The sequence below is a fragment of the Gigantopelta aegis genome, chromosome 8 (assembly GCF_016097555.1).
Source record: "Gigantopelta aegis isolate Gae_Host chromosome 8, Gae_host_genome, whole genome shotgun sequence".
Lineage (NCBI taxonomy): Eukaryota > Metazoa > Mollusca > Gastropoda > Neomphalida > Peltospiridae > Gigantopelta > Gigantopelta aegis.
Window position 1 is genome coordinate 78616737 of NC_054706.1, and position 144179 is coordinate 78760915.

General features: G+C 36.0%; 5 protein-coding genes across 8 annotated transcripts in view; 3 read left to right on the forward strand and 2 right to left on the reverse strand.

Moving 5' to 3' along the window:
- Nucleotides 1-988: 988 nt before the first annotated feature.
- Nucleotides 989-14539, forward strand: LOC121379852 (prolyl 4-hydroxylase subunit alpha-1-like). The gene is made up of 10 exons (XM_041508504.1): nt 989-1186; nt 3055-3106; nt 3370-3557; nt 4441-4614; nt 5313-5383; nt 6190-6289; nt 8245-8298; nt 8987-9052; nt 10042-10110; nt 10836-14539. Exons 1-10 carry the CDS (start codon nt 989-991, stop codon nt 11001-11003), a joined length of 1140 nt encoding a protein of 379 aa, XP_041364438.1. The 3' UTR covers nt 11004-14539.
- A 5085-nt stretch (nt 14540-19624) lies between these two features.
- LOC121380195 (PH and SEC7 domain-containing protein 4-like) lies at nt 19625-63012 on the reverse strand. Its single transcript, XM_041509003.1, has 12 exons — nt 62881-63012; nt 54201-55777; nt 53481-53674; nt 51169-51227; nt 49978-50111; nt 49202-49301; nt 46560-46641; nt 45143-45371; nt 43242-43389; nt 42139-42282; nt 40956-41158; nt 19625-21061 (listed from the first exon to the last, which is right to left on the reverse strand). Exons 2-12 carry the CDS (start codon nt 55694-55696, stop codon nt 20989-20991), a joined length of 2862 nt encoding a protein of 953 aa, XP_041364937.1. The 5' UTR covers nt 55697-55777; nt 62881-63012; the 3' UTR covers nt 19625-20988.
- Nucleotides 63013-72175: 9163 nt separating this feature from the next.
- Nucleotides 72176-98480, forward strand: LOC121379193 (sphingosine-1-phosphate lyase 1-like). The gene is made up of 16 exons (XM_041507692.1): nt 72176-72240; nt 76968-77112; nt 78879-79054; nt 79660-79699; nt 80267-80346; nt 80893-81021; nt 81674-81765; nt 82260-82296; nt 83227-83334; nt 88577-88639; nt 89030-89176; nt 89647-89767; nt 90192-90309; nt 90923-91069; nt 91992-92112; nt 92519-98480. The coding sequence occupies exons 1-16, from the start codon at nt 72214-72216 to the stop codon at nt 92642-92644; spliced, it is 1677 nt and encodes a 558-aa protein (XP_041363626.1). The 5' UTR covers nt 72176-72213; the 3' UTR covers nt 92645-98480.
- A 2592-nt stretch (nt 98481-101072) lies between these two features.
- LOC121379194 (40S ribosomal protein S14) lies at nt 101073-107667 on the reverse strand. Its single transcript, XM_041507693.1, has 5 exons — nt 107565-107667; nt 104087-104233; nt 103603-103764; nt 102938-103014; nt 101073-101187 (listed from the first exon to the last, which is right to left on the reverse strand). The coding sequence occupies exons 2-5, from the start codon at nt 104230-104232 to the stop codon at nt 101120-101122; spliced, it is 453 nt and encodes a 150-aa protein (XP_041363627.1). The 5' UTR covers nt 104233; nt 107565-107667; the 3' UTR covers nt 101073-101119.
- Nucleotides 107668-112014: 4347 nt separating this feature from the next.
- The window catches only part of LOC121378591 (zinc finger SWIM domain-containing protein 8 homolog), a 40394-nt gene continuing 8229 nt past the window's right edge, over nt 112015-144179 (forward strand). For 2 of the 4 annotated variants that reach the window (XM_041506841.1, XM_041506842.1), the window contains exons 1-17: nt 112015-112452; nt 122872-123025; nt 123987-124081; nt 124319-124497; nt 128080-128187; nt 128796-128877; nt 129249-129369; nt 129931-130126; nt 130558-131682; nt 132303-132444; nt 133706-133881; nt 134520-134718; nt 135339-135392; nt 137980-138104; nt 138896-139278; nt 143167-143270; nt 143852-144044. In XM_041506841.1, the coding sequence (XP_041362775.1) occupies nt 112275-112452; nt 122872-123025; nt 123987-124081; nt 124319-124497; nt 128080-128187; nt 128796-128877; nt 129249-129369; nt 129931-130126; nt 130558-131682; nt 132303-132444; nt 133706-133881; nt 134520-134718; nt 135339-135392; nt 137980-138104; nt 138896-139278; nt 143167-143270; nt 143852-144044 (3614 nt within the window). In that variant the 5' untranslated portion in view covers nt 112015-112274. Of the gene's footprint in view, nt 112453-122871; nt 123026-123986; nt 124082-124318; nt 124498-126363; nt 126397-126463; nt 126543-128079; nt 128188-128795; nt 128878-129248; nt 129370-129930; nt 130127-130557; nt 131683-132302; nt 132445-133705; nt 133882-134519; nt 134719-135338; nt 135393-137979; nt 138105-138895; nt 139279-143166; nt 143271-143851; nt 144045-144179 lie in introns of those variants that run through there. The other 2 variants (XM_041506844.1, XM_041506843.1) reach the window with 2 other exon arrangements.

Here is a 144179-nt window from a genome sequence, read left to right on the forward strand (position 1 = left end):
TTTGTGCAGACACCCTTCTCAAACCAGGTATGCGTCCAGCAGTGTTCGTTGCTGTGGCAGTTCGGTGACGCAAGTGCAGAACCCAGATGTAGCGATCTTGTGCTGCAGTTGTTATGCGAGGTCTTCCACTTCTGGGCCAGTCTTCAGCTGATTGATACTGCTGGTACCTGTCCCAGAGACGTGAAATGGTACTCTGATGGACGTTCATGTGGTGTGCGACTGCTGACTGTGATTCACCTAACTGGGTGCAATGTTTCGAACCGGCAGGCTTAGTCTTGGCATCTTGTAACTCGTCTATGTTGAAATGGAAATGAGGCATCATTGCGAGCATTGCAGCTTTAAATACCCATCAGTGCTAATATCAATGTCACATGGAGTCTACAAATATTAATCCTTATGAGCAGAAATACAAACATTAAGAGTTTTCTCATATTGAATAATATACCAATTCGCATTGAGCATCTTTGGCATGTACAGAGCCATGTGGCCTAATACAAACATTAATGCCATGAGACACATTTTGGGCTAATACCAACATTAATGATACACAAAGCAGTTTCGACATGTGTAGACATTAGTCAAGTGGGCTAATACAGATATTAATGTATTTTTCATGCTGGGGTGTCGTTAAACATTCATTCATTCATTTATATATCAATTTTAATGCTGCATTGAGCCTCTTTGGCATGTACAGGTATTAGAGCCATATGAAGCATTGTCAGCATATGTATATAGACATTAGAGCCATGTGGACTAATACAGACATTAATGCTACGTGGAGCATTTTCGGCATGTGTAAACATCATGTGGACTAATACAGACATTAATGCTACGTGGAGCATTTTCGGCATGTGTAGACATCATGTGGTCTAATACATACATTAGTGCCACATGGAGTATTTTCGGCATGTGTAGACATTAGAGCCATGTGGACTAATACCGACATTAATGCCACATGAAGCATCTTGGGCATCATGTACTAACATTTATGGCCAAGTTGGTGACGTCTCTTCACTCTTTGGTAGCTGAAGATTGCTACATACTTGGGAAATATGCCTACTACTCACAAGACTTCTACCACACGTATTTGTGGATGCAAGCCGCCCTTGGTAGAGAATTACTCGAGCAGAACAAAACTGTGGCTCGGTCAGAGATCCTCGATTACTGTGCATACGCCACGTCTAGGGTAAGCCTGGTTGTTGAATGCCATGTGTAGCATGGATCCACCTAGAAACGTATGAGTGATGGAAGTAGCATGCCATTTCTTTTATGCTTCTTTTAAAGTCTTTATCAAAGTGAGATAGTATTTATAAGTGGTGCTGGACAACTGTGGGCAGAAGGAAGAAGTTTTATGTATTACTAATACATGCTAGTAACGGGTGGGAAGTAGCCCAGTGGTAAAGTGCTCGCTTGATGAGTGGTTGGTTTGGGATCGATTCCCATCGGTGAGCCCATTGGGTTATTTCTCATTCAAGCCAGTGCACCATGACTGGTATATCAAAGTCTGTGGTATGTGCTATCTTGTCTGTGGGATGGTGCATATAAAAGATCCCTTGCTAGTAATGGAAATATGTAGCGGGTTTCCTCTCTAAGACTGTCAAAATTACCAAATATTTTATATCCAATATCTGATGATTAATTAATCAGTGTGCTCTAGTGGTATCGTTAAACAAAACAAACTTAATGATAGTAACAGGGAGTATGTTGAATTCTGACCTAGCTCTGCTTGCCTCTATCGTAAACTAGAATTCGGGAAGTAATGTCATGTTATGATCACCTTTTTAATTAGTGGGTGGTTTTGGGTGGGGGTTTTTCACATGTAGTAAATTTCCTCTAGACAATTGCTACAACAATCACTTCCCTTGTCATTAATAATTACTACATCAGTTGGCACCAGCCAGTCACATTTCAGTTACACAATCGTTTAGAATTATATTAAGAAGGATTTGAATTATAAGGACGATACACCTCTCTTGTGTTTATACTGGGATCTAGACCCTACAATGGCTAATTTAGCTTTAATAACTAGTTAAATTTTAATATCGTTTCTCTTTGTGAACATATGAAAACAAACATCAACCCAACATAATTTACGTCGTTTTAACCATCTGAACTGGAGGAATAATTAGTTAACATTTTCCCATACAGTCGATTATGGCTATTTATAATCAATCACCACATCAATAGAGCCAAACTTATATATACATTTTTTTATTTTATTTTTTATTATTATTATAAAATTATTATTTTTTATTATAATCGATGATTGGAACATCACTAAGAAGCCGTACAGTTTAAATCTGTTTTACTGTGTACTTTGTATTCCCAGTGAGGAGTAAAAAGTTATATTCCTTCTTTTGATTAGTTTTCGCTTTACCATAGTTTGACACCCAATAGCCGATGTATTTTTCTTGCTGGGGTGTCATTAAACATTCATTCATTCCTTCATTCTTTTGATTTCACTTAAACTCTGCAAGGTGTCTTACAAAATACCTTTGCTAAACGTTCCAATCTTTGCGGGATCTAGCTCAGTTGGTTGAGTGGTCGTCTGAGGTGCTTGCATCACAGTATCAAACCACTTCTTTGAATCCATTCAACTCATTGGTTTTTTTCTCATTCCAACCAGTGCACCACAACTGGTTAAAGGCCGTGGTATGTGCTATCTTGTCTGTGGGAAAGTGCATATAAAAGATCCCTTGCTACAAATGGAAAAATATTACGGGTTTGATCTCTAGGATTGTCAGAGTTACCAAATGTTTGACATCCAATAGCTGATCAATGCTTAATCAACTTAAACTTGATTAAAAACAAGGATGACATTGTTATCCATATGTGCCATGATTGTGAGTCACTTTGTGTACATCACTACACAGCTGCAGATTACAAATTATGTCACTATTCAAGGCTGTTAACTCAATAGTATTAATCAAACGTTTTCTTTTTTTTGGAGGGGTGGTGTGGGGTGGGAGTTGGAGTGTAATTTTAACTTTACTTTATTACAAAGTTAACATTTAATGCTTATCAGATTTTAAATTTGTTTTAATTTCTTTTTAGCAAGGAAATATACGCCACGCACTGAGTCTAACAAAGGAATGGTTATTGTTAGGTAAGTTAAAGTTTTTAGTTGCTGTTAATTACTAAACATTCTAATGGATATATTTTATGTGGCTTGTAGAGAGCGAGATAGCGAGAGATGGGGGCAGAGGAGGGAGGGAGAGGGGATGCGTCCTGCACAAAAAAGTTATCTAAATGAAATTAACTTCATGTTCTTTCATAGTTTAGAGGCTGATTAACAGACAAAGCATATACCCGGTATATATATATATTAGGATCTCTTGATTTTATCTAAGTTACTTTTTTTCCCCACAGACCCTAATCATGAACGAGCGAAAAACAACAAGCTGTATTATGAACGAATGATCCTTGATGAAGAAAGGAGAGAAGGAAAACGCGGAGACGAAGAAATTCCCATCAAGAATGAGCGTCAGGTTGACGACTATCGGAAGTCAGTTGAATTCACGTCCTATGAGGCGCTGTGTCGGGGGGAGGATATCATGGTACGGATATTAATTTGGTTGTCTAATTTTGGTCCTGGCTCTAATCTAGAATTGAAAAAGTAGAAGTGATTTCTCCCTTCCCAGAAGAAAGGGGAGAAGTTTGATGAAACATTAGGGCCTGGTTAGACAGAAAATAAATAGCCTTTAAATTCACTCAACACCCAACAACCAATGTTGTGTGGCCATAAAATATTTATTAGTAAGTAAACCTCAATGTGTGTATTATTATATCTTGGAATTTGAAAATTAAATAAAATTTTCTTATTATTTTATAATGAAATAAAAGTATAATTTTCTTATTTTGGGTCTAACATCATTAGAGAGAACAAGTTAAAAAGAAGAGATTTTGGTGTTTTTAACACTACTACTACATTGCATGTTCCGAAAATAGTAATGTCAAAAGTGTGGCACAAAGATGTCATAGATACGGTCAGTTCACGGCTCCATTCGGAGATTTTGTAAAAACCCATCTTTTTGTCAAGCACGTACATGTAGGTGTGCGTTAAATGTACATTTTGTAGAAACCCATCTTTTTGTCAAGCACGTACATGTAGGTGTGCGTTAAATGTACATTTTGTAGAAACCCATCTTTTTGTCAAGCACGTACATGTAGGTGTGCGTTAAATGTACATTTTGTAAAAAACCATCTTTTTGTCAAGCACGTACATGTAGGTGTGCGTTAAATGTACATTTTGTAAAAAACCATCTTTTTGTCAAGCACGTACATGTAGGTGTGCGTTAAATGATGGACATTGAATGGTTAGGCTGCCACTCCTATTTAATATTGCTTCTAAAATTAAAAAAAAAAAACCTAGAGAATAACAAGTGAGTAATTTAGTTTTCAAATTTTAAAACAGAATAAGAATATAATATTTTTACACAGGCTATAAAAGATGAGCACCGGTTAAAATGCCGCTTTGAAACGAACAACCACCCACTCCTGATGATTCGGCCCGTCAAGCTGGAAGAAGTTCATCTCAAACCGTGGATAGTCCTGTATCATGATTTTCTCAGTGACGCCGAGATAGAAACAATTAAAACAATAGCATTGCCACGGGTAAGTCAGATGTTCAAGATTTTATTTATTAAAATGTTTTAAAAGAAAATACACAAAAAAATTTGTGGAGATCAAGTGAGCATATACTGGAATTGATCTGGACTGGTACTTATAAAACTTTTACAGTCTAAACTCAAGACTCTAACAGAGTCTGAGACTTAACGTCATGGTAATGTCATACAAATTGTATTCGTGTGACATCATTTGAGACTGAGTCTGGACTCTAAACGTTTTATAAGCACAGGCCCTGTTTTAAACATTTATTAGGTGGGATATACATGTCGACTGTCAATATTAAATAAGCCATCGTAAACTTGTGTGTTCAGTGCTTGATTATTTTCATTGCAGAGTATCTTTGATAGATGAAAGTATTTAAACGTTTTCACTCAGAAGACACATACAAAACAAAACAAATTATTTCATCAACAAAAAGAGATAATTATTTGTTGATGAACACTGAGAATAATTATTTGTTGATGAACTGAGAATAATTATTTGTTGATGAAGACTGAGAATAATTATTTTGCATCAATTTGTTTTAATTTAAAAAACAGTTTCACGGTTAAAAATTATATTTGTTTTATTATCTACATGTTATGCATCTCTAGCAAAAAGTTAATTTGCAAAAGTAAAATCAATATTAATGTCAACAAATGGTCAAATACAACAGCGTTTTAGTTTGGTATTTTTAATTTTAGTTGAATCGAGCGACCGTCAATAATGTTGTAACCGGACAACTAGAAACAGCCAGCTATAGAGTTAGTAAGAGGTAAACACACAATCTGCACACGTTTCTAACTGTGTGAAACTATAAACATCCACAGATCATGGTTATCAATTTGAAAAACAAAACCCATGTAATTGGCATTTCTGTGCTTTAAATTTAAGAATGGTGTTTTTCAGTATATTAAATTATGACTTGTTTTATGTCAGGTTTTCTACAGTTGATTATTCCTGTTTTGTAGAGTTTGTTATGACACAGTTATGACACTGCAAGCATGCTTTATGACACATACATCAGCTGTTTTGACTTATAGCACTGTAGAGGTTAGTGGTTAGAGAGGTCGGTGTGGTGCCAATGGTTGTGCGCTTACCCTGGGTTGGGACGTGAACCAGAATGTCTTGTGTTGAAGCTGACCAGTGCTTGCTTGGTGAGTGGTCGGTTTGGGATCAATTCCCGTCGGTGGGCCCATTGGCTTATTTCTCGTTCTAGCCAGTGCACCATGACTGGTATATCAAAAACTGTGGTATGTACTATCCTGTGTGTGTGGGATGGTAGATATAAAAGATCCCTTGCTACTAATGGAAAAAAATATGGCAGATTTCCTCTCTAAGACAGTATGTCAAAATTACCCAGTGTTTGACATTCAATAGCCGATGATTAATAACTCATGTGCTCTAGTGGTGTCTAACTTTAACTGTCTAAATCTGATAAATATTAGGTTCCCGACATGATCTGGTTTAGACAGGTTTCACTGTATATTAACAAATTTTGCAAATGGTTTAGACTGTATGTGGTAGACTTGTCTCATGTGTGCTGAAGAAATGTCACCGAGTCTTTCTCTGTGTTGGCAGTGCCTGGCTGCAGTCACAAGAACACATACACATTGACAGAGTGGTCAACAGAATCGAGGCTGCCACAGGCTTGAACATGGAAACAGCTGAGGAGCTTCAGGTAAAACAGACTGGCAATAAATAGTATATTCAGCGAGACTGTAGAGCTTTGTTAAACAGGAATCCTCACTAAGCGCTTGCTAGCATGCCTGTTGATGTTTAGTTGGAACTTACCAGTTGTTAAAGGGAAACAACTGGCACTTTTGATAAAGTTCTGTAATACGATATTTAAGCTATATATATATATATATATAAATAGGGGTGGTTGGGGGAATATGATAAACTGTGTAGTATGTAATACGATAAATATTAAGCTATATATATATAGGGGTGGTTGGGGGAATGTGATAAACAATGTAGTATGTAATACGATAAATATTAAGCTATATATAAATAGGGGTGGTTGGGGAAATATGATAAACAATGTAGTGTGTAATACGATAAATATTAAGCTATATATATATAGGGGTGGTTGGGGGAATGTGATAAACAATGTAGTGTGTAATACGATAAATATTAAGCTATATATATATAGGGGTGGTTGGGGAAATATGATAAACAATGTAGTATATTATACGATAAATATTAAGCTATATATATATATAGGGGTGGTTTTGGGAATATAATAAACAATGTAGTATGTAATACAATAAATATTAAGCTATATATATATTGGGGTGGTTGGGGGAATATGATAAACAATGTAGTATGTAATACGATAAATATTAAGCTATATATATATATATATATAGGGGTGGTTGGGGGAATATGATCAACTATGTAGTATAAATTATGCGGAGGTTTTTTTATTATTATTTGTGAACAAAATTATTATGGAAATATAGAATACATTTATGCTTTGACCTTCATACTAATTCCTTTCATTTTCCAGTCTTGATGGTTGATTGTGGACACTAAATCATGTTAATCCCCATATAGATATTGAACTCATCTTGGGAGTAGTATTATGCAATACACCATTTGTAGATCACTTTGATGATGATGATAACTAGTTTAACGTGCCCATATGTCACTAGGGTTTCGAACACGCCCATCCCGAGTCCGACCTCCGATAAGATCGGTGGCCTGACTCGGGATGGAGGGGGCAGGGGGGTGAAAATGGGCAGAATTTTGAAAATAGCAATTAGTAAAAAAGTTAATAGATTAAAGAAAAAAAAAGAAAAAGGTTACAAGCCAAAAATAAAAAAGAATTGACTGCTCGTCCAAATATTTATATAATTTGGAGCATTTTAGAAGGACAGTCCAAAATTAAATAAGAGAAAGAAGAGAGGATCGGACTATTTAATAATATTACAAAAAAGAAGTAATTTCGACATAAAATTTTGAACGCAGATCTAAAAGTTTAAAGTCCGATCGATATGTCCACGCGAGTGGCCTCGTTAAGGCCGTTTGGATGCACAGCTTAAAGGGACGAGATGGGTTGCATCCCATCAAGAAAACCCCTAGATTGACTGTCGATAGACGTTGAAGGTGTAGTTCTGTGCTGAAATACAGATGTTGAGAAGCCCGATCTGTCTGAACGAGTAGAGTATCAAACTAGGGTATAGTCCAGTCGTCGATCACTTTGACCTATATTGTTTGCTTCATCGATTGTAGGGGCAGGATTTAGCTGTCGGTTGAGTGCTCGCTTGAGCTGCTTGTCGCAGGATCAAATCACCTCACTGGATTCATTTAACTGATTTCTTTTTTTCTCATTACAACCAGTGCACCACAGTGTGCTTTCCTGTCTCTGGGAAGTGCATATAAAAGATACCTTGCTGCTAATAGAAAAATGTAGCGGGTTTTCTTTGATGACTACGAGTCAACATATATCAAATGTTTGACATCCATTAGCCGATGATTAATTAATCAATATGTTCTAGTGGTGTCATTAAACAAAACAAACTAACTTTCATGAATAGCTGTTGGCTAAGCATAAACTGTTTAGAGCCGATTGTGCTTATTGGAAAAAAATTACATGTATATTTTTGTGTTACATTCTATTTATTCTTTTAGGTTGCCAATTATGGACTAGGAGGTCATTATGAGCCACATTTTGATTTTTCAAGGGTGAGCTGGATTTGAAAGCTAAATTAGTGTTAATACTTTAATGTTAATCAATGTTTAATAAAACAAACCGTAAAAGTGAACAAGGTATAGTTTGTCTTATCCACAAGAATAGTGTTGTTGATTAGAAATGGTAAATTATTTTGTTTTAACGTTAATATTTTAGATGCAACAATTGAAATTTTACAAAGTCTGTTTTATTTCTACATACTGGAAACTATATCCTTCTCTGATATGTAATATGTAAAATTTTATTTTCTTATGGTTTAATATTTTGTAGATCCTGCAATGATTTTTAATCATATATATATTTGACTGTTTTCCTACACCATTGTATATAGTGTTTGTCTTCTCTGCATCCTGAAGTATTTATTCTATATCCTGTGATGTTTTTCTATATTCTTTATACTGAAGATTCGAAAAGGATTGTTTACCTGCAAATTTGTTTGTTGTTTAAAAGTTTAAATATTTAAACATTTTTTAACTTGTTCATTTTGTTCATTTTATATCAAAGAAATGTCAAAATGTGCATCATTTAATAGACATAATTATTTTTAAAAGTTTTTTAACTTGTTAATTTTATTTATTTTATATCAAAGAAATGTCAAATGTGCATCATTTAATGGCACGTAAAATAAATATATTTTGCTGTTGATATTTCAATTAATTTTGTTCTCTTTTCACCTTGTAGAGAGAAGAGGAAGGTGCGTTTAAGTCACTTGGGACTGGAAACCGACTTGCGACTATGTTAAATTATGTAAGTTGTCATCTTCCTGGCTGAGTTTATTGTGTGGGACACAGCCATTTGAACCTTGTTCCTGTAATCACGTAACCTCAGCCTTGTGCATTCTTGTGGAAAGACACAAAATCAAACTCAAAATTAGAATGTCTGGCATTATTTCCCCCAAACAACTTATTTTCCAGCAAATTGTGACTGAAACCTCCAATAAACAAATATATGACTGTATAATTCTGTCAAGTTGTGTGATTGGATTATTTTACATTGTGTGTGATTGGGTTATTTTACATTGTATTTGATTGGGTTATTTTACATTGTGTGATAGTGTTATTTTACATTGTGTTTGATTGGGTTATTTTACATTGTGTGATTGGATTATTTTACATTGTGTGTGATTGGGTTATTTTACATTGTATTTGATTGGGTTATTTTACATTGTGTGATAGTGTTATTTTACATTGTGTTTGATTGGGTTATTTTACATTGTGTGATTGGATTATTTTACATTGTGTGTGATTGGGTTATTTTACATTGTATTTGATTGGGTTATTTTACATTGTGTTATAGTGTTATTTTACGTTGTGTTTGATTGGGTTATTTTACATTGTGTTTGATTGGGTTATTTTACACTGTGTGTGATAGCATTATTTTACATTGTGTTTGATTGGGTTATTTTACATTGTGTGATAGTGTTATTTTACATTGTGTTTGATTGGGTTATTTTACAATGTGTGTGATAGCATTATTTTACATTGTGATTGGGTTATTTTACACTGTGTGTGATAGCATTATTCTACATTGTGTGATTGGGTTATTTTACATTGTGTGATTGGGTAATTTTACGTGGTGTAATTGAGTATTTTACATCGTGATCAAGGCACAATAACCTAATTTTAAATTGGGTTAATGTACATTGATATCTGTTGGAGCCACAAGTTTAAAGTTATTTATGTATTATGTATAATTTGTTACCCATATTAAGCTCTTGTCTATATATTTTGTTTTAGATGAGTGATGTAGAAGCAGGTGGAGCCACTGTTTTTCCAAGAATTGGAGTTAAACTGTTTCCAAAAAAGGTGAGTTTGTAATTGTCACACAAGTCATTTTTAACTCCAATGTTAAATGTTTAGTTACACAGCTTTTCCTCTGTTCACAGCCTATGTTCCCGGGTCAGTCTGCACTGGTATTGTTAAGGAGCCGATTATTGTTCAAAATTAGGCAAACATTTCACCATGTATTTCTATAATTCCACTTACAATATTAGTTGTAAGCCATGAAAAAATGTGTGGTGATTTATTTGGAATCCTGTGTAACTGTTTGGTAGTGATACAAATAGGAAAAAACGTGTGGTGATTTATTTGGTAGTGATACAAATAGGAAAAAACGTGTGGTGATTTATTTGGAATCCTGTGTAATTGTTTGGTAGTGATACAAATAGGAAAAAACGTGTGGTGATTTATTTGGAATCCTGTGTAACTGTTTGGTAGTGATACAAATATGAATAAACGTGTGGTGATTTATTTGGAATCCTGTGTAACTGTTTGGTAGTGATACAAACAGGAATAAACGTGTGGTGATTTATTTGGAATCCTGTGTAACTGTTTGGTAGTGATACAAATAGGAATAAACATTGTTATCCATTTTCATTTAATTTTGGCAAAAATCAGCCCCCCCCCCCCCCCCCCCCCCCCCCCCCCCCCCCCCACACAAAATAGGAGTTCATACACCTGTGTGCAGATGTTAATATGAATATTTGTATCTAGAATTGTAAACAGTAAGGTTGTTGTCTGTATGGTTTCAGGGTGTTTCTGCGTTCTGGTACAACCTGTATAGAAACGGGCAGGGAATTGAAAAGACCCGCCATGCTGCGTGTCCCGTGCTGGTCGGGACGAAGTGGGTTTCAACCAAGTGGATTCACGAACTCGGACAAGAATTCCGCAGAAAGTGTAGTTTAAACCCAGATGAATAACACATGCACACACATTTACGTATCAAGATGAATAACATGTGCACATACATTTACGTATCAGAAGGTGCTAATTTCAAAACAAATCATTCCTAATAATACATGATTATTGTATTTTGCATTATATAAATTAGAGGAAATGCAACCAAATTTATGATGTTTTTGTAGTGTAATGTATGCATATTTCTGTTGTTACTAAAAAAAAGAGGTTTTATTTCACTGTGTGGAATAGTTTGCACTTAAATATAGCAGTCAAACGATCATTTTATAGTGTAATATATACCGGTAATACATATATCCTGTTGTTACCAACAAGTGTGTTATTTTACTGTATGGAATAGATGACACTTAAACTTGATCTTTTGGTAAGCATGTATTTTTCCCCCAGGCTGTAGTCAACAACCGATGGATCTCTTTGATTTAACCTCCAAATTGACTTTACCATTTGTATACAAAAGGTTGTGGGGAAAGTATATTATCGTGTATAAACAAAGATATAATAGTACCGGTAGCCTATTTACACTGTTTCCTTAGCTTTATTTGTATACACAATAGGTACAGACAACATGGTGGCCATGACAACTGCTGATGTGTCATTTCATGTAAGGGTCTCCTTTTCATTCGGTTTAAACATTGTACAGACCAAAAGATGTATAAATACAACACTGAGCCAAAATTATACAAGTTTGAATAATGTTGTTGTTTTGTAATTCAAATCTGTAAATAACTCTTATTATAATAATAAATAATATCATCTCAATTTTGCATTACTTTCGGCAATACTTTGAAACCGAAATAGATCCCTTCATTTGTTTTCTTTATTTCATATTAATAAATTGACTGTTTACATTAGTTGTTAAGTGTTGAATCAGTAAATGTTATCTATCAATGTACGACAGAATGTAAAAATTCCCTCATTGACAGAAAAAGCCGAAGCGCAGAATGGGGATTCCCCTTAATTTGTATATTAATTATCTGAAGAAAGAGTTTGAATGTTATTTCATAGTATTTTATGCCACTATACACACTTATGTAATTAATGGCTTCACACTCACAGTGGGTAAAGCGGTTCTGTTTCACATACTTAAAAATCATCGAAAATTATCACATTAAATTTTTATAATTCCATGTGAATAATAATTTCATTAATATAAAATACTATGAAGTAAAAATCAAACTCTTCAATTTATAATAAACGGAGTGTTCTGGACGAAAAGGAGACTCTTATATGAAACTGTCCAAATACAAATATTATTTGAATGTTTGTGTCTAGTCATTTCAAATGTTGCAAACACAAGTCAGTTTTTATGAGAAAGTCTCCAGGGTGAGAATGATTTCAAATTGATAAAATACTTCGGATGGGGTTGCTAGTTACACAATGGAACAATAGAAGTGTGTGTACTTTTATAGACATGGGTATTAATATACATATTCTGTCATATTGTAATAGTGAAGACCTTTCTTATATGTTCAGTAAAATATTGTTATATTTAACAATATTTTAAGGGGTTATGGAAATCCCCTGAAACATAGTTTAAAAAGAAAAAAAATTCCTGTGAAATAAAACAAAAAATTCCAGTACATAAAATATTTTTCCAGGAAGTTTTAACTACTTTCCAGAGTAGTTTTGAAAGCATTTTTTCAGGGTTTTCCTGATGTATCTGAACTCTAAAATCAGGTTTTGTTGTTCAACTAACAAAATATTTTTCCCTCACTACCCCCGGGTTTTGTACGATTTTATACCAGCAATGGTTTGTTTACAAATTTTATATTCCCTGGCTTGCAACTATAATAATGCAAAGTTAATATAAAAACTACTTAAGAAAAAAAAAATTCTTACACTATTGGTGCTAGAATGAATGTGAGCCCGGGCTGTTATTACCGTCTCATATCTCATCTGAACTTGTTATAGTTGTTTTAGCTAGTCTGTTTTATAGTCAAGAGGCTGTTGTGTCCATGAAAACAACTTTTAAGAATTGGTACCTTATACATACTAATCTCGGTGTTTACAGAGGTGACAAATCTTCACTAATAATATGCATCTTTTGTAGGACTTTGGGGCAAGAACAGCATAATTTTGTTGGCAGATTTACTTGTTTTTTATTATACAGATCTGAAATGTTGTTATGTTTAATGTATACCGACATCCAAAAGAAACTTTACATACATAAAATTTGATAAATATTGTTGCTAATCAAAAATAACCAATTAATAGAAATCAAATTAAAAAAACTTTGCATATATCACGAAGTGCATTATGTTTAGATTTTGAACTTCATGATGCTTTCATATCCCACTGTACCGTTTGTTTTTGGGGGGTTTTATAATACAATTTTAAGACTTGTAGTTTCTTTTGGACGTCAGTATAGTTAATTTTGTAGGACTATGGGGCACAAGAACAGCATAATTTTGTTAGCAGGTTTATCTGAATGTTGATACCAGTAATGTTGTTATCAGGTGGGACAAACCACACTCAAATGGGAGTCTTTTTGTTCATTTTGTCTTCCTAGTCCATAAATGTCGTTTTTCACAATCCAAACAGTTAGAAAAAAAAAAAATGGTGGAGCATTAAAAGCCATGTTTAAATTGCTTTTCAATCAAACATCATCGGTATATTCCGTCTACAAAGAATAATTAACTTGTTGTGGCCGTCTCTAGTAGTAGTAAACCAAATAACATCCGGTTGGGTCAAAGTTTGAGGTGCAACTTTTGATGAAGCAGTCAATACCACAAGTCCTGCCATTGGTGATAAATGTGACTGTGCTTGTTTAAAAATAAAATTAGTTTTATCTAAGCAAAAAATGTATGCAATTTTATTTCTTCTCATACCACTTGTGGAGTAGCCTTGTGCTTAAAACATGCATGGGGTACCTGTAAACAAAACACCTACTCCAATTTGGTGCTAAACTAGAGGTGTTGTAAAAATATCCAGTTATATCGAACATGAGCATTGAAAGGTACCGTTTTATTCAGTTAATACTTTGAACCTAAAAGACTGCAACAGATTCATATTTTTTAGGTTTGTATTGGCCTGACAAAGTTGGTGATGGATATCAAACTGAAAGAATGGGGATATGGAGGCAGTCAAACCTAACCCATGCATTAAGATTGTGAAAAATAGCAACATTTATGGACTGTTCCATATTTCCTGTATTCAAATATTTTTAACATTATTTGTTACAAACATTAAGTTAGGTGTTGATTGTTCAGCAGACAATACATGTACCTACCTTGTGAAGGTCCTAAATGCTCATGTCAATTGGTGCAGTAGCTTGGGAGTCTGGCCAGGAAACGCTTTGGTGTTTTAATTCCAAACTCTAACTCAATAAATGATTAACCGGTTTTTGACTGAATGTTATTGTTTTAAGGCCAAAATTATTTACTGGTTAACCGGTTTTTGACTGAATGTTATTGTTTTAAGGCCAAAATTATTTACTGGATGAACTATAAGAATTGGACAAATCTGATGACCAATTCAAAACAAGCATGTACTTAAAATTGTTGATCCACTGCTTTGATAATAAAGTGTTTTATATACATTTTGTGTCCATGTTTTGTTTTTTCTTTAACAACACAGACTAGCACCTGGTGGATCTGAGTGAGCATTGCGAAACAAATAGGGCCCCCATGTGTGCAGTCGCTTTTCACATCCTTGTTTTAGCACCGGCGTCGTGGTTAGGCCATCGGTCTACAGGCTGGTAGGTACTGGGTTCGGATCCCAGTCGAGGCATGAGATTTTTAATCCAGATACAGACTCCAAACCCTGAGTGAGTGCTCTGCAAGGCTCAGTGGGTAGGTGTAAACCACTTGCACCGACCAGTGATACATAACTGGTTCAACAAAGGCCATGGTTTGTGCTATCCTGCCTGTGGGAAGCGCAAATAAAAGATCCCTTGCTGCTAATCGGAAAGAATAGCCCATGTAGTGGCGACAGCAGGTTAAAACATTTCTCTTTCTTTCCTTGTTTTAGCTTTATACACAATAAATAAAATGTACAACGGTAATTTTTTATATGATATATTTGATGAATGGTACCATACGTTTTATTAAAACTTGAACTTTATCCAAAATTATGAAAAATAAAAACATACCAACATATAAAGTGTTGTCTGCTCAGTGTAGAACTCTAGGTAAGTTGATCCGTTTTTATTTTAATGTGGCAATGCATTATAATTATACAGCTAATTTAATACTGGTTGACGTCTGTATTCCAATGATGTCACTTTGGAATATGGCGATGCCATCGGATAATGCATTGTAATATTATACCTTATTCTGAATTTAAAAGACGTCTGTAACAATAACAACAAACTGGATACATGATGTTTCCATTTTCAGAATGCTGCAAAAATTCCAATGCAAAATTGCTACTGAAAATTACTAACACACCAGACTGTTCAAAGATAAGTGAAATTATGGTAAGATATGTTATATTTATTGGGTTCGAAGCCAAATGAGGGTGCGAATAGTGACTCATCGACGTTGGTACATTTTGGTTGGTACTAGTCCAACAGACTTGAAGGGATAAATAAAGTGTTGCAACTGCCTTATGTTGGACATTCAGTGGCCATATTCTAAAATGTACTTAATATGTGATCGTTAACGAACATAACTTGTTTTCTTTACACATATACAAAACAACGTAATACATGTATAAAGAAATGATTTATTAGATAAATTAACCGATACATGTAAGATGGTAATTGAGGGGGGGAGTGACAAACACTTGACAGAGTAAAAACCAAACTGTCTCTGTAACACATCAGATGTGATAAGACTATACACCCACAGCTAAAACTGCCGAAACGGTATGAAAGATACCCACATTAAAAATCAATTACCCGGTAAAATGGTTTTGTTAAAATAAAACTTTTATATAGACAAATGACCGTCAAACACACACACATGGTTTGATTAAATTTAGTTAAGGCATTTGTAGCACAGACAAAACAGCTGGTTAACTTTTTCAATGCCAGTAATAATCCAAGTCTGTCTTCCCAACATTTAAACACTGAGAAATTTACGCTGTTATTCAACAGACTGGAGGAGAGACTAGGAGTAAAAATGTATTACAAAAACACTTTCTGGTCGTGCCAACAGATAACAATTGATTTTACATTTATCCAAGAAACTTATAAGTAAAAACATTTATGGAAAACATATTTACATATTTCAGTATACCAAAAAAAAGAAAGTTTTTTCTTCTTTCACTTTTTAAAGAAAAGCCTGTAATGCTACTGGGTTTTTTCTATCTATAAGCTGGTCTAAAAGATGAATGTGAAATGAAGAGTAAAGACCCAACAATACTTAAAACAATACTAATTTTATAATCTTATCCAAAGAATAATACTTCAAATAAATAACATAAAATAAACTATTGCAATGCACGTGTGCAAAATGAAAGACAATTTCTACAAAACACATTCTACATCTTATAATACAAAACTTCATGTATTCCTATATACAAAAAATAATGTACTACTCCAAAATTAAAGTAAATGTATACATAAGCCTTGAAGTAAATTGGAAACAACCAATCATATTGGATGTTAAAAAGATGAGGTCTTAAGGGTTATGATCAGGTCCACTGACATCTAACAAATACTATACAAGAGTTTGCTAGATACCATTTTCACAAAACGAGTGAACTTCCCATGTTAATATCTAAACGAACGGAAGTGAGATCAGATACAATGGGAAGTTCATGAGTTTCGTAAAATGTTATCTAGCGAAAATCAGTGTGGTATTTTAATTATTACCAGACATTCACCAGGTGAGTAATAAATTGAAGTATGTGTGAAAAGAATATAAAAAATGCCACGAATGTTAATTAGTTAACACTGTTAACCAAAAACTAAACAAGTCTGTAAGCACATGGTTTATAAAACAAATTCTCAACCCACAAGTTTACTAGGAGTACAGTTTTTACAGTGTCTTTACATTGGGCTGTAACTATTCTGGCGGACATGGTTTGTAAAGACAGGATCTTAATATAAACAACACAAAGCATACAGCAAGTAAAATATACAAAAAAGCCTTTTACAGGACATAAATCAAACATGAAGAACTCAAATTTCAAACTCTTGAAAACTTTGATCATTCAGACTAATGTGCTGGTCCTGGCAGGATTTCTATATAAACTATTCCCACTTGTTCCTATTATGTGTGTTTGTTCCTTGTATTTTAATTTCATCTGTCAAAAAATAAATTTTCATCTAAATCTGTGCATATATATATTTACATTAAATTCAGTTAAACCTTTTTATTTTGTAATTAATTTTGTTTTATAATATTCACGAAAAGAACATGTATTTCTCACAATACGAAACGAAGTCCTTTTTTCTTTCTTTTTTCTTTTGCAGTTTCAATTTTGAGCGTTCTATATGAATTTCAAAAACATGAACTCCCTGAAACTTGAAATATTTCTTTGTTCCTTTCAGTTTTGAGCTATCAAGTTTTACAGTGTGTACACACACCCACACCCACACCCACACAGTGTCACACACACACACACCCTCACACACACCCATACCCACACCCTCACCCACACACACCCTCACCCACACCCACACACACCCGGGACCAATTAAAATATCCATTTTTAAGAGGTATCCAGTTTAGAGAGGTTAAGTTCTGTACTATTATTAAAAAGGGACCATGAAAAACATCCAGTTTCAAGGGAATTCCAGCTCCGGTTTTGGGAGGTTTCGCAGTATTTTATTTATAAAGTCAGTGTTAACTAAACTGAGTATATTAAGCCATCAGAGATACATGTGTAAATTCTTCAGGTCCACACTTCAATAACAATCTGTGGTGTTCTCTCCAATAAATAATCTCTTCAATAACAATCTGTGGTGTTCTCTCCAATAAATAATCTCAAACAGAGGATTTATAAAAAAATTCATTAAACTAGAATTAAGATATGGGCCCTTTAATAATTAATCTCAAACCAAGTATTTATCACGGGTTTTTTAATTAAAATTAATATAATTAAAATATGTGCCCTCTAATAATTTTAAAATGAGTATTTATAAAGTTGTTTTGTTTAAAATTAATATAGAATCAAGATATGTGCTGTTTAATAATCTTAAACTGAATATTTAAAAAGTTGTTTTATTAAAATTAAAATAATTAAGATATATGCCTTCTAATAATCTTAAAAAGAGTATTTATAAAGTTGTTTTCAGGGAATTCTGGTTTAGAAAGGGTCCTGTTTAAGAGGGGTTTTATTGTATTCTCTTTATGATTAAGGGTAAAACATAGCAAGAATTACAACAGAAGACAGCCAGGTGATATTCACATGTCGGGCAGGTTCTAGACAAGAACTGTATTTGTTTTAAGGCCAATTCCAACTGAATTAACTCTATATAAGAGATTAATCAAGTTAATGATAAAAATGTCAGCTGTGAAGAGAAACCGGCAGGGAAATTAAAGCAAAGAACAGACAGCTGTATTACAAGATAACTGATAGTATCAATTTTGAGATGTCTTTAACACTGGTCTAAAACAGGCTAACTCCACAATATCATAGTTGGTAAATTGACATAACACACAGTGTTATAAACAAACTCTATGAAGATAAATATATCCTAACACTCGACTAGAAAATCAAACATCCACAACAAAGCAGACACAAGGAACCAGACATTACTAGAGTGCACAACATACATAATTCCTGGAAACAGTATTAGCTTCTTGAGAAATTTATTTAAAAATATATCAACCACATTCTTAAATTTTTTTTAAAATTATCACACAATACTATAAACCCTGATATAAACCAAACTGTATGAACATGTTACTAAATACCTGCTGACTTAAAAAAAATAGTACATAACATTAACAGAAGTATAAAACTGCCTAACAAATTAAAAAGTATTCGAGAACTGGCATACAGAGTAACTTAAGAGCTCAATAATATGAAACCTAAAAAAATAGGTAAATGTAAACTGCACAATGTATAGCCAACATCTTGGTAAACACCGTGAAATAATTTGGCTGTTATTCATTATTTAAATTTTAATAAGGGGCCGCTTACTATGATCAACACTTTTATAAGCATACAAACTATTAGGAGGTTAATGCCCACATACCCTTTTATTAACAAGAATGTCACGGAATTACGTCTCACCCACTACAAACTTATTGATCAACAGATTTTCATTGAATGTTTATGTAACAGATAAAAATCAACCTCCACTTAGGGGATTCGAACCACAGACTCTCAGTTACAAGAGTCCAGTGCTCTACCAACTGAGCTAATAGGGAAATTCCCCTAAGTGGAGGTTGATTTTTATCCGTTACATTTGGAGCCGACGTAGGGACTGGGTGTGTTTTTAACACAAGAATACAATTATAACCCAGTCAGAACCCGTAACAGTTCAACTGCTCGTGACCCACAGCTCCGGGACATAGCTTCACTTGATGGGGGAGTATGTAGTAGTGTAGGTATAAAGTGCTCCTACAGGCAGTAGCTAGTGGGAAGTTCCCTATTAGCTCAGTTGGTACAGCACTGGCTCCGTATTCATAAACGTACTTAAGTCAATGTATGATACTTATTTGTGTACTTTAGATATGCATTTAGGTATCATACATTGACTTAAGTACGTTTATGAATACGGAGCCTGGACTCTCGCACTGAGAGTCCGTGGTTCGAATCCCCTCAGTGGAGGTTGATTTTTATCTGTTACATTTAAATATATTTTCACATGCATTGTGATGAACATCCATGGGTGCAACTATAAACAAAGTTTCATTTATTTAGGATTTATCGTTTGTGACAAATGGAGCTGCACGCGAAATGTGAATATGAAGATAAATGCAGAAGTTGATACAGTCGTTGCCGCCGCCACCACCACCAACACTGTAAAGGTAATACCTTGTTACTTCATACAGGTCAGACAAAAGAAAAATTAGATTAAAGTAGTCCACTGGTGTATGCTGTTATGATGGGACACAGGGTAGAAAAAAAAGAAAAAAGTATATCTTGTACGATTGTTATAAATGTTGATATTTGTGAACGAACCCTAAATATTAAAACAAAATATATTTTCAATCACAAACTATACTATTGAAATGAACTGCAGGCTTTTTTCCTGAAATGTGTACACACATAATAAATACATCTTCAAAAAACACTCGGCTACCAAGTAACGATAAATCTGATTAAAATTGCACAAATAAAAAACCCAAATCCTCATCCTAATATTGGCACATTTAAGACTATTAAACAGTACAAAATTACTCTTCTTAACTGCAGTCACATGAAACATTCAACATCTAACTAAATGCCACAAATTCTCAAGACAATAATCTACACTGAAGACAAAACAAACAAACACGCGCCATTTTGTACCAAACAAAGATGCCATTTAACAGACTGGTACCCAACAGAATGGAGGTTCATCACTTGAAAAGCAGTCAATTTTTTTTTTTTTTTACTCTAGCAAGCATGCACCAGGTTATACAAGTATTTTTTTTTTACTCTAGCAAGTATGCACCAGGTTATACAAGTATTTTTGTTACTCTAGCAAGCATGCACCAGGTTATACAAGTATTTTTGTTTTTACACCTGATGAAAGCAGCATTAAATAAAGTCAGTAAGAATCGATTTTTAACAAAAACAAGATTACAAGGTTCACTGTAATAAATATACACTGTGAGTGTTATGAAACAGGGACTCTCATATCAAGTCACAAGTTCCAAAGAGAGATTCTGTAGTAGTTGTTTTTATGTAACATGGTAACGGGAATATGAAGCCAAACGTTCGCAATTATGAGGAACAGTCTCCAATGATAGGGTCATCAAGTCTGTATCAGAGCAAGCACTCACTCACCACTTAAACTCACTCATTCACTTTCTCTCTCTCGCTCGCTCACTCACTCACTCACTCACTCACTCACTCACTCACTCACTCACTCACTCACTCACTCTCTCATCTCTCGATGGTATGTTGGTCCAAGCTGCTCCTTGTAGAGTGTATCAGCATTCACAGATATGTATCAGCGGATATTTTATTCACATGGATGTCACTTTCATATTCCATATCGCTGCCTATTGGTCTGAAAAACAAAAATATGTACAATGTAAATTTTTAAAAATGTATAAACTGATAAAATGCTTGCTCAACTGACATTAAAGTCATAGCATGATGCAGTAATTACTATGGAAACATATTTATTGATTTTAGTTGCAATGTAATATTTCTAATGTAAAAATTATATAAGTAGTCATTCCTGGATTTTTAAAAACGTCTACCAAAATTTGTGTGGTGTTTTGAATTTGCATTGTGTTGTATCACACACAATAAAATACTGGTACTAAATACATTGTACCATTAATGTTACTCAAACATGATACCTAATGTTTAGATCTTTTATTTTTTTTTAAATAAATAACTATACAATATTGACATATTATCTTGCACCAACTGTGTTGTAATTTCTAGAAAATATGATAAAAATAAAGTATCTGTATAGACGACAGAATATCTCAACATTTCTTCGATAACATCACCACAAGACTGAGAGTATGAAACGTAACTTTAGGGCAAGAGAGTGAAGTGAACATATTTATTACATCAGACTATTTAAAAATTGAAATCAATGCAGTAGTTACATGCATATACTAACAAACAATATATTCTGTTGAGCTGTATTTAGGAATAAAATAAAATAGAAATTGCCTAGTAAAACTTATAAATGATGCAATATTAAACTAATGTTTTTCAAATGCAAGTAAATAATATTATTGCCCACAGCAAGTTCATTAATACATGAACGTGAATAATATCTGTTACAAATAAATAAAACTTTAAAATAACTAATTAACAAGCATGAATTAACCAATTTTGGCGCTGAGCAATGAGCGAGATCGGTTTGATCAAAAGCTTAAAAATATTGTAGTTTTTCTTGTATTATGTCATACTATCATCGTGCAAAAGACTAGAAGATTGCAGTGTTAGATTGCTTGGATATAACATGTGTATTTATTGTTTAATTAAACTGATTGGTGTAATAAATCAATTATAGCCGTGTGTTGAGACCAATATGTTTTTATGGAGTGTATAAAATAAATATTGACCTAGGCCTCAGGCCTTGGTTAATTTTAATTTTATTTTTCATCCATAGAACACATCATTTCATCCCAGTGCCATGGCTGCTTATAAACTAATTAGGCATTTGTTAAAACTGGCAATATATGTGAGACAAATACCTATCTAAATTCTAATTACATTTGTTAGAAGTGGCAGCATCTGCATAAACCACAATCTGTGATGGTGGTAAAAAGGTGGATGAACAGTCACATGCAGACATACGTGTCTCATCAACAGTGCATTCAGTCGGATTAAAACACTTATGATTAAAACACTTACGGGAAAATGAAGCTAGCAGTAGAGTTGTACATGTTAGTATTAGTTCAGGGATTAACACTACAACAGATATGCTAATGCAGGTGACCGACCACAATGTGATTCACACCAAGATCATTCAGGTTAATAGTAACAGTCTCATGAGGTTAATAACAGTCTTATAAGGCCATTAGTCATTCTAGATTTAATTCTGTAAACACTGTCACAATACTGAGTGCCACATACGTGTACACAATATCAAGGTTTCCTCCAAAGGATGGGAAGGGGGAGTCTAATCCCCTCTGAAAATGAGCCAGAGGGGATTTTCCCCACAGCTTTGTACCATATATTTTGAGGTCATGCCCATTTTCAACTTGTTAGATTCAACATTGAAGTTCAAAATATAAGCATTCCTAGACTTTTCACCTTTTTCCCCCCCCCTTTTTTTTGGGGGGGGGGGGGGTAAGAGTGAGGGGGCACAATAGGCAATAAGCTACATTATAACCTGTATTACACCCTCATTTGTTTTCTGGCAAAAGCCCTGATATGAATAGAAAAAGTATCTAAGTAGCCAGAGCTCACCCTTCCCCTAGCCTAGCCAAATTAGCCAATTGCAAAATTATTATACAAAGTGGCTACAACATTGACCATATGGCCAATAAATGGTTGTCTAAATTAGCCATTTTGCAATATTTTTCAAAGTAATACTCTACATATCTAAAAACTGGCTAAAACCAAATGGTGACGCTGAGCACTGAGCAGCCATTTGAATAAAGCAGACGCCTGCCTTTTAATAATCCACTAGATGGCTTGACTGTATACATTCTTTCTGTGATTTAGTAGTTTATATTCCACACTGTGATACTGCATGCAATAGCATTTTAAAAACTTCTCATATCACCATTAGCTATCATATTTGGTCATGTATAATATGTGTAGATGCATCACACTGATAACATGCCTTTCCTGTCATTTTTGTAGTTTCTGGGAATTTATTAATGTTAGAGTGTTACTGAATTATTAATTGCATATCCTTTTGTGTTAGACAGTTCATTCAATGCTTTTAAAAGCAGTTTAAATAGGGTGTTGGTCAAATCTGGAATTGAAAGGTATGAAATAAGATAACACTAATTACAAATAACATATATGTATAAATGTAATATTTGTGTGTAATAAAGGTTTAATGAAAAACAGAACATTAGTGTATTAGCGTTATGCCTTATTCCAGTGTGTTCCATTCAAGTCCATATTCTGTATCAACACCCATAATAACTGACATGATAATAAACAGGCTATGTCAATATGTACATGACAAACAGAATATGTTTTTTAACTTTTCAATTAAAATACTTTATAATTGTAATGTCGACACAAGCTTAACAATAAGCCATAGTTTTAATACATGTACACAAATGTTAAAATAGTGTTTAACACAGTCAGATTATAAAAGTGAACTGCAAAAAGAGAATACTTCACATCAGTGTGCACACAGGTGCTTCAAGAGAAGAGAACAAACATACATACTGAACCACATCCACAGAAGAGAAACCATCTCCATGACTACAGAGAAAACTAATAACGTGGGACATACACAAATCTATAACACTGACCAGGTTGAACTAACACAGTTCTATAATACTACCTAAGTTTGACACACAATTCTATAATATTGCCGTAAGTTTGACATCACAATTCTATAATATTGCCTTAAGTTTGAAATACACAATTCTACAACATGGCTTACTTGTTTTACACACATATCTCTGTCACTCAGTGTTTAGGACTATATCATAAAGTTCTCTAATACATTATGCAAGATGTGATCAAACACTTTGATCAAACCTTGTACACAATCCTCAAACATTACCTATGTTACTGTAATCTATTAACACTAGTTCAAAACTCAAATAATTTTACATTACCCATGTTTCTGTCACATATTAACAGTACCCCATCTCAAATCATCTAACTCAAATAATCATCTATGTTACTGTAATCTTTTAACACAACTTAAAAACTCAAATCATTTAACATTACATGTTACTGTAATTTATTAACACTACTTCAAAACTCAAATTATCTAACATTACTTATGTTATTGTAACATATTAATAGCTCAAATCCATCTTTAAAACTTCAAGTTTACCATATGTATATTTTCAAAGATTATTTTGTCTAATTGTCTGATAAATTTAAAATGTAAAATTGTAATACATTTGTATTTTATGGTATGCCTGTATGTTTTACCAAACAAAAAGTACAGCAACCGTTAAAATTATATTTAAAAACTAAATAATATTTATCAATAAAATAAACCGTGAAAAATTAGCTGTTTTGTTTTGGTGTTTTTATTTCACTAATTATTGTTTGGTGTTTTGGGCATGTGTGGAATTCTTCAAGACCACTATAGTACATTACATATACATGGCAGGTATACTCAATATGTTACTAAGTGTATTACTCAATATGTTACTAAGTATTACTCAATATGTTACCAAGTGTATTACTCAATATGTTACCAAGTGTATTACTCAATATGTTACCAAGTGTATTACTCAATATGTTACTAAGTGTATTGTTTGAGTGTGGATTATCATCATCAAGATCATTATATACAATCTTGTAGCCAAAAACATGCACAATGTCCTGATAGCCAATTTCATTTTTTTAATTATAATTTTGTTCTACAATTATTATTTATTATCTATTGTTACTGTGTATGTGCTGTTATGTGAACACAATCTAACAATTTAAAATACAATGTGATTGAAACATTCAACAACAGTGACAATTTTAAAACAAGAAATAATAATAACATAATACATTTTTTAAAAGTGCCCCACAGAAGTACAAGTACAAGTAAAAAATTCTTATAAAGAAATAAAACTGAATTAACAGTGCTATCAATTCACACAGTTGTGATGTAAATACCCAGTACATACTTTTGCCATTAAAAAAAATAATATAAAAAAAAAAAAAAAAAAAAAAAAAAATATATATATATATATATATTATATATATATATATACACACACACACATGTAATAACAAACAATGTTAAACAATTGTTGAAATTAGCTACGACACCCATATTGTATTTATGACTCCTAGAATATTTTAACTTTAAGAGACTGCCCGAGAGACATTATTCTAGTAACAGTGATCCCATGCAACTACCATTCAAAAGCTACTAACAAAGTACAGACCCGTCAAAGTACTAGTAACGTATGGTTTCGCACCTGCCACTTTTATACCACCATATCCATTTCTTTGATTCAATGTTCCAAAGTGATATAAAAATAGAAAAAAAAAATTTACCTACTCATCTCATGTTCACTTCGTGTAGCAGGGTGTTTTTTTTTCCTTTACTGTGATCAACACTTGTTTCTAAAAACCATCATAAATGTATGATGGCATATTTATTTGTTTTACCTAATTCCTAATACACCTTAGCTACAGATAGTGGAAAAAGAACAACATCTTTGCTTGTTTTTAATCAATCCCAATCAATATATTTCTCTCAAGTAATTAATATTTTCCTGATGGCTGAAACAATGGCAAAAGCAGTTTGAAGCATGTTACTAAAGCAGACAAGAGAAAAATGCACTAAAGACTGAGCCACCACCTGTCATGCAAGACATGCTGTTATAAAGAAACGACCGCCACTGACCTGCTACATGAAATCCACTCGATGCTAAGACGTATGCTGCATAATGAAAACTCGACAAGAATGAAATATAAGCACACAAAACACAACACATTACAATGAGTAGTAGACACTGCAAAATGGATGCATAATGGAGAAAAAATAAAAAGACCAAAAAAATTAATTTTTTAACAGATCAAAATAAAGAATCATATTAATCAAAGAAATTAATTTATTAATATTGGAAAGTATGTGAGATACATTTTTTTTTAAATACCCTTGATTAAAGTTTATAGTATTGATGGTTTTACATGTGAGTATTGTAAAGTAACTTTTTAATTACAAAACTATAATTTATAAAGAAAATCTGACTGATTTTATCACTAAGAAATGTTCTCTTGTGAATTAATATTCTTATTAAGTCTTAAATATGAAATGCAAGTCAGTATTAATAAAATGATTTGGCTATGAAATAAGAATTTTTCTAACGTTGTTACAAAAACAGTTTTACTTTTTAATGACGGACTTCCTAGAAAGAAAAACTGATTATTAGACAGTCACCTGACAGTCACTAGAGTCACCTGACAGTCTTACTACAAAACACAACAGAAGTTAATGTCACTTCCTGAACTGATTAACACAAAATATGTGGTACAAGCTGCTACATGTTCATCCAAACACAATGGTAGCAATTTTTTTTTAACTACACAATTTAAACATTTTACGAATTAGATTCTGTTTAGTTTTCTAATGTAAGCCAGACCAGTAAATCTGCAATTTATCAGTGGCACTGCACCTGTCAGCTTATTTATGACACCAGGTCTAGTTTAGTCTAGATACATGTCATCATCCAAGCTTCAGGGCTAGTGGCAGTCTTCTTACATACAAAGTAGGATGCATTGTCCTAGGGAATGGCAGTCTTCCTACAAAGAAGGATGTATTGTTCTGAAGAATGGCAGTCCTACAAAGTAGGATATAACATCTTGGGAGAGTGGCAATTCTCATACAAAATACATGTAGGATGTATGGTTCTATGGTGTGGCAGTCTTCTTACAATGTGTACAACAGGCTATCCAGGAGTAGCAGTCTTCCTGCTATTTTAGTGTAGAAAATCCTGGGGAGTGGCAGTCCTCTCATTGCCTTGTTGAAATACAATTTTCAATACTTTGTTTTGTCATTCATATTATGACTATGAAGATGTTTGTTTTGTTTAATGACACCACTAGAGCACATTGATTTATTAATCATCGGCTATTGGATGTCAAACTTTTGGTCATTTTGACATAGTCCCAGAGAAAACCTGCTACATTTTTTTTCTATTAGTAGCAAAGGATCTTTTATCTGCATCATCCCACAGACAGGACAGCACATACCACGGCCTTTGATATATCAGTCGTGGTGCACTGGCCGGAACGAGAAATAGCCCAATGGGCCCACCAATGGGGATCGATCTCAAACCAAGTGCACATCAAGCGAGTGCTTTACCACTGGGCTACGTCCCATCCCTATTATGACTATACACATCTCTAACATACACATCGATGACTAGGTGACGACTACGTATTGCTTCTTTCACACACTATTCCATTACATCTCTAACATACACATCGATGACTAGGTGACGACTACGTATTGCTTCTTTCACACACTATTCCATTACATCTCTAACATACACATTGATGACTGGGTGAAGACTACGTATTGCTTCTTTCACACACTATTCCATTATATCTGCAAACCATTTTGCTTAATTTTGTTTTTAATTTTGTAACATCACAGTTTGCAATTCACAACTTGATGACATACAATTAATCAGTATTCAACATCAGGTTATTAATCAAGTTATTAATAAATGGAGACAAACTGTTCTGGGTAATATTAGTATTAATAATTTACTAGATGTATGTTAGATGAAAACTAGAGTAGATGTATAAATATACATATATATAAAGCATGATGTATGCATTTCTACTTTGTATGATTCAACAGACTTTTTTTGTAAGTGAAGGAAATGTCAAATGACAAAAGCTTCCCAGTACAATTTTTTTTCTTCTTCTGAAAGAAATCTGCAATTTGAATCGGACAAACTAGAAAACTGTTTAACACATGAATGAACTTACAAATTTATTACACATCTCACTTTTGTACTCATATATTATATAACATATTTTATAACATATTTGTACGCAAATTTGTCAATGGCATAACAAGATTCAACCAGTATATACAATTTTGAAATCATGAGTTTTATTAATGAAAAAATTATATTAAATAAGGTATATCAAAATTAATAAAGCCTTATGGAATATTGCAAAACTGAAAAATAATTTATTACATCTGACTACACTTTATTTCATTGGTTATACAATGTGCAACTTTTTTAAAGATTTAAAACTTTGTTTTTGTTTTAGGAAAATATTTATCAAAAGAAAACAAATAAGTCCTTTAAGTGGAAAGCAATTTTAAAATTTAATGTACGCTTTCTAAATAACCATCTTTCTAAATAACCATCTAGTATATTATTATTACCGTACACTTTCTAAATAACCATCTAGTATGTTATTATTACCGTACGTAAATTTAATGTATGCTTTCTAAATAACCATCTAGTATATTATTATTACCATCTAGTATATTATTACCGTACGCTTTCTAAATAACCATCTAGTATATTATTATTGCCGTACGCTTTCTAAATAACCATCTAGTATATTATTATTACCGTATGCTTTCTAAATAACCATCTAGTATATTATTATTACTGTACGTAAATTTAATGTATGCTTTCTAAATAACCATCTAGTATATTACTATTACCATCTAGTATATTATTATTACCGTACGCTTTCTAAATAACCATCCAGTATATAATTATTACCGTACGCTTTCTAACCGTACGCTTTCTAAATAACCATCTAGTATATTATTATTACCGTACGCTTTCTAAATAACCATCTAGTATATTATTATTACCGAACGCTTTCTAAATAACCATCTAGTATATTATTATTACCGTACGCTTTCTAAATAACCATCTAGTATATTATTATTACCATACGTAAATTTAATGTATGCTTTCTAAATAACCATCTAGTATATTATTATTACCATACATAAATTTATGTATGCTTTCTAAATAACCAACTAGTATATTATTATTACCATACGTAAATTTAATTTTTAAACCACAATTTGATAACTATTAATCTGACTTGATGAAAATGAAAACAAACGGCTCATTCTTGTTGTAAATGCTTTATATCTTTTCTAGAGGAAAGTACAGAAACAGACACAGAATGGTGACTGGAAGAAATCTACAGGTAGTAACCATGGTAACACAGATAGCACCAATGCCAATGCTAGAGACAGATTAGTACGGTTATTTACACACAAATGATCACACCAATGAAAAGAGTAGACTCGTTTGTATTTCCCATGTGTAGGCAGGACATAACGACGGGTTTGTTATTACCACAAGGATTTTAATTACATCATGTGCATGTATGTTACAGTCAACTGGGTTCCACGTAAGAATTCCATTCTCTACATTAGGTTCATTATGGATTTCTTTTGTTTTAAAATGTAGGTTTGCCTACTTATCTACAACTTTATATTTATATATAGATATTAGTTACAGAATATATTTACCAATCCTTTTCACAAGTGAAATATTTGACATGGTGGTTTTGTTGATATAAACACAACTAATGTTAACTCTTCAACCTATACAGGTATATGCCATTATGATTCATCCTTTTGTGTATCAGGTGTTAGTTACGTGGATACAAAATGTCTGTACTTGGAATTGGCAGCTGTGTGACCATAATCGCCACATCACATTTTCCAAACTCATTTCCTGTATATTCAGAAATTTATGATTGGTCATTTGCTTTAAAATGATTGCAAAAACATCCATTCAGCGATCAACTGTTCTTTTTTGTAAACATGTAGCTGGCATGTAACATCAAATTCATGTTGTTTTTTTGTAAACATGTAGCTGGCATGTAACATCAAATTCATGTTGTTTTTCTGTAAACAAAGTAGCTGGCATGTAACATCAAATTCATGTTGTTTTTTGTAAACATGTAGCTGGCATGTAACATCAAATTCATGTTGTTTTTTGTAAACATGTAGCTGGCATGTAACATCAAATTCATGTTGTTTTTTTATCACCTAAATGTAATGTGGCCAGTGTGGTCACACAACTACCAGATGACTAAGTATAGACATGTATACAACATTAAGCTAACAACTGATGTTTTCTAGGTAACATTTAATGGCTGGATTAGTGAACTTGACGTCTCATAGACTGTATTATAGTAAACAGTATCTATTAGTAGGTGTCTTCTCTATCTAATCTAAGCGACACAATACCCATGTTAGACAGTCACTAGCTGTAGTTTAACATTTTAATTAGGAGTTCGTAAACATTCTTTTTCTTTCCCAGTTCAAACCATGTATGTAAATAATTATCTACTGAATTAGTCTGAACTAAATACGTCAAAAAAATTCCACTGAATTAGTCTGAACTAAATATGTAAATAATTATTCACTGAATCAATATGAACCATGTATGTAAACAATTATCCACTGGATCAGTTTGAATTATATATGTAAACAATTATCCACTGGATCAGTTTGAATTATATATGTAAACAATTATCCATAGAATCACTGTTTGAATTATATATGTAAACAATTATCCACTGAATCACTGTTTGAATTATATATGTAAACAAATATTCACTGAATCACTGAATTATATATGTAAATAATTATTCACTTAATCAGTTTCAACTACATATTATGTGAACAATTATCCACTGAATTCAACTTATTAAATATATGATTTCAACACTGGACAAAAAAATTAAATGTTAATAACATTTTACAAGATTAATAATAAAATACACATGTACTAGAAAATACTGTAAAACAAAAATTTACCTTAAAGTAAATATGTCTGACTAATATACAAATGTGTCTGTGTGAAGCCCTCTCATATACCAGTACGACAAGGTACTTTGTCATAGTCCAGCACTACCTACATGTTTTAGCTATGTATTACTTAGGGGTAAAAAAGTATGTTTTTAACTACTACACATACTTTAAAAAACAATTCTTAATCAGGTCCTATCTAGCTAGCAAATTTAAAAGTTGTCGAAATCACTGAATTATTAGCAGTAATGAGATGTTGTTAATACTTTGACCCTAATTCAACTTCACAAACAAAATCACATCACAGATATTAAGACACCGACGTCAGTTAAGCATTGTTTGGTTCTCAGCCGGATTAATTTCAGTTATGACAGAACATACTACATGTATTATTACTCAATTTTAATATATCAATGACACAGATACTTAATATTATCGCATTTTTAATGGAAAATATTCAGTTGCTTTGCTTAAATTTGATTACTAAAAGTAGTGAAGCACTGAGAATCCAACCAAGTATACAATTCGGAACCTTTTTGATTGAATGCAGAACATGACAAAACACTGAACTGTAACGATTAATGTTTACTTCAACCATTTTTATCAAAGTTCCCCCCTTTCTTCTAGAAAGAGAGGTCACTTTTACTTTTTCAATCTTAGATTAGTGCTTGTTACAGTGTGTTTTAGATCTCAATATGGACCAACTAATTTGTATGACGTTGTTATAGCATGTTATTTGTGAGAGCACATCCAACATCTTTTTAATACATAGCTAGACAGTGTGTTTTAGATCTCAATACAGACCAAATAATTTGTATGACGTCGTTATAGCATGTTATTTGTGAGAGCACATCCAACATCTTTTTAATACATAGCTAGACAGAATGATTTTTTTTTTAAACTTGACAATATAATACTTTGTGTACTAAGCAATATTCACACTGGTTCTTATTCACAGTGCTTCTTTCATGAAGTAGATGGTATATTTTAGTCAATATGTATACATTTTGGTTATGTAACCACTGAGACTAAGGGATGGGTGAGTGGGGCTAAACCATTGCTATGCACCCCTCATGTTAAAACAATACAAAATCATTCACAAAGTATTTCAGAATGCATTTAACAGCATCTACAATTTTTAAAATCTGACCCCAACATCCATGACCACCCACATCAAAGTAGTTTGGTCCACCACTTAATTAAAATTCTCTCTAATGGATCTGAATTAGTATGGAAAATAATGAAATATATGTCTAGCCAGTGAGGAGAAATGATGGAAATTTTGTGTTACTTGATAAAAATAGACAATATATAATGTATATGTTAATAGGAAAGTGACACTAAGATTCAGTGCATGAGCAAAACTACGTTCGGCAGCCAAAAGCACACACAAACAGTATATATAAAATAGATTATAAAATAGTTCTAAAACAGTTCTATTTTAAATTTCTTCAATCTTTCACCCACACAAATATAAATATGAAATACACTAAGTTATGTCATCATTTTTAAAAACCGTTTTCTCATTATACAAGTACCTGTACTACAGGTAAAATTCACTGCATGTTATTGAAAATAACAACATCTACAGACCCCAACTTTAATGCAGGGAAGCAATATTTATCGATTTAGCTACTCCAATTCTTTTTGATTGTTTAAAGGCACACTAAAGTGTTTGGTTTTATTTGGTTTGGTTTGGTTTTGGAAGGAAGAAGGAAGGAATGTTTTATTTAACGACACACTCAACACATTTTAAATATGGTTATACATGTGTATGCTGTCAGACATATGGTTACGGACCACACAGATATTGAGAGAGGAAACCTGCTGCTATCACGCAATGGACTACTCTTTCGAATTAGCAGCAAGGGATATTTTATATGCAGCATCACACAGACAGGACAGTACATATCACAGCCTTTGTTCACCAGTTGTGGAGCACTGACCGGAATGAGAAACAGCCCAAGTGGCCAACAGACGGGGATCGATCCTGGACCGACTATGCATCAGGCGAGTGCTTGCCACTGGTTTACATTCCAACCTCCATTGTGGGGGGGTTTTCGGGGGTGCGGTAGAGTGAGGTTAAGATTATAAATTTCACTTGTGTATTTATTATTAGTTAAAAATAAGATTTTAGTTGCTGAAGTGGACAACATAAAGGCATGAAGGAATGTTTTATTTAACGGCGCACTCAACACATTTTAATTATGGTGATATGGTGCACAACATCAATACTGTACTATTTGTGGACAGTAATAGTGTACACGTCTGATTTACAATTTGGGGGGGGGGGGGGGGGAGAAGACTCCGAAGTCCATAAAATAACAATAAAAAATAAGTGCATGACAAATCATTCTGAGAATATTGAAAAACCTTTAATGCAAAATTGCTATTGGGAATTTGTTTTTTTGCAGATAAGGCTACTATCTATAAGGCTAAGAAAATACTGTCATATTAAAAACTACCAGTTAAATACAGATATGAAGAGAAATTACAGTAAGATATGTTATATTTATTTTGTCTGATGTCAAATGATGATGTGGAAACTGTTGTCTACTTGTCAAAGATAGAATCCACATTATTACTGGTGTTAGTTCAGGACAAACGATGTAAACAATCTTGTGTCAGTTTGGTTTCCATTTTCATACATGTATCAGTCATGAATGTACAAGAGTTAAATTAACACTAGGCCACAGATCAAATCAGTAACAATAACACCATTTCTATTTCACCCTCTCTGGTTTCCGTGACTAACGTCCAAAATAAACTTTACATGCATAACATTTTAATAATTTGATAAATACTGTAGATCCTGAAATTAATGCGATCATAATATTAATGTGAAAATATAATATGATGCATTTATTTCTGTTTTGTCTACGAGTCTGACGTTATTAAAAATCAACTACAACAAAAAAGATTAAACGCTAATATATTTATAAAACACAACTAAAAAACAATTCATCGTAGGCGAGACAGACTAACTGTCCAATAGTTGAGTTGATTTCACCAAAAACACTGAGGACTAAACAGGTTAACTGATGTATACACAGACATTGAAGATGCCAGTAACTCGGATTTAACCGAAAAGTACACAGACGTGTTAGAAAAGTAATTTTCAAAGGGAGACCCGAAAAGTACACAGACGTGTTAGAAAAGTAATTTTTAAAGGGAGACAACTCGCATTAATTTCATGTCGTATTTTAGTCTGCTCACTCTCACTCGTATTAATTTAGGGATGTATTAATTTCAGGATCTACAGTATGGTTTTCAATTTCAAGCCTTGTAAAGTTTCTTTTGGACATCAGTATATATATATATATATATATATATATATATATATATATGAAAATGTAGAACTTCACTGTATACTTTTTACGTTCCTTCCACTCTCCTTCCTGGTTACAAAAATAAATTCCTTTAAACCAAGAAAGAAAATTGGAGCGGTCTTAGATAAGGAAAAAAAAATTATTAACACAAAATGCAACTGGTAAAAAAGTAATATACATGGTTTGTGTAAATAAAATGTAATATAAATCCACATAATAACTTGCAGGATGCACCAAGTTGTGTATTATTCCATCAAGTAAATTGCATGACACACTGACAACACATCTTCTTAGAACTTCTAAATTCTCCACTGTGATCAATCTCAAGCTCCCCAAAAGACATTCATCGAAACAGTTGTTACAGACCCACTCTGAATCTGCTTACATGTAAACTGTACCTGTTGTACTGCCGTCTTCGCATCACTTCCGTAACTATATTTACCTTTAAGTGTCTACCTATTCTATTCTGAATTTTACCTACAAAACTCTACACTTAATTGTCTAAAATCAGGTTGTTACATAAAGTATTATAAAGTATTCAACTGTTCATGAAAGTGACTGTTACTGAGTGTTAACAGGCAGCTTGCTGTACGAACCTCATGTTATTAATGTGAATATCATTCTGTTTATGACACCAAAGATCCATTGTTATCTGAGTGTGTGCTGGTTTCTGTTTACATTTCCTGACAGCTGTTATCACCCTCTCACCAGTATCGCACAACCTGTTCCATAATGCCAAATCCATTCACTGTATATACATGGACATGATTCTTCCGCCTCTGCCTCTGCCCCATACTAATCCAAATACAAAACTGTTTCCTGCCCACACCCATTAGGTTCAGGCATGTCCGCGCTGGGTCTGGTCTCTGGTATGACTAGTGGCCTGACCCAGGGTAGTCCCTCACTATCATATGTTCTTACTTTTATATCCACACTGTACGCACATTTGCCGACTAAAACTCGGAGGAAATTGCAAAGCAGTTAACTGATGATTGACTTAAAGCTCTAAAAGTGCACCATGGTTCAGACATATATATATATATGTATATATTGCAGGGTTCGCCAAACTATACATCATGTTATTCACATCTTTACAAACATCTAAGAGAACTAAAACAGTGGTATGCTAAAATAAAAAACAGAAAAGAAATGATACACTTCATAATAAATGGTGATCGATCTATTTTAAAATATATGGTACATAAAATGTGTGTGAGGTTGGGACTATATGCACTGTACACAATTTACACTATAAACACATGAGAACAAGCAGGGATCACAATTATTCTCCGAGAGGTAAACACACTTAGTTTTAGGTTTGAATATATATACACATTACATAATCATTACACAGAATGTTGCTAAAACATAGGTCTTGAGCAAATGCCATGAGTACATAAAACCAAAGAAAATGTAACAATTCTTTAAAAAAAAAAAGAGAAAAAAGTCTAGTTAATGTTTACACTAACTGCAAACACAAAAGCGCAAGGCAAGACCTTTCAGATCTATAATACTGACAAATGGGAGAAGGTAAAAAAAAATAAAAAATTATACATGACATCAATAGTGTTTCTCAAAGTACACCTACTCACACAATGATGTCATTTAACTTCATTATGTGTGAAAAATGTCCAGCTTCAAAAAACAACAACTACCACAAATATATGTTTTGAATGAAACTTTGTCATCTTGAAAGCTAATGGATGAATGAAATGATTGATTTTAAATAGCACTGTCAACCATAAACATTATTCACAGTTTTTGGCTTTAATGTGTTAATATTACGTTAAGACTTACAGAAACAAAGAGAGTTAAAAATATACACTGCATTGTATACTTTGGCAAAATGATGCTACGATAATGACACAGAAACTGAGAGAAGAACGTACTTGCATAAATATTTAAAACGTTCAACTGACAAAAAAGGTTAACTCCACGATCAAGGCAGGCAAAAAATATTTAAAATAATTTCACGAAAAAGCTTTTTGAGCAAATTAAATTGCAGTATTTCAAACTAGGTATATGAGCTTATCCTGAGATTTAACTAACGAATCCTACGATTGTCAAAGGTGTCACCGAGAGATTGGGTCAAACCGAGAGGTCGGAGGTCACGCAGAGCTACAGTGGTTAAGCTAGTAGATGTAAAGTTTCAACCTAGTGCACAGCTGATCAGGAAGGTGTCAAGCCACTACAATGCCTTCTCTCCCACTAAGCATGAACAGCTGATCAGAACGGTGTGACGTTACTACAGTGCCTTCTCTCCCACTAAGCACAAACAGCTGATCGGGACAGTGTGACGTCACTACACTGCCTTCTCTCCCACTAAGCACAAACAGCTGATCGGGACGGTGTGACGTCACTACAGTGCCTTCTCTCCCACTAAGCACGAACAGCTGATCGGGACGGTGTGACGTCACTACAGTGCCTTCTCTCCCACTAAGCACGAACAGCTGATCGGGACGGTGTGACGTCACTACAGTGCCTTCTCTCCCACTAAGCACGAATAGCTGATCTGGACGGTGTGACATCACTACAGTGCCTTTTCTTCCACTAAGCATGAACAGCTGATCAGGACGATGTGACGTCACTACAGTGCCTTCTCTCTCGCTAAGCACGAACAGTTGATCGGGATAGTGTGACGTCACTACAGTGCCTTCTCTCTCGCTAAGCACGAACAGCTGATCGGGACAGTGTGACGTCACTACAGTGCCTTCTCTTCCACTAAGCATGAACAGCTGATCGGGACGGTATGACGTCACTACAGTGCCTTTTCTCTCGCTAAGCACGAACAGCTGATCGGGACGGTGTGACGTCACTACAGTGCCTTCTCTCCCACTAAGCATGAACAGCTGATCTGGACGGTGTGACATCACTACAGTGCCTTTTCTTCCACTAAGCACGAACAGCTGATCAGGACGGTGTGACGTCACTACAGTGCCTTCTCTCTCGCTAAGCACGAACAGCTGATCGGGACAGTGTGACGTCACTACAGTGCCTTCTCTCTCGCTAAGCACGAACAGCTGATCGGGACAGTGTGATGTCACTACAGTGCCTTCTCTTCCACTAAGCATGAACAGCTGATCGGGACGGTATGACGTCACTACAGTGCCTTCTCTCTAGCTAAGCACGAACAGCTGATCGGGACGGTGTGACGTCACTACAGTGCCTTCTCTCCCACTAAGCACAAACAGCTGATCGGGAAGGTGTCAAGCCACTACAGTGACTTCTCTCCCGCTAAGCACAAACAGCTGATCTGGACAGTGTGACGTCACTACAGAGCCTTCTCTCCCACTAAGCACAAACAGCTGATCGGGAAGGAGTCAAGTCACTGCACTGCCTTCTCTCCCGTTAAGCACAAACAGCTGATCTGGACAGTGTGACGTCGCTACACTACCTTCTCTCTCGCTAAGCATGAACAGGTACCCTAGGAACACAGCCTAGTTAAATGAGGAGTATGCCCGGGAAATAAACCTTGAAATCTTCCTTGGATACAAGCACGAAAATAAATTACAAATGAAAATTTCAAACAAGAGATTTTAAACTGCCATATTAACAACATTATAAACCTTGTATATGACATACAATGTATCTATGAAAAAAAAAGAGGAACTTATAGATACTCAGATTAGACAGTGGTTGGACTAGACAGATGGCTGAAAAACAAAAGCATATTTAATATGCAGACACGCACTATAAAAATATTAAAACATTCACATGCAAGGAAGTTGGTATTATCACCAAGCACTGTGTTGCACTGTGATACACCGGGAGCGTGGCTGAACCTAAGAGAATGTTATTGGTATATCCCAACACCACAAGTAACCACAGTATCTACCACCAAATAACACTAGTCTTAACAATAAATACTCTTTGCTATACAACTGACACTCAGCAAAACTGACCCATTTTTTAAAGCTATATGTATGATTCCTCGCTCCCTCCAACCCCCCTTTTTTTTTCTTTCTTCATACAATAATAAAAATAATTATTTTTAAACACTGCACCAATCAATCCACTACTAAAATGGTGAATTTGGTGACAGCAAAGCATTTTAAAAAATCATTTAATAGACTGTGTGCAGCAGTGTGTCTGCAAATGATGTGCAAAATATGCACAATTTTATACAGTTTTTGCTTCTTAATTATTACAAATATTTACCATCTGCCAGAATACATTTATGATTATATACAAGACTGCTTTGCTGTCAAAAGGTATGTTTCTGTGCACAATAAACGAAGGCAATAAATAACAAGCAAAAACATGTGTACAAGTTGTGTATTGATTACACACCATTGTCTTAATTTCAATTCCATAATCAAAATACACTGCACCCCACCTATGTACTGTGCATTGTTAACTTTAAGAACAAGCTATGTAGGGACCGAATATTTTCCGTTTTCCTTTCCCATATAATAAAGATGACAACTTTTAGGGGTTTTGTTTTTTTAGCTTTGCAAGTAAACAATATAAATTGGAAACTTACACATATTTTGATCACCATAAATATGAATACAAATCCCGACCTGCTGTACAGCTAATACTTGATCGGTGAGGGAATTTCTTTTCTTTTTCATTTCTAAAACAATTCTATCCCCAAATTTCATTATGGCAGTCAGTTAAACTTAAGGGAGGGTAAAGCCATTTTGGGGGTGGATGTATTGGTGTAATTCTGTTTTTAAAATAAATGTGTTAACATTCTTAGATTAACAGATAATGAAACACCAGCATAATAAGGGGAAACATACCTTCGGTCTTTTACTGTATTTTACCTTTAATACATTACTTTTTTTCTTTTCTTTTTTTACTGAACAGTCATAAAGATCTTTGTTATTACAATACAAATTACAATAAATGGGTTTACCTACAAATGACCTACGAAACCGTACCGGGATGTATTAAGTATTGATCACAACATACAGATGGTTGCATGGCTCAAACTGTATGTATTACGTTAAATCATACCACCTCACTCATCTTAGCAGCCAGGTATTGTTGAAATTATATCAGCAGTATTCAGTTGTAAGTCAAGTAGGGCATTATTGCACAAGCACACATTAAAAACAACAGAGTGCAATAAAAGTGGTTAGGAAATAAAAACGAAAAACTTTGGCAGTTTTTTCCAGAAAAGTTTTAGGTTTTTTTTAATACAGTGGTTCTATCGATACTGAGAAAAACCCACACATGCAGAGTTGCTAACATTCACATGGTTAAAAACAGTCTCCTCCTTCCTCCCTCTCTTCTTTACCCGACATTTAAATGTAATTATGTGTTTCTCAGGACAAAACCCTAAATACAATAGGAAACGTAACACTACAGACCTGTAATAACAGTGATACAGAATATAGCACACAAAAAAGTAATGGATAACATCTAGCTGTCAATGACAATGGTGAAGCAGATATTTTTAGAAAGTGTGCTATATGGGGGAAAAGAATATTGGAATGACAGGGTCTTTTCTACCTGGCCACAGGATGTTTACAAGGTTTAATTACCACAGCAAACTGTAGAGCCACTACATCGGAGATTCATATCACAAAGCAGCACTTTAAGGTAAAACTAAAAAGGTTGGTTTTGTGTTTCCGAAATTATATATTTTAAAATTTGTTTGATTTCTAGTCAATGAACAGTGATATGGATACCTAATATTTATGACGAACTGATGATAATGACGAAAATAATGATAGATGACTATATCATGAGGATATATGATTATGATTATGAAAGTTTCTGGGGATATTTAAGGCAGTGACAAAGACACACTGTCAAACAATCTGCGAAGACAAGATTTTTGTTTCATGGCATATAACTCTTCACAACTAACTTACACCACTATGATAAAAGCTGCGGGGGTTTTGTTTTCCTTGCAGGGCTACAAAACGAGAAGTGAATGGGATACATGTATGACAACTTAGAATTCACCAAGTGATGTTATTCTAAAGCAGACCTAACATTATTATAACCCTCTGCTTACTACAAACCTCACCTGTTGAGACAGCAATGTAAACATAAGGGTTACTACAGCCCCTGCTCTTTGTAAACAAGCCAGATGCACATGTGATCACTGTAAACCATTGCTTGTTGCATACAAGCCATATACATGTGCATTATGATAATAAATAAAACAAACAAAAGCTATTGGAAACAAGCAATGAACGGCATAATTTTCTGACTAGAATGACAACATGGCTGTCAACGTGCAAGCTGCCCGTGCTTCAATTATTCATAAATGTAATGAACAACAAAAGCCACACATGCCTGTAGACTATGCCTTTCTGGAAAGGGAAGTAACTAGCAAGTTAAAACCGTCAACATTATGGATGAAGATGCAGAAATGGTCTGCACCAATAAATGTGTGTTGGGAAAAAACACTCTTCTATCATTCTCACATTAAAAAAAAAATAATAATAATAAAAAAACCAATCTAACCACATTCACGCTATCAGATCTGATCTCCAGCAATGTCCGTTTAAACTCTCGCCAGACAGACAATGGGAATGGCACCTTGTTTCTGAAGAGTTAATCACTACCTACTTCAGTCATCGTATCCACCAATACAGCAAGTATGTACGAGCACAAATTGGGAAACTGTCTGCCTGCCAGTAAGCAATTAAGAGTGTTATTCTAGAAGGAGTCGTCATATTATGTCATAATCTACATGATCGGTTTGGTAGATAGCCGCTCGGTAACTGTACCTATCAGACAGGCTGCGCTGCACGGGTTTCCAGGGTGAGTATCCTGCGGTGGGCGGTGTGGCGGTGGGTGGTGCGGCGGTGGGGGGCCCGGTCACCACTTCCTCGTCCTCCCCAATCGTCGTCTCCACCAGCGACGGCTCCAGCTCCGGGTACGCCATCATCTTGCCTTGTAACAGATACACGTACGTCTTGAAGCGCTTAATCTGAAAGGAAAGATTTCTTTTTAAAGTTAGGATTCACTGCTACTAAAACAACATATCTCTCTTGAAGTGTTTAATCTAAAAGGAAAGATTAAAAACAGTTATAGTTCATCCCACAGGGAACACCTTTTTTCTTGCTGTGGAATTTACTACAAGCTATTTATTTCTGAGCCGATGGGTTTTCTAAATTGGACACCAAAAATAGTATTTTTTTGTTATTTTCAAAACACTTTTACTATTCTTCTTACGTCAAACCAAACTGAAATTATTTACAAAATAAAATAATTTGTAGGATGGGACTGCTACTAAAACAACATATCTCTTAAAGTGTTTAATATGAAAGGAAAGATTAAAAACAGTTAGATTCACTGCTACTAAAACAACATATCTCTTTATTTAGTCTATATTGAATTTAATCTTTATATATGTGCCTGAAACATACATTGATGTATTATGAGCAAATATGTCTACACTGCACTGTATAGCAGCCAAAAGAAGGTCATTTATAAATATCAGAATAATTGAAAGAGTCATGGTCCAAGTACTGAGCCCTTCAAGAACACCTGCTCTAACATTTAGATTAAAAAATTGGGTGTTTCCTATAAATACTTGCCATTTTCTGTTTTGGAGATAGTGCTTATCAAAATTGTGGCAACTCGCTTTAGAAACAAGAATTTTTATGGTTGGCTAATGTATCCCAATATTGCAATTTACTGTTTTCACTATAGTAAACTGAACAATGTACCATCAGCATTCTGAAAATTTAAAGAAAAATTACAGTTTCGTTCACAGACGTTTTTCATTCACCCATTCACCAAACTTTGTAGCCAGTCAAAATGACTGATTCACTCTGCTCTATTTAGTGTCAAAACATGTGCCAAATGTACCATTGAAAGCAAATCCTCTTTCGTACATAAGTTTTGATGTTAAATGTTTTCCCAGCTTGAATACCAGTCTCTTGATACAAAGTGCACTGCACATACCTCGTATTCGAGGAAAGATTCTTTCTCCAAGTATTCCGCTATCACTCTTGATTTGGCCCCTTTCTCCGGAGTGGTGCTCCTGTGTTGTTGTAACTCCAGCTCCACTACTGCCACACGCTCTTCATGATTCTGCAACTGGTCTTTCTGTACAAAACACAAAACAATGCATTCAAACACACTGACCAAGTAGAAAATAGCAACTAAAACATAGATATTGGTAACACACACATATATATAAATAACTGAGTTAAATAAGGAATTAACAATTATTATGAAATGGAGAGGAGGATATTAAAATTTTTTTTACTCTAGAAATGTTTCCAGAAACTCCTCAAATATTCCATGAGAATAGTAACAATGCTCACAAAAAATAATGCAGATTAACCTTCTGAGTACTGCAGGCGAGATATCTCGCCCGACGTCACGTCAGGCGACATACTGTATACTGTATATAGTGCATTCCCCAATTCATATTTCCTGCCGTTTTGCACACGACACTCACCGGAAACGGAAATATAATAAAAGAAAAAAGATTTTTTTTCAAAATGGTGGCTTTTATTTTGATTTTTTCAACTGAAAATACCTTGAAATTTTGAGTTCAAAAAGTGGTTTTCGGCAAGTATTTTCACTTGACAACAATGGCGGCACGTCGCGGTCATTTTCAGGGATCGATAGCTGATTGTAACAGCTAATTTGATAATAAATTTGATCGTTTTACCAACAACAAAAATCACCAAATATTGCAATATAAATTGTAGTTCGGGTTTAAAAAAAAATTCTGGTCAGAAAACCAGTTATCGGGAATAATGGACATAAATACTGCACACCTGGCCACAAATGCCCGTAAGTAAACGCAACTTTTTAGATTTTTTGCCTAATTTTAATCACCATTAGCTGATCTAAAAATAATAAAAATTACAAAAACCCACAAAAATAATACTTACCGATTCATATATGAACTTTATTTCATGTATTTATCAAACATTTAAGTGAATATATGTGAGTAAAAATTATAAACTTGTACCCACTCAACGTGATTTTTGTTAAAAATTAATCCAGTAGTCTAAAGGTTAAATAAATGTCTCCATGCAATGCAAACTCACCATATTTAATCGAGTGTATGATGCTGGAAACAGTGGCCTTTGGAATTTTTTTACTTTTGACCCCACAGCACCTGCTAAAGCTGGAGCTGAATATGTGGCGGCTACCATGTTGATGGTGTCGATCCACTCCTGAAGCTCCTTACTATCACTGCAAAATACACACAGGCAATTACAACTTGATATGTAGAATACACACAGACAATTACAACTTGATACGTAGAATACAGAGAATTACAACTTGATATCTGTAATACACACAGAGAAGTACAACTTGATACATAGAATACACAGACAATTACAACTTGATACATAGAATACACACAGACAATTACAACTTGATACCCATCATACACAGACAATTACATCTTGATATGTAGAATACACACAATTACAACTTGATACATAGAATACACACAGGCAATTACAACTTGATACCCATCATACACATAGACAATTACATCTTGATATGTAGAATACACACAATTACAACTTGATACCCATAATACACAGACAATTACATCTTGATATGTAGAATACACACAGACAATTACATCTTGATATGCAGAATACACACAGACAATTACAACTTGATATGCAGAATACACACAGACAATTACAACTTGATACCATAATACAGACAATTACAACTTGATATACAGAATACAGACAATTACATCTTGATATGTAGAATACATACAGACAATTACAACTTGATATCCATAATACAGTGTTACACACAGACAATTACATCTTGATATCTATAATACACACAAACAATTACAACTTGATATCTATAATACACACAGACTATTACAACTTGATATTTGTAATACACACAGACAATTACAACTTGATATCTATAATACACACAGACAATTACATCTTGATATCTGTAATACACACAGACAATTACAACTTGATATGTAGAATACACACAGACAATTACAACTTGATATGTAGAATACACACAGACAATTACAACTTGATATGTAGAATACACACAGACAATTACAACTTGATATCTATAATACACACAGACAATTACAACTTGATATGCAGAATACACAGACAATTACAACTTGATATGTAGAATACACACAATTACAACTTGATATCTGTAATACACACAGATAATTACAACCTGATATGCAGAATACACACAGACAATTACATCTTGATATCTGTAATACACACAGACAATTACAACTTGATATGTAGAATACACACAGACAATTACAACTTGATATGTAGAATACACACAGACAATTACAACTTGATATGTAGAATACACACAGACAATTACAACTTGATATCTATAATACACACAGACAATTACAACTTGATATGCAGAATACACAGACAATTACAACTTGATATGTAGAATACACACAATTACAACTTGATATCTGTAATACACACAGATAATTACAACCTGATATGCAGAATACACAGACAATTACATCTTGATATCTGTAATACAGACAGATAATTACAACTTGATATGTAGAATACACAGACAATTACAACTTGATATCTGTAATACACACAGATAATTACAACCTGATGTGTAGAATACACACAGACAATTACATCTTGATATCTGTAATACACACAGATAATTACAACTTGATATGTAGAATACACAGACAATTACATCTTGATATCTGTAATACACACAGATAATTACAACTTGATATGCAGAATACACACAATTACACCTTGATATGCAGAATACACAGACAATTACAACTTTGCAATTCATGAAAACATGTTTTTCACACATCACGAGTCCATATAAAAATCGTATTATTAAAAAAACCATGAAATAGCCTCTATCTCTTGCTTCTCCATAGTTGTATGTTATTTCAAGATGCATAAGAAAATCCTATCAATGGACAAACCTCGTTTGGAAGAGAAACTCGGCATAGTATGAAGTCTGTAGTCTAAAGACATGTTGTTTCTTAGTATAGTCGGTGGCTTTTGTGGCCAGTGAGTGGTGAATGCGGACAGCATTGTTCACGTTTTCTACAAATGTTCCCTTTTTTAACTGCTGTTCATCCTTGTACAGGTATAGAATCATATCACGCAGCACTGCACAAAACATCTTCCAACTGCGACGACCCAGCGGAGCTGAAATATCAGTTATAACAAAGTTAAAAGGTGGGGTTTTTTTTTTTAAACAACACCGCCAGAGCACATTGATTTAATAATCATCGGATATTGGATGTCAAACATTTGGTAATTTTACATATAGCCTTAGCAAGGAAACGTGCTACATTTTTCCATTATAAGTAAGCAATCTTTTACATGCACCATCCCACAGACAGGATGGTACATACAACTGTCTTTGATATACCAGTTAGAAACTGATCTAACATGAAACTTTTAATGCAAAAGTTGACGATATCGCCATGTTAGAAAAGTTAATACCTATACATCGCCTATTGATCAAGTTTGCTCATATGGAATTAAAAATACACATCAACAGAGATAATTTTAAAATACCCAACAGTATGAATGTGAATGGCATACTAAATGTATATTTTTATTTGCAAATACTCCATAGTAGACCATGTAAATTATTTGAACAAGAGTAAATTTTATTAATTGATGAGCCATAAACAAACGCTTTCCAGGATATTACATATTTATAGGATATTAAACGATCTTCCTTTTCGTATCATGTTTATGTTCCAAATGAAATAATTTTTAACTGTCATGAGCTTTAGCGACAATGAAAATTATTTCACAAGGGACATAAACATGAAAAAAAATGGTATCGAGGTTAATATCCTATTTATTACCCATAATCGATCTTTATATCATTCAAATTGTTTGGTTGATGATCCTGTAAGGTTGTAGTGCACCAATCGATGAAGTGTTACGTCCCACTTGGCGTTCTAGTGGGACGTATTAGTTTGATATGAACCAAGATATTTTTAACCATATGGGTAATAGTCGAATTGAACACAATAAAACATACTACTGTTATATTCACGATATCAACAACCAACCTTAAAAGATTGTTTCATAATCAAGATCAAGATACAGATTTACTTTTATTGTATGATATCGTAAAACTGTCATAAGCTATGACGTCACAATGGTGCATGCCATAGCCTGTGACAGTTTTATGATATCGTAGCACTAAGATAGCTTTGTTAATCTGAGCCTAGATCTGTAGGGTTCAAAATTTATTGCAGCTAGTGGTACTAGTTCATTAGAACAGCGGACTTGTAAAACGAAATAAGTTTTTAAAAAAAACCTGAATAAGTCCATCACTACTGAGTTTTGTGAACTTTACTACGGATCACCTACTTCTCCTTCCATCAGCATCTAAGCAGCACTTTCTCATGACGTAGCCCTTTTTGTACTCCGTAGTTTTTAAGGGGTCTGGCAGCTACAAACGTAACATGGAACAACATTTAGTCATGCAGTGTAAATTAGATTAAATAATTACACTCAGCAGAACATTCGCTTGGCTTATCAAGTCTGCTGAAGAAAGCACACACTATTTATAATTACCCTCAGCAGAACATTCGCTTGGCTTATCAAGTCTGCTGAAGAAAGCAGACACTATTTATAATTACACTCAGCAGAACATTCGCTTGGCTTATCAAGTCTGCTGAAGAAAGCACACACTATTTATAATTACACTCAGCAGAACATTCGCTTGGCTTATCAAGTCTGCTGAAGAAAGCACACACTATTTATAATTACCCTCAGCAGAACATTCGCTTGGCTTATCAAGTCTGCTGAAGAAAGCAGACACTATTTATAATTACACTCAGCAGAACATTCGCTTGGCTTATCAAGTCTGCTGAAGAAAGCAGACACTATTTATAATTACACTCAGCAGAACATTCGCTTGGCTTATCAAGTCTGCTGAAGAAAGCACACACTATTTATAATTACACTCAGCAGAACATTCGCTTGGCTTATCAAGTCTGCTGAAGAAAGCAGACACTATTTATAATTACACTCAGCAGAACATTCGCTTGGCTTATCAAGTCTGCTGAAGAAAGCAGACACTATTTATAATTACCCTCAGCAGAACATTCGCTTGGCTTATCAAGTCTGCTGAAGAAAGCACACACTATTTATAATTACACTCAGCAGAACATTCGCTTGGCTTATCAAGTCTGCTGAAGAAAGCAGACACTATTTATAATTACACTCAGCAGAACATTCGCTTGGCTTATCAAGTCTGCTGAAGAAAGCACACACTATTTATAATTACACTCAGCAGAACATTCGCTTGGCTTATCAAGTCTGCTGACACTATTTATAATTACCCTCAGCAGAACATTCGCTTGGCTTATCAAGTCTGCTTTATAATTACCCTCAGCAGAACATTCGCTTGGCTTATCAAGTCTGCTGAAGAAAGCAGACACTATTTATAATTACACTCAGCAGAACATTCGCTTGGCTTATCAAGTCTGCTGAAGAAAGCAGACACTATTTATAATTACACTCAGCAGAACATTCGCTTGGCTTATCAAGTCTGCTGAAGAAAGCAGACACTATTTATAATTACCCTCAGCAGAACATTCGCTTGGCTTATCAAGTCTGCTGAAGAAAGCAGACACTATTTATAATTACACTCAGCAGAACATTCGCTTGGCTTATCAAGTCTGCTGAAGAAAGCAGACACTATTTATAATTACACTCAGCAGAACATTCGCTTGGCTTATCAAGTCTGCTGAAGAAAGCACACACTATTTATAATTACACTCAGCAGAACATTCGCTTGGCTTATCAAGTCTGCTGAAGAAAGCAGACACTATTTATAATTACACTCAGCAGAACATTCGCTTGGCTTATCAAGTCTGCTGAAGAAAGCAGACACTATTTATAATTACACTCAGCAGAACATTCGCTTGGCTTATCAAGTCTGCTGAAGAAAGCAGACAATATTTATAATTACCCTCAGCAGAACATTCGCTTGGCTTATCAAGTCTGCTGAAGAAAGCAGACACTATTTATAATTACCCTCAGCAGAACATTCGCTTGGCTTATCAAGTCTGCTGAAGAAAGCACACACTATTTATAATTACACTCAGCAGAACATTCGCTTGGCTTATCAAGTCTGTTGAAGAAAGCAGACAATATTTCTATTCTATCCACGGCTCACATTGGAACAAATTTTGCTTTAGTCAGTTTTCAGATACATAGCATATTTCCTTGATATTGAACAAAATGTGGTTAATTTAAGGAATATTTTATTACTCAAACACTAATTTTTGTAGCCACTTTGTATAAAAATTAGCAATTGGCTAATTTGGCAATGCACAGGGTGAGTAAGTAACAATCAAAATGCTAAAATTATTTAAGCATGTGCAGGGCTTTAGTTTAGATTGCACCAAAAGTGAAACGGCTCCAGGGTTTGACAAACAAGACTAGCCCTTGGTCTCGGCTTGTTAACTGTTGGTCTAGGCTAGTGGAAATTATCAATTGTATTTCTAAAATACAGAGAGCACTAGCTAAAACTTCTGTGTGAGCTAGTGACTTACGCAAACATTTGTCAAACACTGGATAAGCGATGAGCCAAAACCAAATATTCCCAAAACAACAATTAGCAAATTAAGTTCAAATGTGCCGACCTCAAAATATTTTGCCTCAAAACTGAAACGTTGAGCTTTAACTGTATTAAAATAACTTGAAATACGTTTCGGAAATTTTACAACCCTTTCACAGCTGCTGTTCACATTGTGTTACAAAAAAGACCAAGCTGTGTTGAGAATAGACAAAAACCCTGATGTGCCAAATTTTTAGTGAGATCTAAAGCTCTGCAGCATATTTAATATATTACTGCTTCAATGTGGTACTTATTTATACATATTACCTAAATATTACTGCTTTCACATTGTGCTTACTTACACAAAACATATAAATACTGTTGCTGCAATACGGCGCTTACTTCTATAAGTTTTAACTAACTTAACACAGCAATGGCTTACATCAAGAAACGGGTTTGAACCAATAAAATGTTGCGGAACTGCCGTTATGGCTGGACCAGGAAGATCTGTCAATGCTTCTTTCTCTTGTGGCTCGTCATCACTAGAATACCGAAAAAGAAATAAATTGAAACAGTCGTATAAGAATTCTAAACTTGCTCTTACAGGGTTCAAAATGGCGGCCTGTGAAAAGCAGTCTATGTTTTTTTAACTAGCAGGTGAAATAAAAATTCACCTGATAAAATTACTAATAAAAATCGCTGGTAATTTTTCAAGAGACAAACAGAGGTACCATCATCTCATTTTCTATTTAGCCGAGGCTAAAGTAGTGATTCTGTTATATTTTAATATTAAAATACTCTAAAATACATCTGAGAGGTCCTAATTTTCCACACAGTGAACTATAAAAAGTAGGTAACAGTGACCTAGACACAACCCCATCCCAAACTGTTCCTGCATGTGAGGTTTTATGGTCCTGTGAGGAAATTAATGATGTTATCCTTGTTTTTTTAATAAACTTTGGACCGTTTATTGTAGGTATTTTTAAAGACGATTTGCAATGCTTACGTGAAAGCAGAAGTGGGCATAATACCATTAACTCATTACTGGGTATATAAAGAATACAGTAAAATATAATTCAACCATATAACTTACAGTTAACAATTTTATTATAAAGTTAACCTTTAATGTATTCCTGAACATATAATTACCAATTTGAAAATGACATATGTAACATTTTGTCGTAAATAATAATAAGAGAAAGTCTGCCAAGTACTAACGTTGCCCACTCCAGTGGTTCTGCTTTGATTGCATGGTAGATTGCTTTGAGGACTTCCTTTGGAAAGTCTCTGTCATCATTTAGTCCAGCAAGGTTTTCCACAAACTCGGCACATGTCATTTTTCTACCAACAAACTGAAACAACATGCAAGTTTACACTATTTATGCCAGCAAAAAATGCATTATAATTATAGGATATTAAATGAGCTTCCATTTCATATCATGTTTATGTCCCAAGTGAAATAATTTTTCAACTGTCATAAGCTTTAATGAGTGTCAATGAAAATTATTTCACGAGGGACATAAACATGATACGAAATGGTAGAGAGTTTAATATCCTATTTATTACCCATAATCGATCTTAATTTATATCACTCAACTCGTTTGGTTGACATTCCTTTAAGGTTGTAGTGCGCAATCGATGATGTCATCACGTGATGTCGAAGTGTTACGTCCCACTTGGCGTACCAAGATATTTTTAACCATATGGGTAATAATATATTTGAGTGGTGCTTATTATCCAGTGAACTGTGGCACATTAGTATATAGTATCAGATGATGTTGATTAAGGAATTGATATGTTAAACAGTATAAATAATATAATTTGAAATATACTAGTGAATTTTAACTATAGATATTTGGAAAACCAGGAAAGTAACATTCCAGGTGTGTATGCAGGAATGTTAGCAGGGGTGGGGGGTGGGGGTCTAGACAGTGGTGACCAAAATGTTCAGGGTGGTCAAGTCATGCTTTTCCCATAAATATATTGAGGAAAAAGAAAATTTGATTAAGCAGGGAAGGGTTTGGAGTGCGAAACCCTCACCCTGCACTTGTGTTCGATGGATGACATCTCTATGGTGATTTATGTAACGGCATAGTTTCATGCAGCACAAATTTAAGATGTGCATCAATAGTTTATCATGGCATAAATTTGGTATATCCCTAGCAAACGTTTAGTAGTATACATATAAATCATTTCCATAAATCATCCAAAAACCCTGTTATTTTATTTATATCAGATAACAACAATTGTGTAGATATCACCACAGAACAATATTCTGGGGGTACTGTTAAAGAAACACTTCAAATACCCCTTTGCATTGCACAGGCCGTCCAAACTCTAATACTGTGATATACTGTATGTAATGTCAGTTTGAAGAGAATATAACTACTCGGGCTATCCGAGACTTACCTGCCCATGTAGATCAGTGTTCAGCAGCATTATTGCACATGTCAAGGTATGGCAAGCATCTGAAACCAAAATATATACATTTATCATATAATATCTTACATTTTCAGTGCAATCAAAGTATGTGATATTTTTCAGATCACATACTTTAAGAATTTGATAACTTTGCAAATTAGATGTAAATTAGTCGAGGTCTCGGTACTAAGTTTATTGACATTTAAGCAAACGTACTTGGGCGACACTCCATGATTGACGTATGCATTCATAGTCATCAAATAAAAACATTTCAATGGCAATTTGACACTGAAAGCTGTCCAGCGTTCAGAAAACAAAAAACATTAGGCATAACTTTATTTTGATGTAAGGACATCCAAAATAACGTCATTCGAGTTTGACGTCATTTCCATTAAAAAATACACCGCGCCACATATTCTTACGTCATTTGAATATCTAGTAATGGCGGACTGGAATTAAAGTTGCGTGTACAGTTTACAAAAACATGTTGTATTAAGCTTGAGCTTATATGATAAAGAGATTATTACCCTTGTGTATTTCGGTATCGTCAATATCATATATTAGGAATAAAAATAATGTATTATGCTCGCCATAGGCTCGCATAATACAATTTTTATTCCTAATATATGATATTGACGATACCGAAAAACACTATGTATATATATTTTAAATAAAATTTCATAAAAAGGGATCTTATTACAACTACCTTTTTTTCACAAGGGTGAGGTAATTATAACTTGTTTAATTTTTTTTTCAAATAATAATTAAAACAATATCATACATACAAATTAAGCAGATGTATTCAAATTGGGAATTGAACTGAAATATCTGAGAATGATGCTGATCTGTCTCGCAATGTAAGTTACAAAAATCATATAAAATATAAAATCATGTCAAGCACCCAGTGAAGACACTTAATTTAGATACAACACACAGTAACTGTACATTTTACCACTGGGCTATGTCCCACCCCCACCCACACCACCCCCATGTGAACAGGTACACATTTTAATTTGGAACTATATTTATAGTGGACGAATCAGATGTAACACTCCTAAGCACATTATACGAAAGTGGACTTCGTTTAATGTCCTTTATGATGAAACCTACACTATTTCTGTTTTTCTATTTCATCTGTGGTATGATTTTGAAAGATGAATATATACTAACCCATTGTTTACTTTGTGTTTGAACAACTGTCACAAAGATCGTTATATATATTTTAAATTTACTGCATCATTCTGTTCATAAGTACCATAAGGTTGCAGCCATGTCATTAAGAATAGAAATAACAGGTGAAAATTAAATTAAAACTGTTGTCATGTCATGTGACATAATCAGGTTGATACCAAGGCCAAAGAATGGTGCAATTTCATTGGTTTATCTTATTAACATCATACAATGATAATAAGCTAATACTAACCAATCAGGAGCAAGCTTACAAATTATGCATACATATGTAACAGGGTTGTTAACATGCAAATTGGATTGTAAAATATCAACATTCCTAGATTTCGATAATCAGCATAGTTTCCTACCATTCCTCAAAGGCTATGTGGTTTTTTATTCACAATTTTGGACTAAAAAATGACCAATCTGAATGTAAATATTCCTTTTGCTTATTATTATATACAGATATATTTTGAAAATGACATGTAACACTTGACAAACACCCCTTCCCTCATCCATCTTTCATAATGCAAAATAGACATATTAATTTGAATGAATACAAGTATATGTATATTTTAAAAACTAACAAAGCTTAGTTAGATGTTTTTGAAATAAAACTGAAAATTCATAATTTTTGGTAAAACTACTCTAAAATTCCCAAAGTCAAAGCCATGGGCATCAAGTCAAATTTGAGAAATAAAACCCTGCAAAATTTTAGCAGAGAAAATAAAATGAGAAATTTGTGACAGTGAAACCATCAAACTGTCAACAATTCAGAAAACAGTAGGGCAGAGTTTCTGCCAGAGGGTAAAACGGGTATGGTGCTATACCCAAATATTTTGCAGATTTTATTTTTTTAAGTTAAACATTTTCACAAAATTAATGACTCTTATCATTACTGTATGATTTTTCTTAACCCTAACCATAAACTTTACCCATTTTCTTTCTGGGGGATGCCCCCCATACCCCGTTGATTGTGATTGCATTCAATTTCATAGTGCCATACCCAAAAATTTCTTTCTGGCAGAAACACTGTAGCATCATCATCCTAATTTCAAATGTTTTTCTTGTTTTTGCCAATTTCTCCTAACCACTGGTTGAGCTAAATAACAATTGAAAGTGATACAAACCCTCAGAATTGAAAGTGTTCGGGTTGCACTCCATGTAGAATCGAGAAAAATGGCTCAAGACCCTTTCACGCTCCTGAGTTTCCCCACTCAAGTTGCACTGTTTTAGAAATCTCCTCAGTGCCATATCTAGCGTGTCACCTTTTATCTCAAAATACTTGAAATATTCCTCTGCAACTAACGTGCTAAAATCGTTTCTGCAATAAATAAAGAAAATAAGAATACAGCACTGCTTTAAAGAGTTGTTTAAAAAACCTGCCTCACAAATGTGCTGATCGTGCCATTTAAAATGAGCCAATCAGACTAGTTCAAGGAAAGTAATTTTTCGCTCCCCTTAGCATGTGAGTTTATACATCAATATGGTAATATCGTAAATGGGTCGCCACAATCTAACTTTTAGGAGCAACTAATCACTCCTCTCAATATTTTTCACAGCGAGGTCTGAATGTGTACAAACATTTAGTGCTCATTAACTGTTAATGTTTACAGTTTCACATATCACAGTGTTTAGTAGATCTATATAGCCACATACTTTTCTCAGATAGCCTCCACCTAGTTTCAATGATAAAGACTAGAAAATAAATTCTTCTTTCCCTACTTAATTAATAGAGTAAAAGACTTGATCCAAATGACAACCACATTCATGAAAAAAAACACAGAAGAAGAAAAATGCCATGGAAATACGAGAATATTTTATGCCATTCATACATGTCTACAACTTACTTTTTGGAAAGATGTCTTGAAATATCGCCCTTTTTAAATCCATCCATGTGGTAAAGTCTTTTGGCAAGTCTAGCAGCTGATGGGCGGTCCACGCTCTTCATTGGCTGGTGATACAGACTGCTAATGTCCGAGATATCCAAGTCACTCGAATTAAGCAGGTCAGACGACTCCATACTCTCCAATTCCTCAACCGCATGATTATTATGATTAGACAAAGTATTAGCTTGAACGGTCGGACACAGTTTTTCAGAAACACTATTTACAGAGGGCACGTTATTTTGAATTCTGCTGGTATCCTTTAAAACTTTTGGCTCCTCCAAACTGATAAAACCTGGCATAAACACCCGTTCATTAGATTTTTCCTCTCGTCTCTCTGGCGTGCTGTGCAAACTGCGAGAGGTAGGCTCACTAACCTGTTCCACTGATGCAGCAGGACTGTTCGCACTGCACGCAAGCGTGTCTAGAGAGTACGAAATATCATCGTCTATGTCAATATTAACCAGAGCAAGACCCGTCTCGGATTCTAAATAGTTCTCGTGGCTCTTGCTCGTTCGAACCACCGACTGAGTCTGTTTCTGCGCGCCAGCAATCTTCTCCTCACTCTGGCTCGAGGTCATAACAGGCAATGGTGCATCATCAGAATTGGTGACCTCCGGCAACGAAGAATACTTTGTGGCATCCTCGTCCGAGTCTGAACTCTGACTGTCCTGCTGGACCCCCGAGTCACCGGAGCTTGGTAGATCATGGAGATGTTTTTCGTACCCACCATTAAGCGTGAGCACCACACCGTCTATCTGATCGCCTCTGGAATCGTCTGTCTGTGATTTGGACATGTGCATTGGTTCTTTGTGCAGAGAACAAGACTCAATAATTGGCGTGTCTACAAATTTGTCACTAACCGAAACCACGAGTGCCTCACTGCAGGACGACGACTCGGACTGCGACATGTCACTCAAATCTTCTATTGTGGCTACCGGTGCTTTCACAATCTCAGAGATGCTTCTGCTTACAGGTGGAGGCGGCATCGGTGCAGGATGGGATTTGGTCGAGTGAATCTTGGAAGGACTGACGTTCTGTAGACACGCGTTGTCGTAATTGCCACCAAACAAGTCTTCGGTGTCATTTTTCAGCGACGGAGATTTGGAGCTGTCCGTTCGTGGCGATTTCTGGTGGGGAGGAGTGGTCCGAATGATCATGTCTCCGGTCATGAGGAAAGTTTCAAATCCCTTGCCCTTTTGTCTCTGAGGAGATTCACCTTTGGGAGTGGTGTCAATTATTAAACCGTTCTCATGACAGGACTGAAGGTTTGCTTCTGCGTGTTTTTTATGTGTGTGTTCAGTTAGTTCTTTTTTTGTTACCTGTCCATTAGACGGTGGTGGTGCCGGCTTTCGCACCTGAATCTGCGGACTTCTGACTGGAATCCTTGATGTTTTAACAGATTGTGGAGGGCTCCGCACAGGTATTGGAATTCGTGAAGGACTCGTTCGGCTGGCCATGTTTGGCAGAGCAGCTCTCTGGAACACTCATCTACAAGCCTAGCAGTTGTCTTTCTGGCCCATTTGTTTTAAAAAACTCACCTGAAAACATAAAAATTAACATATGAAGAGGGTGGCAAAACTTGAATGTGGGCACAGTATCACCCACCCCACTAAAATGCAGGGCTCGCGCTGTCGGTAGCCAAATTAGCCATTGGCTAATTTTTACAAAAAATGCCTAATAAAATTTGCAAGTGCCTAAAATTTTGGCTAAGCCATTTTCTGTCTTTTGATGTAAACAAACGGTTACATAATCTATCCGACACCTCAAACATAATAATACTACCAAATATTCAATTAAGCGTAATAGCGATCTCGCGACCGGTAACGAGAAACGGTGTCATGCAGAATACAGCGTAGGCCTTATGATGTTTGCTTATTTTAATAATCACGGTTATTAATTTTAACGGCATGTATGACAGCAGTGTCTGGAAGATCTGTTGCTTGTTATTTTTACTTTGTAAAATCTTTGAACCAAAGTAATAAAAACAGACCGACAATGCGTGTCAATTTGAATACACATGCCAGTTCAGGGCCGAAAGATATGTAGGCCATCTCAAGGTCCGAGTTCAGCCAGACCGAGCGAAAACAAAACGTTCGCTTGAGCGGATGTGCACTTCACATTAAATCAAATGGACACGACAAACACCAATCAAATAGTTTGCGAACGTTAGGAAGAATGTTCGTTGGCTGAACTAAGGACAGCTCTCGGCGGAACATACGTCACGCTTCAGAGTCGGCCGACACCCGCGTGTCAAGAGACATCGTTGAGGATATTAAACAATACGATTACGCAAAAGTAAATCTTGATGTAAATTTGTAGAAAAACAATAGTTATTCGCATCAATGAATACCTAACTGCAGTTTTTGTTTATTCCTTTGTCTTTGTTAATTTCGTACCCATGCAGATCGCGATCGCCGGAAATGAACATGCAGTATTTAAAGGGATATACCCTAGTTTTTAAACACTAAGATATATTGTTGACTATTAGAGCCGTTTTTGATAACGTAAATCATACTTTACTTACATTTTATGGTTTGGATTATCAATTTCTGTACATTCGAAGTGTCTTTGGTCATCCTGGTATTTTTAATATCACAAAATGCATTTCTCATATTGTTAAAAACGCACGTGCGTCTGAGAAGTAAGTTATGAAGTCGAGTTTTAGTCCGTTTTCAGAAGGTATTTCACCATTTCAAAGTCACAGACTCATGTTTCACTCAATTGTAACTTTATCCAAATGTGTTTCAGATTAACTAAACTTAGTGTTAATTTTCACGGGTTGAAACTAGGGTATGTCCCTTTAAATTATACAAACTGCAGTAAAATTAGTTTACAATAATCATATTTGTTAGATAATTTTAGATATAAATTTGTAAGACTGTGAGGTGACATTTAATAAGTTAGCTGGATTTTAAAAAGACCGTAAATTTTAATTTTATTAAAGGTTTTTTTTTTAGGTTTTTTTTAAATGGAGTATACTGTGATGTCGGCATTCTTAGCCGCGGTATTTTGTAAGCAGAAATCACAACAAGCATTTAACACGACGCTGAAATCAACCGCAACAACATGGCACAAATTATGAAATTGTTTGGGGTGGGGAATTGATGGGTCACTTAAAAAAACGAAAAAGAAAAAAAAAACAATTCAAACTAACAAAGATTGCTATTTAAAGAAATAATGAGCTCTATAAAAAAAAGAAAAAAAAAAGCTCTCAAATTTTTATTTGGGAAAAAAGGAAGAAAGAAAAAAACACCACCATCCATAAACATCCAACCCATCCCCATATTTCTGTATGTTTGTTAATTTAATGTCATAGGCCTTAGAAGTGGGTGTATGGGGTACTGGCTTCAAACTCTGAAGATATTGCATAACCCCATCCCAACCCCACCCCTGCTGAAAAATCGAAGTAATATATTAACTGCCATTGAGGTTTTGTTATTCCTATTTATTCCAGTTTGTACACAATTAGCTGAAAAAGATACATTTTCATATTCATATATAAATACTCAATACAGTACTGCGTAAAACAATTTTGGCTAAAGCATTTTTAGTATGGCTAATAAAAATTCCATTTGGCTAATATTTTGGCTACAGGTATTTTTTATCCAGGGTGAGCCCTGAAAATGTATTAGCTAGAACACTATATTCCTGAACCCTACAATATTTTACTGCATCCAGCTTCATTTTCACCCATTCTTAATTTTGGGAAATGCACAATTTGAAGAGATCTATGTAAGGGGACATTTTACATATAGAGCACTGTGTATTAGACAACTTTTTAACATTTTGGAAAGAGGGGTCAGCAAAGAATATCTAACAAACTACAATTTAAGGGAAGGGACGTAGCCCAATGGTAAATCACTCGATTGATGTGCAATCATTCCGACTGGTATATCAAAGGCCGTGGTATAGGCTATACTGCCCGTGGGATGGTGCATATACAAGATCCCCGGCTACTAATGGAAACATTTAGTGGGTTTTAGCGGCATATACAGAAACACAATACTGATGCTTTAAAAGCTTACTGTTATATAATTTACACTAATTTTAACAATTAGCCTATATTAAGTTTGATACACATAATAAAAATTATATCTTATTTGAGAAATGAAAACATATTATTTTATTTTTACTGTGACAGCAATCTCCAGATGAATCCAAATATCTGACATTAAAGTTGTCATATGACCAGAACATTCATCTTTTATGTCCACTTTCATCTGATATTTGTCCTAACTGCAGATTTAATTGGTAATAACTGATAATTTTTACTTACTAGCATTTGTTTATTCTACAGGTCCTAGTATTAAAAAAAAGGTGGGTTGTTTTTTTGGTTTTTGGTTGTTGTTAGGTTTTTTTGGGGGGGTCGTTAGGGTTATAACCAGGGTTTCTACCAGAGGATACAAAGGGTAAAATTACATACCCTAAAATCTTGGAGGTTTAATGGATACATTTTTATAATGTTTAGAAAGCTTATAGTAACTGCTGTTTAAAATTTGTCAAAGTATATAAAATGCAGCACTTGTTCAATTTCAAAAGATTTCAAACCCATATCCACCTCATAGAGCACTTATGATCCGTTTTGTTTTTATTACATACCCTCAAATTATTTGTTGGCAGAAAGCCTGTACAGTCAGCAGCGATATATTATTTAATCAAGCTGTAAATGTTTTTACAGCTTTTTGGGGGATGGCATTCCCCACTTTAATTTAAGCTGGGCGGCCCGTCCCGCTATTGTATTTTGACACCCTACGTTCACATTCCCTACTGTTCTCCTTTATTTTTCTGCGCCCCTCTTTAATTCCCGCACCCTACTGTATTTTACAGCATCCATCTCCGCTATTTCCAAATGCACACATTTTTTCCCACACAAAAATGAATTATCAGTCTGCACATTGAACATCAAAGGAAACCAGCTACAGTACAAGTGTGTACGAAAAACTTCAGTAGCTTACGACAGTTATCGTAACGTAACTTAACAGTATTTGTAACAGCTTCTATTTTGTCCTATACCAGTGACCCCATTTGTATGTTTGATACACACAATGAAAGTTATATTTTATTTGAGCAATTTATTTAGCGATTTGGCAATCTCTGACTGAAAAAACACTTAAATTTGTCACATGATCAAACTCATTCTGTCCACTATCGTCTGATATTCTGTCCTCATTTGCATATTTAACTGGTTGTAATCGATGATTTTTACTTTCCGGTTTAACTAACTCTACATAAATTATAAAAGATGAGTCGGCTTGTATTTCGTAGCCACTTTTTTGTACCAAATAATGATGGACAAAATCAGGAGTATGTGTCTTTCCACAAAGTCGACCATCCAACAACGATATATATGGTAACCAAAGCTTTTCCTTTTTTTGGGGGGGAAGGGTAGGGAGTTGCACAGCCACCCTCCTTTAGTTTTCATCCAGCAAGAACACTGACACTAATGTGAACACAACAGGTTTTTTGTGCCTTTTTAACACATCAAAATCTGTTTAGTGCAGTAATGTTAATATTAATTAATAACTAGTAAAAAGTTGTACATAATCAGAACTGCATTTCAAATTTTTTAAATCTAATTGTAGCTACATTCCATTGATTTTGAGGGAATTAGTTTGAGGTTAGCATGTTTGTATTTAATTTGGCATTGCTTATTTTTGGCATACCTTTTATCGCCTCAACTTTGGTGCAAGCTAAAGTCCTGTCGCTAAACAATTCTTTAATGTTAAATACTAGTCATTAATCAATTTTCAATTTCCAAATTAGCCAATAGCTAATGTCAATATAAAGTAACTACAACATCTAGTATTTGGCTAATAAAAGTTTTTTCATATTAAAGTTAGTGTCTGGTTACCATATAATAATATCATGCACAAATATGAAATACAAGTTCAACTGCACTTTTAAAAAATGTGTGCGTGTTCGCTATGAACGGAGAACGTCAAAAGTATATGCTTGGCAAACCACAAACGACAGCCTGTTGTCAATTTCAGTTAACAGGTGTGTTTGCGGATTTGAAATTGTAGGGTTCATCTCAAAAAATGAAATGAGAATTCTTGCGCTGTACAAAGAACGTTCGGTTGAGGATACGTACTATTCTTTCGTTGAAACCGGTTTTGATCTTGACAACGTACTATCGACAATCGTACCTTCCTATTAAGAATTAATATTTTATAAAGTGTTAGTTTAGTAGAACTTTCAAAGTTTAGTTTGTATAACACATTGATCATGTATATATTTTTAATAAAATATAGTAAAGTAGAAAATGACAGTTTTCACTTGCTAATTTTACATGTGGAAAAATCGACAAATTCAAATAAATATTATTTCGTTTGGAAAGGGTAAAGTTAGTTTGTTTTGTTTAACGACATCAGTGTTAGAGCACATTGATTTAATAATCATCGCTTTTGGATGTCAAACGTTTGGTAATTTTGACACATAATCTAAGAGAGGAAACGGGCGCATGTGCAGGGGGGAGGGTATTGGGGGTTGAAACCCTTCCCTGACCAAGATAAAAAAAAATTTGAAATATATTTTCTGGAGGAACATGGCCCCATATAAACTTCGCCCAACACAGTCTATAACAACCAACCCCGCTGAAACCCCTGCACACGCGCCTTGGAAACCCGCTACATTTAAAAAAAAAATTTTTTTAGCAAGGGAGCATTTATATGTACCATCCCACAGACAGGATATCACATACCATGGCCTTTTATATACCAGTCATGGCGCACTGGCTGGAACAATCCCGCCGATAGGGATCGATCCTAGACCCCACATTTTTAGGTCTACGTAATGAATAGAAATAACATAGTCTTCATAAATGTTACATATATCGAACATACCGCCCTCTTTCTCTACCCCTAGAGCTTTACGTAATTATTAACACCCCCTTACATGTAACGCGTATGCCAACAGCTGATCACTATCAAAATTTCAAGGCAAATCCCCCACCGACCCCTGGAAAGGTATTGTACCATACCTCTATGGATATAACCGGCCTCGGTGGCGTAGTGGTTAGGCCATCGGTCTACAGGCTGGTAGGTACTGGGTTCGGATCCCAGTCGAGGCATGGGATTTTTAATCCAGATACCGACTCCAAACCCTGAGTGAGTGTTCCGCAAGGCTCAATGGGTAGGTGTAAACCATTTGCACCGACCAGTGATCCATAACTGGTTTAACAAAGGCCATAGTTTGTGCTATCCTGCCTGTGGGAAGCGCAAATAAAAGATCCCTTGCTGCTAATCGGAAAGAATAGCCCGTGTAATGGCAACAGCAGGTTTCCTCTCAAAATCTGTGTGGTCCTTAACCATATGTCTGATGCCATATAACCGTAAATAAAATGTGTTGAGTGCGTCGTTAAATAAAACATTTCTTTCTATGGATATAAATATATTTTGGATGTATGAGACGACCCTTCAATCAAGACAGTTAAATTTGTTCAAGATCACATGAGAAGCTTAGCGCCTTCGCAAATCGCGTAAAATTCCCAGTTCTACTGGCGTCCCGCTAATTGAAGAAAAACAAGCTGGCCATTGGGTTTGCTGTTGACCTAGATAATGTAGATAAGCGAGCATTGCGAAAATACAGGGATGTGGTGGGCCTTTTATACATGTACCAAACGGAACTGGATCATCTATTCTAAATGCTTAAATAATAAAAATATTCCAGACACAGCAGCTTTAACCACTTTTGAATCACTTTCAAGGAAATAATCTAAATATGTGAAAATTGGTTTACACAATATTGTTTCCAGTGTGAGCACTGCAGTAGACTTTATTGAAATTCTTTCTTAGTGTCATATTATTTTTGCAAACTTTGATCACAGATGACTTCTAAAGATTGTTTAATTAAAATATGAACCATATAACATGCAAAATTCTTGAACATGGTGGGTATTTATGAAAACTACTGAAATGCACCCATTGGAAACTGTTTTATTATATACATATTATTTTCGCTGAATAGTCATATTCAGTATAATAATCATGGGAAACAAATTCCACGATTTTATCGAAACAGTCTCAGAAACAATTGTTTCCATAAAATCTGATGGCCTGGGGTGAGTCTAATGACACTAATAAAATTTTATGTTTTTAAAATATTTTTATTAATTTTAAACCCTTGTCATTGTTTATAGCACTTTGACCAAGTTTATTTTCCATTTTCAATATTTTACTTGACAACAAGTAATCTCAAATGTCATCTTCTACGAAGTCCGTATCATCAGTTATTTTCAGCGAATAAATCCTTTAAAACATCTTCAACTTTCATAAAACTGAAAGATATATGACTGTTACCCTCATTGTATTGATATAAAGAGAAACCTCATCCTATGATCCTAGCCCTAAATCAAACCCAAACTGTTACCCTACAATGCTAAGAATCTAACCCCAAGACTAATTCTAGTATTAGCCTAAAGTTTAAAGTAGGGTAACAGGCAGATTTTTACCAGAAGACATTCCCCAATGGTACATTGTATTTTGTTTTAGTTTGATTCTCCTACAAGCATTCAATGAAATTGAAATTTAAAATTATTAAACATTTTTTTAGTTTTCAGTCCAACAAAACAATGGAAACATTTAATTTCTAAATTTGACTGATTTTAGATCACATTTGTGTAACTGACTGTTGTTATACTTGCCATTATCAAACTATCGAGAGAAAATCAAATTTGCAAGCTAATTATGCACAGGTTTCACACTGATACAGGAATAAAAATTTACATATTAAAAATTTTCCTACTTCCATAAGAACTTCCGCTAATGGGGTGCACTTCTCGTGAAATATCGCGAGATCATATTTAGCACAAAAAACTAAAAAACCAACAAACCGGTGTAGCGTTATAATCTTACCTATGACAAAATCTAAACAAACGTTACAAAGCAATCCATAATTTAGTAGAATCAAACTTCTGAAGAAAAAACAAACAAAAAACCATGTTGACAGCAAGCTTAAAATAGGCTTAGAATTTCATAAACAAACAGTTTATCATTCAGATTAATTAATTTGTATGTTCACTGTGCACCAAAACGTTATGGATTTAATATGTAAAATCACCGCAATTCAGACATGGTGGCGAAATTTTATGTTTAATAGGACTATATAATAGATACATGTTCCATTTTTTTTCGCTATTATTACTTTTATTTACAAATGTTATAAATATTTTCCCTCAACCTATGGGTAAAAAATAGTGTCCATATTTTTTATGAAAACTACGGAGTTATGATTTATTTAGGTTTAATTCCAAATTAACAAATCTTGGAAATGGCAGTCCTCCTGCAGGTGGACTAGTAAGGAATTATAGTGTTTCATGGTAGCAGTCACGTCAAAATATCTTTGAACTGTTTTGAAAAAATATACGATTTTACATTCAGAATTTCAGGCTTGTAGTAACTTGGGACCGGGTACGAAAATGTACGTATGTTTTTGTCTTACTTTATATGAATAGAGATTGTTAAAAATCTGGCTTGTGCCCCCCCCCCCCCCCACACACACACACACACGCACGCACGCACGCACACGCGCACGCACACACACACACTCAGATGCCGTTGCAACGGGCCTAGAATGTAAACGTTTCAAACAACATTATTCATTGGGTACAAAACAGACTAATTATAATATTATGTTAACAATAAAATGAATGAATGAATGTCTAACGACACCCCAGCACCAAAAATACATCGGCTATTGGGTGTCAAACTATGGTAAAGGCAAAATTAAAGTGATGAGCAACATGAATATAAAAATTCAACAGTTAAATAAAAACATAGTGTAAAGAACTGTGCAAAAAATACAAATATCACAGATATATAAAATTAAAATTTAGAATAAAAGTCAGTATCACGTAAAAATTGTAGTAAAAGTTCTGGATGGAATCGAAATGATTCCGTCACATTTCGTTGTCCAAATATATCTTTTCTAGTGGCTTTCAGATGAGCATACTCCACCAAAATATGACGTACCGTCAGACTACACTGACTGTGCACACACTGCATGTATGATCGATGTGGGCACGACACAAGACTATTCCATCCTTCCTGCACAGCCTATAGGAAGACTACCACTCTCCCAAGACTGGCTTGACAGCATGAAGCTTGTTCGCAACGGCACCGTCCCAGTCATGTTGCCAAGTCAAAAAGATAAATTGGTTGATACTATGTTTAAAATCAGTATAAGACACACCAACCCCGGCATGAGGCAAATCTAAAGCAGACTTAGCAGCTGAATCTGCCTTTTCATTACCCCTGATACCAACATGGCTGGGCACGCAACAAAATATAATATCTTTATAGGCAATGGATAAAAAGACACACTTTCGTATCACTATTCCAATTAAGGGATGGTCCAACTCAATGTTTTGTAAAGCTTTGTTTTGTAAAGTGAATCTGTTTAAATAATAAATTTGGATGCACTAGACTCCTTTATTTCTTCCAAGGCTTTAATGACTGCCCAAATTTCAGCAGTAAATATTGATGTCAAGTCAGGCAGTCGCGTGGAACCTATTGTCTGATGGAAAAACTGTAGCACAAGCCACAGAATTACCACCCCGTGATCCATTTGTATAAACAGGAATGTAAACACGGTACCCGTCTTGAATTTCCATAAACAAAATGTTTATATACAACAGCATCTGTACGATCTTTCTTCAGATGCGCAAGATCAAACACAATTAGGTGGTCTAATACACCAAGGTGGTAAAACAAAATATGAAGGACTTTCCAAAGTGTCTTCTAAATCGATGTTGGAAATCGACAAAAAACGCTTAATGCCAAGACCAAATGTACGAATACTTTAATTATAGCATTCGGCCTTAAATCAAACAACTTCATATATTTGTTATCAAACACTGCTTGATGTGCTGGATGTTTTGTTAATGAGAATCTAAAGCCACTGTCAGTTGTCCATTGATGAAGTTTATTCAAACAAAGCTGCAACTTACTTTCAATGATATTCATACTGGATGATTTATAGCAAATCTGAAAATCATCGACATATGACGAGCAATCCACACCAGGCGTTAACACTGGGTGATCATCATGAATCATATATATACATGTTGTATATATTATATTGGCTCACCATAAGGTCATGTCAAATTAGTGTTGGTGGAAACCTTAACAACAGCCGCATATGACTTATCAGTCACAACTGGCGTTATAGTCTCCACCGATTTCCTTGCTTCCATAAAAGAGACATGTTTCTCAACCTTCATCAGTTGAACCCGTTTCTCCATTTTGCACGTCGCACACTCACGCGTGTATGCAAAGTGATTCCCCTTGCAGTTAATACAATATAACGTATAATATCAAGTGTCATGGTCAAACTAACCACAACGAGCACAGGTCAGCCGACCACGACATGAATGCTGACCATGGCCAAATTTTTGGCATTTGAAACACCTCAAGGTGTTAGGCATATAAGGCTAAACAGGTATGTTGAGATACCCGGTCTTAATCGATGCTGGTAAAGTGGGTGTGTTAAAAGTCAAAATGAAAGTATTCGTTGGAACAAGCTCATTATTTTGACGAATCACAATCCTTTTGACTACTGTAACATCTTGTGATGACAGGATGTCACAAATTTCTGTATCAATACCCACAAGATCTCTCGACCGAATAACTCCCTTAGAAGAATGTAAGGAAGCATGTGGCACTGCAGTGATGGCAATGTTACACAAAACTATCGATTTCAGGAGACATTTAGAGTGACTCTCTATATACAACTTCTGCAAAACTCCATCATCACTTTGGCCAAGATCCATTGGTTGTAACCTTTGATTATTATTTTTTTACATTTTGTGATGTCTTGGATTCCTCATCAGATAATGAGAAATCCGAAACCTCGGTGTGGACCCTTTTCTGGGTCCCATCTGATTGTGATGATTTGTTATTATTCATTATTAGTTATATTGTGATTCATCAACCATGTCCCCACCCATCACAGAGTCCAGCAAGGGGACATGAAGCTGCGGATAACCACCAGCGACTCATGCCAGGGTTGATATACTTGAGCAATAAACATACAATAAATCACCTAATTGACCCTAGTCATCGCTCAAAGAGTAACAAATACAAATGGTAAATCAAACAATGTTTGTTCTTGACTATATAAACAAAACAAAAGTTGTTTGCTCAAGAGCATGGCATGACCAGCCAATTGATCAAGTCGAGCTTCCCTGACTACCCGTCTGACTGAACTCCAGGCCAAAGTGGTGTGTTGTCAGAAAACATACCCGCAGATATGCGCCCAAATGATACAGTACTTGCAGGGGATGTTAACAGTAAACCGTTCCTTCTTTCTTTCTTTCTTTATTATTCTTTCTTTTTCTTCTTTCCAAGTACTAGTATATTATAATGCTGGAGACTCTGGCGTAGCCAGGATTTTACATTGGGGGTTGGGTGGGGGACCACCTATGTATGATTTTATAAAATTTAATAAAGTTTTTTTTGAAGTGTTTTAAGGTAATGCTCAAACCAAGTATAAAAATAACCATATGGATATCAAAACGCCGTACGTACGTCGTTTAGAAGTGTTTGACAAATATTCTTTTTCATTCCATTCTGCTCCTGGCTTCACACATGTTTTTATTTATTGTTATTTTATCTTGCTTATTACATGCATTTTGTTATTATTTTATTATTAGCCTATATATAGCTTTAATATTGTTGGGTGAGCAGACTGTATAGCCTATATAATTATATTAATAAAACATTTTGTACTGTATTGTGTCATAAATGGTCTTAAATGGCTCTAAAATGCGATTCCAAATTCTGTAAATTCTTTTTTTTTCTTTTTCTTTTTCTTTCTTTTTTTTCTTGTGAGAGACAGACACTGAGAGAGAGAGAGAGAGAGAGAGAGAGAGAGAGAGAGAGAGAGAGAGAGAGAGAGAGAGAGAATAAAAGTTAATTAATTTATTAATTACTAATTAAAGTCAATATAATGAGATTACATTTTGTTAGATTGATACAGACACAGAGACAGAGAGACAGACAGAACGAAATGAGATATACTGCCGCCACATAGACTGCGACTACTTACAACGAATGAATGAATGTTTAACAACACGATTAATCATTAAGGGAACTTTTATACATGCACTTTACCATAGACAGGACATTACATACCATGGTTGGGGGCGGGAAAACATTGGAGTCCATTGAAACTCATCGCACCATAGGGGAGCGCTGTACGTACCACTGAGACCCAGCCCAGGCCCGTATTGGGGTGGGTGGGGGGGTGGGGGGTCGGGTAGGGGTCGTCCGTACCCTTCCGCAAAAACTAAGGTCCACTTTTTTCTTCTCTTTTTTAATATTGCACAAACAGTTGACTGTAACTTTTGCAATCCTCCCATAAAACAATATGTGCTTGTCTTCGTCATTTAGCAATCCTCTTACCAAAGCTGCAGTGTACATGTAACATGATTCAGAATTTCTAACTAATTTGAGGGGAAAAAAGGAACCTGCATGGAGCAAAAAAAAAAAATTGTACTTTCTGCTTCGTTTATAATTACATGACAATGACAGCAGTTCACCTTCCATTGATTTATTAACCAAAGTTAGAAATAAAGGTTAACAACAGAAAGTAATTATGTTAGGTCAGGTCAGGTCATAGGTTTTAATGTGCACATTCAGAACAAGCTGTTGTAGCCAACGCCTGTCACAGGCCCGTAGGAATGACTTTAGGAGTGGGGGCCACTGACGGATAGGGTACAAACTATATATCAAATTTTGATTACAATGATAAATATTAATGTGTAAAAAAAAAAAGCTCACAAGTGGGGGGCACGTGCCCCCCCCCCCCCCCCCCCCCCCCCCGGTTCCTACGGGCGTGTGTCATGGGCGCAGGTGTCGACGTTTGCCTGCTCCTCCTTCCAGGACAGGGAAAGGTTTGGGGTGGGTTGGAGAGAGGGTTGGTGAGAGGGTTTTGGTGCTCTTGAATTTGAAAATGTCCCGTAGGATTAAGGCCAATTAGAAAATATTGCGTGCTTTCTTGAAGATAATTTCCAAGTACTTCAAAATGTTTTATGGGCAACATCATGTGCGTAAGAAGCGGTACGACCTTTTGGGCAGGAACGTGTTTTCTCTTCCTTACTAGTATATAAGCGCCGAGGTTATTGATGCCAGCCCACAGCTTCACCCAGTTGTTGGTAATATTGGTTGGTAACTTGGTTGGTAACTTGGAACGATTATAGGCTGTATATTATTGCTATACATCCTATACTCGTGGTTGTCTTATGGACACGTTAACAATATTAGCTTTTAATATAACGAAATAATGTTTTGGCTCTAATAAAATAAACCTGTTTTGGGGGGATGTTTTCCATCGTAAAACCAATCTGATTAAAATTAGCTCTACTGGTATATATCAGTAGATCTAACAGCATTGCGTGGACTACCATGTCCAGGTGACATTTCGTCTACATATAACAATTTACGGGCAACGGGCAACTCTATTAACGTGCCCCTACCCACAAGGGTTCAGGCACGCCCGCCCCGGATCTAGCCTCTGACTTCGCCAGTGACCACCTCAGCATACCTTTTAAGGAGATGTAGGGGATAATTTAGAAATGTGGTATGACCACTTAAAAAAGGAAAAAAGAAAAACACTTCGGGAGCTACCATTACCTTATATCTTATATTATAAATTAATAATAATCGCACCAAAAAAGCTATATCATTGTATTCTTTTAATATGTAAATTAGTAGGTGCATATAACAATTTAAATATCGACCAATTACACTTCGCCTTTTATAGCATTATTCGGGAGCATACAAATTCTAAAAAATATCGGGCGAGACTATTTATGCAATAGGCGAACTTGTTGGTCTATTTCAACATTGAAAAAACAGGGGGGAAAGTGTAGTAATAAACTCTGGATTGTATACTAGTATAAACATCTTTTATGGCTATACCATCACGGGTGGGTTTTTTTGTGTTGAAACGAATTTTATATTGAGATTAGTTTCCGGCATATTTCGTAATACACCCGAATCATTTCGCATACCCTCGGCATAATCCCGAATGTTTTCGTATTCTTTTCAAATCACTGGCATGATTTTGCAAGTAAGGTTTTGATTAGTCGAATGAAAGGTCAACTGGACATAAGCTCCAACGGGCTGCTGTTAGATCCACATGTAATAGTGGAGCTAATTTTAACTAGATTGTCGTAAAACGTGGGGATGGGGACATTTGCACGTTGGTCTCCCACATCAAAAGATGGGGGGGGGGGGGGCATGCCCCACCCACCCCCACCCACCCCACCCCCGTCTCCCACCATGTGACGCCCATGATGATGATACAATTTTTATGAACGTAATATGTTTCGTTTTTCATGAATATATTCATTATTAAAGGAACTGATCATAGTTCTGAGGCACACATACCTTTTTCTGTTACTAAGGTTATAATAAGCAATTGCCGAAAATATTTAACATATATCTCGGGTCAGTACCTTTAAGTCCTGTTGTATGCTAGAATTTCATTATCTTGAAAAATAAAAATAAAAATAAAATAACTTTAATACTTTGTCGAACCCTCCCACTCGAAATGCTGGCTACTGTTAGCGGACAGTTAAGGCTAGGGATTATTTATTTATTTTATCTTATTTATTTAATTTAATTTAATTTTATTTTATTTTATTCATTTAATTGTTTTCCTTCTATTATTTGTTTTTCTTATAAAGTTACTCTACTGGTAACGTTATTATTACTATGAATAAATTGAATGAAGGACCAAATATTGAAAATTGAATTGGAAATGAATAGTCTCAACATCATTAAAGATATTAATATGCGTTCAGTGTGGTACGATTGATAGGTACTTATTGTGTATCTCTGCACTGGCTCACAGTGACCTTTGGCTGGTCAGGACAATGCTGAAGATATGCGCCTACTATCAGCAGGGTATTTAATTACATACAGCATATTATTGCAATATATGCTCACCATTCGTCAACACCTGATATTATCACTGTTTTGACAGTAATTCATGAGGGCATGTCATCACATCTATAGACCTATAATTTATTTTAATGAGCTCTGTACTGTGCTAGTTTTGGTTTAGTGGATTGGTCTGGAGTGGCAGTCCTCTTGAGTGGTGCAAGATGGATGTATTGTCCATGAGTGGCAGTCCTCTTGTGAGTGGTGCAAGATTGATGTATTGTCCATGAGTGGCAGTCCTCTTGTGAGTGGTGCAAGATTGATGTATTGTCCATGAGTGGCTGTCCTCTTTTGAGTGATGCAAGATTGATGTATTGTCAGGAGTGGCAGTCCTCTTGTGAGTGGTGCAAGATTGATGTATTGTCCAGGAGTGGCTGTCCTCTTTTGAGTGGTGACAGATGGGTGTATTGTCCATGAGTGGCTGTCCTCTTTTGAGTGGTGCAAGATGGATGTATTGTCCATGAGTGGCTGTCCTCTTTTGAGTGGTGCAAGATTGATGTATTGTCCCGGAGTGGCAGTCTTCTTGTGAGTGGTGCAAGATTGATGTATTGTCTATGAGTGGCTGTCCTCTTTTGAGTGGTGCAAGATGGATGTATTGTCCATGAGTGGCTGTCCTCTTTTGAGTGGTGCAAGATGGATGTATTGTCCAGAAGTGGCAGTCCTCTTGTGAGTGGTGCAAGATTGATGTATTGTCCATGAGTGGCTGTCCTCTTTTGAGTGGTGCAAGATGGATGTATTGTCCAGGAGTGGCAGTCCTCTTTTGAGTGGTGCAAGAAGGATGAATTGTCCATGAGTGGCTGTCCTCTTTTGAGTGGTGCAAGATTGATGTATTGTCCAGGAGTGGCTGTCCTCTTTTGAGTGGTGCAATATTGATGTATTGTCCAGGAGTGGCTGTCCTCTTTTGAGTGGTGCAAGAAGGATGAATTGTCCAGGAGTGGCTGTCCTCTTTTGAGTGGTGTAAGATGGATGTATTGTCCATGAGTGGCTGTCCTCTTTTGAGTGGTGCAAGAAGGATGAATTGTCCATGAGTGGCTGTCCTCTTTTGAGTGGTGTAAGATGGATGTATTGTCCAGGGGTGGCTGTCCTCTTTTGAGTGGTGTAAGAAGGATGAATTGTCCATGAGTGGCTGTCCTCTTTTGAGTGGTGCAAGATGGATGTATTGTCCAGGAGTGGCTGTCCTATTGAGATCCATAGAATCAGCTAATGTTTTGCCAAATTCCATTCGACTCCGACTTGTGCAGAGATATGGTTTTGATTACGGATAACGGTTTTGTCGTACAGATGTATTATTACTGTTGTAATATACCATATACAGGTATCCGTCTTGTTATTGTACGATGTTTATCGTGTAACACCAATGTAAGGGAGTAATAACAGAGCTCCAAATCCTGGCACTGCCATGTTTGTTTTCCGGGGGCAATAAAATTTATTTTAAAAAGTAATGAATTAAAAACTCACAATAAAATAAATGATGTGAGACTTTAATAAACAATTTGTTTGTCTGTCTAGGTGCACGCCGTCACATATAATTTTTCATACATCTTTTGGATCGTACGTTTTATATGCAAAGACACCATACTGAACATTCGTATCCGTCAAATGAAATGGTTAGTGCAATGATTGTTATAGTTTCTATTAAATACGTGTGTATTACAGGTGAGTAGGTCAATGCGATTATTATTATAGTATTAATTTTCTCCTCCCCCACCCCCACCCCCCCCCCCCCAAAAGTAGAAAAAAGAAAAGAAAGAAAGACCTTTGTCTAGAACAAATATATCTGTCCAAGACGTTCACCCTCCCTCTCAAACTTCACCTCAATGCAACATAACCCCTAATCCTACATGGTAAGTTCAGAGATGCCCCGTTCTTTATGTGAGAGAAATACAGTATTGATTGATGTAATAAAATGACAAAGGACGGGTCATATATTCGTAGGCTCTATTTATAACAACAAGTGCTTGGCGGTACGGTAGTGCACAGTTACTGCGGTGATTCGCACACAAAGAGGAGGAATTTTCAAGCAAATAACCATGGCCGAAGTAGTGGACACTGTGCTGGTAAGTGCGCTAACTTCGTTCCATTCTAGCGATCTGCTGGTCAGTTTTTTTAATGACGTATCATTTAGTTAATTGTTCATCCATTTATCATACAAAATGTCATTTAGTTTGCAAAGCCAGATCGAGTACGTTAAACTAATAAAGGATATAAATAAATATCTATCCTAGCAACTGCGACTCGTCAAGTGTTGAGTTTGTCTCTCGACTAGCATTTCAAAGAAGAAATGACAATGCCATTTAAATAAAATAAAGAAACTAACACACAATTAAAAAAAAAAAAAGAGACACGAAAAGTGTAAAAATCTATTTGGTGTTATATTAATTTAGATGATAAAGTAGGGCAATGTATTTGTTCATTTATCTTCAACTGGACTTTGACCGGAGTCCTGTTTAAAAATGACAGTCATACAATGTGATTCTGACTGATCCCTTTGTTGTTACTTATGTAGGTCATATAATCTTGATGAATACATCATGGGTAATTGAATGTACAAAGTTTATAATTTAATTAACATGTCAGGAATGCAGGTGTATTTGTCTAAATGTGTATTATCACTAAATTTTCAGGAGTTAAAAAAAAATAAAAAATATTGTGCTTCTTTTAATATTTGATGTAAATTAATGTTTTAAAAAATGTAAAAGCTTTTTTTTATGGTATTATACATCTTTTTAAGACATGTTTACAAATATTAGATAGGCCTACATTTGTAAATTGGATATTAAATTCTGAACACATATTTCCTAAGTTAAACTATTGTTTGTAAAAGAAAACTTTTACAGAACCTTATGTTTTATGCACAATAATATCAATATGAAGTAACACTTAGCTCTGTACCAGTATTTGGGTTTTCAATTTCTATTCATTTTAGTTTTTTTAATTTACGTCTCTGTGTAGCAATAGAAATTTTCAGGGGAGCAAGGGGAATGAACCAACAGAACAGTGACATTTACATACGGCACAGTAATGTCACTGTTCTGTCAGTTCAATTTCCCTGCTCCCCTGAAAATTTCTATTGTTTCTCATGTTAGATCATCCTCAAGAAGGAAAGCAAAACAACCCTGAAAAATCGGTTTTGTATTTTTAAAAAATAAATTGGTATTTCTTTTTGAAAATTAAAATTCTGTACATTAATTCACTATGTAGTTTGGTATGTATACATTCACTTAGCTGCATGTATACGTGCAATAGTTTTACAGTATGTGTATATACCTGCCACATTACAGGTGCCCTGGTTACCCTAGTTTTTAGGGGCAGTGTAAAATAGGTTATTACAACTTTTTTTGCCAGCTATGAAACATACATTTTATTAACCTATTATAAGACCAACAAAGTTTATTTTTAATGGTCACTTGTAAAATAATATAAGTTGTAGAAGCATCATGAGGGGTATATGGCTTTTCATGTACCCTCTGCCTGTTCTTTTACCCCGAGCTGAATTTATCTTGCCGACATGTTAAACCATATAGCCAAATAATCAAAATAACACCAGACAATAATTGTTAACAATTTATTAACGGAGCCGTACCACGCGGATGCGAACAAAACCAGTGAGGAAAAATAGTTCCATCGATAAACGAGTTTTTAACTTCAAATGTTTGTAATACGAAATTGTCTGAAACAGATATTAATAAATAAAAAAAAACTTTTTTTAATCACATGTATAAAAATAAAAATATTATTGCTTTAGCATTAACTGGGGTGGCTGGAAACTGTTGGAAATTACAGACGGGGTTTAAGAGAATTTGGCTCCGCTCACAGGGGTATAAGGGATTTGTCCAACAGCAAACAACCAATGAGATTAAAGAATTTTACATGAAGGCAAGATAATTGTAAATAAATATATCATAAAAAGAAAAACTAATGGCTTGACTAAAAGCCCCAACTATTTTATCATGCCTTGATAGCATTTGGGGGTAAAATATACCATGGTACCTAAAACCATGGGGCTAAATGAACCGCAATTAATCTTTGCACTCCTAATTACATGTAGTATGGTCTTCTTAAAATTTAATTAGTACTGGACACTATCACCTGATTTATTAATCCTGCAATTAAAATGGGCACAGAATTTTTTTAGGGGAAATTGCACAAATACTAGGTCACATACTCACCTTATGGCAAAGACTGCAAATTCACCATTGATAATAATGTTATGTAACAATAATAAAACAATATACTGGGAGAACTAGCATAAACTTGCTCTCATGGGGACTAACCATTTCTGTTGAATAATAAGTTGGGGGGTGGGGGGGACAAATCAAACAATTTCATTGATAACCATGATTTTTATTATGGCAAACACTGCAAAGTCACCATTGTTATGTAGCAATAATAAAACAATTTATTGGGTGACCTGGCATAAAGATGCTCTGTTGAATAATAAGAGTGAACATTTCAAACAAGTTTGGGGGGACTGGCTTGAGGACGAAATATCTTTTGGTTGTGAGTCATGTTATACACTTCATGTAGTGTAATATCATTATGCCGTGAGGCAGAAATGGAATAGATCAGGTAATAGTCTTGTACAAAACCCAATGGTGGTTAATGCCCAGAAGGTTGTATATAAATAGCTAATTATTGTTGTCAGCTGTTATTTGTGCATTTGTATTAACGCATAGTTTCACTGACATCAAAGCACCCCGCTGAAATGGATACTTGTAAATGCTTGTTGTTTAATACTATACATTAAAGATTCAGAGTGCTTATTGGGTGTCAAATCGGGAGATCTTTTTTCAAAACACTACAAACCATTTTTACCATTTTGGCAAACATGACAACATGACAATTTTTGCCCAGATAGAATAATCTTAACAAACTAGCTGTTATAATGTTTGATGTGGAAGTATTAAAATATGTCAAACAAGAATTAAATACCCCCCCCCCCCCCCCAATTAAACTGCTGTTTTTGTTTTAAATATTAGAAATATTCTCTCAAATCACTATATAATAAATCTATGATATTAATTTTTTTTCAAAACCCTATAATCCATAGATGTAATCACTTATGAAGACACTTGGGTAACCTCGTACTAAATGAGACCATTAGACCATACAAATAGTTGAAATACTGTCAGTTATACTAAATAGGCATGCAACAATAACATAGATCTGTAGATATCTTGTCTTACCCATTAGACCATGTTCCGATATACAAATACTAAATAGTCATATAACAGTAATATTTGCTGATATCTATACCCATTAGACCATACAGATACTGTAAATAGTCATATAACAGTAGTAGATGCAGCTAAAACAAACCTAATTTGGTTACATGGTTTCAAATGCAATTTGCCAATGTGTTAACAGTATTTTCGTGTGGGTTAATTTATTTCCTGAGTGCTTTGTTTTTACAGAAGCCTGTAGTTGCCGTACTGGAGTTAATGAGAGATCTGTTGAACTCGCTTGTAGTTCCTGTACTGGATGATACTGGATATAGTGAGAGATCTGTTGAACTCGCTGTGTACTGACAGTAATTTCTATTTGGTTATTTCCTGAGTGTTTTGTTTTCACAGAAGCCTGTAGTTGCCGTACTGGAGTTAATGAGAGATCTGTTGAACTCGCTGTGTACTGACAGTAATTTCTATTTGGTTATTTCCTGAGTGTTTTGTTTTCACAGAAGCCTGTAGTTCCCGTACTGGATATAGTGAGAGATCTGTTGAACTCGCTGTGTACTGACAGTAATTTCTATTTGGTTATTCCATGAGTGTTTTGTTTTCACAGAGGCCTGTAGTTCCCGTACTGGAGTTAATGAGAGATCTGTTGAACTCACTGTGTACTGACAGTAATTTCTATTTGGTTATTTCCTGAGTGTTTTGTTTTCACAGAGGCCTGTAGTTCCCGTACTGGATATAGTGAGAGATCTGTTGAACTCGCTGTGTGCTGACAGTAATTTGGTTATTTCCTGAGTGTTTTGTTTTCAAAGAGGCCTGTAGTTCCCGTACTGGAGTTAGTGAGAGATCTGTTGAACTCACTGTGTACTGACAGTAATTTCTATTTTGTTATTCCATGAGTGTTTTGTTTTCACAGAAGCCTGTAGTTGCCGTACTGGATATAGTGAGAGATCTGTTGAACTTGTCTTGTCGTGTGCTGACAGTAATTTGGTTATTTTCTGAGTGTTTTGTTTTCACAAAGGCCTGTAGTTCCTGTACTGGAGTTAGTGAGAGATCTGTTGAACTCGCTGTGTGCTGACAGTAATTTGGTTATTTCCTGAATGTTTTGTTTTCACAGAGGCCTGTAGTTCCCGTACTGGAGTTAGTGAGAGATCTGTTGAACTCACTGTGTACTGACAGTAATTTCTGTTTTGTTATTCCATGAGTGTTTTGTTTTCACAGAAGCCTGTAGTTGCCGTACTGGATATAGTGAGAGATCTGCTGACAGTAATTTTGTTATTCCATGAGTGTTTTGTTTTCACAGAGGCCTGTAGTTCCCGTACTGGATATAGTGAGAGATCTGTTGAACTCGCTGTGTACTGACAGTAATTTCTATTTGGTTATTTCCTGAGTGTTTTGTTTTCACAGAAGCCTGTAGTTGCCGTACTGGATATAGTGAGAGATCTGTTGAACTCACTGTGTACTGACAGTAATTTCTATTTGGTTATTTCCTGAGTGTTGTTTTCACAGAGGCCTGTAGTTCCCGTACTGGATATAGTGAGAGATCTGTTGAACTCACTGTGTACTGACAGTAATTTCTATTTGGTTATTCCATGAGTGTTTTGTTTTCACAGAGGCCTGTAATTCCCGTACTGGAGTTAGTGAGAGATCTGTTGAACTCGCTGTGTGCTGGCAAAGAGCCATGGCAGGTGATGATCTATACATGTGCCTCCACACTGGTGGCTGTAGCAGCCTACAACTTCATCTTCCAAGAAGAACGTGAGTCAGTTTGTGTGAAACTAAGAGTCTTTAGTATATGTAATGAACTCATATTCGCAACAGCGTTCAAAATAAGCACTTGTCCATTAGTCTGACAAGTAAAAAAGCTGCTCAGACAAGCAAAATGTACGTCAGTGTTTGTCCAGTACACAGTAAAATGGTAAATGCAGTTTTATTTTGAGCAATCAAAAATATAGTCCATGTGCTTGAATAAAACAAATCATTTCTTTGAACAAGTGAAAACATTGGTGGACATGTAGATTTCTAGATGTACTTGTCTGGTGAACTAGTGAAAACATTGGCGGACATGTAGATTTCTAGATGTACTTGTCTGGTGAACTAGTGAAAACATTGGCGGACATGTAGATTTCTAGATGTACTTGTCTGGTGAACTAGTGAAAACATTGGCGGACATGTAGATTTCTAGATGTACTTGTCTGGTGAACTAGTGAAAACATTAAAACATTGGCGGACATGTAGATTTCTAGATGTACTTGTCTGGTCAACTAGTGAAAGATTCTGATTATTTCTAGCGCTGCACAATCATAATCAGTTACTTTCAATTTTCTTGTAATCGTAATCGGGACATTCTTAAGTAATTGTAATCAATTTTATTGTAATCGTAATCGGGACATTCTTAAGTAATTGTAATCAATTTTATTGTAATCGTAATCGGGACATTCTTAAGTAATTGTAATCAATTTTATTGTAATCGTAATCGGGACATTCTTAAGTAATTGTAATCAATTTTAATTTTTTTCTGGTCAAGTACTCACACCATCTCTGGTGTATACATACATTTATATTCATAGAGGTACAGACGAATATACCAGGATTTTCTGTATTTAAAGTTAAAGGTTTGGCTTGAATAAGGGAAGTCCCAGTACAGACTTGTGCACATGTTGAAGATATTACATTTAATTTTAGCAATAGGTGTCATATTGAGAAAACACTCATATAAATAGCAGGCCAATGAAGTTTGGGGACTTGAGTGTAGATTTTTAAAGGTTTGTACACAAAGTCCCAGAGATACGTTTATAGACTGTTGATTTATATTGAAGCAAAACAGTGTAGTAATTTGGTACTACTGCATTGTACTGTAAAGTCCCATACCCTAGTTTTAACCGTAAAAATGGACACTGTGTTTGGTTATCTACAAAGCTGTAACACATTTTGATAAAGTTAAACAGAATGAAACAATAACAGTGTGACATTGGAACAGGGAAAATATCCTTTAAAATTAAAATAGGCTGGAACTCGACTCCAGAACCTTTTCTTCCCAGACGTGTGTTTTTAAAAATAAGAAAAATAAATTTTGTGGTATTAGAAACTCCAAGATGACCAGAAACACTTCGGTTTTACAGAAATAAATAAACTAAATAATACAATATAAGTAATGTTTAATTTCAGTAATCATAAATGGCACTAATAGTGAAAAATATGCCTTAGTGTTTAAAACTAGGGTCTGTCGCCTTTACCTCCAAGCTACATCCAGTGACGGAACAATTACACATTTCATTTGGTATTGAAAATTATACTCACAAATGCTGTGTTCATGTTGAAAGTGACAAGTTTTTTTCTATTGAAGTATATTTACCAAATTGCTAAACCTTTTTGTCTTAGCAAAGTTTCACCTGTGTTTACACTTGACTGGTTTTAATATACAGTGGGAGCAAATGAATGATGTACGGTATCAAATTATCAGATCATTGTCTTTTCATCATAATTTTCATTTATACTCTTTTTTTTCTTTTTTTTAAATATAGCTATCACAGTTCGTGCCAAAAGGACGTTTTTCAAGATCATGCGTATGATCCCACAAGTAAAGAGAAAGATTGATGAACAGTTGTCATCAACATTGATTTACATTCGGAAGGAAAAAAATACACATCTCGGAGGTCAAGATTATGTTCAGTATCTGCCAAAACAAGGCCTGGCCAAGGTTATACAAGTTTTCATTTTGTCTTCATCATTGAAATTATTCTCCTTTTTAAACTTTTTTTATTTGTGAATTCAGGGATTTATCCAAGTGTATTGTGTGTCCAAACAAAATGTGTATCCTTGCCAAAAGTTGGTACTAAAAATTCTCAATTTCTTTATTAAAAGTCCCAATATATATATATTTAATTTTCTCTGTTCTAATAAACTAATATATTAATTTAACAGTAGTGTACAGCATCTTTCAGTGGCTTGAAAAAATACTTCAAGTATAATTTAATCACACTAATTTCCCCAGTCCCATCACACATGTGACCCTGGCTAAAAATCCTAGATAAATCCTTGGGGTTTATGACAGCTGACTGGAAATACTAACATTGTAAACTGAGGTTTTATTTCACTGTGTACAAGTACATGTTTTGTATGTTGTGTGTTGAATTTCCATTGTAGTTTTGTAGTTTTAATTTTATACCACAACCAGTGACAGTAGCAATCTAATGTAATCATGGGTACTATGATGAAGAAAATCTTGTATTACATTAGAACAATTTCTCAAATACATCACTGCCAAAATACAACTCTGCAATAAATAATGTTTTGTATTTTCAGGATGAACTTATGATAGAATTAAATAAGTACAAGGCATTAGGTAAGAAAATCTAGTGATTTTATACAAACAGTTGTTGAATCTCCATATGTCCGAGAGAGAGAGAGAGAGAGAGAGAGAGAGAGAGAGAGAGAGAGAGAGAGAGAGAGAGAGAGTAAATACAAGTTAATTTATTAATTACTAATTAAATTATTATATTGGTGATTTGTAGCTACAGAAATAAGCAAATATGTATATAGGTAATTATTCTGTCAAAGGAGTGGGATTTAGCTCAGTCAGTTGGGTGCTTGTTTGAGGTGCTTGCGTCGCAGGATCGGACAACCTCAGTGGATCCATTCAGCTGATTGGGGTTTTTCTCATTCCATCCAATACACCATAACTGGTCAAAGGCCGTGGTATGTGCTTTCCTATCTGTGCTCTAATGGTGTTGTTAAACAAAACAAACTTTAACTTTATTCTGCCAAAAGAATGTTATATCTGAGAACTGTTGTTGTTGTTTGTGAAATGAAGTAAGCATGATGCTAGTTTTATGTTTGCCAGACACACAATGTTTAATCCAAACTCCACTGTGAATCAGTTGGTTACCATTTCTCATCATTTTGATTTTAGATCGAGGCAACTGGCAGGATGGTTGGGTGTCTGGGATGGTCTATAACGGACAGATGGATCTCACAGATATTATGTCGACAGTTAGTACGATTGTATTTATCTTAATGTAAACAGTTTCACTGATATGTGTACAGTTAATAAGATTTAGTCTCATAAATATTATATCTATGATTAGTTGGATTTAACAATCTCATCAATGTGTTTATAGTAGAATTCAGTTTTACAGATATTATTTATGTTTACAGTTGCTATTAGAAGATGTTACTTATTATATTTTCTTATATAACATTTAGTGAAGAATCTTATAATATCAGTGAAATAAAAGCGTTATCAGTCACTCAGTGACGATAACATATTTTGGAGTGAAAATTTCACTCTAAAATGTGTTATCTTCACTGTAGAAAGTATTATCTTCACTGTAAGAAAGCCGGAACTATTTTGCTGCTGGCATTTTAAAAATAAAGGTAAATTGCCAAAAGTTATATAATAACTCGATGAGATATAAATTATTTTGTACAAAAACATGAAATATCCTCTATATATAAGACAGATATTATGTCTAAAGTTAGTATGATTATTATTATAGGATGTATTGTCACTGAATTTATGTACTTTGTTAATCTCAGACATATGGTATGTTTGCATGGAGTAATCCTCTACACCCTGAAGTGTTTCCCAACGTTGTCAAGATGGAGGCCGAGATTGTCCGCATGACCTGCAACATGTTTAATGGTGGACCGAAAGCTGTCGGCACGGTAAGTATGGCCATAGTGTCATATAACATTATAGAAAATGTCAGGTGACTGATATAACCCTGCCTGAGTTGCCTAGTGATTATGTGAAGGTAGGAAATAATAGAGTGACTGGATTCTGAGAAATTACAGTAACACTTAGCTAAGTTATTATGGACAAGTTATTACTCTTAACAATGTGTTATGAGTTATTAACAGAAATTGTCAGTGATATATGCAATGCATGTGGTACTACATAGACAATGGTCCTGATTGGATACATATTAACCAGCCAACCAGTCTCGTTCTTTATTTTCAGTTTTGTTTGATTGGTGGAATTAAAAGAATAGTAATCTCTGAATTTTGACAATTCAACCAAGCTGTAAATAAAGTGTTAATTTGTTTTAACTTATCCACAGTACACAGTATGTTTTCTCTTCACCTAGAAATCTGTTAATAAAACAGTCAGTTGTGTAATAATTGCATTCTTATTATGTTAGTCAGATGTAAAATAAAAACATTACTCATAATTTGATAATAAAATAAAAGTATGACAATAGTTATCATTTTAATAAATGTATTACTCACTAATTCAGTGAGATGTAGAGTAAAGGCATTTGTTTTTATTTTAATCAGATGTACAATAAAAGCCAAACTCTGTCTTCTGTATGTTTAGATGAGTACTGGAGGTACCGAGAGTATACTGTTGGTCTGTATGGCATACAGAAACATGATCCAAGAAAAACGAGGAGTCAAATTTCCGGAAATGTTCGTAATTTTCACATATTTGTTTGTACTAATTGTATTGATGACACTCTGGTGCATTCAGACGTAACATGAATATACAATTTGTATATTATGTGTTACTTAACATTAGTCACATCTGTTAATTTGCTGTTATAATTTGTGTCCATCATCAAAATATTTTGGGGTGGGTTTTTTTCAGTGTTTAAATCTAGAATATTGTGTAATAATTATTTCAAAATTAATGGTGTTCAATTATTTTAAAATACCTTTTTTACACAACTGTACACATTTAAAAAATTAATTAGTGGTATTAACATGAATGATAATTTTTTTAATCTACACATTATTTTCTCCATTGTTGTATTATTTCTACTGATGATGTCAACATTGTGTTGGTAAAACATTGATAAACATGGTGTTTTTAAAACAGCCTTATTTTTATTAAGTATTATTTCTGCAATTACTTGTTTCTTGAAATGTTTTGTTTGTAAGATATTGATTATATTTCATTTCAGAATAGTCCCAATTACAGCTCATGCAGCTTTTGACAAGGTCAGTGATATGTTTCTGTAGAGTGTATTATAAACATTGAATCCATTTAATTATATAAGCCATAGGTGCATGTCATAATTTATTTTTGCTTAAATTATGCAAAAATAAACAGTCCAATATTGCAAAGAATTAACTTTATTGAGGCTCATGCATAAATGTGACTGTACGCCTGTCCTACTAAAGAAATGAACTACCATTCAGTAGATATGTGAGTGATATGCATTTTAATGCATGTTTGTGAAAAATTAACACACAATTAAGTTTTAATTAATTTAAATATAATTTTACATTTGTTGTTGGGTTTTTTGTGTCTTTTATCTCAAGTTGTGGTTTTATAAAAACTTTAATTATGGATGTCATCATTATTTTTAGAGAAATGACACCTACATTATAGAAGTTCTTTCTTTGTTTTCATCATCTTTGATACAAGTGTGGGACGTAGCCCAGTGGTAAAGCTCTCGCTCGATGCGCAGTCGGTCTGGGATCGATCCCCGTCGGTGGACTCATTGGGCTATTTCTCATTCCAGACAGTGTGCCACAAATGGTATATAAAAGGCTGTGGTATGTACTACCCTGTCTGTGGGATGGTGCATATAAAAGATCCCTTGCTGCTAATCGAAAAGAGTAGCCCATGAAGTGGCGACAGCGGGTTTCCTCTCTCAATACCTGTGTGGTCCTTAACAATATGTCTGGCGCCATATAACTGTAAATAAAATTAGTTGAGTGTGTCGTTAAATAAAAAAATTCTTTTTTCTTTCTTTCTTTGATACAAAGTAGAAAAAGAATGGTTGATTTAAACAAAAATTCAGTGTCTTTTTTCCCTCTTTTTGGTTTTAGAATAATATGTAGAGGTAATCTAAAAGTGTGACAAAAAATTTTTTCCCCCCAAGACTTGGCAAACAGTGAATTGGTATTTGTTTCATTTTGTAGGCAGCACACATCTTGCGAATGAAAATCACACACATTCCAGTGGATCCCATCACATGTAAGGTGGACATGAAAGCCATGAGGCGGGCTATCGGCAGAAAGACTTGCATGGTAAGCTGGTCATCACTTCCTCATGCTGTTGACTATAGGTTTCATTTTCGTCCTTGTGTCTGTCCGTCCGTCTGTCCCACATTTCCCGGACGTTGTTTTTCACAATGTCTCAAGATATTGATCTAAAAGAAATTGTATAACTTTTTCATGTACTGTTACAGGTCAAGTTTGACTTTCATTACGATTTACCCTTTTTTGATAGCTGTGGTCCTTGAACATGGAAGATACAAAAATCTGTGTATAACTTTTTCATGTACTGTTGCAGGTCAAGTTTGACTTTCATTACGATTTACCCATTTTTGATAGCTGTGGTCCTTGAACATGGGAGATACAAAAATTTGTTTTTCCAGACATTTTCGCAATACATGAAGATACTGAGCTAAAATTATGTATATATTTCTATAGACCTTACCTGTCCTCAAACAAGTGCACCTTCCCCCCCCCCACGCAAGTGGTCTGGTCCGAACATCCCAACAGCCAATGGGATGGCCTAAATTCTTCTACTGCATACTGCTCTCTAGTTCCGGTCACATGACTGTAACTTCCTTCTTTTTCTCTTCGCTAAAGGGTCTGGACGTCCTTTTGCTTGGCTCTGTTTGGAGTCAACTTTTTATAAGACCTTTGGTTTTGTATTCGTGTTTGGTGAAATGTTTTTCACCTTCGTTTTCGTTAGCTTTCGTATGTTTTTTTTCGCGTATTTCGCTTGACTTTCCAGGCGTTTAATTACATGAAATGTTGTTTATATTGCCGGTTGTCGTGTCGGACGCCATTTGCAAAATAGCGTCTTTATTACCGGCTTTATGTTTGTGTTATGGTTGGTTTTTCTTTCTTTTCACAGATTGAAAAATTACTATTATCATGTCTGATAATGTTCAGCGACTAGTTCGAGCGTGTTTACGCTGCAAGAAGTTACTGCCGGCGACGACCCACACGACTTATGTCCAGGTTGTCGTGTTCCGTGTGGCCTCACTTCAAGATGCGACCTTGGTTCGGACTTGTCTGATGTCGAGTTCACGGCTTACCTAAGGTGGTGTCAACGAGGACCAAGACGGTGGAATCTTCGCCTTCGATTGCTCACTCCGTGGCGGAAGTGTTACGTTCAATTCTACCGACCATGCTGAAAGAAACAATGGCGTCAATGGCGACCTTACCCAAACCGGCGGGTTCGGGGTCAGGTCCAGTTCCAGTCCCCTCTTCAGGGGTTACGGCTTCTTCAGCTCCACCGATACCTAAGACTTCGGATAACAGGCCTGCGGTCTCTACGCAGCCCTCTAAGAAGCCGGCTCATTCAGATAGACGCTCCACGGATTCCACGGCTCACTGATCTTCGGCGGGGAAGTTCTCTTCGGCGCATCGAAGCCGGGACCGTAGCCGCTCCACACGACCTGTACGGCTCCCTACGGGTTCCACAGATCGTCGGCGCCAACCTCAGTTGATGTGGCTTCCACGGCCTCCGAGGGATCTAGACGGGACCATCCACGGTCCGGTTAACCGGCGGCTTCAATTACGGTACATCGATTGGCCTCTGCACGAGTTCTACGAGACTTTGGTGATGAAGCGCCTGTGGCATCTGTCATTGAAGAGCCCGGCGCTACGGACCATATGACTATGAGGGATTGCTTGGCGGCCGTCTACGACATGTTGCCGTCCTTGCCACATCCATCGACGATGTGGTCATCCGTGGTATCCACACGGGACCGCCCACGGTCCGGTTCTCCAGTATCTCCATCGGACCATGACCAGAGCGACTGGCCTGTTCACGGGTGCTACGTGACCTTTCTGATGATGTATCGGTTCTTGCGCTGCTGGAAGATCTGGATGCTGCGGACCACCTGTCACTGAGGGACTGTCTGGCTGTCATATTTGATATGCTACCGCCGCTGGCCCATCCACCGGTTTCAGCCAAGAAGGGTCCCGTTTCGATGATCGCCACGGAGGTTCCATCGGCCGATCTACACATCAACCTGTTGGAGATGTTGGCAGTTACGTCATCCTTCATTGGTGAGAGATGCTGTCAGGCGTCTCTCATGGTGGCCACAGACAGTACCACCGCGGCGGCTTATATCAATCGTCAGGGCGGAACCCACTCCAGCAGTCTGCTGCAGTTGACTTATCGTCTCTACAAGCTGGTCGACGAAATTCCGCTGCAACTTCGGGCTCGCCATATTCCAGGGGTTTTCAATGTACTAGCCGACACATTGTCCCGGCCGTCGCCTCCACAGCCGACGGAATGGATGCTCCATCCCGAAGCGTTTCGATGGGTGTGCGACAGACTTTGGACACCAAACATCGATCTTTTCGCCACACGATTCAACCATCAGCTGAGGGTTTACGTGTCTCCGGTGCCGGATCCCGAAGCTCTGGATCTTGACGCATTGGCCATCAGCTGGGAACAGATGGACGCATACGCTTTTCCTCCACCAATCCTCCTTCCAAGGGTGCTTCAGAGGTTTCAGCTGTACCATTGTCGCCTGTTACTCATTGCTCCGATGTGGCCATCCAGGATGTGGTATCCAGATCTAATACGTCTTGCCGATCCACATCCTTTATCGCTGCCAGACTGGGATCATCTATTGCTTCATCCCACGTCAAGACTATACCATCCACATCCGCAGTTGTTCCAACTGCACGCGTGGACTTTATCTCCAAGAGTTTGAGGTAGAAAGGTTTTTCTTCACAGTCTACGGTGGCCATTTTGAAAGTGCACAGATCATCTACTACTGCGGCTTACAACGTCAGATGGCTTTGTTTTCACCGATGGTGTGTTCGGCAAAGACTCAAACCTCAGACGATTCAGATCCCTCGTCTTGCTGATTTTTTGCTGTATCTGTGGACTACTTTACGATTGAAGGGGTCTACCATCGCTGGGTACGTTTCGGTCATCGCTACTGTTCGTGATGTCACTACTGGAACGAAGTTATCGGGTATTCCTGAGATCCATAAGATGATCAAAGGTTTTCGCCTTGAAGATCAAGTACACCGGTTTCGGCCACCAAGATGAGACCTGAATCTGGTGTTACGAGCGTTATCGACTGCACCTTATGAGCCGATCGAATCCTCTTCCCTGCAAGACTTGACACGGAAGACGGTGTTTTTACTCGGTTTCACCACGGCTGCCCGTGTCTCAGAACTCCATGCTCTTGATGTAGACTTGGTACGTTTTCACCGAGATCGGCGTGCAGTCAACTTGGGGTTACTCATGAACTTTGTTGCAAAGAATCAGTTACCAGACCAAGCACCTCGTTCGTATGTTGTGCAGGCCCTCTCCTCTATCGTTGGTCCAGCGGACGTTGAGGACTTGGCGTTGTGCCCTGTCAGAGCCCTGCACCAGTACATCGAGAGAACCAGATCTTTTCAACAACATCGCAAAAGACTTTTCCTCTCCTGTAACCAGAGTCGGTTGAGGGATATTACCAAGAACACGGTGGCCACCTGGATCCGGTCTTCTATCCTGACCGCCTATCAGAAGGAGGGTTTACCTGCTCCGTCTGCTTCTAATCCGCATGAACTTCGTGCCTTGGCTGCCACGATGTCCCTGCACTGCAACACATCCATTCAGCACATTATCACTGGCTGTTTCTGGGCTACGGACTCCATCTTCGCCAACTATTATCTGAGGGATGTCTCCACCGAAGACGTTGAGGGGTTCCATCATCTGGGTCCGGTTGTTGCTGCACAGTCTCTGTTGAATACAAGCCGTCCTCGTCGCCGTTGATGTCTGTCTGATTCTGGGCTGCATACCGAGATGTCCATTGAATCGACAGGTGAGGATTGCTTAGACTTTTGTTCTTTTGCACAGTTCACGCACTGGTGCCGGAACTTTTGTCTCGATAACCTTTACTGCATGTGGTTATTGTTGTCGTTATTGAACTAACAGTTCTTTGGTGTACTAGACAGAAAACACTCGGGGTTCTTGTTCTGTTCAATGTTCTGACGGATGCACCTCATTAGGTTGTCGCTTGTTATTGAAAAACTATAACACTTCAATACGTGAGGGTTACCAAACACCTGCATCCCTGGTGGCTACGACTTCCCACCCTGTCAGAACCAGCATGAGATGTGGCAGCCGCCTCCTGGTCCCTGTTTTGGGAGCCGTACCTGCCACTGCTGACGGATGCCACCATCCTGGTTGTTGTTACTAACATCACCTGCATTGGTCTGTGACGGGCATCCCTAGGAGGAGAGCTTACCAACGTTGGCCTTATTCTTCCACTTGTCAGCCTCTTTCCGGTTGGGGAGTTATCACAAGCATCTACGGATCTCGGCACCTACCACCATCTGTTGAATGCTGCACTTGTTTGAGGACAGGTAATGTCTATAGAAATGGAGAAAACTTGGAGTGTTTTCTCTTTTATAGATACATTACCTGTGCTCAAGATTCATCCCGCCCGGGCCTCCCCGCTTCCTGTTCTCCGTGCGATGCGCTCAGGGAAAAAGAAGGAAGTTACAGTCATGTGACCGGAACTAGAGAGCAGTATGCAGTAGAAGAATTTAGGCCATCCCATTGGCTGTTGGGATGTTCGGACCAGACCACTTGCGTGGGGGGGGAGGTGCACTTGTTTGAGGACAGGTAATGTATCTATAAAAGATTTTCTCCAGTTTTATCATGCACTGTTACAGATCAGCTTTGACTTTCATGGCGATTTACTAATTTTTCAAACAGTTATGGCCCTTGAATTTAGAAGATATGAAAATTTGTTTTCCTAACCTTTGTTTCCCGCAATGCCTCAAGATATTGTGCTGAAACTTTTTGTATAGCTTTATAATGTAGTGTAAAAGATAAAGTTGAATTGTGTGGTGATTTAGTCATTTTTCACACAGTTATGGCCCTTGAGATACGAAACTGTGGTGGGCCCGGTAGGGGACATGTATTGTTTTAGCAGTACTCTCGGAATGCTTGTTTTTAAATAGTAGTCAAACTTGACCATGAGACGGGTTATTAGCAGAAAGACTTGCATGGGACATGTACACACCAACTGGTCATCACCTCTTCATGCTGACTATAATACCAATTTATATTGGTCATTGATGAAATATCCTTGAAGATTACCTGTTACTATAACCAGCATTAATTGGCTTCCTGTTCTGATGTTTAACCATCTTCCTGTCCATTAAATGTTTGTTTTAATTGCAGTCTAGTATAGCTGCTTCTCAAGGGTGGATCGACAGATAGGTTCTAAGTAGTCTATTAATAAAAAAAATTCTGTCAAACCAATGCATTAACTTTGTTTTTGTCTTCTAGCTTGTTGGCTCTGCACCTGGATTTCCTCACGGAGTGATTGACCCAATTCAGGAAATCGCAGAGGTAGGTTTCACCTTGTGTCAGTTTTGTAACCCTTTCCACTCCGTATAATATTCTGTAATGTTGAGACCCGCCACCACTCTCTCTAAAATTAAATAAATCTCTTGTTACTCCAGTCTGTCACTATAGTGTTTTACTAGGTTTTCTTTTGTATTTATAATTTGCTTGTTTAGTATTAATAAACTTTTGCTAATTAAAATCATCTACATGTATAATAGGAAAATTTACCACATAAAAATAAAACATTTTTATTTAAAAAAAAAAAGAAATCTGTTCTTTTCATGTCCAGCCAAAGTGGAATTATTGACAAAAACACTCATAATTTGTTTTCTGGACAGGATAGTTTACTATATTTTATAGTATGTTAATTTGTGTCCTCATCGTTATTTGCAGCTTGGTATGAACAACAACATTCCAGTGCATGTTGATGCCTGTCTTGGTGGTTTTCTCATTGCGTTCATGGGCAAGGCTGGATACCCCATCGAACCGTTCGACTTCCAAGTTCCTGGGGTGACCAGTATATCAGCAGATACACACAAGGTACAGTGTGACAGTTTAGACTAAATCATTTTTCTTCTATAACTGTCTTCTGGAATAAGTGTAGCTTAGCAGTAACACTTCTATCTGAGGTTGAATGAGGTGTAGAATCATTGTCATTTCACTGGATTGTCTCCCCTCTTAATGAGTGTTTCATCACCGATATTACAATAACTATCATTTGGGCTCTCCTAGGTGGGATGTAGCTCAGTATTCACGTGAAATGCAGTGCATCCTATAATCGATGAAGTGCCCTTAAACGGGTACATTAAAAGTTGTGTTATGTAGTGTCCTGATGACACAAGATCAAAAATTGAGTGTCACAATTACCAAGTTACCTAACAGTCGCTTATTTAAACATGCGCATTATTAATTTATTTTCATTTCCTTCCTTTACACTCTTGCCTCTAATATCTAGTTTCTTTAATATGTACATGACGAGAGTAGAACGAGTCTATTTATTTTGATTTCAGTATGGTTATGCTCCAAAAGGTTCGTCTGTGATAATGTACAGTGATGCTAAGTTCAGACACTATCAGTTCTTCCAACAAGTGAACTGGCCGGGAGGAGTGTATGCTACCCCAACACTAGGAGGTAAGTGAGATGATATATGAGAATACTTAATGAAAAAATAATATGTCATTAATTATGTAATGTTCTTAGCTGCCATATGTAGTTTCATTTGAAATTATTACATTGAGAGTGCAAATTTGTGGGGGTGGAGACATAGCCTGGTGATAAAGTGCTATGTTGATGTGAGGTCAGTCTGGAATCGATCCCTGTTAGTAGGCATATTGGGCTGTTTCTCGTTCCAGCCAGTAATCCACTCAACTAGTGAACAAAAGCCCTGGATCGTACTATTTTGTTTGTGCTATTGATCGAAAAGAATAACAATAATACATCATCTCTGTGCCTTCCAGTGCTGTCTTATATAGTAGTTTTAATAAAAAAAATATTGCATTAAAATATAGTTAGTTGGCAGAAAACACCTGATTAAAATGTCTTTCTGTGAACACAGGTAGTCGTGCAGGAGCCATTATAGCAGCCTGTTGGTCGGCCATGATGTTTATGGGTGAGAGCGGATATGTCGATGCGACTCGCAAAATCATCACAACAGCAAGATACATCATTGAAGAGTAAGTCAGGATTTCGTATTGTTTTTTCCAATTCCCAAAGTGATTGGAACTATTTCAGTGTCATGTCAAGGAACACAGAGAAGTCTAAAACTGCTTAACCCTTTCAAGTTGTCAGCTATATTTCAGTGTCCTATCAAGGAACACAGAGAAGTCTAAAACTGCTTAACCCGTTCAAGTTGTCAGCTATATTTCAGTGTCCTATCAAGGAACAGAGAGAGGTCTAAAACTGCTTAACCCTATCAAGTTGTCAGCTATATTTCAGTGTCCTATCAAGGAACAAAGGTTTAACAAGTTTATAATGTTTAGCAAATTCAAATAACAATCTGCTACAAGCAATGAATCAGCTGAACAAAGAAAACACATCATTTATTCAGCCAGGTTAGCACCCACTTACACTGAACCAATAGCTGACAACTTGATAGGGTTAAGCAGTTTTAGACTTCTCTTTTGTAACCACAGACACATTAAAAAGGTTAAAATACAACAGTTACTATTTATATCTCACTATTATTCCAAAAACGAATTAAGATTCCTTTAATTTATTTTTCACAAGTATTTAAGTATTATATATCATTACGATCACAATTGATTTTTTTTTATTTTTTATACCCAGATTAAGAAAGAATGACCACATTACTGTGATGGGTGACCCCCAGGTTTCTGTGGTAGCGATAAAGTCGGATCGTTTTGATGTGTACCGCCTGGTCGACAAACTGCACACCCGAGGCTATACTCTCAACCCACTGCAGTTTCCAGCAAGGTCAGTTATTATAGCACATTGGTCTAAAAATGGATTCCTTGGAGTAAAGAGTGGATGCATATGTTGAATAAAAAGGAAACTAACTTTGAAATCCTTTATTTGCCTGAGATTAAATTTTCAAGGTTTTGCTAAAAAGCACATTTTATTGGGTTACAAATGTGTGGATTGAAAAGGTAGTGTTATAAACTTGTATTATATGTATTCTTGTATTATAGTTTTGTTGTGTTCTTAAATTTATTGACTGTACTAGTCCATGAATTGCATGAAAATTAGACCACAACGAAAAAAAGCAATTTCACAGTAGTTTGGTGATCTAAGCTTTTAGAATGAATGAATGAATGAATGTTTAACGACACCCCAGCACAAAAAATACATCGACTATTGGGTGTCAAACTATGGTAATGCAAATAAATAAAGTGATGATCAACATCAATATAAAAATTCAAGACTTAAACAAAAACAATGTAAAGAACTGTGCAAAAACACAAATATCACAGAATTTTACGGATACTGAATTTTACTCAAAACTTCAATTTTGTGCTGTATTGGATATTCTCAAAGAGAATGTTACACCCCTGCACCACGGTGAGGTTACAGCACACGCAGGGGATAAGGTTTTAGAGTTTGTCATTTTGATGATTTAATGTAATATAATAATAATAATAAAATACAAACGACCGAGTGATGATGTGTTGTTGGAGTCTAATTAGACTGATTAATCTCATTTTAAAAAACATGGCTTCTTGCTGTATTTTTTTCCCCCAAAATTGTTTCCATTAGTAAACAAAATAGACCATCTATGTTAGTCGTGTTGATCTTTTGTGACGTTTTTACATTTTAATAATGAATTTGATTTTGAAGTTTAATAAAGCGGTGTTTATGTGCTAAATACTTGTGAAGTAAAACAATATTGTATTTTCAGTATTCACTTGTGTGTGACACTAGTTCACACCAAGAAAGGCGTGGCTGACAGATTCGTTAAAGATATACGAGAACTGACGACAGAAATCATGAAGAATCCAGACCTCAAAGCAGTTGGACAGGTGAGAGGATATACCTGTTAAACTTAGCTTTGTTACCTGCCAGATTTAAACAAATGAGCTTTATAGTCTTCTCCATTTTTAACAAGTTTTTACTTAACAAATCACAGATTGATTTAAAACAATTGTGTAAATTAAAAGAGTGGAATTACTGGATCCAAACGTTAAATCACAGCTTTATACCAGTAAGAAATCCTGATTAATTTTTGATTTGGAGGAATTATCTCCCTTTTTTTTAAATCTTGTTTTTGATTTTTTTTTAATACTATGGGGTAACCAGTGTAACAATTACTAATAACTTTTAGAAATTTTCCACTGAAACCATAACAGTTATACCTGCAAGATTGAAACTTGTGTCCTATCGTACAGTGTTTTTACATGTTGCTAATGACCACATTGTTGTGTTTAGGCTGCAGTGTACGGCTTGGCTCAGAGTGTTCCTGATCGGTCCCTGGTCAAGGAGCTGGCTTCCATGTATCTCGACTCCTGTTACAGCACTGACAATTCCAGCCCTGCTGCTAATGGAGTAGCTTGATGAAGGCAGTTACTATGGTAACAGTGATATACCTCCAACACCGTCGCCAGTGTAAAATTGAGTGTAGAACCGTCTTTATGATGAGGACAGGAATGAATGTTCATCTGTGGACTAAACAGAACCATGATTTTGAAATGACTGGAATCAGTTGATAAGCTGTTGTCAGATGGGTTTTTTTTTGTCTTTTTTTGTCTTTTTTCTTTTTAATAGGTCAGGAGTTAATGTAATTGAAACTGAACAGAGCGGTAATCTTGAGTTTGAACTGAATGGACTTTTTTGTTGTTGGTTTAAGGTATTTTGAAAACGGAGGTCAGAGTTTAATATAATTTCAACTTTGAACAGAATAATGACCTGACTGGATTATAATATGTTGGGTGTTTGTTTTTTTGTTTTGTTTAGTTTTTTTGCAGAGGTTATATGTTGTACAGTTGACTGGAACAAAGTTAACAACTGAGGGCAGTCCGTAAATTCATAGAATAAAACACAGAATGTTAATAATTAATGACCTCGAGGTATATATTTGCATAACATGTGAAATGTTACGATGTTGAAAACTTTGTGTTTGTTATGTAACAATTTTGAGATTTGCTTGAATCTGTAACATGAAAACGAATTGAGTGAAACATTACCAATCATGTAATGAAATAAAACAAATTGACTCATTTGCAAATGACTAATTTTCTATTTCTGTTATGTACGACATATTTAAGGCATGGACTATGTGATTGGATATAAATATGTTCATGACCAAATTGGAGGAAACTGAAAGCAAAAAATCTTGTATGCCGAGTTTGTAAATTATGTAACAGAATTGTTAAACTTGCTTTCTTAATCATCGAATAAAAGAAAAAAATGTACTGAAATTTATTCTAACTGTATTTTTATGAAATTTAACATTGATTTTCAAATTTTATGTGGGCATTGAAAATCATGTGATCAGGACATACAAGTTTATAAACGAAAATCAGTGTTCAAGCATTACGTCAAATATGTTGCTAAATTTAGTTACTATGCAATGTAAATCAGTCTATATGGTCATATAAATAATTCCACTCTTCCACGATATGGGGACATTTACCACTGACCGAGCCAGAGGGAGGCCACAGGGGTTCTGTGACACACACACACACCCTGCCAGTTTGAAAAGGTTTTTTTGTTGTAAAATCTTATTTTGTTTAAATTCATCATTCACAATATACAACACTAAATTGTTCTGAAAATGCATCTATGAGCATCTTACTTCAACATTTTTCATGGAACATGCCCCCAAACCCTTCTCAACCCTTTTATACAGATTTCCATTCCTTTGGGAGCCCGGCTCATTTGCCTTCAACAAACTCAAGTTTCCCTTTTTTAAAAATATGTGACCCCCCACTAAACAAAATCCTGGATCGGCCCCCGTTTACCCATCAAGTTTTATAAAATGTTTACACTTATTATGTATAGCTTCTACAAGAGGTGTGAAGGAGGTAGGTTGTATGTTTTGTATGATCGTAAGAAAGCTGCATCATTTTATTCAGTGAACAAACAAATGTGCAATAAAGAAAATACTCATGTGTGCATCTGCATTTAATGTGAAATATTTTTCCGTTCTCTCATACCTCATAATCGTATCAGGACTTTGTTTTACAAATTACTTTTTTTTTTTTGTTGGATGGGAGTTGTGTTAGTAATTGACACAGATATTCAAGTAGTGGTCTTATTTCCAGTATTATCTTTCAAGTACTGCAAGTGCTACTACATAATAATGTTTTTTTTTTAGTTTCTTGATCCTTTTAACAGGAGCAAGATTTATCTGGTCTACAACATTTTAAAATGATCCATCTATATAATGGGTTATAGATTTGCAAAAAGATTACTATTAAGCAGTTAGTCTAGTACATGACTGATATAATGTTATGGTACACACATTATTTATACCATAAACACATCTTGATTGTTTTGTAGTAAAATACACTTTTTTTAATATCCAATTTTATCATGTTACGTCACAATTTCACTCATATTTTTGGGTGCTTGTTCACATAATTTTCAAGTGCATATAATATTTTGTTGAATATTTTTAAATAGGCATTGCCATTAAATGTGATTTAGTTAGGGGGTTTTACTATTATTTTTTGCAATGTTTATTAACTAGTACTTTGCAGGTGTTATCCAGGATAACAGAATGTAGTTGATGAAAAAAGGTAAGCAAGTCTAGAAAACTGTCCATGGTTAAAACTAGCTTCTAAACTACAAGTACTAAAATTTGTCTGGAGGAACTCTGGCAGTATGACATAAAACAATAAATGTGTCAAAGGTCAATGTGTGCCTTTATCTATGCATTCCTATACTAATATATATATATTAACTTATTTGCACGGACATTTTTAATTGGTTTTAATAGTGTCGTTAACAACATTCTCAAGTAGTTGTAGTAAGAAACATTGTAGATATGTTTGATTGTGTACAGAATGTATTTTTCTATTATAAAATTCATTTCCTTTTATATATTTTTAATAAGAGTGAAATTTCACAATAAATGTCACCATTTTGTTAGGAGTTTCCACTGTTTAGTTTTAGTTAATACATAGTTTTAATATATCACATAACTTTCTGAGATATTTATGTATGTCCATATTTTGCATTGTAGAAACCAGGATTTCATATTGGGGTGGGGGTTATGGGGTGTCACAAATATAAAGGGTGGGGGTGGTAATGGGGAATGCATGGCTACACCAGCAGTATTTTCCCCATTACACAAGATGTATAATATTATACATGTACATAACATTAAAGAGAAGATTTCTGGATAAATCCATTGTTTGCTTAGTGTATATACAGCGTCACATTACAATATGGTTATGCATTTGGTCTTTATAATGTAATTATTTGATTTGATATTCCATCATGTATGTAATATGATTGTGAAGAAAGGTTTCCATGCTGACATTATTGATATTTTATATTGTCATTAGAACAATATAAAACAAGATTAGTAAATGTTACCATTTTGGTCATGGTTTTGGTTGTCAGATTAGTACAAAGACATAACTTCAGTTGTACAGGCATGATGCCATGATGTTAAAACATATATCTTTGTTGACAGAATACAATGCATTTTGGTTAATTATTTATTTGTGTGGATTTGTCCCATCTTTCAATTACATACAGTATTATTTGTATTCCTGTCTGTCTGTCTGTTTTGATGCATTCATGTAACAGATAACTGTATTGTATGCTATCCTTTTTTTCTTTCTTAATTTCAATAAAGTAAATTTAAATTTGTTCTAATTTAATGCATTTAGTTTAGTATGTTTATCAAAGTGTGTGTGTATGTTTGTGTGTGTGAGTGAGTAATACAGTGTATTTTTTTTTCCTTTCAACTTATTTTCATGCTTATATCCAATTAAGGTTCCAGCACACTGGCCTGGGCACACACTTCAGCTATCTGGACTGTCGGGTTAGTTGTTAGTGAGAAAATGGTGGGAGCCGGTACCAGGCTGCAAACCCAGTACCTACCAGCCTTATGTCCGATGGCTTAATGATGACACCACAGAGGCCAGTGATACAGTGGGTATTAGCTGCACACAGTCCAAGTTGTATAAATTGAAAAAATTAAATTTATTCCAAAATCAGCATTTGTTTTGTCACAAAATAACCAATGAACAAACAGGTTTGGGCCATTAACTAGGCCTGTATAAATATCTAAAGTTGGGGGGGGGGGGGGGGGGTTGCACAAGCAAGATTTAGAGTATGGCAAAAAATAAAAATAAACATTTTCACTATACAGGCCTGTAATGGACTAATTCACCAACATACAAAGTTTGACAAAAATCATCTTAACAGTTTGGTTATGTTGAAACATTTGTAAATTTCTTATTGCACATCCATTCAAGATATTTCACCATAGGACCAATTTTTTCTGTGTTCGACAGAGTTTATTATCATTTCCACATATATTTTTAGAAATTAATGTTCCAAATTTAATGTGTGGTGTTAAATTTACATTGTTATTTTGTATTATTTCTAGCTTGTAAATTTCAATAATTCCTGTCTTTCTTTTTTATTTTGTGGAGGGTTTTTTTGAACATTTATTAAAGATACTCTTTGATATTTAGTGCACAGAAAATGTGACTAGGTTTATTAACATTTTTATATGGAATTGTCCAATTGTTGGTTTAATGTCCTTTCAGTGGTTAATGGGCAATAGCTAAAGCCTTCCAATGAATTAGTTTTATGATTTTTGAACTGGTAATTATTAAACTATGAGCCCCATGGTATAGGCCAATGCTTATTTATTCAGTGCACCCACGAATCATGCTAGTTCATTGTCAAGTATAAGCTTTATGTATTTAAAACTACCTCATAGGACTGAACTACTAGCCTACGTAGAACCATTTGTGACTTATTTAAATAGGCATCACCAGAAATAACTGCTTGCACTACTTATTTTACAACACTGCCCATGTGTAATAACAAATTGTCGAATATATTGATTAATTTTTTGTTGGAATAATTAAGTTTCTGAGTCCATTTTTCCGTGAATACATTATTAATTATGGCAGTAATTGCTTAATATTTAAATGGTCTTGATCTTTTTTAAAACAGGTGTGGCATTTAATGGAAAGTATCAGTATACATTCGGTAATGTCTGGAAAATTTAGCATCACAGCCACTTAAAATTATACATGTAATTTAGACATTTGTTATTCAAATAGTGTCCTCAAATGACTTTTCAAATGATTTTTTTTATTTGAATAGGATATATATTTTTTTAAATTTCACTAGCTTGATCACCAACATACTATGCACATGAAGGGCAGATCCAGGAATGGCTTCAAGGGTTAAACACATTTTTGAGATGGTTGTAAAGTTTAAATGATTAATCCACCCACCTATTCCTCGGTGATCAACACTAGTAAATAATAATTACATTTAGAGATGTCCATTCATTGGTGCCAGTTGTAGTTTTAGATCCAGAAATTAACATTTGTTCTTCAATTGATGCACTGAAATCATTTATAATAAAAACAAGCATTAATGTGTGTTTATATAGCTTTCCATTTTAAAAAAAAGATTTTTTATTTTGTTTACGTTTATTGACTTGTTTGTGTAGATATATGGATGTTTTTTCAATGTCGTTTGTAATGTGATTATTATTAATTTTATTGGTGTTAACAAGTATTTTATTTATTTACAGTGCAATAATGGTATTTTATTTATTTACAATGCAATTACATACTACCCTGTCCATAAGAAAAAAAACCCCACAGGCATGGTTTAGCATGTCCCGAGGTGTTAAATGTTCCTGTCATCCCTTTTTCAAATGACTTCACCGATGAAAGGTCATCTGGATGTAAAATACTGCTGGGCTCACCCAGACCATTGACAAATTAACCAATTATTAATTAATATACAAAATAGCCAATAAAATTATTTCTAAATTAACCACATTGGAATAATTTTCAAAGAAAAACTTTTCATATATGAAAATTGGCTAAACCAAAATTTGTCCTGTGTGGAATTGGGCCATTGTCAAATGTTACAAAGGTGTCGTATCCAGTTACCATCGGATGGTGTTCATCTACTGCCTTTTGTAATTTTATTTTAATTAATTTGGTAGAATATCATTGCTTGTTCTTGTGTTGCAAATCTGTTCTTAATAATATCGCTAAACTTTTCAACTTAGGAGCAATGTTTATGACAAAATTGTAGTAAAATAAATTGTTGCACATCCCACGCCTTAAATAAATAAAAATCACATTACTGGTATAGGAAGTTTTGTTTTTAATTTATTTTTCTCAGTTGCTCAGCTTGCTGTATAAATTTATTGCAATAAAGATAATAATATCAATGTTTTGCATTTTATTATTAACACTTCCATTCCAATTTCTTCAAGATAAAATAATCTGCCCGTGGCACTTGGATTGAACAACCATAGTGGACCCATTATCCAACGTGGTTTTTTATGTGCCAACCAGTGTCCCACAACTGGTATTTTTAAAGGCCATGGTACATGCTGTCCTGTCAGCTTAAAAGTGTATATAAAAGATATCTTGCCGATAATGGAAAAATATAGTAGATTCTCACTAAGACTACATATCAAAAACTACTTTGACATCCAATAGCCAATGATAAACAAATCAATCTACCCTAAACCATGTCATTTTATTGTGATGGATTGTTTGGAGTAATAAATTTGTGAATGGATTTATGGATGTAAACCAGAGAAAATGTGCATGAAACGGCTCAAAGAAATGCAACCCAAGCAGTTGTTGCAGCAATCCTGTCCTGTTCACCATAAAAGGCCAGACATTCAATTGCAAATCATTGCAGCTATGTGCAGCCTTCAGAAGTCCAAAAGTCAGAAAAACACCATTAGTGAACTGTTTGATGCAATTTTGTGATGTCACGCCTAGGTGAAAATGACAGATCGAGTCATAGGAATGCTTGAATCTGGGACCTCGCATGTCAATTCAACATCCACAGAAACACCATATGGCACTTATGGCACCAAACAGTTCAACATCCACAGAAACACCATATAGCACTTATGGCAACAAAATTACCAGGTCAGGGACCATCCCCATAGTGACTGACCATCCACGACTACCCCTCGCCAAGATTCAAACAATGCATCTGCGAAATGGGTTCCAGCCAGCCACCTTCACAGCCCATACCACATCTTTCTCCAGCCTTTAGTTGCCTCAATGAGACAACAATGTCAGGCCTGTATCAATGCTCAAGGTGGACACACTCGCTACTGCCTGTCTGAACTTCGCTCTAGACCCACTCTAGTGATGTGGCTCATTTTCATATGGCAGGTGCGCCCTTTCCATGGACTATTGCTAGTTTCCATACCGTCGGACATTTCTTTCCACGTTATAACGTTTCATACACAGCAGTAAAAACTTCAATTATCTTCGTCTTTTGTGCGTCACAATAACTTTTGCCTTTTAATATATAAATGGGTTTTGTAGAAATTAGCAAATTTATGGTTTCGGTCGAATGGAACCATTTTATACATGCATTATTAATGGACTCTGTGAAGCAAGATTGGTATAAACAAAGACTGTGGTATGTGTTATCCTGGCTATAGAATGGTGCATTTAAAGATACCTTGCTACTAATGAAAGGAGTACCGGTGAAGAAAATGATACGCCCATCAGGAGCATCTATATTAATGAATATGTTACAAGTATGATTCAATTCTAATTATGTGAAACTTTTGCAATGGGTTGGATGAATAGTTTATTTTGAACCAACCACCATCCCAAGTTGTTCCTACATGCGAGGTTCGACGGTCCTGAATGCAAGATATGGTACAGACAAGGATTTACTGTTATGCGACCTAGTAATAATATGCAATACACTGTCATCCCAAGTTGTTCCTACATGTGAGGTTTGATGGTCCTGTATGCAAGATATGTCCGGACAAGAAAAAGTTAACAAACGGACGCATGGACAACACCATACCATAACACGACCCATCACAGATAGGCGTATAAAAATGTAGCGGGTTTCTCAACAATATATTTTATAAAACCAAACCAAACGTTCTGACATCAAACAGATGGATCAATGTGCTTTAGTGGTAGAGCTGGGCAGTACATACCATTCAGTATCGGCATCATGTCAATACGGATTTACCCTACAGAGCAAATTTCAAAATACTCAAATTTCAGCATTGAAAAATGGTTCCAGCCATTTAGTAAAGCATTAACAATACATCCGAAGAATGCAAAATGGGTTGGGTATAAATCATATATATGGAATTTAATTTTATTCAGGCATGACTAAACTCAGGTATGCATTTAAAGCAGAAAATACCACTTTATTTTATCAGTATCGTGTCAATACCGAACAACGCATGGATGCAGAGATTAATCACCACAAAAATACATATATCGATACCCAACCTTAAATTTCAATACCACCCAGCTTATCTAGTGGTATCATTAAACTTCTTCTTTTTTTTCCATTGGGGACACATGGCCATAGTTATCTGGTTTATGGGAATACATATGCCCATTCTGTTGTGTAAACAAAGCAGTCTTAATATAGGATAATCAAATCATGCATGCAAGTACCACTTGAAATGGCAGTGTGTCACGCACAATAACCAGTTGCTGCACCCTCATTTTCACGAATTATTGCATATTAAAAGAAATAGTTGTCTGGGTCACATCTTCTTTCTCAATTCATCCTATAATGCGATATATTTTAACAGTGAGGATTGCAAACTATTTTCTTTTTCAATTTAGAACTTGACATCTGTAATTGTCAAAAGCCAACCATTTAACAAGATGTCAATTAGGTAACATGTATATTGATAGGATTCGAAACTTAATAAACCAATTTGTATAATGCTAACCACCCAACCAAAAACAATTTTTTTTATAAACCAAACATACTAAAGCACTTTAACTACACAGCAACAGAACACTTTTTCTTTGAAAGTCTTTTTTTTATGTCACCACATACAGTAATATATTAAAGACGGCGACCGCGGCGGCCTCCCTTTCGTCTGGTGCTGTCAGATGGGATCGGCGTTACATCCTCTGAAAATAAACATTTTACCAAAATTAATACCACCTCCTTGGCAAATAGAAGGAAGGAAATATTTTATTTAACGACGCACTCAACACATTTTATTTACGGTTATATGGCGTCAGACCACACATATATTGAGAGGAAACCTGCTGTCGCCACTTCATGGGCTACTCTTTTCTATTAGAAGCAAGGGATCTTTTATATGCACCATCCCACAGCCTTTGATATACCAGTTGTCGTGCACTGGCTGGAACGAGAAATAGCCAAATGGGCCCACCGACAGGGATCGATCCCAGACGATCAAGCATCGAGTGGGTGCTTTACCACTGGGCTATGCCCCCCCCTCAGCAAATAAACATTTTACCAAAATTAATATCACATCCTCTGCAAATAAACATTTTATTAAAATTAATACTGAGCCAAAAAATCAATCAACAGAGACAAAACAATACAAACAAAGAATGTTAATTTACTTGCACAATATCTTTTTAACGATGCATGGCAAGATATTATATTTTAACACTAGTTTATAGCAGGGAACATTTTGTTCAGGATCGCATTGCAACATGGTAAATATTAGTTGCTATAATCAATGTACAAACTGATAATAACTTTCCAATAAAAATACAAAAAAAACAAAGGGCCGTATTTACAAGACCAGATTTTGTCTTACACACATTTAACTACAAACACTTACAATGCTAAAACACTTACATTTAATAAAAACAGGCTTTCTAAATTTGGCCCTAACTGTTCCATGTGGTCACTGTATTATAAACTCATAATATATGAAATGTCTCAACAGCAAATGTGACACTTAGTTAACGAGTAGAGGAAGCCACTACCATCACATATTCTACTCTTGCCAATTAGCAGCTGGGGGTCTTCAGAGTTTGAAACTCATCAAAAAATATGGTGGCCCAAAAAATTATAATGGACATTGGCAAATTATGGCAAGAGAACCATGAGCATGATTTTAATGTGGAATATAAATATTAATAGATATAGCTCTAAAGAATATCGCCCACATAATATTATATGGGCGACTAATACCATTATTTTTTTAATATTTAAGTTGCCCAAACAGGACATTGGTCGCATTTGGTGACCTGGGGTCTAATTCACAAAACTCTCGCAACTTTGCGATCTCGCAGTGCAATGCTAAAAGACTTGCAAAGAGGATGCTTTGTCTAGCAGAGCCTAAGAGAGCTTTAGGCCCCAGATCATAGGCCGTTTCCAGCCCCAGGTCTTTTTAGATTCACTAACCCACCAGCAGGACAGTATACCACAACTCTTGATGTAATAAATACACCAGCCAATGCTTACCAATTAGCTACATTCTCCCCCGCCACCTCAATAATACAGTACAATGTAATGTAAATCCACATTTTATATTATTATTATTGGTCTTCTAATGCAGGGCTCAACTCAACAACGGCACCAACGGCAACCGCTGTAGCTGCAATGTAAATTACCATCGCATATGGATGTATGGTCAGGTACTGTATTGATGCCATTGGCTAAAAATTATAGTGTCAGTTTTAATTTTTATTTTTTTAAACTGTAAACAGGCTCAAAATTGTAACAGTAATACTTTTTTGCTGTGGCAAAAAAACCTCTTAAAAATAACAGATATAACAAATTCTTACACTCAAACCCCATAATGCTAAATCTACTTTTAAATAAAGAGGCCTATAGAGGTCTATTTAATTTTTTTAATTTTCAACAGTACAAAAGAATGAGTATTAAAATGATTACCAATCCGTCCAATTTTCATTCCCGAACGAGCAAGAGCTCGGAGAGCTGACTGAGCACCAGGGCCTGGGGTCTTTGTCCTGAAAACAAAAAACAATGTAGCAGCACAATTAAGGACATCTCAACAAAATTCTAAATCCGCTAAAAGAAACAGAAGCACAAAAATTTTCAGGGCATATATTTTGAAAGCTATCTTAGTACTACGTTATTATAACAAGGCTGCAGAAAGTATTTGTCTGCTTGTAAAATGAGTAAAAATTCCTATGGATAAATTTTTTTTAAATGCAACTACAAACCCTACAGTCTATCTGTCTTTATGATTTTTTTTGACACGAATGTTAATGTCTTATCAAGTGTTATTAATGTTTTGTCAATATATCTATAGACTTCATTTGAAGTGAAGACATTGTATATTATATTGTTAATAATATATTGTTCGATAGACTGGCGGACTAGCAGAAATTCTGGCGGGCTAGTAAAATTTAGTTGGTTCTGGTCCGGCAGGCTAGTTTAATATTTTCCATTTCTGCACCCCTGTAAAACCATTATAAGCTATGATGTCACTGCGATGGTTTTATGATATTGTAGCACCAATATAGCTTCGATAATATCCAGCCAGAAATTTAAATTTAAAAAAACTTGAGAAGCAGAGATACTGAGTAATTCACCTGTTGCCACCAGTGGCCCTCAGCTTGATGTGGAGAGCAGTGATGCCCAATGTCTTGCAACGCTCAGCAACGTCTTGTGCGGCCAACATAGCAGCATACGGCGACGCCTCATCACGGTCAGCCTTCACCTTCATACCACCAGTCACTCGGACGATGGTTTCTCTACACAAAACAATTTCAAATATTAAAATATATTAAAAACAAATGTTTAAAATTATAAAAAAAAAGAGAAGAGATTAGACATATTACAAAATATGAAAACAGACTAGATACATAACAAGATCATAATTGTCATCCCAAATGTTAAAAAAAGAAAGAAAAATACTTCCATAGAAGTGTATTTAGTTCAAATATTGCCAAAAAATTGGTACTGCTTTTCAAAAATATGATTTTAGGCTTTCTGTTTTTTTCTTTGGAACGGATTTATAATGGGTCCATAACATTTTAATTTCAGTGTTATAAATATAAAAAGAAACATACTTACTTTCCAGAAATATCAGTAACGTGAACAAATGTGTCATTGAAACTGGCATAAATATGGGCAACTCCAAAAACATTTTCTCCTTCCTTTGCCTGAGGACCCAAAACCACCTGTTCTGTCTGCTGGGTCTTCCCTTTACGTGGAGCCATGCTGAAACACAAGTATACATTTCAAGGGTGTAATCTTACTACCTCCCTAAATGCAAAAATCAAACTATTAGAGTTTACTTAAGTGTGTGTGTGTGTGTGTGGGGGGGGGGGGGGGGGGGGGGGTGGTGAGGAGGAAACAGGCAGAACTCTCCATGTCATCTTACAGGGCTTGAAATAGTAAGCAAACTATGGCTTGCTAATATATTTTTAAATTAACAGGCCAAAAGAAATATGTCCTGCTAATATAAAAAATATGGCCTGCAGAAAATAAGACACCTCGAGGTGAGGCAAGGGTTTCGGAAGTGTAGAAAACATTTAGGACCTCTCAGATGTATTTTAGACCATTATGGAATTAAAATGTAACACAACCACAAGTAGCAGACGAGATCATAGTACATAAATCAGTCTTTTTGAAAAATGACAAAATTTCTGAGTGGTTTTAGCAGGTGAATTTTTATTTTACCGGCTAGATCTATAATATGGACCACTTTTCACAGGCCACTATTTTGAACCCTGCTTTAGTTTGCATTCGTCATTTTGAAGTCTGAACCACATTGTTAACGATAAAATTATTATCCTACCTTTAATTACTGATATATTTTACCCACATTTTGCCTACACCGAAATTGTGTATGTGGAATTTGGGTCATTGTAATGGGTTTTTTAAGATTTTTGTCTGGACAAAATGTGGGGGAAATTAAACTGTATATAAAGGTAGGAGAATAATTTAATGTAGTTGTTAACAATGTGGTTTGGACTTTTAGTTTTAGATGTTCAAATACAGCGAAAAGACTTCCAAATGTTCCAGCGGTAACCAGTCAATTCGTACCAGTCATTTCGTACCCAATTTTACCATTTCGTACCACAGTTATTTGGTCATTTCATACCATGATTATTTCGTACCATGACTGTTTGGTCATTTCTACCAAAGTCATTTCATACCTCAATCATTTATTGTGCAGCTTAGTTGACTGATAGTAAAATGTCGAATTACTGATTTAAAAAATAAACATTAGGCTAATGCAGCTATATTGAATCCCCACCCTTAAGAAAGAAAGAAACAAACAAATAAATAACAAGAAAAAGATGATATATTACTTTTATCTTCAAACATTTCCGTTCATCATTATATTAATTACCAGCTAGCACTTTGTGTTAGAATAACATATCAAGATCTTCTAAGTCAAGCTGATCTCAGAAAAACCTTAATTACCCACGAAGAGGAAGGGTGCTAGTCACACAAAAGGTGCTCTTCGAAAATTGGGCACTTTATAGTGATGGGGAAAAGCAGCGTCGGCCGCCTGTTGAAAATCTATTCCAGACTGGTGCATGTCGCTGATGACTGACACCGCAACGCTAGTGATTTCAAAAGTGTTTTAACTGTAGCTTGAGTATAGTTCTGTTTTGTTATGAATTGTGAAATAAAGTTATAATAATATACTTAATCATAGACTAGACCACACACGGATATCCTACATCGATACTGAAGTGACTGTTGATTATAACAATTGTTTATCCAACAGCAATAAGGCAAGCATAGGCAGAGAATCTGTCGACAGTGGGATAAGGACGTAACCCTATATAATATGGGGTGGGGGGTGGGGGTCTCATATCATATGAAATGATCATCAGTGGCAATATACACATGTTCATTTAAACCTTTGTTCACTTTACAAGGTACGTTTACACATCAACGTTTATTCAACAATAAAAATAACAAGTGACAAAAATAAGATACCGAGTACGAACCCATTATGGTACGAAATGGTAAAAAGCACGTACAAAATGGCTATGGTATGAAATGACCAAAACGACTATGGTACAAAATGACAAGTAACCGTTCCAGCATACATGTTAATACTATCGCCAACCCTAAACCTAAATCAACGAACTGAATGCTGGAACGTTCGAAAGTCTGGCCTTTATTTGGTGTCATTGTCATCTTGGGAAGTAAGTCTATAGGCCTACATCTAGCCCGAGCTCTCTGACTGTAAGAGAGCTAGACGGACATTTGGACATAAACACGCTCTCATTACAGTCAGAGACCAAACTATGTCTTTTTTTGGCAATTCCTGACTACCAAACGGTAGGCAACGAGTCCCGCTCTAATACCACAACAATCCTATGTTTGACGTCAAATACCTTTACGTCAATAATTTTCGAGTTAAGCGATACAAAAAAAATCCACATATTAATCACTAATACACATACTACAGAAAGAAACCCGACAGCACCCACATTCAGCTACGCTTCGTGACACTCCGTCGCAACAATTGCAAAGCTCGGCGATCTATTTCGAGACTGGGCGATTCCGCCTTGTGCAGCAGTTACAAGGGTCATCTCATAAGAGGAGGCAGTGCGTAGCACATACTTTTGCCGTATCCTGTCGATAACACCCCAAATGTATCCTTCAAATTCAAAATGGAATCAATAATGTGTAATTGTTTTGGTTTAATGACGTAATGAAATCCAAATTCATCCAAAACGGCATTAGCCAACTCTTCCATGTTGTAACTTCGCTTGATATGAGACGGCCCCTGTAACTGCTGCACAAGGCGGAATCGCCCAGTGCGCGATCACGTGGTCTACGTCTCGAAATAGATCGCCGAGCTTTGCAATTGTTGCGACGGAGTGTCACGAAGCGTAGCTGAATGTGGGTGCTGTCGGGTTTCTTTCTGTAGTATGTGTATTAGTGATTAATATGTGGATTTTTTTTGTATCACTTAACTCGAAAATGATTGATGTAAAGGTATTTGACATCAAACATAGGATTGTTGTGGTATTAGAGCAGGACTCGTTGCCTACCGTTTGGTAGTCAGGAATTGCCAAAAAAAGACATAGGTTGGTCTCTGACTGTAATGAGAGCGTGTTTATGTCCAAATGTCCGTCTAGCTCTCTTACAGTCAGAGTACTCGGGCTAGCCTACATCAAGAGTGAAGAACCAATTTTACAGTTTTATGGATGTGAATTATGAATATAGTAAATTGTAAAGTGCAAACGAAGAATAATGAGCATGTCTACAGACCTCACTCCTAAGTAACACATTCAACTGAATTCATGTTAGAACTAGAGAAACTAACTCTAGATGCTTCTTTTTTTTAGTGTTTGTTTTGGTAGAGCATTTAGAAACTTTGGTTAATACTAATTTAACTCATATCAAAAGATAAAGTGGTACACCTACTAGACTTTTTATGTCATGTACAACAAAAAATAACGACAAATTTTAGAAAGTTTAAAGAAATAAATGTCTAATGTTCATTAATTTACATTCACAATGTTTTATCAACATTTGATGTAGTTGATTATGGTTGGATTATGTTTCATATGCTTACTTCGACTATAGCGAGTGTGAAGTCTCGCTGAAAAGGGAGAATCACGAGAAACTTCGTGCGTTCTTTAGTTACGCTAAAGGGTTCGTCGGAAATTACCAGTCTATTCGTATTCGTTAATTTCCGTGAACGAATATCCACATTTCATATACTTTATTATTAGAGGGATTTGTGACTGACGTGTTGGACTGATTACTGAGACTGAAATAAATTAATATTATTTATCTAGCGGATTAGGCTTAAAAAATTAAAAAATACATTGTTACATATATAGTTAATTTATGTTCATATTGGTCTATGTTGAGTGTCTATCAGTCCGATACCGAAACAATAATTATAAAATTAAAGTTTGCGGGGTTTTTTGTTTTTTAACAATACCACTGGAGCACATTGATTATTACTCATTGGATGTCAAACATTTGGTCTTAGAGGAAACTCACTAGATTTTTTCGTTAGCAGCAAGGGATTTTTCATTAGCAGCAAGGGATCTTTTATATGCACTTTCCAACTGACAGAACAGCACATATGATATACCAGTTGTGGGGCAGTGATCGGGTCCAGAAAACTCCAATCAGACAGTGGGTCCACTGAGGTCGTTAATTCCTGTGACGCTAGCACCTCTGGCGAGAGCTCTACTAACAAATACATTCTGCTCCTCGGAAAAATTATGGCGTCTTTTACCTCAGGATATAAATAAAACAACAATGCTATTATAAACCGTTTGATAGTTTATTTGACTAAACTTTATCTTTGATAATTATCTACTAGTTATTATACAATGTATCTTTTCATCTGTCCGTCCGTCGGTCCATCTGTCTGTTTGTTTGTCTATCCATCCATCCATTCATTTATCGTCCATCCATCCAACCATCCATCAATCCATAAGTCCATTAACCAAACAATCCACCCATTCATGATATTCATCCATCCATCCTCCAATTGATCAATCCATCTGTCCATTGATCCACACAACCAATGTTTTATGCATATATCCATCAATCCATCTGTCTATCCATCCATCAATCAATCAATTAACCCATTCATCAAGCAATTCACGCATCTATCTATTCATCTATCTACACAAACTAAGAACCGAAGGGTTATAGGATCGATCACCGTTGATGGTTTTCCCCTCCCTCCCTCCCTCCCATACAACCATCCATCCATCCATCCATCCATCCATCCATCCATCCATCCATCCATCCATCCATCCATCCATCCATCCATCCATCCATCCATCCATCCATCCATCCATCCATCCATCCAATCCACCAATCCACCCATACATCTATACATCCATCCATACAAGCATCAATCATACACCCATATATTTATGAATCTAACCATTCATCCATTTATTCATTCTTCCATCCATCCATCCATCCATCCATCCATCCATCCATCCATCCATCCATCCATCCATCCATCCATCAACCCACCCACCCACCCACCCACCCACCCATCCACTCATCCACTCATCCACTCATCCGTCCGTCCGTCCGTCCGTCCATCCGTCCATCCATCCATCCATCCATCCATCCATCCATCCATCCATCCATCCATCCATTCATCCATCCATGCATCCATATATCCATCCATCTATCCATTCATGAAGCATCCATGCATCCATATATCCATTCATGCAAGCATTCATGCTAGCATCCATGCATCCATATATTCATTCGTCCATTCATGCAAGCATTCATGCAAGCATCCATGCATCCATATATCCATTCGTCCATTCATGCAAGCATCCACGCATCCATATATCCATCCATCTATCCATTCGTCCATTCATGCAAGCATCCATGCATCCATATATCCATCCATCTATCCATTCGTCCATTCATGCAAGCATACATACACCTATATATCCATCCATCCATCCATCAACCCACCCAGCCACCCACCCATCCATCCATCCATCCATCCATCCATCCATCCATCCATCCATCCATCCACCCATCCATCTATATAAGCATCAAGCATACACCCATATATTTATGAATCTAACCATTCATCCATTTATTCATTCTTCCATCCATCCATCCATCCATCCATCCATCCATCCATTCATCCATCCATCCATCCATCCATCCATCCATCCATCCATCCATCCATCCATCCATCCATCCATCCACCCATCCATTCATCCACCAACCCATCCATCCATGCATGCCTGCATCCATGCTCCATATATCCATCCATCTATTCATTAGTCCATTCATGCAAACATACATACACCTATATATCCATCCATCAACCCACCCATCCATCCATCCATCCATTCGTCCATCCATACATCCATCCATCCATCCATCCATCCACCCATCCACCCATACATTTATGAATCTAACCATTCATCCATTCATACATCCATCTATCTACCCACCCATCCATCCATCCATCCATCCATCCATCCATCCATCCATCCATCCATCCATCCATCCATCCATCCATCCATCCATTCATCCATCCATACAAGCATCAACTCATATATTTATGAATCTAACCATTCATCCATTTATTCATTCTTCCATCCATCCATCCATCCATCCATCCATCCATCCATCCATCCATCCATCCATCCATCCATCCATCCATCCATCCATCCATCCATCCATCCATCCATCCATCCATCCATCCTCCCACCCATCCATTCATCCACCAACCCATCCATCCATGCATGCCTGCATCCATATATCCATCCATCAACCCACCCATCCATCCATCCATCCATTCGTCCATCCATACATCCATCCACCCATCCACCCATACGTTTATGAATCTAACCATTCATCCATTTATCCATTCATACATCCATCAATCTACCAACCCATTCATCCATGCATTTACCCATCCAAACATCCATCCAAATATCCATCCATCCATCCATCCATATATCGATTCATCGATCCATCCATCGATCCATCGATCCATCCATCCATCCATCCATCCATCCATCCATCCATCCATTCATTCATCCATACAAGCATGCAAGCATATACCCATACATAAATATCTATATCTATATATCTAACCATACATCCATCCATACACCCATCTATCCATCCACTCATCTACCCATAAACCCATATATTCATGAATCTAACCATCCATCCAGCCAGCCAGCCAGCCAGCTATCCATCCACCCATCCATCTATCCATCCACCCATCCATCTACCCATCCACCCATTCACTCATTCATGCAAGCATGCAAACGTACACCCATATGTTCATGAATTTAACAATCCATCCATTCATCCATTCATCCATCCATAGCAGTTAAAAAAGTCACTGGAAATGAAATGTCATTTGGACATGATTGGTTTCACAGTGTTTGGCTCGTGACAGAGCTACTGACCCTTGTCACTGGCAACAGGTGAAATAAGATCCGGTTTTCGTCAGATTGTAAACATAATTGATTACTTAAGGAGTGGATTATAGCTATGTGTTTACCATTGGCATGAGAAGAACTCATTGAGTTTCCCACCATTCCAACCAGGTACCCACGTTTGGTATGGCAAAGCCATGATATGTGCTGTCATGTCTGTGAAAAAACAACAACATATGTATGTATAAAGACTCGTTTTTTCTATTGGGTAGTCTTATAAGTAGGCATTTTAAGAGCAAGTGTTGCAGTAATTTATTGGTTGTATTTTGGATACTTAACAGCTAAAGACTAAACTGTGCTAAGCTTCTAACTTTTAATTTCATTGTTAACCCCATATATTACAACATTATTTTAGGTATCCATGTCTAATTATACTGTTGTGATGTACCATATGTATTCATATTTTGCTTATATTGGCACGACTGTAAGGTAGTGATATCAGGGTCCCCAACCCTGACACTACTATATATGTTTATGGGGTTAATATACTTTTCTTTTTTTTATGTGCTAAGCTATCATAGGAACAATATCTGGAGTGGGTGGGGGCACAACCTCTAGTGAACGGGGGGGGGGGGGAGCTGGGCGTTCATAGTCGAGTGGGGGAAACAAGTCATATTTTTACCTATATTTATAGAGAATATGTAATAAAAACTCGTACATTTTCGTCCTCGAATGGGAGGGGGTACATGCCTCCGACACGCCCCCACACTGTTCCTACGGGCCTACCTGAAAAAAAAGAGAGTATATAATAGCCTTGTCGCTGACAAAAGCCTCTACCTGTACTTAATCAGTTCAACTAGTCTAAAATGAATTAACTAATTAATAGACATTTTAGTATAGTAACTGAAAAATTTACGAGTGTCATCTAGTAAACGTCTGGAAGATATTCGAGCTACTGAAAAATATTTACGAACATCATTTACGTCATCGGATATTTTGACATTTTTATAACAAAGACATTCCGAGTTTTCCCGGAATATCCTACGTAGGCGAACATTTCCGGACATGTACGACCGTTCCCGATATTGTTATTTGTTATTGTTGTATACTTCAACATGACCAGTCACTTTGGAAGTCTTCTCAATTTGATCTGATAATGATATATTTTGCAACAGTTTTAGTTTATACAGCTACAGTTCTTTTAAAACCTAAATGTTTGAACTCTCAGAATGAATAGCAATATTCCCATCGATCCCAGTCATTGAACATCTTTGACCAAATTTTTGCTGTCTTTTCCAGGTGACCCTTGGTTTTTGCAAGTTGCTTTGCGAAAACGACAAGCGAGCAAGACTTGTGTTTTGTTCAGCTACTATTGCAGTATGGACTTGATGTTTGAGTGGGAATATGAAGGGGATAGGTTTTCGTTTGATGACAGCGATCGTTTTGAAGAAGATTCGCTCTGTTCTTGGCTAAGCGAACCCGAAAGTCTTTGTAACAACTGGAGAGGTTGGAAAAGGCAAAATGGAGGGCAGACGACGCAAAGCTCTCGCTCACCCGGTAAGTTGGTCAGCTGGAAATTTTCCCGAAGTTTCTTTTCATTTTATATACATTTAATATGTATGGGCAGTAAGCTAACATGATTAAAATGTATCCATATTGTCTGATAAATAACACTGCATTGTACCCAGGCCTTTTAGGACATATTTTTTCATATTGACAAACGCGGGCACTTCATATTCCATTTTCTGGGTATTTCATACCAAACCTATTGTTCATTTTAAGTTGTGTTCACCTGTAATGTTTTTATACCTCAACTGCAGATAATTTCAAACTCAAAAGTTTGCACATCTTTCATCCCCCACCCCATTGTATGTTATTTGATATGGAATGAATTAATACATTGTCATTGAAAGATATTTTTTATTGCATAACTTATAAGTAAGTTATTTTTAACCCTAAAATATATTCAGAATAAAAGCCTATTTGGAGGGGTGGAATATGACAGTCTTGTCTTTGTCAAAAATTTGATAATTCTGACACAGTTTTCAGGGGAAACCAGCCACATTTTTGTTAGGTGCAATGGATCTTTTATATGCTCTTTACCTCACACAAGACAGCGTACATAAAGCCTTCAAATGATGTACCAATCATAGGACACTGACTGGGACAGAAAAATAATGAGTTCAATATTACTGTTATTAGGATCGAAGAACCCCAATTGAGCTCTGCCTGCTAAGCTAGACCCACATTGATCAGTCTTATCCATGATCCAAATCAAGGCCAGCTAAAGATCACTCTCTTGAAATGGTGCAAGGTGAACAATCATATAAAGTTTCAAATAAAATACATTGAAAGTTTATTGTTAGAAGATCAATTCTCCGCTCTCCTAAAACTTTCCAGGTGAGTGTGGAGGGAAGCCGAAGTAATCACTCGGTGCCTTTGTTGGAGAAGACTGCTACTCTCCATTCAGTTAGTCTCTTGGTCTTTTCTCCCCACTAATTTGTTTTCCCATTTAAAGTAACAAAAAAGATATATGTTAAAAACTAATTTTGTTTTGTTTAACAACACCACTAGAGCACATTGATTTATTAATCATTGGCTATTGGATGTCAATCATTTGGTTTGGACTTGTAGTCTTTAGTGGAAATCCACTACATATTTCCATTAGCAGAAATGGATATATACTGAACAAAATAACTTTGCTTGAACATAACTTGATGAAAACAAACCGGGGGAAAAATTGTTATATATGCGTTTAAAGAGTGTTCCATCGTGCATCGTTTGGTTGAAAAATCATGGCCATAGGTTAACAGAAACTGGGAGAAATTTTGATCAAGTGTGGTAGGGGTTAAAAAAAACCCCACCCACTTAATAACGGCTATGACCTCTTGAATTGACCACTGCAGTGCATCGCAGGCGCATAGAATTGACTAAAGTGTTGATTTCTGCCTGTGGAATATTGTTCCATTCCTGAATGAGCGCTTGACGAAGTTCGTTGACATTAGCGGGTGGGTTGGGACGACGCCTCAATCATCTGTCCAGACTATCCCAGACATACTCGATGGAGTTGAGATCAGGACTTTTAGCGGGCCAGTCATCAATGAAATCAATGTTATTTGTCCTAAGAAAATTTACAGTGTCTCTAGCTGTATGAGAGGTGGCATTATCATGCTGAAAAATCGAGATGTTGGCATTGTTATTGAACAGAGGAATGACGTGATGAGCGAGAATGTCATCGCGGTAACGTTGAGCATTTAAATTGCCATCAATGACGACTAGTGGTGAACGATAACCATGGGCAATGGCAGCCCAGACCATGACAGAACCCCCACCCCCGAAACGATCTCGTTCAAGAACACACCAGTCAGCGTAGTGTTAATTTCTCCTACAGTAGACGCGCACCCTGCCATCACCACGTTGTAAAGAAAATCTGGATTCATCCGAAAAAAGAACGGTATTCCAGCATCGCCGTATCCAACGAGTGTGTACATGTGCCCAATTAAGACGATTTAGATGATGATGTTGCGTTAAAATGCATCTGACGTAAGGACGCCGTGCATGTAACCGTTCTCCCGCAGACGATTACGGACAGTTTGCCCACTGATTCGGTTATTATAAAGCCCAGGTGTGTTAGTAGCAGTGGCAGTTTGGAATCGATTGCGCAAATGCGTGTTCATGATATAGCGGTCTTGACCACGCGTTGTAACACGCAGACGTCCAAGTCATTGGTGCTTCCTGTTGTTCGAAATCTTACGCGAAGATTTCGTATCGCTCAACAAGAACTCCCAACATGCCTTGCAACGTCTTCTGTCGACATGCCAGCATCAAGCATGCCAATCGCCCGTTCGCGTAAATTATTGGGTATTCTTGGCATACTAAAAAATGCTACAATGTAAAAAACATTATTATTTTTTTAAATTTTGAAGCGTTTTCGTTCACTTGACAACATTGTCAGTAAGACAAGTAAAACAAATTGACCCAATACTACACGGGACATGTCGAACTGCACGTGCAAATTGATTTTCACATTGTCGACGATTAACAGTGCAAAAATAATCGATAACATTCATGAATCCTGATAATACAGCTCACGGCTAATACTACCTAAATAATTTCATTACACATTGAATTCTTTAACACAACAAATACTATATGTACAAATCGGAAGTTTCTTTTTTTGTTCAGTATATATATATATATATATATACACACACACAAATATATGTTTTTATTTATGCTTGCAGAAAAACACTTTGAAAATAGACAAGAACTGATTTTTTTTCCACCGTATGTTATCCAATAAGTGTAATTAGTGAGTTTGGTTTATCTTTTGTTTTAAGTGTTTGAGATTTGACGGGATACATGCCTTGCTCTATGTTGCAACCAAACCAATTGCCAATGCAACCAAGGTGATGGCAGGGTGGCTGAATTTAATATTATCGCCATCTGGTGACTAACACCAACAATATTGGGTGGCATGCATCTCTATTTGAAAACCACTAAAATCATGAAATGTTTTAAGCATTTGACACTAGAGTACATTTGCAATAAATATGTACACAGTTTCTCGATTGATCATTGGAACTCCTTGCTGATTTTGGTGCCAGCCAGAGCTAACTTTGGGCAAGTAAAACATTTCACCAAATTATCTATTAAACTGTAAAAATGGCAAAAACACACTTTATTTTTCAACAAAATATCAATAATTACATTAATTTTTTTCATCAAATTGAAATAAACTTTGCCATTTGTTTAAAAAATTAGCAAATTTGGTGAGTCCTGCCTGCAATGTTTCGTCAAAAAAAGGAGCTGTTTTTACAAAGTTCACATTTTAATCAAATGTGAATAATGGAACCTGGTATATCAAAGGCTGTGGTATGTGCTTTCCTGTCTGGGAAAGTGCATACAAAAGATCCCTTGCTGCTAATGGGAAAACATTGTGGGTTTCCTGAAATTTGACATCCAATAGCTGATGATTACATGGGAAATACACATGTATTTAAGAAAAACAAGATGTTAAATCACAACCTACACGTAGGTCACAATCACGGGGGGGGGGGTGGGGGGGGGGGGGGGGGGGGGGGGGGGATTTAGCGTAGTCAGTTGATGTGCTTGCATTGCAGGATCGAACCACCTTGGTGGATCCAGTCAACTGATTGGGTTTCCAACCAGTGCACCACAACTAAACTAGAGGGGATGATTTTCCGTTTAAGATTTTGCCACATTCTGTTTCAGATTTTTGCAAATTCCGTTTTTTTCCGTTTTTGTGTTCAATTAGTGTCATGTTATTGTTATAAACTATATACATTTGTTATATTGTTCCAGCTCTGAGCTGGTTTGCTATTGCTATTTTTTTAAATACCTGTAAAAATAATTTTTGAAACAAACTTAAAAAAAAGAAAAAAGTGTATAAACCGCACCACTTGGTTCCCACCTTCATCCGTAAATAAACCGCACCTTTAAATAAGCCGCGGTTAAAACAAAGCCACGAACTTAATTACGGTTAATTATTGTTTGTATTTAATAATAATAAAGAGATCCATTCTCCCTTAAGTTCAAACAATAAATAATTGTTGATTGTGTGGCTTTCAGTTTCATTTCATCTGATGGATTATGGGTAAGTTTCATTTATAAACAAAACACACCGTTGACAAACCCCGCTATTTTTACGAAAATATGAACAAGAACTTTGGTAATGTATTGTTCGTAATCTTATATTAGTTGCCAAAAAATATGTATAAATAAATAAATACATGAGAACATTTTATTAGTTCCAGTATGATTACAAAGCGTGAACCAAAAAAAAGGGGGGGGGGGGGGCACACGTAAGAATTACTATTTTAGTACTCGCTTGATTACACATGTATGTTTCTCTGTAACCTAACTAGCGTGCCATGTGCACAAATTACATATTCAAACGAGGTCGGGTCAATCTGGATATAGGCCAGTGGTAGTGAACCGAAACTAAGCACTGTTCTGTCGATTGTTTAAAGTTTCAACATTATTTTATAACTTTAAATATATATATATATATATATTTGCCTAGAATTATATGTTCAGAGCCTGTAGCACAAATAACAGCCCAATTTCCAAGATATATATTTTGCAACCCCCTCGGGGAGAAGGGGAAAATGTACACAATGATGACAATGCCTCACCGCGGGACCCCCTGAACCGCAGGGTCTGTAGCACGTGCTACATGTGTTACAATAATAAACCGGTGAGATGAAAAGTAAAATGCTATTTTTGTGTGCAATTTAGAAAACAATCGGTTCAGAAATAAATAATATGTAGTAAATTCCGTAGCATGAAAAAAGGCGTTCCCCGTGGGATGGACTATAAATGTGAAATGTTTCCGTACAAATTAACGAATATGCCCGAAGTTTTACGAAATTATGTTTTCTGGCGAAAGCGTTGTGTAAATTGGCTATGCTTTTGAATCGTAATAAGTATTATTGAAAAATATCGAAATTGAACGTACTAGAAATCTTATTATATAATCAACATTCTAAAATTGTATTAGTAAATGTTTATTTTTATATTTCAAGTTAAATTTCACTATGTAAAGTGACACGGGTAAACAGTCACATGCTTTGTTGCAAGCTTACGGCAATTAAGCGTAACTTCCGAGAATTAATGGTTCTGAAAATATTTAGGCATACAGTACACTCCATGAAAGTTCGCATACCAAAACACTATGCGTATATTATCAATATTGAATCTTAAAACTACTAAAAATATTTATTATGGTGCTTGAATCAGAAATACAACTTTTAAAGGTTATTTTTTAAAAATTGCAAATTCCATTTCAGTTACTAAATTCCGCGATTCCGTCCGTTTTTCCGTGATCGCGGAAAATCATCCCCTCTAGGTATGTGCTTTCTTGTTTGTGAAAAAAAGCAAATAAAAATCCCTTGCTGCATTAGGAAAAATGTAGTGGGTTTCCTCTTTAAGACTATATGTCAAAATTACCAAATGCTTGACAGCCAATAGCCAATAATTGATAAATCATTGTGCTCTAGTGATGTTGTTAAGCAAAACAACTTTCTTTTTCTTTCCTTTGTTTTATAATATATTCATGTCCATTAGATACCATTATCTCACAAGTCATTGTTTAAAAACATATCAAACTCGTAAATGGTATCTAACGGACATGAACGTATTATTCTCTATATATTTTGTCCAGGTATATTAGCACGTCTTTAGGGGTTTGAGACATTACTGGAATTGTGTATATAAGGGGAACATTTGCAGGAATGGTTTAGATGGTGTTTTATTTTTTTTGGGGGGGGGGGGGGGGGAGTTTAATGGTGGTTTTGTTTAAATTTTTGGCATTTCTGTAGCAATAAACAGCAGAAATGATGAGTAAACCTGATTTGAAAAGGTTCAGAAAGCATGTTTCTATGTGTTACTTTTTGTAATGTCATTAGCTGAGCATATAGTACAGCACCATTACAGGAAAAACTGCATTCCAGGCACAACATTAGCCTCAGGGCTGGGACAATTGTGAACTTACAGTACTTGGAATACGTCTTCATATCTCTTGTCAATACATTGTCATAACTGACTGCTGGGTTTTTTCTCGTTTTTGTTGTTGTTATTGTTATTGGGGTGGGTTTTTTTGCAATTGGCATCAATTTCAAATTCCTCACTTCTCTTTATACATGTACATGTAATAAATCACCATAATTTTAAAATGTAGCATAATTTAATAAAACAATAAAACTAAAATATAACAAAACATTTTCAGAAAGCTTATCCTTGAACACAATAGGATTCCAACTGAATCATTTTAAATAAATTACAGAAAACTAAATTAATATATATCTTTTGTAGTTCAGTATATTTGACTGGCCACGTAATAATCTGACTGTACCGGCCTTAGTGCTACAGTGGTTACGTCATCACACTTGAGGCTGGTAGGTACGTAATAATCTGACTCTACCGGCCTTAGTGCTACAGTAGTTACGTCGTCACACTTGAGGCTGGTAGGTACGTAATAATCTGACTGTACCGGCCTTAGTGCTACAGTGGTTACGTCGTCACACTTGAGGCTGGTAGGTACGCAATAATCTGACTGTACCGGCCTTAGTGCTACAGTGGTTACGTCGTCACACTTGAGGCTGGTAGGTACGCAATAATCTGACTGTACCGGCCTTAGTGCTACAGTGGTTACGTCATCACACTTGAGGCTGGTAGGTACCTAATAATCTGACTGTACCGGCCTTAGTGCTACAGTGGTTACGTCATCACACTTGAGGCTGGTAGGTACGTAATAATCTGACTGTACCGGCCTTAGTGCTACAGTGGTTATGTCATCACACTTGAGGCTGGTAGGTACGTAATAATCTGACTGTACCGGCCTTAGTGCTACAGTGGATATGTCATCACACTTGAGGCTGGTAGGTACCTAATAATCTGACTGTACCTACCTTAGTGCTACAGTGGTTATGTCATCACACTTGAGGCTGGTAGGTACGTAATAATCTGACTGTACCTACCTTAGTGCTACAGTGGTTATGTCATCACACTTGAGGCTGGTAGGTACGTAATAATCTGACTGTACCTACCTTAGTGCTACAGTGGTTGTCATCACACTTGAGGCTGGTAGGTACCTAATAATCTGACTGTACCGGCCTTAGTGATACAGTGGTTATGTCATCACACTTGAGGCTGGTAGGTACGTAATAATCTGACTGTACCGGCCTTAGTGCTACAGTGGATATGTCATCACACTTGAGGTTGGTAGATACGTAATAATCTGACTGTACCTACCTTAGTGCTACAGTGGTTATGTCATCACACTTGAGGCTGGTAGGTACCGGAGGCAGGGTGACCAGAAAATTTTGCCAAATTGTCCATTAGACTATACATTTTTTGCTGAAACACAGTTATTTACGAACAAAATATCAATTATTATATGAAATTATTTCACCAAATTAAAATAAAATTCGCCAATGGTTTTTAAAATTTGCAATTGCTGAGATAATGGGGAATCTTTCATACCAATACTGGCTCCAACCCAGAGTGGGTGAACCGCTAGGGTCAATGGATAGGTGTGTTAGGCCACTTACATCAAGTTTCACCTAATTAACGGGTGTAATTATGGGTGTGTCTCTCTCATGGGGGATGATTACCTGGCATGCACTCCAGGTTCCATGTACCCTGGACTCGGGTGATACCGAGATAGCTCAACTGACAGTAAGTGCTGATCATGGCCCTGTCAAGTAGTCCCAAACCAAAATAGAAATACTGTAGCTTCACCATTCATCTCTCCATCATCAATTTAATGTTTTAAAATTATTATTGTGCTACAGGTTTAATTATTGTTTCTTTTCCATTTTCAATTATGTCATGATTTCTGTTTTTATTTGTTTAATTTGCTTACAAAATAGCAACCCATAGTTTTGTTTACATACTTTTCCATTAAACATTATGATTATAATGTTATATGTGTAAGTCTCATATGACTTGGGAGAGCCAGGGACATGCAAAATCAGTGTATTGATTTGTTTATAATTAAAACAGCATGCTTTAGGAAATATAACAATTACTGTTACATCTATATCATATTTCATATAATAATATTGTGCGTTTCATCATGCACTTGATCCAACTCTATTTATATATAATGTTGCCTGAATTGTTACATGATCTAAAATACTATAGCAGGGATGGGATTTAGCTCAGTTGGGTTGAGTGCTCGCTTGAGGTGCTTGTGTCGCAGGATCGAACCACCTCTATTCAACTGATTTTTCTTTCTTTTTCGTTCCAACCAGTGCACCTCAGCTGGACAAAGGCTGTGGTATATGCTTTCCTGCATATAAAAGATCCCTTGCTGCATTAGGAAAAATGTAGCAGGTTTCCCCTGTTAACTACGAGTCAGAATAACCATATGTTTGACATCCAAGCCAAATAAACTTTGTTTAAAATAGTATAGCCATATGTACATTTTTGTCTGGAAAAAAACTTACATGATTTTACTTTGATGTAACTTGACTTCACATATTCGGAACAGCAAATTGTAATCATATCTCAAAAATTCTTACTTAAGTTAATAGAATGGCCATGTGTTCAACCAAGCCATGCAACATGTATAGTATGTTAGATCAATAAATTTGATTCCCATTAGCAGTAAGAAATTAAGTTATGTAATTATGGTGAATTGTAGCACAGATGTAGCCATGCTTATAAACCTATAAATAAGAGTTAACAAAACCCAGGGTTTCCAGAATTTTTTTTTAATCCACTAGCCATGGGATCGGTGATTTTTTTAAATTTACAAGCTACTATTAAAAATTCACTAGCCCTAATTTACTTTACGTTAATACAGTTTTAGAAAATAATTAGTACTAATCAGATATATCACCTAAAGAGGGAGATAGAGCTTAAAAACACTAACATTGGAGGATTGGGGTGAGGCCAGGATGTTCATAGTTACAAAATAGACGTAACTGTATCATTTCGCCAAAACAAGTTCACAAGCCGACGGGCATGGAAATGATAGTTATTTACTAGCTCAACATTGAATATCACTAGCCATGGGAGTGGGGTTACCATAATCTACAAGCCCTGTCTGGCATGGCAATAGTAGTTATTTACTAGCCCAACATTGAATATCACTAGCCATGGGAGTGGGGTTACCATAATCTAGAAGCCCTTTGAAAACCAGACATACATTTGAAAGCTCTGAGAATTTAATATTTGTCTTTTGGTTATACCAAAAACAATTTAAGTAGCTTACTTTCATTTTGCATAAACAGTTATGACCTAGAAAGTCATATCTTAAATTTATTTAATGCGTGGAATATATGCAGTCTTACAAGACATTCGTGAGTAGTGAGCAAAGGAAGCAATAATTCAGACAGTTTTCCAAGGCCAGGCTAACTAAGCTGTCTTAGTGTTGTGATATTGTAAAACTGTCAGAGGCTATGACATCAGTTCGCCATAGTTTTTGAGGGTTTATGATATAATGCTGAGATAGCTTTGAAAATATGGTCCCATGATTTGACCTCTAAATATTCACAAAGTTGTGTGTTACCCAATAGCCTATATATATATATATATATATATTTATTACCCATATGGGCTCAAATATACGGGGTAATATTTTTTCGATCTCTGCACAGTGTGCAGATTGCTTCTACAGCCACTGATTGGCTGACTTTAAAATCACGACGTTTGGTTGGTTGCTTGCCATGGCCGGAACTTCACTTTCATTCATATAATTTTTTCATTCATGAGTCAGATTACACATATGTTATACGATCTACAAAGATTTACAAAAACAAATGGACTCATTTGTTTCGTAAACATGAAATGGTATATTTTCATAAGCAGCGGCTTTAATAATATATAAAAATAATTATTTTCAAATGCAAATACAGTTGTATTATTTTGTACTGTAAACATTTGGCTGTAAAGAGAACGCCGTTATGCTATGACGTCACTTACATTACGTCATGTAATGCGCGTAAGATTATATTACGTAATGGCTGATGTTGTAGACTCCAGAGGAATTTTTACATTAAAAATCAGTTAAAATTGACAATGGGTAATAAAGAGAATAACGAACGAGCTACGAGGAATTATGAATTATCTGTCCCTCGTGAATGAATGTTGTAAAACCCTCGCCAAAGGCTCGGGTTTACAACATTCATTCACTTGGGACAGATAATTCATAATTCCTCGTAGCTCGTTCGTTATTCTCTAAATATATATATATATATATATATATATATATATATATATATATATATATATATATACTGAACCACTTTAAAAATACAACACTCATTATGGTCGGTTATGATATGCAATTAACTTAAATCTGTTTATTAAATGAAATATTAAATATTTGGTACAACAAATGTTGGATTTTTAAAGCGATTCAAAATATTTTGCATTCTGGAGGTGTCGTTAAACATTCATTTATTCATGTGATTGTTACTGAATGTACTGTTTGTGTTATAACAGAGGCTAAGGTGTCGTCTCTTGTTGAGCTGGCCGCCCAGGCCGTGGCGTGTAACATCCCGTTTGAGGTGGTCGAGCACTACCCCCAGCCCATTCCCGAACAGCTTCAGCTGAGCATCGCCTTTTGGAGCTTCCCTGAGAGTGAGGAGGACATCAGGTTAGTCTACTACATACAGTTGTGGTCTTTTAAGAATTTATTTTGTGTGATTGACATGGTACACAAGTTTGATAAATGTGGGAGAGGATCTAGAGCAGTCTGTTTTGGAAAGGCTTGTGAAAGTTAGCTGCTACATTTCCTTGGCTGTTGTAACTTGTGCACAGAGTATGTTTAAAGTAAAATGTTGTGACTACAGCTGTTTGTTTTCTCTATAAGTCTTTTTATTTTTATATTCTAACAATTACACGCATAATTCAAATTTACAGATAATTTTCAAAAATTAAAGTTGTATTCTGTAATCAATTACATAACATTTTATTACCAAATTTAACAATGAAAACAGAAAGGCGAAAAGGCATACTCTTTAAACTACGTCATTTTGTGTATTTGCCAAATAATGATAATATATTTAGTTCATTGTATTGTAAGTGCTAAACTGTCCAATAATATTGTATGTTAAACCAGTGGATAGTAATTTTTCAGTGAGAAATGATTATACTTATTTCCCTGGTTGTGAGTGCCTACTTGTATGATAAATGTTTTTCTGGCACTATTTGTTGTGCTTATACAGAGTTCTGTTGTGTTCTGGAAATCCTGGAATGTCCTTGAATTTTGTCATTTTAAAATCCAGGCCTGGAATGTCCTGGAAAAAGCATTAAAGTTTATTGTATCCTGGAAATGTTCTAGAAATTTTGCCCAAAAATATCTTGGTTTATCTCTTTTTTAGCTTCTTTACTTTTGTTGTCTTAATAACCTGTCTAAATTCAGACAACATATTTTATAAAAACACTTGTTGATTGAACATTTTATGTCCTGGAATTTTTTTTTAAAGTTCTGGAATTTTTTTTTTTTATGTGTAAAGAACCCTGTTATAATATTAAGATAACTTGATATAAGCAAACGAAAGATAAAACTGATACATGGGAACAATGAAAGTTCATATTGTTTAAAACTTTTGCAGGTTGTATTCATGTCTTGCAAATGGAAGTGCTGATGAGTTCACCAAGGGAGAGCACCTGTACAAAGCAAAAGCTGTCAAAGATGCATTGCAGATCGGTAAACCATTCAATCTTTATAATATAGCCTTCAGCCTGCATATTGTATATTTCCCTTTATAAACGATATCTTGGCAAACAACATATTTTAATACAATAAAAAAAATCCATCTTTGTCTGTTTTATTATGAAGATTTATACTGAACTTCACATACATTGCTTTCGCTTAAATTTATCACCATATTAAGACTGATTATGTGTGTAATAAAATATTTTATTTAATTTTCCTATCGGGCAGGATTCCACCTGAGTGCAACTGTTATCCCGCCCCAGAGTTTAGCGCAGGCTCAGGGTAAGGGAAACTTTAATGTAGCAGTGGTGTTCGACCGCCGCCGTATCTCGTCATGCACATGTACCTGCAACAGCAGTGCCTGGTGTTCCCATGTCGTGGCGCTCTGTCTCTACAGGATACATCAGGTACGTTATGCGTTTTTACATTCTCTATCAGTCCTTTTACCTTTCTATTCTAATCCTACCACCGTATCTCGTCATGCACATGTACCTGCAATAGCAGTGCCTGGTGTTCCCATGTCATGGCGCTCTGTCTCTACAGGATACATCAGGTACGTTATGCGTTTTTACATTCTCTATCAGTCCTTTTACCTTTCTATTCTAATCCTACCACCGTATCTCGTCATGCACATGTACCTGCAATAGCAGTGCCTGGTGTTCCCATGTCGTGGCGCTCTGTCTCTACAGGATACATCAGGTACGTTATGTGTTTATACATTCTCTATCAGTCCTTTTACCTTTCTATTCTAATCCTACCACCGTATCTCGTCATGCACATGTACCTGCAATAGCAGTGCCTGGTGTTCCCATGTCATGGCGCTCTGTCTCTACAGGATACATCAGGTACGTTATGCGTTTTTTACATTCTCTATCAGTCCTTTTACCTTTCTATTCTAATCCTACCGCCGTATCTCATCGTGCACATGTACCTGCAACAGCAGTGCCTGGTGTTCCCATGTCGTGGCGCTCTGTCTCTACAGGATACATCAGGTACGTTATGTGTTTTTACATTCTCTATCAGTCCTTTTACCTTTCTATTCTAATCCTACCACCGTATCTCGTCATGCACATGTACCTGCAATAGCAGTGCCTGGTGTTCCCATGTCGTGGCGCTCTGTCTCTACAGGATACATCAGGTACGTTATGTGTTTATACATTCTCTATCAGTCCTTTTACCTTTCTATTCTAATCCTACCACCGTATCTCGTCATGCACATGTACCTGCAATAGCAGTGCCTGGTGTTCCCATGTCATGGCGCTCTGTCTCTACAGGATACATCAGGTACGTTATGTGTTTTTACATTCTCTATCAGTCCTTTTACCTTTCTATTCTAATCCTACCACCGTATCTCGTCGTGCACGTGTACCTGCAACAGCAGTGCCTGGTGTTCCCATGTCGTGGCGCTCTGTTTCTACAGGATACATCAGGTACGTTATGCGTTTTTACATTCTCTATCAGTCCTTTTACCTTTCTATTCTAATCCTACCACCGTATCTCATCGTGCATGTGTACCTGCAATTGCAGTGCCTGGTCTTCCCATGTCGTGGCGCTCTGTCTCTACAGGATACATCAGGTACATTATGCGTTTTTACATTCTCTATCAGTCCTTTTACCTTTCTATTCTAATCCTACCACCGTATCTCGTCATGCACATGTACCTGCAATAGCAGTGCCTGGTGTTCCCATGTCATGGCGTTCTGTCTCTTCAGGATACATCAGGTACGTTATGCGTTTTTACATTCTCTATCAGTCCTTTTACCTTTCTATTCTAATCCTACCACCGTATCTCGTCATGCACATGTACCTGCAATAGCAGTGCCTGGTGTTCCCATGTCATGGCGCTCTGTCTCTACAGGATACATCAGGTACGTTATGTGTTTTTACATTCTCTATCAGTCCTTTTACCTTTCTATTCTAATCCTACCACCGTATCTCGTCATGCACATGTACCTGCAATAGCAGTGCCTGGTGTTCCCATGTCATGGCGCTCTGTCTCTACAGGATACATCAGGTACGTTATGTGTTTTTACATTCTCTATCAGTCCTTTTACCTTTCTATTCTAATCCTACCACCGTATCTCGTCATGCACATGTACCTGCAATAGCAGTGCCTGGTGTTCCCATGTCGTGGCGCTCTGTTTCTACAGGATACATCAGGTACGTTATGCGTTTTTACATTCTCTATCAGTCCTTTTACCTTTCTATTCTAATCCTACCACCGTATCTCATCGTGCATGTGTACCTGCAATAGCAGTGCCTGGTCTTCCCATGTCGTGGCGCTCTGTCTCTACAGGATACATCAGGTACATTATGCGTTTTTACATTCTCTATCAGTCCTTTTACCTTTCTATTCTAATCCTACCACCGTATCTCGTCATGCACATGTACCTGCAATAGCAGTGCCTGGTGTTCCCATGTCATGGCGCTCTGTCTCTACAGGATACATCAGGTACGTTATGCGTTTTTACATTCTCTATCAGTCCTTTTACCTTTCTATTCTAATCCTACCACCGTATCTCGTCATGCACATGTACCTGCAATAGCAGTGCCTGGTGTTCCCATGTCATGGCGCTCTGTCTCTACAGGATACATCAGGTACGTTATGTGTTTTTACATTCTCTATCAGTCCTTTTACCTTTCTATTCTAATCCTACCACCGTATCTCGTCATGCACATGTACCTGCAATAGCAGTGCCTGGTGTTCCCATGTCATGGCGCTCTGTCTCTACAGGATACATCAGGTACGTTATGTGTTTTTACATTCTCTATCAGTCCTTTTACCTTTCTATTCTAATCCTACCACCGTATCTCGTCATGCACATGTACCTGCAATAGCAGTGCCTGGTGTTCCCATGTCATGGCGCTCTGTCTCTACAGGATATATCAGGTACGTTATGCGTTTTTACATTCTCTATCAGTCCTTTTACCTTTCTATTCTAATCCTACCACCGTATCTCGTCATGCACATGTACCTGCAATAGCAGTGCCTGGTGTTCCCATGTCATGGCGCTCTGTCTCTACAGGATACATCAGGTACGTTATGTGTTTTTACATTCTCTATCAGTCCTTTTACCTTTCTATTCTAATCCTACCACCGTATCTCGTCATGCACATGTACCTGCAATAGCAGTGCCTGGTGTTCCCATGTCATGGCGCTCTGTCTCTACAGGATACATCAGGTACGTTATGTGTTTATCTACTTTACACTACACATAATCCAGTCTCTTTACCTTTGTATTCTAGTAATTCTGCTCTACAAGGTACATCGTGTAGGTTGTGTGTTTTTTCTTCACACCCTACATACCTTTTTTTTTTACTTTTCTATTCTAGTACCACTGTTCTTCAGGGCCCATATTTTTGAACCAATTTTAATGCTGCGATATCGTAAAACCGTTGTAGGTATGATGTCTCTATGGCATACATTGTCATGATGTCGTAAGTTATTACAGTTTTGCGATATCTAACATTAACATGGCTTCAAAAATCTGTAGCCAGGATACACCAGGTAGGTCATGCATTTCTCTTCACACTATCAGTCTTCTACTTCTCTATTCTAGAACCACTGCTCTCCAGGGTACATAGGTAGGACATGTATTTCACACTCCTATTACTTTTCTATTCGATCAAAACATCACAGTTTTAAACATGAAAGACAAAATGTGATTTTTTTGTCATGTGTGATTTTAGAATTTCTGGTATAAAATAATTTTTATGAATGAGATTGACTTTGTTCTAAAATGCAGAAAAATTACATTGATTTAAGTATAATATAGTTTATTTTTAAATGTTTAAAAAAATATTTCATATGTTATTTTTAAATGTGTACCACATCCCTGAAAAGTATTGTACTTGTTTAAACATTGTGTGTGTGTGTGTGTGTGTATATATATATATATATATATATATATATATATATATATATATATATATAAAATATATAAGGAAATAGGTGACATCTACTAATAGTTTTTTTTGTTCTATTGTAGGCTAGTTCTGTTTGTTTAAGAGCTCCTGTGTCGGAATCGTTATCACGACTCCACCGGGATCAGCTACAGAAATTTGCCCAGTATCTCATTAGTGAATTGCCACAGCAGGTAAAGATAGTATAATATTTATTTCACTCATGTCTGGTGTTTTAGATGTAATTTGAGGCTCAAAATGTTGTTTGCTAGAAGCTTAGGCACCTTTTAGTATTGAGTGATTAACAGGTATAAATTGTGGTGTCTAACCAAGTTTTATGTCCTCAACTGGCCCTTCATATTTATGTTAAAGTTACTCTGCTTCTATGGGTCTTCCATGTTTTTGTGCTAACTAATGAATGTTCATGTTCAAAATATGTAAAATAAATGTTTTTTAAGCAGCATATTTAGCAAGATCTCTCAGATTATATTATGAAAGTAGCTTACTGACAATGTTAAATGTTATTAACCTGTTTAACAGGAAGTTTAACAAATCTTGTGTTTGATCACACTAATATTGTTGGAGGCTTTATTTCCACTCTTTTTGTTTTTATGATAATCCAGGAAAACGATTCCTGTAATATTCCCTTAAAAGCCAAATAAATTCATAAATGAAATTATTTTACAGCTAGGTACAGTTGGAATCGGCCACTGTATTTGAGCCTTATTTGTTAAAATAAACAGTACTAACAGTTTTTGTACACCATGTCTCAGATACCTGTTTGTTTTTGCTAAACCTGCAGATTCTTCCGACAGCACAAAGACTTCTGGATGAGCTGCTGTCGTCCCAGGAAACAGCCATGAACACCGTCTATGGAGCACCAGGTGTGTCTACTGAAACTATGGCCACAATAAATAAGTCATTTTCCTCTGTACTAATTTCAACCAATGCATTATTATTTATTTAGTTATAACATTGATCAAGGGCTTTTTTAAAGCAAGGTATTTTTTAGTTATAAAGTCGGTAACGGGTTAAATGTGTGTGATAAGTTTTGTTGTTCATACTGGTGATTTCAGACAGCAAAATAAGAATATGGGGGTGGGGTAACTTGTCATATTGACAAACACTTGGTGGTATGGTGTTATTTGCTTCTTTTTTAATCTTTTGTTTTGTTTTGTTTTGTTGTGAGTGTTGGTTGATTATTTTCGTTAGTGAGACCATCAAATTATAAACATGCTTGTGTTGTTTCTCTCAGACCCGACAGCAGGCCCTCCAGCCAGTGAGCAGACGAGCTGGTGTCTGGACGAAGCAACCCTTCACGACAACATCAAGAAAACTCTCGTCAAGTTCTGCATTCCTTCTCCAATGGTCCTCAGGTAAGATGTACACTTAAATTGTCAAATAACTTTCCAGTGTTACGGGCAGTTTAACAATTACATAAAGCTTATGTGTGAGGGAGTGTCTTGGGACATTCCTGAAAGTGTAATTTTGCTAAAAGAAAAAAAGAAAGAAAACATTATTAGTATTATTATTATTTTTTAATGCTTACATCTTGCTAAATTGGTAGCACAGGTGATATTAAACTGACATAAGTTTGTTTAATGATTTATAGCCCAGTAGTAATGCGCACGCTTGATGTGCGGTCGATTTGGGATCAATCCCTGTCAGTGGGCCCATTGACCTATTTCTCATTCTAGCCAGTGCACCACAACTGGTACACCAAAGGTCACTGTATGTGCTATCATGTCTGTGGGATGATGTATATAAAAGATCCCTTGCTACTAATTGAAAAAAGTAGCGAGTTTCTTCTCTAAGACTAAATGTTGCAATTACCAAATGTTTGATATCCAGTAGTCGATGATTGATAAATCAGTATGCTTTAGTGCTGTTAATATTTAACAAACTTTAACTCTTTTTATTTTGTTTAATAATTTTAGTGATGTGAACCATCTTGGAACAAGTGCCCCACCGGCTGCGGCCGAGTGGCAAACCCTTCTGAGACCCTTGAGGGGGCGAGAACCGGAAGGGATGTGGAACCTCTTGTCGATAGTTAGAGAGATGTTTAAACGCCATGACAGTAACTCGGTTCCATTGCTGGAAATACTCACAGACGAGGTTCTACAGTGTGAACAGGTGACTTTCATCATTTCTTAAACACATTAAAGATGTTAAAATTTGATGATGTACTTTCTTTCATCTAATTTGAAAGATTACGTTAATAGTGCCCTACGACTGGTGTATCAAAGGCTATGGTATGTATTGTCCTGTCTGAATGTAAAAGATCCCTTGCTACTAATGAAAAACTGTAGCAGACTTCCTCCGAAAACTACATGTCTGAATGACGAAATGTTTGTCATTCAATATCTGATGAAGAATGGATCAATGTGTCCTAGTGTTGTTGTTAAACAAAGTGTATCTGTTTAATTGTTACAAATAATTTGTTGTAATCTTCACAGTGAGAATGTCCTGTAGTGTCATTAACCAACTGTTTGCTCTCCTTTCCTTTCCTTCACTCCTCTACCTTAGTGCAGAAACACAACATTATGACATGTTTTTCTTTTCAGATTCTGATCTGGTGGTTTTTGACCAAGGCCTCCTCCAACAACAGCAACGCAGTCCACTGTAACCGAGGCGGTAACAGTGCGGCGAACGCCTCCCAGCATGCTGCGTCCAGCCTGTGTGAGGAGATAATCAACCTGTGGAGACTTGGGGCACTCAACCCAAAACTGTCTCCCTTCCAACGAGAGGATCTATGCAGAAAATTCAAAAACTGGCACTCAAAAACTATAGAGATAGTCCGCAAAGCGCGTGGTTCCACTTCTAGTAACTCAGGTATTAATTTGAAGAAGAATGACATTGAGAACTTTGCGGGTTTCAAGCCTGCGATCGAAGCGTGTCAGATGACGTGGGACGACTACCCAATCCCGGGGATCACATACTCCGACAAGGAGGGATCTCGCTACGTGTACCACTTCTGTTCCCGCGGCCAGGACGGCGAGGTCAAGAAGTTCTCGCGTGTCCAGCCCGTCACCATTTGCTCAGAAGACCTCATCAGTACGGATAACTCACGAACTCTTGCTCATTCCCAGCGATCTCAGGAGGCCCGGGCACGCAACCGGCAGGATCAGCGTGCTCTCAACATGCGCAGAGACTCTGCAATCAACGACGGCGCCATCAGCTCGGGCTCCGAGGGTTTCTGTGAGCCCGAGCGTGGCTTCCGAGACTCCGATTCTAGTTACGAAAATAAATGTTTCCACTCCAGGTCAAACTCTCTAGACGAGCCTGACCCTGCGAACCTTTACGACGTTCCGGTGTCCCGTGCTATACAAGGCACGGCGAAAGTGGCATCAGCCGCAAGACCACAAGATGCCGATGTTTTTGATGACGGCGTGGAAACCGACCAGCCAGAGTACAATTATAATAGCCTGCCTGCTCACAGCAAGAACCAGGAAGCTGCTGCTGCTACTGCCAGGCCGGAGTCTGTGTCGCGAGAATCTAGTCAGAACTGTGAGACTGTCGGCCAGTCGGCCGAACAGTCGACATCCGAGTCCCAGCAGTCGAGTGACGAGTATCAGATGTACTTCTACGATGCAAAGAACAAGCCAAACGAGGCTGACAAGAAGAAGAAGGATAAGAATGAAGAGCCGAACATATTTGCTGGAATTAAGAAGCTTGATAATTCTCAAGATGTAAGTTGGCAGTTCTTTTCTTAAATGTGTTTTTTTTTACCTGCAGTTGTATGCTTTGGTAAAATGCTAAAACAAAATGTGTCTAATTCTGAAGGTATAATGTAAATCTGATAAACATGCAATGTTTTGTTCATTACTTACATTATTTAGCTGAACAAATTTGTGTCAATTTTTGTAATAATTTGCATGTCAAGAATTTAAATAATTATTATGATTGAAAATTGTTTTATCAAACAGTACAAGAAAAAATATGGGAATCAAATAACACTGATTTTCTTGAATGCCAGATAAAAAAAATTTGATAGTTTGCAGGATCCATTTAATCTGGATTTACACTGTAACATTTAACTTAAACAAGTTTGGGTTAAATTAAAGATCTTTTTGGATAACTATTCATGCGATTGCTCATTGCATTGAAAACAGATTTCTTTTGGTTCCATGCCTTAAAATTCAAGAGTGTTTTGACCATTAGGAAAATTATTTTCTTGGTAGTAATTTATGAATAAAAATCTTTTATCTGAAATTGATGCAGATATGTTTATAATGTGATTAGGACTAATGAGTGATTTAACCTGTTGACCAGTATTGTTTTGAAACTAATTTTAGCTTGTAAATTTCAGGTTCTGTTTGCGAGGGCAGAAGCGCTGCATGCTCACGGTCACACGAAAGACGCATGTACACTCGCCAAGCGACTCGCTGAGGAGATGTTGAGCAATCCACCCGATCTCCTCGCAGAAACGGCCAATGTTCCAACTCCAAAGTGTAAGAATATGAGCTGTTACAGCAATTGTGGCTTGAATTAATAGTCTAATGACATTTTATGACCAGCTTCTTGTCAACATGATGTTCATAGGTGTCATAGAGGGAGGGGGGAGAGGAGCAATGGGAGAATGTTAAAACACCAAAAGTGTAAGAATACGAGCAGATACGGCAATTTTCGCCTCGCATACAGTGAATAACCTGAATTGATAGGCAAATGACAAATTTTACATACAGCCTCTTGTCAACATTACGAAGTATGCCGGAAACTAATTTCAATAAAAAAAATTATATACTCTTCAAAAAAAGTAGGGGAACTCTAATAAGAATTTACAATTGCCAAAATTGTAAGGTATATTAGCTGTGGGGAATGGTTATATGATAATAGAGAATTAATTGGGCAAACATTACAACCAGTAGTTCAGTATTAAAGTAGGTTTTATGACCACCAAAGATCTTGAAGGATGATTGGGGTCAGAAGTGGAATTTGAAAGTTGACGGTTTTTTATTAGTAAATTGCAACGTCAAACAATAAAAATGTCTAGAAACAAAACAATAACAACTGTATGATCAACAGAATGAAAAAGATTTACAGAAATAATGTTCCATAATGATTAATCGACCTTCCTGGAAATCATCAAAATCGAGAATGACACCCCACGCACGTATACGGAGCAACTGCACGATGCACGTGCAAACTATGGAATGTGTTTCGGTGTGTTGATAAACAGACCTGAACGTTCTTTACTAGGATGTCTGTGGTCAAAACGTGTGTTCAGTCTAATAGTTGATATTAACATTAATATTTCCGGTTCCCCTACTTTTTTTGAAGAATATATAAAATTTGTTTCAAGATGGAAAAAAAAATGTGATGGTATAGCCATAAAATCTTTTTCTACTAGTATACAATCCAGAGTTTATTACTGCATTTTCCCCTCTGTGTTTTAAGGTTGAAATAGACCAACAAGTTTGCCTATTGCATAAATAGTCTCGCCCGATATTTTTAGAATTTGTATGCTCCCGAATAACGCTATAAAAGGCGAAGTGTAATTTGTTGATATTTAAATGGTTATTTATAGATGAAATGTCACCTGGACATGGGAGTCCATGCAATGCTGTTAGATCTACTGGTAGAGCAGTATAGATAATTTTAATCAGTTTGAAAATTATGCAATGTGCCTTCATTTACATTATTATGTAAACCTTTTTAAATATAATTCTACTTTCGACTTCAATACCAGTTATATGATAAATGTCATTTCAGCAAAGAAGAAGAAAGCATTGACGACCATCAGCCTGCTGGCCAGTGCCACGCTATTGAAGGCTGCTTTCCTGTCAAGCGTGCTGTACGAGGAGATCGACTGTCACTACCTCGCCTTCCAGGTCGGCATGTTCGGACTGGAGCTCGCCAGGCCCCCGGCGTCAAGCAAGGTTTTGGAGGTGAGCAGTTAGGAACAAGAAACATAGCCTACACTTACTTGATTTAAAATGACGTACAAGACACTTGGGAAATTGCATTTGTTAAAACTGACCTGGTGTGTATAAAACTTGTAGATAAGTTTTACAGTACGCTCAAGACTTGAATAGAATCTGATACTTTAGTGTAATATTGTTCATGTGGCTCTGTTTTTAGTCCATAGTTTGACACCCAATAGCCGATGTATTTTTCATGCTGGGGTGTCGTTAAACATTCATTCATTCATTACTGTTTTATTACTGCTGGGTGTAGTTAAATACCATTCCTAATTACACCCCCCCCCCACCCCCCCAGCACTTTTAAATGACTTAGGCTTTTTACCCAGCACTGATATTTTGTCTATAATTAAGCAGTTTAAACAAAATCATTGAAGAGCATGCCCCAGCCGTCATTCATGCCCTGGCACTCAAAATTTTATAGACACGACCCTGCACTGGGCTGTACTGTTCTGACTAAAAGTTAAGTTTATAATGTATTTTTAACTATTTATTTTTTCAGAAAAGAACATCATGTGTGTCTAATACGATACAATATTTTTTTCTCCAAACATAGTTATAAAGACTATTGAATATCTTGTTAACACATGATTTGCTCTGTTCAGGTGAAGCTAGCATACCAGGAGTCTGAGTTGCTGCAGATGTTGAAGAAGATACCTCTCCGCAAACAGGAACTTGCCGTCCTGCAGGCCAGGGCTGCCGATCTGAGGGACGGGAAACTCCAGACTCGGGGCGACGCCCACCTTCCACTCCATCTGGCATCATTCATCTTCGACTCACTCGGTCTTCCAGGCTGTTCTACAGGTGAGAAGCAAGGAAGAAATCTTTTATTTAGTAATACTCTTGACACATTTTATTTTAGGGTTATATGACATAACACACTCTACACGTTAATTTATGGTTATATGATGTAACACACTCGACTCGTGACCACAACTAGTACAACAAAGGCTGTGATGTGTCCTGTCCCATAAGAGAAAGTGAAAATAAAAGATTACTTGGTGCTTTTTAGGTAGGAGTAGGCTGTGTGGCATTTGTAGAATAACCATAGACACCAAATGGCTGTAGTCTAAAATGTGCTGCAGTATCATTAAACAAACATTCCTTTCTTTTCATCTTTTAATACACTAACCTTTGTCATTCCTCACTCTCTTTGACCGATCCAAACATGCCAGTAGCTAATCAAGTGGTGGTCATCTTCCCTTGTGTCAAAAATGAAATACCAAACTTTTCCTCATTCTTGAAAATCTCAACTTGTTCATTATAGTATTATTTTTATTTGTAAACAGAGAGCTTGAAACAGTTTACTCATAATTTTAGTAACAAGCCCCCCCCCCCCCCCAAAAACCATAAACGTTTATTACCAGATCTTGTTGATGATATTCGTATTATGTAGTGTAATTTATGATAACCTTGTTTTTCAGATGTCGTTTCATCAGATGAAAAATTGGGATTTGAAGCAGCAGTAACAGCTATTGGTAAGATAACATCATTTGTTGCTATTGTCATTTTGTTATGTTAATAATTTAAAATATTTTAAAATATAACTTATTAATATTATGTTATATAGTAACAAATATAAATGATTGCTTATTTAGATTTTGAGTTGGGATATTGTTACGTTGATCTATCGACTGTTATAATGGGTCTAGGTGAGTTATCAGGATATTTTTAGCAATTATCGTGGTACTAATTTGCTTTATAGTACAGTCGAGCACTGTTGTATCGATATCATGGGGACCACCTAAAAATAACGAGTTAATCAAATATCGACTCAAAAGTTAAGTGAAATATGTGAACAAAAAATGTACAAACAAAAAAGTCATAATAAAAAAGAAAGAAAAAAATATTTCTATTGAATCATAAATTTTAAAACCGATGAAAATTGTTATTCTATGTGATAAATATACAATTTATTGTACCGCTGTGTGCGTTCTAAACAAAGTTAATCATCTTTTAAAAATGTTATAAATTGTAAAATTAAAATCACTGTGGATGTTAGAACAATCTAAATTTTGTCTTTAACAAACATGAATTTATAAGAAAGTTATAAAAACAAAATACAGTCTAGGAATAATATTTATCGCACATTGGTTCAGGGCATTTAAAACTACAGAGCTAAAAACGTTTACTCACTGCTGTCTCATCATATTCTGTGACAATCCTTGTATCAAGTTCAGATAAAACAGCAGTTAACACCTCTGGTAAAGCACTCGGCTGTCGATGGCACTTGCATATTCCTCCTCATACCTGAATCTCTTTGTCTCAGTTGCCAATAAGAAAGTCAGCATAGCAGAAACAGTGTTGTCACTGAATAAACACCGAGATGGCTGCCTTCTTTATCAGTAAACAACTAGTTAACCTATCAAGACAAATTAATCCTACATTTATCAGACCACAAGTTTTCAAAGCCACAAGTCACACGACTAGTTGCATTCTTTAATAATCGTCGTCTGCTAGTGTTTTAATAAGACCATTTTAGTACCTTGTTCAATGGTTTAGATAGTTTTGTTTGTTTATCTTACACGTGAACTGTTACAGTAACTACATGACATACAAATCATGTGTTTACAGTCAAATGTTGGTAACCATCAAAAGAGTTGATTTCACATCACACAATTTATATCTACCTTTTTACATATTTTTATTTATTTTAACACATAATATTAATATTAATATCGACATATAGAGACATTTTTCCATATACCGGAAATTAGCCCATGTCTTTGAATAAGCCCTCCTCTGTTTTGATAGCATTTAAGAAATTAGGCCCTCATTCGTAAATAAGCCCACCCCAACTTCGTCACCTTATAAATAACACTAAATTGCAAGTTTGCTCAAAGTTCATTTAAAAGGTCATACCTCCTGCAGATAATTAAACACAAATGTAACAATATTTTACCACCAGTGAGATTTAGCAGTCTAACAGTAATAGTGTGTAACATTGTTTTTAATTTCATGCCTGCAGTATTTCTTTGAAGTACACATACCCGAGTCTGAACTAATACCAATGTCTATTTTTACCACCACACTGGGTCCGCAGTTAATGCTAATTAAGCAAATACCTTATTCTGATTGGCTAAGAACAATGACCTAGACTGACAATTTTTTGTAGTGTTAGCTGGCTGCCTGTGTCAGCAACATGTGTATACTCTATTGAGTTTGTTGTTAATTGCTGTTGTTTTAAGTCTTCTCAGCATTAAAGTTTGGATGTAAATAAACAGCACTGGTAAGTAATTGTAACATAGAAGGTGTGTTTCTGATAATTAGATACTTGTAAAAAAAAAATCAGTTTAATTAATAAACAATTATTATTTATTAATAACAAATTGAACACTAATTAATAGATGTGCTACTTCCTAGTTAATTTAATTATTATTATTTATTTTAACTATTATTATTTTTTTTTTTTCTCAACAAAACTGGCCCCTTATCTGGGAATAAGCCCACCCCATGCTAAGCTCACAATGAGTTGTCTTGGCCCCCTGGGTTTATTTCCGGTCAAATACGGTAAAAGTCTACGTTGGGACCCCCAAAATATATATCGACACAAATGTAATATCGCCTCAAACATATCGACTCAACTGAGATGAAAACGTGATAGTTAATACACATTTTGGCTGGGACCGGTCAGTCATATCGACACAAGTGATATATCGACTCAAGCAAGTTCGACAGAACGGTACTCGACTGTATATGTAAAGGCAGTTGAAAACCTAAAAATGCTATACCAGTGGTTTATCATAAGTGTCATACCTGTGGCCTTTATACATAGCCTACTGGTGGTCTTTAAAAAATGCCTTGCCAGCTATTTCCATAAATGTCTGGACATGGCCTGTCGGTGGCCTATATATAAATGTCTTACCAGTGACACAGATGGATGTCTTACCAGTGTATATGGGATATTAATAAACAGCTTTCAAGTGGTATGTTGCTGCTTATTATTCCAGAGGTGTGTGAAAGATATTTCAAATATGCAAGAGGATGTGGTATATTAGTTATGTCAATGCATGTAATATATGAAATATGTGACATGGTGTAATAGAGTATATTGTGTTACTGCAGGTTTGAAGGCCAATGTTAGTGAGGCTGAACACCCACTGTTGTGTGAGAGCACGAGAAGACAGAGAGGAGAACTTGTTCTGGCCATGCTGGTCCACTACAAAGATGACCAGATCAAGTTAGCTAAGGTAACTATTAAATACAAGCTAACTTTCCACTATCATGTAATGGTTATTTAAGCAATTGGTAACTTATCAACTGTAGAATTAACTTTAGTATGTAAACCTGTTTAGAGTAGCGGTTGATTAAGATTTGTTTGAGATTAAAGTTGTAATGTTTTAAAAGTAAATAAAGAATATGAGTTCAGTTAGAGATAGCGTAAGCACTGTGAAAAGATAAGCTGTACCATCTCAAATCAATGACAATTCCGACTTGTGCAGTTCATCTGCTATGGGTACCTTGGACATGGATAAACTATTTCTATCTTACCAAGCTCCAGTTTCTGCTGCAATGGGTATGCTTGAGAATGATACAGTCCATCAAGTTCTAATAGAACGCCAACATTGTCACGTTCCCACTCTTAACGGTGTGATAAACAGAAGAGCAATGCCAAAAACAAACTAGTGAAGCTAAAAGTTTAGATTTCTCATTCATATTATTTTTATTATTGTTTGGCCAATACATTATCGTGATCACAGGGCTAGCTCTGGGGGAGCAAAATATTTCGCCAAATTGTCTATTAAACTTTAAAAATTGCAGAAATCTACAATTATTTCTTTAAAATGTCAATTATTACATGACATTTTTTCGCTAAATTAAAATAAATTAAACAACTGCTTTCAAAATTCACAACTGGCGAGTACCAGAGCTAGCCCTGGATCATCTCTTCTTTATCCTTTGATCTCACATTAAAAGGATAAAATTTTATCTGAAATGAATGATATCCCAGCATGAAAAAAACAATTGTTGGCTATTTTAGATCATGGACAAGCTTCTTGACAAAGAAGTTCATCAGTTCAAGTCTCCTAGTCTGGTAGCCGTTCTGTCTTCAGGCAAAGTGTCAACCTCGTCTAGTCAACAGCTGGTCGCGTCATCAGCCGCGACAACTAGTCAGTCACCTGAATCGTCAGGGAAGTCAAAAGCTACGGGTACTTCGGACATGGACAAGCTGTTTTTACCTGACCGTGCTACTCCTGCTGCTGCTGGGGGGACACCGGAGAACGGTGGGAGTCCATGTCATGGCCACTTCAACACTACGTCTAGTTCGGATGGAACCCCAACACCGTCAGGTTCACACTCTAACAGTGTGGTCAACGGTGGGGCAAGGCCGAAAACAACCTACAACAGATACAACATTAACAGGTACTGTAGATCCTGAAATTAACATGTCCCTAAAGTCATGTGAGTGTGACGGTGGGCAGACTAAAATGCAACATGAAATTAATGCGAGTAGTCTTCCTTTTGAAATATTACTTTCCAAACAACACACGTCTGTACTTTTCTCTTAAATCCTAGGTACAGGCATCTTCAGTAAGATCAACTCACTAACATATTTGTGTCATCATCATTTCCTGTCATGCCTAGCGACATTTAGGGCAGCGACGAAGTTCCTCCACGCCGGTCTATCCCTTGCCATTCTCTCAATGGTGCCCCAACTGTGTCTCCTTCATCTCTATTTCCACTGTTTGGCGCCATATTGTTTTCAGACGTCCTCTCTTTCTTGTCCCTTCAGGGGTCCAGTGCACTGCAGTTCTGGTGATAGATGTGTCTTCTTTTCTGAGCATGTGGCCAATTCACTTCCACCGTCTTCTGGTGATGATGGTTCTCATACTTTCCTGATTGGTCTCTTCCAGTACTTGCTCATTGGAGATTTTTCTGGGCCAGAATATCGTTACAGATTTGTGTACACATCAATTAATCTGTTTAATCTGTAATGTTTTTGGTGAGATCAACTCAAAGCATATTTTTTGCAGCAATAATTTACATGTGTATAGATACCTAAATCTGGCTAAACATGAGCATACATGTACCACTGCAACTGTATCTTCCTTATCTGTAAACAGTGATTTCAGAGTTATAATGAAGGAACAGTTCACCCAGATAATGCTGACAAAGTTGCAGCGAACTTAAACATTAAAAACCCCAAAAGAGTCAATCTCAGGATTAGCATGCTATAAAACCCATTCATGCACGATGAATGGTGTCGGCTTTTAACAGGGTGGCCAAAGACCCTGCGATCATCACACGTGCCTGGCATCTTGCTGGACTATTAGACAATTAGTCTGTATCACCTACAATTAATTGTTTTCCAATTGTGTTTTTTAAAATACATTAGAATTTTAATCTTTGTTAGTTTTGTTTTTATAACGTGGGACACATACACAAAACAGAAATAAATGCAGGGCTCGCGCTGTCGGTAGCCAAATTAGCCATTGGCTAATTTTAAAAACAAATGGCTAATAAAATTTGCAAGTGGCTAAAATTTTGGCTAAGCCATTTTCTGTCTTCTGATGTGAACAAATGGTTACATAATCTATCCAACACCTCAAACATAATAATACTACCAAATATTCAATTAGCGTAATAGCGATCTCGCGACCGGTAACGAGAAACGGTGTCATGCAGAATTCAGCGTAGGCCTTATAATGTTTGCTTATTTTAATAATCACGGTTATTAATTTTAACGGCATGCATTCAACATGTATGACAGCAATGTCTGGAAGATCTGTAACTTGTTATTTTTACTTTGTAAAATCTTTGAACCAAATAATAAAAACAGACCAACAATGCTTGTCAATTTGAATACACATGCCAGTTCAGGGCCAAAAGACATGTAGGACATCTCAAGGTCTGAGTTCAGCCAGACCGAGCGAAAACAAAATGTTTGTTAGACTGGTTTGTGCACTTCACGTTAAACCAAATGGACACTACGAACACCAATGAAATAGTTTGCGAACGTTAGGAAGAATGTTCGTTGACTGAACTGAGGACAGCTCTCGGTGCGAATATACGCCACGCTTCAGTCAGCTGACACCCGCGTGTCAAGAGACATCGTTGCGGACATTAAACAATACGATTACGCAAAAGTAAATCTTGATGTAAATTTGTAGAAAAACAATAGTTATTCGCATCAATGAATACCTAACTGCAGTTTTTGTTTATTCCTTTGTCTTTGTTAATTTCGTACCCATGGCCGAGAGCACGCATGCAGATCGCGATCGCCGGAAATGAACATGCAGTATTTAAATTATACAAATTGCAGTTAAATGTACACTGAATAAAATTAGTTTACAATAATCATATTTGTTAGATAATTTTAGATATAAATTTGTAAGACTGTGAAGTGACATTTAATAAGTTAGCTGGATTTTAAAAAGACTGTAAATATTAAATTTACTAAAAAAAAATTATTTGTTATTTTTTTATTTTGTTTTTAAATAAATGGAGTATACTGTGGTGAAGTCGGCATTCTTAGCCGAGGTATTTTGTAAGCAGAAATCACAACAAGCATTTAACATGACGCTGAAATCAACAGCAACAACATGGCACAAATTATGAAATCGTTTGGGTTGGGGAATTGATGGGTCACTTTAAAAAAAAAAAAAAAAAAAAAATTATTCAGACTAACATAAAGATTGCTATTTAAAGAAGTAATGAGTTCTATATATAAAAAAAAGATCTCAACTTTTTATTTGGGAAAAAAGGAAGAAAGAAAAAACAACACCATCCATAAACATCCACCCACCTCCATATTTCTGTATGTTTGTTAATTTAATGTCATAGGCCTTAGAAGTGAGGGTGGGTGTATGGGGTACTGGCTTCAAACTCTGAAGATATTGCTTAACCCCATCCTAACCCCACCCCCGCTGAAAAAACTCGAAGTAATATATTAACTGCCCCTACCCCCATTGAGGTTTTGTTATTCCTATTTATTCCAGTTTGTACACAATTAGCTGAAAAAGATACATTTTCATATTCATATATAAATACTCTATACAGTACTGTGTAAAACAAATTTGGCTAAAGCATTTTCAATATGGCTAATAAAAATTCCATTTGGCTAATATTTTGGCTACAGGTATTTTTGATCCAGGGTGAGCCCTGTAAATGCGTCATATTATTAATGCAAATAACACGAGCTCGCATTTTTCGCATTAATTTCAGGATCTATAGTATATCAGTAAAATCTACAACTAAAACAACCTACGTCCTCAGATACAACATTAACATGTATATTGGTAAAATCTACAACTAAAACATCCTACATCCTCAGATACAACATTAACAGATATATCGGTAAATTGTACAACTAAAACAACCTACATGTATGTCCTCGGATACAACAAATATATCTGTAAAATCTGGAACTAAAACAACCTATGTCCTGAGATACATTAACAAATAACCATCTAGAAATATCTGTAAAATCTGGAACTAAAACAACCTATGTCCTGAGATACATTAACAAATAACCATCTAGAAATATCTGTAAAATCTGGAACTAAAACAACCTATGTCCTGAGATACATTAACAAATAACCATCTAGAAATATCTGTAAAATCTGGAACTAAAACAACCTATGTCCTGAGATACATTAACAAATAACCATCTAGAAATATCTGTAAAATCTGGAACTAAAACAACCTATGTCCTGAGATACATTAACAAATAACCATCTAGAAATATCTGTATCTGTAAAATCTGGAACTAAAACAACCTATGTCCTGAGATACATTAACAAATAACCATCTAGAAATATCTGTAAAATCTGGAACTAAAACAACCTATGTCCTGAGATACATTAACAAATAACCATCTAGAAATATCTGTAAAATCTGGAACTAAAACAACCTATGTCCTGAGATACATTAACAAATAACCATCTAGAAATATCTGTAAAATCTAGGCGGAAAAACTGTACATTCTTATCATAGGAGAGGCAGGATATAGCTCAGTAGTAGAGCACTCGACTGAGGTCCACTGGGTTGTGGGATAATTTCCTTTTGGTCGACTCGTCAGGGTTTTTTTCCCCCAAAATCATAACCATGGATAAACCAACTTCTTAGCTTAAGCCCTAAATATATGGAAGAAAATGATGAACCTCACCTTTAAACTGAAGTCTGTGTACCATTAGAAGCCTCTGATGTTGCACCATGTTTTCCTGTCACTCTCGAAAATAAGTGTAATAATAATCATGTACTGGATATGACTAGCCAAAGTGTACATTCCTTTCTTTTGTGTTCTTACAGTGGGAAGGATACAGACAGCTCTGCCCTGGAGGAAGAGGGAGATGACATCAAGGCTCTGGAGGCCAAGATCAGGTGTCTCGGGATGAAGAAGAAACCATCGCAAGGTACGTGAAATCTCGGTTTCTTCTTCTATTCCAAATTCCAAAGTCTTTTAGGGTGGAACGTAGCTCAGTGGTAGAGCTCTTGCTTCTATGTTGATCATATAACCGTAAATAAACTGTGTTGAGTGCATCGTTAAATAAAACATTTCCTTCCTTCTTTCTATGTTGATCAAGTATAAAAGTAATTTTATGTTTGCCTCCAGATAGCTCTTATATAAAATGTGTTGAGTTCCTTTTCTTTCCTTTCTAAAGTCATTAAAGACTTTCTCGTGGTCGTACTTGATAAAAAGACAACATTCACATGAAAACTCAAATTTGACAGGACATTGTTAGTTTTTGGTTGAACTTAGATATATCTCTATGTGATATTGCAAATCTCATATACTGTTTTGTTCAATGTGTAAGTAGCAAAACTATCTTTACAACCTTAATTATCTTATCTTATTTAGTTATAAGCCATCAGTATTTTAAGTCTGATAGATACTGAGTCGACATCCCAGTTTCAGCTCCAGTGAAAGATGGATCACACTTTCACTCAGGCTAGTTTTTTTCGAGTGGAATACAAATTGTCTTTTAATCAACAGGAATGGCAAGCATCGACAGCAGTGCCCCTGAAACGACATCGAGCGACAACTCCCCGACCCTGGTGCGTCGTAACTTCAACAAGCACCAGGGACCTGGCAGCGACTGTGGGAGCAGTGCAGAGAGCAGTGACTCCATCGGATCCAGCAGTTCTGGGGACAAGGCAGCAAGACTCATACACAGGGAGAATGAAAGGTTTGTCAACGGCTAAATAAAATCGGGTATTTCAGTTGACCTTTTTAGGGAGGCATACTTTATATGCTGAATATTTCTTAGTTTTTATTCAGGAGGCTATAGAGAACTTTTCAAACTTGAGGTGCAGTAAAATAA

Excerpts from the sequence above, each read along its gene's own strand:
- LOC121379852 (XM_041508504.1), top strand. The coding sequence starts at position 989 with ATGGCCAAGTTGGTGACGTCTCTTCACTCTTTGGTAGCTGAAGATTGC. Across the intron at positions 3,558-4,440 it reads GTCGGGGGGAGGATATCATG|GCTATAAAAGATGAGCACCG; the intron begins GTACGGATATTA and ends ATTTTTACACAG. Across the intron at positions 4,615-5,312 it reads AAACAATAGCATTGCCACGG|TTGAATCGAGCGACCGTCAA; the intron begins GTAAGTCAGATG and ends TTTTAATTTTAG.
- LOC121380195 (XM_041509003.1), bottom strand. The coding sequence starts at position 55,696 with ATGGCCAGCCGAACGAGTCCTTCACGAATTCCAATACCTGTGCGGAGC. Across the intron at positions 49,302-49,977 it reads GAACCACTGGAGTGGGCAAC|TGATGACGAGCCACAAGAGA; the intron begins GTTAGTACTTGG and ends TCGGTATTCTAG. Across the intron at positions 45,372-46,559 it reads AGATGCTGATGGAAGGAGAA|CTCCGCTGGGTCGTCGCAGT; the intron begins GTAGGTGATCCG and ends CTGATATTTCAG.
- LOC121379193 (XM_041507692.1), top strand. The coding sequence starts at position 72,214 with ATGGCCGAAGTAGTGGACACTGTGCTG. Across the intron at positions 79,055-79,659 it reads CAAAACAAGGCCTGGCCAAG|GATGAACTTATGATAGAATT; the intron begins GTTATACAAGTT and ends TTGTATTTTCAG. Across the intron at positions 82,297-83,226 it reads CTCATGCAGCTTTTGACAAG|GCAGCACACATCTTGCGAAT; the intron begins GTCAGTGATATG and ends TTCATTTTGTAG.
- LOC121379194 (XM_041507693.1), bottom strand. The coding sequence starts at position 104,232 with ATGGCTCCACGTAAAGGGAAGACCCAGCAGACAGAACAGGTGGTTTTG. Across the intron at positions 103,015-103,602 it reads AGGGCCACTGGTGGCAACAG|GACAAAGACCCCAGGCCCTG; the intron begins GTGAATTACTCA and ends TTTTGTTTTCAG. Across the intron at positions 101,188-102,937 it reads AATGAAAATTGGACGGATTG|AGGATGTAACGCCGATCCCA; the intron begins GTAATCATTTTA and ends GTTTATTTTCAG.